At 38.8% G+C, this 144,179-nt stretch overlaps 4 protein-coding genes across 7 annotated transcripts in view; 1 reads left to right on the plus strand and 3 right to left on the minus strand.

The window, feature by feature from the left end:
- Positions 1-2,848: 2,848 nt before the first annotated feature.
- LOC6566010 (allatostatin-A receptor) lies at positions 2,849-91,751 on the minus strand. The gene is made up of 11 exons (XM_001992390.3): positions 91,662-91,751; positions 47,907-47,954; positions 27,576-28,259; positions 15,246-15,435; positions 15,071-15,166; positions 14,219-14,369; positions 6,847-6,965; positions 5,267-5,342; positions 4,067-4,222; positions 3,855-3,963; positions 2,849-3,755 (listed from the first exon to the last, which is right to left on the minus strand). The coding sequence occupies exons 3-10, from the start codon at positions 27,991-27,993 to the stop codon at positions 3,859-3,861; spliced, it is 1,311 nt and encodes a 436-aa protein (XP_001992426.1). The 5' UTR covers positions 27,994-28,259; positions 47,907-47,954; positions 91,662-91,751; the 3' UTR covers positions 2,849-3,755; positions 3,855-3,858.
- Positions 91,752-94,207: 2,456 nt separating this feature from the next.
- On the plus strand, positions 94,208-104,672 carry LOC6566011 (DENN domain-containing protein Crag). 3 transcript variants are annotated; one of them, XM_032739052.1, is made up of 15 exons: positions 94,208-94,308; positions 95,131-95,471; positions 95,548-96,094; positions 96,167-96,317; positions 96,411-96,682; positions 96,749-96,962; positions 97,027-97,182; positions 97,252-97,416; positions 98,174-99,597; positions 99,671-99,973; positions 100,313-100,393; positions 101,711-102,152; positions 102,238-102,678; positions 102,741-102,925; positions 103,153-104,672. In XM_032739052.1, exons 2-15 carry the CDS (start codon positions 95,171-95,173, stop codon positions 103,469-103,471), a joined length of 5,001 nt encoding a protein of 1,666 aa, XP_032594943.1. In that variant the 5' UTR covers positions 94,208-94,308; positions 95,131-95,170; the 3' UTR covers positions 103,472-104,672. The 3 variants fall into 3 exon arrangements, with proteins under 3 accessions (XP_032594943.1, XP_001992427.1, XP_032594944.1); XM_001992391.2 differs by lacking the exon at positions 94,208-94,308 and adding an exon at positions 94,502-94,531; XM_032739053.1 differs by lacking the exons at positions 94,208-94,308; positions 100,313-100,393 and adding an exon at positions 94,502-94,531.
- A 493-nt stretch (positions 104,673-105,165) lies between these two features.
- Positions 105,166-108,637, minus strand: LOC6565982 (chromatin assembly factor 1 subunit A-B). Its single transcript, XM_001992392.2, has 2 exons — positions 106,761-108,637; positions 105,166-106,694 (listed from the first exon to the last, which is right to left on the minus strand). The coding sequence occupies exons 1-2, from the start codon at positions 108,331-108,333 to the stop codon at positions 105,394-105,396; spliced, it is 2,874 nt and encodes a 957-aa protein (XP_001992428.1). The 5' UTR covers positions 108,334-108,637; the 3' UTR covers positions 105,166-105,393.
- Positions 108,638-135,079: 26,442 nt separating this feature from the next.
- Positions 135,080-144,179, minus strand: part of LOC6565987 (homeotic protein ocelliless) — a 19,959-nt gene continuing 10,859 nt past the window's right edge. For both annotated transcript variants that reach the window (XM_043215967.1, XM_032738806.1), the window contains exons 3-4: positions 142,834-142,988; positions 135,080-136,440 (exon numbers count right to left, since the gene is read on the minus strand). In XM_043215967.1, the coding sequence (XP_043071902.1) occupies positions 135,145-136,440; positions 142,834-142,988 (1,451 nt within the window). In that variant the 3' untranslated portion in view covers positions 135,080-135,144. The remainder of the gene's footprint in view (positions 136,441-142,833; positions 142,989-144,179) is intronic.

The following is a 144,179-nucleotide window of genomic DNA, read 5'->3' on the forward strand; positions in this document are numbered from 1 at the left end:
ATTATGCAAAAATAACTTGCTCCCGTTTTTGAGTTTGAAGTCCAGTCGATGAACATTTTTTGTTTTGTAAGTAAAAGTTAAAAGTGAATGGCCGTCTGTGAAATCTGACAGGAAGCCATAAATAATTTTGCTGCTGAATACATACATGTATTTATGTATGAATGTTTACCTACCTGTGAAATCATTCGAATTGAGCCAAATAGGCAAACTGCCATTTAAAACACTGTCGTGCTAAGGAATAGTTATGCAAATGTTTGTTGAATTTATTTCGATTCATATGCATTTTGTAAATACATGTAGTTTTGTTAACACATGAATTAAATTTGTGGTATAAACATTCATATTCAAATATAATAATTTAGCTTCCATTTTTGTTGTTAGTTATTTTGCTAGGCATGCAAATTGCATTCCAAATACAATTTTTGTATATTCATTTAATTTTGTTGTTGCTCTTTTGACTTAAACTTATGCGCGAATTTTGCATTGCACTTGTGCGACTGCTAAATACCTTATATATAATACGTAAATTTAATGGAGTTTCCGATTATCCAAAAAAAAAAAAAATGCTGTATTTAAAAATTTTTACAATCAATTCTTCGATCAAAAATTGTTCACATACACACTTAGTGGCTAATTATAATTATATATGTTTTTGGGTTAAGCCTTAGAGCTTTTCTACAATATTTCAATTTGAATTATTTGTTTATTGTTGGTTTGCAAATGTCTCAATTCAAATATTGTTCAATTCCACAACTGTGCTAGGAATGCAGTAGCTTACATATACAAATATAAACATGCAATTCGCACACACAATATCCACATGTTGTATTCTTCACTTATGGTATTTGTTTTTCTATTTGTATTTGTATATTGTTGCCTTTTGAATAGTATTCTTAAGCTATCATTTAATTCGGCAATGCCGAAGCAACGTTAACAAACTTGCTATTAAACAATGACAAAAGACACCAAAAACCTAAAACCTTATACAATAGTCAATTTAATTAGCATTTACGTAGCTATTATCGAATATATATATTTTTGTATCATAATATATATATATATATATATATATATATATTTGTTTAACTTATGCACTTTGCATATTTAATGGTATTGCTATTTTCATTTCTTATAAATTTTAATAAAACGATTCAACACTTTTTAACAATATAGTATTTCTAGATTTATTTCAGCTAGAAGGAAACTAAAAATGTGACTGAGGTTGCCTGTTGAAAGCCAATATAAATCATATGATAATTGTTCTAATAACACAGTGATCACTCAATTGAGGGAAACCACCAATTTAAGCCACACAAAATGTTTGATTTTAAATTAAAAACTTGTCAATCTTTTCTTTACTACAATGCTTAATACTAACTAAAAATTAAAGTCTAAAATAGGCAAACTTAACAGGATTATGATTTCCGGGCAACAACTAACGATTCAAACGAACTATTTATCGAACCAATCAAAACAAACTTTGCAGTGATTTACGATCATATTTTGAGCTAAAAATTGAAATTACTGTATAAAAATACATCGCAGAAAATATGTAGCTTATGAGTATATACAGAAGTAGAACAACTTGCGCAGTTTCATTCGCTTGAAATTTATTTAAAAAAATCTACTGTGGAAGTGCATGTTTTATGAAACCAATAGATTACTAAAAAATACTATAAAATTGATTCAAGTCCAAAAATATTTAATGATACTTGCAAATGCCTTCATTTAAGCCGTCAGAACTATTTGAAAAATATAATAAGAATACATTTTTTCAAAGAGAATAGGAGCCTTTCCAGTTTTGCATTCAGAATAGATGCAGCTGAGCAGTGCTTACTATATTTTTGAATATCATTTACAAATCTCAATTTTAATTTGTATGGAATCTTGAACAGCTTGAAACTGATGGCAAGTATTTGAAATTAATCAGCAAAAATATTTAATACTCTTGTGCTGAACCCTTGAAATAGTATTCTAGTACAACTATATTATTTACACTTATTAGGAAAATGTTAATTTAATTTAAATATTTGCTTCTTGCATATGTAATCATTGTTTTCTGGAACTGTATACATTTAATATGCAATATTTGTTACCACTTATGTTTTATGTAATATCGTCTTATAATGCGAAAGTTCTGCAATTAGGTACCCAAATTCATTGGATTTTGCAACACACTTTTAACAATAGAATTTAGGATTAATCACCGACAATCATTTACCATAATTCGCTCTCATTCTGTAAATCACATAACATCTCTCATCTTAAATATACACACAATATATATAATCCGTTGATATATATATATATATATAGATATATATGTATATCAATATGTATGTGTGTAAGTTCATACAGTTTAAATAGTCTAGAGACACACAGAATTTTTGAATTAACAATGTTGTTTAGCTTTATTTTAATCCAATTTGAATGACATTTCAATGGAATATTTAATGCTGTCATCGAATCTACCACACTTATACATAATTCATTTCAATTTGCATACATATGAGTAATTTTCGTGTGAAAGTTGAATTGAGACAATTGAATTGTATCAATTTAATGCGACAATTTTCTCGCATATATTTTGCATTTGTTTTTATGGACACACATCATAATTAAAACATATGTTGTTGGTTATTGTGTGCTTTAATCTGGAATTAATCTGAATTCCATGGAATGTTTGCATGTTCTAGACACATTAATATAATTGCATTAGTTTGATGATCTAATTATCTGATCTCACAATCAATCCCAATCACAAACAGGCAAGCGAAAGTTTTTATTTTGTATTTATTTTTTGGTTATGTTCTTTAATTGAAACGAAATACAAACATAAATGCGATAATTGAGAGCTTATAATAATAATTAGATATGACTGGATTATATGATTTAATCTGCTGAATAATCATTTGAGTTGTGGCAACAAAGGAGTGGAAAAATTAGCGTAATTTATTTAGTATCATTGATACTAATGCACTTTGAAATTAATAATATTTTTTTTGACGGAAGCTAAAATATAACAGATTAAAACCGATCTCAGCATGAATAAATAAAATAATAAAAGTCTATTTCGGTATGGTGTTGTTGAAAGATATATCTAACTCAATTGAAAAAGCAATGTTGTTTGACTTGGAACATTTTGTACTCAGTTTAAAATTAAAGACGAATCAGAATCAGTTCACCAGAAATTATTGTTAATAGATAAAGGAAATCTTAATGTGATTTCAACCAAGACAAATGCGTCTATAAACGAGATACAAATTGTTACACATTGTTGCTTAATATGGAATTTCTGTTCCCGATGTTGTTGTTTCAATTGTTGAAAAGTTTCAATAGCGCTAAGCTCATAGGAATCCTTTGTTTTTTTTGTTTAAGTATAATTTGTTCAATATCAAATGTGCATAACATTTTATACATATTTGGGTTGTTGTTTGAACATCGAAAAACAAAACAAATTGTAATAGTACTAATTTTAATAGGACTGCTGTATTTGTTACCCATTTAATTTCTTTTTGCGTATTTTTTTTTTTTTTAATAACAAAATTCCCACATATTTACCTATTTTCAAACCCAAAATCCATTTGTTTGGTGTGAAATAACATAGCGTGTATAAGTTATGCTTAGTCTGATACATTCGCATTATATAAGTGCATTAATTTTAGTTAAAACTCATTAATTGCATATAGAGCTCGTAATTTACACAAATATGCCATATAAATATATATAGATAATCCAGATCTAATAACTGCAAACTGCGTGGAATGCATGTGAGAGAGAGAGAGTGTGTGTGAGTGAGTAAGAGAGTTGAAATTGGAAGTAGTTTGTCAATTGATTGAGGTATTGCAACTGACCAGCTTAGAGCATTTCAATGTTGGACGTGCCGTTGCCGGTTGCAGTTCTTGTGGTCTTTGTCATCTGCTGGTTTGTCACAATTGGGGGCGGGCTGCCACACCACACGACCTGCAATGGAGAGACACACAGAGCGAGAGAGAGAGAGAGAGAGAGAGAGAGAGAGAAAATGTTGAAATTGATATATGCATTTGGACAACGAATGCTCGCTCACCTTGCGGAACGCCTTGCGAAAGTTGTCAGATAGAAAGGCGTAGAGTATGGGATTGATGCAGGAGTTTGTGTAGGCCAGCACATGGGATATTATTTGTATGATAACCGTTAGGTGTGTGCCACCATACATGTTGAGAGCCTTCAGCACCAGTATAACCTGTAACACACAATCAATATAATTTAGATATATCGCCAGTTGTGCATATCATTGGATTCAATCGTCGCACCACTTTCACATCACTTGCTCTGTGATTTGCCATTTGTGTTTGTCCATTGCATGTGCAATTTGTAAGATTTGATGCAAGCATTTCGCAAATGAGGCATTTGTCAGCTGTGTTCCGTTCTAAGACTGTAAGACACTCGACCAAATAAATTGCCACTATTTACTAAGCGGAAATGTCAATTTGCTGTCTAATGACGTCCGCAATTACAAATACATAAGTCGGCATGTTTGAGCAGTATGTGCGAATGTATTCATTATTTATTCAGTTCTTGTCACCATCGGTTTCTATTTGCACACCAGCTTCAACTGCAGCAACAGCTGCAAGTGCTTTAACTTCGAAAGTACCTGACTATGTTACGGCAATGTAATGTAAGAAAGTTTTTAAAGAACACAGCTGACTTTGATCAGAATTGAATGATATTGAAGGAAAGTATTATTTCAGCAAGAGTATACTTTTTTAATAATAATCTTTCTATTTATTTAGTATGGACTAATATCAGTCTACCATTTTTAAAGAAAGGTCTTATTAATAAATTAATAGTTTAAATTAGGTACCAACTTAAATTAAAATAAAAGATATATAAAAATGTAAAATGTAAATATAGTTTATTTATATTATATAATAAATCTGGGAATATTTAAGTGTTAAATCAAAACTGAAATTAGATAACCAAATCAGAATGAGTAATAATAATGATGCTTCTTTATTTTCTACACACAGATTTAGTAGCAACTTTGTCATTCACAAAAATTGTTTGTATGTTTAATTAATTGTTTTTGTTGACTGTTTATTTAGTTGACGGCCTTTTGTTACTTTTAGCCCGTGTCGTTTGATAAATATAAAATAATTCATAGCTCGTGCCTTTTACTGCACATTAAAAATGTAATGGAAAATGAGTTGTGTTCCAAGGGAATGTCGACAATTTTAGCATGTCGCTCAAAAAGCATGGTAAATTATGTATGTTGAGTAATACTTACGTGGATGGGCAGCCAACAAATTGCAAATGCCAAAACCACAACGACAACCATGCGGGTAACGCGTCGCTTGCCTTTGCTGCAATGCAAAAAAAAAAATGAGAGAATTATATTGAAATGTCAGTACAATTTCTGCAGAATTCGATCGAAATGAGAGCAAATTAATTGGTCTGTAGTTGAATTTTACATTCGCCAGTCTGTTTTATAAACTAACTCTGTGTAAGCTTCAACTTATTCCGGATATTGCCAATGTCAAGTTCATAAAACGTGCAACGCGGCGTATACGCAATTTGCATATGTTCACGCACACACACACACACACACACACACCCAGAATTGAACACAACCACACAATAAGTGTGGCAGCAACAGCAACAGCAATGTGGCATAAGTTGAAATTGGATTTTTGATTTGGTAACGACAAAAGCGACATATCACGCATACGCTGCATGGGATACGCTTTAAAGTTGAACAACAGCAGCAAAAAAGCCGGCCATTTGTTGGCTGGTTGCTATGTGAGTCAAAAGGATTGTTTGCATGACACCCCTTACTTTATTATTGCCTTGTTGCTTGTTGTTTGTTGCTTTACCCTCATCAACTGCGCAGCCCCACAAATTATTCGCGCTTCGACAAGTTTTTGATTAGGGATGGCCTCAACATTGAAATATTAGCGGAAATTGTGCTAATTGCCAAGATGGTGAATCATTTAATGTTCGACACAGATCTAGTTGATAATAAACTAATGGCTCAGACGGGACTCGAATTTTGCTGGCAATTTTGCTTATAGACCGGAGTTAATCTGCTAATATATCAATTATGGTTTGCTTTTGCACATAACAATTTTACCCCTAACACCCCATTCAAAACTGATTTAATACTGATCTCATCCGAAATTGATGTCTTGAGCATTTCAGTTTGTTGAGCTTGTATCTGTATATCGATGAGCCATTTTATTTTACAGTATCTACAGATTTCAATCAATATTTCACTATTCTTTTTACAAATGCCTCTAAAAATATTTTACTGTGTTATTAAATTGCTCTCTTTTGTGAAAAAAAAACAATAATATTAGCTCCACAATTTTAAAACAGAGTTAGCTTTGACGAGATGTTTTTGAGAAAATATTCGAGCGTAAAAGGCTCAGCTCACTTGTAAATTGAAAGCACCTCAAATGCGTTGGTTGGCCTGCAATGACTTAGCTCCAAGGCGAACTGAATTACATCAGGGATTGGGTGGGCATGGGTGGTGCTTTAGTAGTTTACTGACGGCTGGTGGGTGCTAAGGTAAATAACAAACAAGGCAGAACAGGCATTTAGAAATTTATGAGCAACACGCACAAAGTTCTCAGAGTGGTGGAATACCTAGTATAATAAAAAAGGCATTCATCATGCCGCATGAGGCAGGTGCACCTCTCTGTGTGTGTGTGTGTGTCTGTCTGTGTGTTGAGTGTGGCAAACAAAAAAGTTAAGTGCCTGCAGGCAGGCTCGTTTTTCCAATCCCAATCCCAATACCAATAACACTTTCGTTGTCTACTCGCCGATACGTGGCGTATGCGCAATATTTGTGCAGTTGACTTGACTCACCGTGACTCGGCCGATGGCTTGCAGCCGGGTGCACTTTTCCACAATCTGGCCAGCATGCCCATATATAGAAAGCAAATCAGCGTCAACGGGGCCACATACGATGACAAAAAGAATGAAACCTGCAACGAGAAGAGAGAGCAAATGCAATTATCGAGTGTCATCATTGTTCAATAAATCGCCAACAACATGGCTAAAAGTATAGACTAAGCTGCTGTCAATGGATGGATGGAGTTTAAATATTTACAAAGTTTTCTACTTGCTCACAGCAAATACGAATTGTTTATGTCGCTGTTGTAAATAGTTCATAAAAGTGCCAAGAAATAAGTTTGCATTGAATGCATTGGAATTTTTCAATATAGTTAAGTATTCAAAGCCTATTTTCCCCCTTGGCTATTACTCGCTTTAATTCGTGACTATTGATCATGGCTGGAAACTATACTATATCATCTTGCCATGCAAAATATAATGGGATTTAAATGTTAGGCCATGTTGTACCAAGTTTACTTATCAAGGCCAGCAACGCTGTGATTTCAATATCTGTTTGCAAATTTCCATTTGCCATTTTTGTTTTGTTGTTTGGTTTTTTGTTTTTGTAAAGCTGTACATAAAACATAAGAAACACTCCGTCTGTGCTCGATTTTCACGTTAAATCACTTGCGAATAGCTTAATAAAATAAATATAAAAAGGACAATGCGTTTGATAACTAACTGGCGACAGTTGGACACAGTAGCGGTCATTCTCAGTCTCAAATTGCCCACTCCTTGCCCCGTTTTGGCAAAAACCCGCATCACCGCTGTTGTTGCCATAAAGTTTTTGGCACACTGTGAAGTTGCCATGCCATCTGGTGCCATGTCAGCGGCTTTTGTTTTTGCATTGGAAATTGCCAAAAGCACTGACCCGTAAGGCTGTCCAGATACCAGATACCAGATACCAGTCACACGCACAGAGATACAGCATGGTGTGAATGCCTGCCTTGCCACCAGCTGTTGCCATTTCATTCTAATTTCAGCGGACATGAATAGCGCTCAAAAAATATTCTCTCCTTCGGTCAGAATCGAGCTTGAGCTTGGGCTTTAAGAGACTATACTAGGGAAAGGTACGCAGTAGGTGTACCATAAAATAAGAGACGAGAGTATTGGGATTAAGTCGAATGAGTTTGAGAAAACAAATGAATATTCTAAGGAACATATTACGACTATCAATTACTCGAACCATTTATAATTTAAGCATTCAATCAGTTTTGTGTTGTTTGATTGCATGATATTGAAATTTGTTTAATTGCAGCACAAAATCGGCTGCTTTTCACCTATATACTTATATCTTACAGTTTAAACTGCCACATAATTAATCTGCTTAAGTGCCATTTGCAGCTGCTGTTAAATGTAAATGGTATTTAAATAATCCTTTAACATACCCATCCAATGTTTTACCATAATGCGGACAACGATGTTCAATCTGCAGTACGACTCGTTGAATCGGTCATACCCACATATATATATATATATATATATATATATATGTATATCTACATACATACCTGCATACATAAGTGTGTACATATATAAAGCTCATTTGAGGCGCGTTAAGTTTCAAGTGGCTTTAACTTGGCATAAAGCCGCCAGCCAAGTGTAAATGATTAAAACGGGACAACGGGGAGGAGTTGGTGGTGTTGTCGGGGCGGGGTCGGCTGGTTTGGATCAGAAAAAAACAATAAAACACACTCAGCAGCGGCATAAAAATGTTTGCTGGTTTGGGGTAAAACTACAGAAACCGATATGGATCTGGTTGAGGCCGGTAGGATAAATGAGGAGGCGGAGGCGGACGAGGAGGAGGAGGTGTTTGGGTTTGGCCTGTGTGGCTGTGATTCGTGTAGGCGGCACATTGTAAATCTCAATGAAATGCTTAACCAATACAAACAGAAAAAGCACAAAGGTGGGCAGATGTAATGAAACGGAAAACGGAAAAGCCAGATGAAACGAGGCAAAAGGAAATCGCGCTTTCCACAATTGTTAATAATAATCGCAGAAAGCTATCCCATCAAACGATGGGTTGGGGTTTGGTTTTCGTAAGGCATTCATATGGCAAAATGGCCGACAGGGCCGGAATTGAAATCACTTTGGTTGGATAACATGTCCCGTGTTATCGTCGACAGTCAACGTCGCGATGTCGACATAATCTGAACTGACATGCAAGGAGCAGGCGGGTGACTGAAACAGCAACAGCAGCGGCAACGGCAACGGCAACAGCAACAGCAAAAGCAATAACAATGTCTTACACAGCTTTTCTTAGTGCGCAAAAAAAAAAAAAAAGAAAACAGAAACAAAATGAAGAAAATGTTGCAAATGTATTGTGCCAAGCAGACGTCTTAATTAAAGATTAAATTGCAAAAAGAAATTGTTTGCAATGACAATGTCAGACGGCACTATGGCAATGACGATGATAACCAACTTAATGCTAACGAGAAAATTATGTTATTTATGATACACGGCTGATACAATGGATTGTGCCCCTGGTTGTGGCATCCATGACAGGTTTTATGTCACGCTTACTCGTAACTTCGATTCGCTTCCATGAACATTTCCCACTAATTACAGATATTAATATATTTTTATCATTAATATTAACCAAAGATGTAATAGCCTTGTAGATTGCAATTAATCTGCTGACATTTAAATTTTTGTCTTTATTTTGTCTATGCTGCGGATAATTGGCTGACTCGTCTGATTCTTTAATTGCGGCATTCTGTCTTCAATTTAAAGATTAACTATTTTTCTTGATCGAGATGAGCGTAGACTTACATATCACATTAAACTCACATCTCTCGACTGATGCGATCTTTTCCGACCTAACAAATTCAAATACTTCAAGTCTGGGCGGTATTTAACTATTTTAATTAACACTTTATTGTTCTTACACAAAGGTGCGCGCGTTGCTTGTTCTAGTTCTTATTACAACTTGGGCTAATTCGATAGTGAACTATCGATGTTTTACTAATTACAAGTATTGTTAACATCAGTGAATAAGTTCCACCAGTGTGATATTGAGTGATCAGCTGTGTTTGAATTAGTTTGACCAAACAGGTATATTCTATTCTAGAGTAGATAGATATGCTCTTTTAATGAATAATTATAATTATTATATTCATAAAATAGTATCAGTATCAGCGAAGTGCTCTTTCTTTAACATGCTTAATAAAGTTTCCTAACAAGTACAACGCAACTCAACTGAATTGAAACGAATAAAGTTCTTAATTTAAACCGCGTGAAATTTGTCCATCAGAAAATTGGGCGGAACTTTAATTTCAGTGTTTTATGTTTCCACACAAAAGCAAAAACAACAACAAAAACAAAAACAGTGCTAATAAAAGTGCGTGAGGGCATCGCGAACTCAAGTTGATTAATTTGGTTGAGTGACAGCAGGCGCGACAGTTGCTCAGTTTGTATATATGGCCAAATCCCAGGCGCAATTTGAGCACGGCAAATATTAACGAGCCGCTTCGGTCCCAGATGCCACCTCCCCACCACCCCCCACCACCCCACCCTCCTAGTTTGCAATCCTGCCTGGCTAGTACTCGTATATCATATGGCAGACACTTCAGTTTATGGCTTTTTATTGGGCAGCTCGTAAAGTTTAAAGGCGCGTAGAAAAAGTTTTGCCTACAAGTTTTTCTTTGGCCACTGCCAACTATTGCCCCGCCTCCCTAAGCGATGCCCACACACACACACACACACACACACACACACACACACAGGGCCATCTTAGTTCATAATGTAGTAGTTAGATTTCATTGCATGTATTTGTATCTATATCGTTTACTGTAGCTGTAGCTGTAGCTGCAGCTTACAATTTTGAAGTAGCCCAGTTTGTCGACGAAGTTTTATGCCGCTTCAAACTTTATTGATAGTTAAGGCTTTATATGTCTATCACTTAAAGTGTTCGGCGTCATAAATTCTAAAAGGCAATCGCTGTAAAAGTAGCACAACAACATCTTTAAATATTCTGTAGTCATTTTAACAAATAGCAATGGCAAACTATCAATGCACAATTTTACGCAGTAAAAATAACTTTGTTTTTTATTATTATTATTACTTCAAATTGAAATAATTTATTCATTCATTTTTTTTGAAAAAGCTGAATAATTTATGTACTCAATTGAGTCATATCTGTGTATCTAAAATTGCTGCTCTTTTCTTGACTGTCTAATTAATTAAAAAAATAATAATTTAAGCATATCTATAATTTAAGTTGTGAAGGCAATAACATACTTAGTATTTTTATTGAGTATTTTCTTGAGTATTTCTAAGGAGTTATATATATAGGAACTAAAGGGAAAACAAACTAAACGAAACATCCCACAGAGCATATCCACCGAGCTCTGTGGTCACGCATGCCACACGGGGCAGATTCAAGGCGTGTCTTTGCCCATTGTTGTGCTTCAGTTTATTATTTATTTACGATGACAACAGTTTTTGTTTTTGTTTTTGTTTTATTTTTAGTTTGTGTGTGTTAGTTGATTGTTGTTCATACATTTTCCGATGCGTTTAGGCGTCAAAAGTTTGATCCATTTTTATGTGCTCGCAAGCAATAAATTGAATCGCCAAATTTGCCAACGAAATGCTCAACTGTTTGTCAACTGGCAACAACAATAACCACCAACAACAAAATATTGGTACTTTTGGGTGCCCAAACCAAATAAACAGCTAAGCCAAATAAAATACCGAACTATACCGAGCCACCAGCTGGCCAGTGACACATGGAGTCGCACTTTAGATACCCTGCATCCACCAATAAGATACATACAGTTGCTGTCAAAATAATTGTGGTGCGGCTTTATTTTTATATTCATATTCAATTTGATTCCTTTGATCACTTTACTCTTCGACATATCGACTCTTGTACCTTGTATCCTTGTTAATTTGCCTATTCCTTTTGCTTATCTTCTTTTTTGGGTGTATTTTTTAGACAATGTAAAAAAAAAAAGTTCAAATATTGTTTAAAAATGATGATATAAATATAAGTAAATATTGAATGAAGCGATAGCTATAAAATTATTAACAAAAAAATTAGATATGATTGGGTCGTGTCTATCAGCGACATTGCTGTACATCCAATCCTTTACCGATTACAGAGTATCTGTAGGTCGAGGCTTCTCACTTATCGCTTATAGTAATTGCGATTTATATGCTCTACCAGACGTCACAATATGTCGAGGCTGCTTCTCATTTCTTTCTGTATTTCTGTATTTCTGTTCCTATTCCTGTTACTATTACTGTCCTTGTCCATGCAAGCGAATCGAGCTGTGTAAATTGCTCTATGAGTGGCATTATAAGCTAGCTCTACAAGTGCATATGTACACATGAATACACACACACACACACACACATACACACACACACACACACACACATACATACGCACACATACCGTGTGGAACACAAACAGACAGATAGACAAACAAACAACAACTGCAGTGAGTGGGTCATCCTTGTTGTTGTGGTCATGTTGACGTTGTTTTTTCTGCTGCTGTTGTTGTTGTTGTTGTTGTTGTTATTGCTGGGTATATAGAGCTCATTCATTGGCCACAAGTGCGGGTTCCTGTGTAACATCCTTCCGGCATAAAATTTCCGAGACACGCCAAGTTGTTGTTCAAATCCGGCGAGATGTCGCCAGTCCTGCCCAAGGTACAAAGAGCTCATCGTGTCTGCTGGAATGCGCCCTTTAAAACAGCGGCGTACTTTGCAACGGGGGCTTACATTAATGAAATAAACTTATAAGTTTAATAAATCAATTTATGAAAAACATATCATCAGAAAAAGGAAACCGAAACTTGTTGTACATTTTTAAGTAGTTTTAGCTGATTAAACTGAAATGATAAATAAATGAGCCAAACAGAAACTAGTCTAGTTTTTATTGTACAAATTGCACTGAAATAATATAAATATAAAGTGGCACAAGATTGTGTGAACCTGCTGACATTAAGTAATATTTCAAAATTCCTAAGTGATTTCATTTATTACCCATCTTTTTATTTATATATATATTTTTCTGTTCAATAAGTGGCACCTTGTTTAGTCAATATTCATATTGGATCCAACATGTCTGTCTCAAAATCTCAGCAATGGCATTTTCTAGCTGGTCTTGACTCACAACAAAACTTGAGACTCACAACCACATTGTAATACTTTGTGATATCCCCATTTGTACTTCTAAAAGTGCAACTTAATGGCACAATATACTCCATAACTTGGCCCTCAGTTGCCGGAATTGCCAACATTATTAAGTTGTGCATTGGCTTCGCTGCCATTGTCTGTCTTGGACTGAATACTGAATGTGTAAGGAGCTATCTGGTCTGGTCTGAATGTCTTCTGTTTGCCAAGCAACAACAATGTGTTGCTCTCCATGTGGATCGAGTTGCAATCAGAACTTGCACATTTATTACTATTATTTTTGTGTAGTTGCAAAATTGTTACAATTGCTTATGCTTGTTGTCTGTTAACGAATTACAGTTGACTGCCAGCAGATAGACATGATTTCAGCGTTAGCAGTGTATAATTGTTAAACACTTTATAAACAATTATTTTATAGTTACCCTATCCTAGATGTCTGCTGCTAAGGCTGTTAGTGTGTGTGTGTGTGTGCTCTGCGTCTGTGTTGGTGAGCTTTCTGCATTTGCCTCTTAAGAAATATGTAAAAATCTTGTAAGCTTTTGCTCGAGCTTTCACATGTATTTTTGTGCTTTGTGCTCAACACACAACACGTCATTGTTGTCGATGTGTGTTTGGCCAGCAGCACTGCTTTAGATGCAAGAAGCATACTCGACGCTGGAGTCGCATATGCACAATAGCATTATTTGTGCAGCTGATTAACAATGCCAGTTGCATGGTGCAGCTGGTTACATGTACAATACTACTACTGTAACGCCGGCACGTCTCTAGTCTCTAGTCCTGGCAAGCCAGGCGCTAAGCTGTCAGCAGGACGACGCGTCGAGCCGTTGTCCTTGTCGTGTTCGTCACACCTGCTCTGCTATGCGGCATTGTGTGCGAGTTGGCTAAGTGGCAAATATATTGCAAGCTGCTGCCAGGCAAGGGAAAATATGAGTTTGTGTCAACAACACCAATATGTATATATGTATAAATGTGTATTTGTGTTCGTGTTTGTGTATATGTATGCGGTATCTGCTTTTTTCATATAATTTCATTTGACGCAATTCCATGTGTTGGTAGCCGCGAGCTGGTGGCAAATTTGGCGGAAAGGCATGAATAATGCAGGCACATTAATCAGAGATCAGGACAAGTGTGCCGGCAGTTGAATGATGAAGGAAACGCACCCAGATTAGAGGCCACAGAAGGCACAATCAATTGCTTGACTTACCTGAAAGCCAACCAGACTCCAGACCTCCTCCTCCGTGGAGAAAACGCAGGCGGTCCCAGCACGTCCATGATACTGATAGATCCGTACTGAGTGGGCCAAGGCCACGGGTATAGCTGTTGTTACAATCGTTATCCAGGCGCACATAATGGCACTGTTTGGGTAAAAAATAAACATTTAATTTGTGTCATTTGCATTGCTGTATTTTATATACAGCTTATTTTATTTTATTTAGTTTGGTCAAAAGTTTTAAGCTTATTTTAAATAGTCTTCTATTAAAGATAAAAAATATCTAATTCGTATTTGTTTTCGCTAATCGTAACTAGTATTTAAACTATCTGGTAAATATTTAATCTATAAATATTAGCTTATAGTTCTTGACAGTAGATTGTGAAAATAAATGTATCTTGGTATCTTGTCTTGGCCAGTAATATGGATTGATCAACATTGGTTGCTGGTTATTAACTGTAATCTAAATTTGTATCATTTGCAATTATTTATCTGACATAGATAAGCAGAAAAATAATTTATGTCTATTTCCAAATTTGAATATACTCAAATCCAATTAAATTTTAGCAACATAGTTGGATTCGCTTTTCATGCTAAAATTGACTTCATTTCATCCCATTTCATACATTCACACACACAAATACACACACACAAATACACACACCCACACACACACAGAGACATACACATATGCGAAATGTTAATCTAACTTAAATTATGCCCATGGCCATAGCTGAACAATACGGCAACCTGATACCAAATTTCATTTAACCACAGTCTGGGGCTAGATAGACGTAATTGACGTAATTACAACTACTTGAACAATTGCAAAACATTGTTACTTACAGGGTGGCATTGCGTTCGGTGCGGAGGGACATGCTTGTGACTGGATGCACAACGGCTAGAAAGCGATCGAAGGACATCAGGACAAGGGTGTAGACACTGAAAGGCAGGCAATGGCGTTGGCAGATGTACTTACTGTATCAAGCTTACCGCTTTTGTATGGAGTGGAGACACTCACCTGCAGTGGCACGTGACCACAATCATATACTGCACAAATTTGCACCAAACATTTCCAAATGGCCATTCCGGTAGAATATAGTCGGTGGCGGTAAATGGGACGCAAAAGATGACGAAGAGTATATCCGAGACGGCCAAGTTGATAATCAATAGGTTTGTGGTTGAGCGCATTTGTTGGTTGACGACCACCACTATAACACAATGCAATATATATATATATATATATAGAGAGAGAGAGAGAAACATAGAGATAGAAATTAGTCAGATATTTGGTGTCTGCTGTTTATGCTGTGTCCTGCAGGCGCCTGCTTGCAGCAAATAATAGACAAAGATAAATATGTGAAGTCATGTAGCAATATGTAAAATTTAATATCAGCTCAGAGGCACAGTTAATTAATATGGTATTATTATGCTAAATTACCCTAGCAGGGAGTACATTAACAGACTAGTGTTGAATGTCACCTTTTATCAGCCAACGTTTATTTTCACACTTATCTTAAAGGCTAACAAAAAAGTTGTTTCTTACTGCAACCAATATCGATATTTTTTCTAATAATATTTTCAGGTAATAATTATTTGAGGTTCTCAACTTAGGCTAAACAATCAATTTTGTGTCGAATAAAATACTGATTTTAAAGCTTGACTAATATTTGAACTAAACAATTTCATCATTCAGCTGCTAGGGAATTACATCATCGGCTTTTTTGGCAGCTTCTGGCTCTTTGTTTGCATTGCCAGTAAGCCTTTAATCAACATATTTGTTTATTATCGCACAGTCTTGAGCTTTAGTTAATTGGCTGTGTGTTTATTATTCATTATGATGGGACAGTGCTCCTTAGAAGGCAGTTAGTAATTAGCACCTTCTTTGTGTGCATTCACATGACTGATGATCCTTAAATTATATATTCATCTCTCTTGCATTTCCCATAAATTTCCAAGCTCTGCGCCAATTTGATAAGGAATTTAAATTAATTTCAATTATTCATGACACTCAACAAAAACCAAATCAATTTAAATGCTAAGCCAGCATGCATCTCGTAATAAATATTCACACTTCGAAGTAATTTGAAATAAGACATTTAAGCCTGTCGTAAATTACTGTTGGCAACTCAATAAACAAATAAAAACAGACACAACAATCAAATTATTGTTCGATGGGCGAAAAATAATTTAAAAATGAAATACGATGTGGATATGCAAAGAAGCATTTATATTTCTCTGGCGTTCGACACAATTAAGCGCCACGGGCAAAGAATGTAATCAAGTTATCTTTTTAATTTAATTACACTCTGTTGCCACTTATAACAACAAAAGGGACAATAGTAGTCTAGTAGATGTCAAGGCTACCGTATTCCTACAAAACAAAGTCCATCTAGTTGCATCCAAACTAAACCATCAATTCAAAAAGTAGAGCTATAGCTCAAAATTATAATATTTAATATAAGTGCTAAGAATTTTTACTTTATTTTTAAATTTTCTGTACCAAGCAAATAAACTTTCATTGCAGCCAGATATAGAGTCAATAAAATTGCTGCACACTTGTTATGTATTGTACCAGTAAGGATGTCTTTCATGTCTCATAATAATCAGAGTGTGCGCATAAAGAAACTTTATTTAAATTAGTTATCGAATAACATCTATTCGTTGCCTTGCATGACCTAGAACGATGTTAGCTATTTATAAATCATTTAAGTACTACTCCTTTGAACTGTCCTATTATGTTTGCAAAGACTGCATCGTAATTCGTTTTCGCTAGAATAGTTTATGGTTACAAAGAATATACCTTCACTATATTTGTCTATTTATTAATAGATGTACCCAAATGCATAATTGAAATGTCGCACGCCAATTTGAAGCTGATTCTTGCTCCCTGACAATGTATTGTGCAGAATGTCCTTGCACAGTTTGCTGGGCAAAACACCCAAGTTTTTCCTGCCAATTACGCGCACAAAGGCAAACCTCCACAAACTACTTAGAGCTGGAAGTGGAGCTGTCGCTGGAACAGCATTCTATTCAAACAGATCTTGGGCCGTGTTGTAGTTGCTGTTGCTCCTTCGCGTTGCTCTTTGTTGTTGCTGTTGTCGCTCCACGATTTTCTTGAGCAGCAACAAGCAGCGGACGAGAGACGAGAGCTACTTGCAATTAGCCAAACAATTTATGTAGGTCTGTTCAAAAGATGCACGGCGGGTGGTTTCCACTGCAGCGGAAGGTGCTGAACATGGGGATGGGGATGGGAATGAGAATGGGGAGCTGGAGCGGGAGCGGGTTGGTTGCGGTGTATTGTGACTGTAACAAAAGCTAGCGCCAAGTTGAATGCAAGTAGCCGGGGCAGAGAAAGGACATGGTGGGCGCTCGTACATGCCTGATATGAGCACTTCAATGGATTGATGTGGCACACTGCCAACAAAATGGCAGCCAGCGGCACAAGGCACCAGTGTGTTGTCAGTGGGGCGATGGTTGCCAGTATGTGTGTGTGTGTGTGTATGCCAGCGGGTGTGTTTGGGCTGGAAGTCACTGAAAGTGCAGTCTGGTGAATAATTTTTGGAAAAGGAAACGTCGCGACGATAAGCTAGTATTATATGAAATGATTATTTTAATATACCCTGCACTTTAATGGTTCAAACTGGCATATAGCATAGATACAAGGAAAGCACATTCCTATAAATGCATATGGCTATTATTTCTTACTATCGATTATTTCGAGAGTCTCCACTAATTCGATCGATAGCTTGTAAAATATTTTGGATTTTTAGTTTGTAAATTGCTTTACAAATAGGGTTTAGTTCCAGTGATAAGCTGTATATAACAAATATATATATATATATATAATGTATATATACTTTATGTTTAATCAAATCTATGGAAATCGCAAACATTGTTGGGGTATTCCCTCGAGTGTAGTGCAACATAATTTATTGAAAACAAAATGCACCCACATTTAATATATTCTGTGATTCAGTATAGGGTTATCCTGAGTCGAGTATTCGCATTTAGTTAGCTTGCACCATTGTTGTGGTTTGATTTGTTGTTTGTTGCTTGCTGTTTTTGTTGTCGCTATGGTTGTTGTTGCCGCAAATCAATTTCCTTTGAAATATATTTAGCACAGGATGTTGTTCGCGAGCAGGTGGGTGGGCCAAAGTAAATAAAAGATGACAGCAATAACAACAGCAACAGTGGCAATAACAGTAACCAAAAAAAAAAAAAACCTTACAAAATTTGAACAATAAATATAAGTTGCTTGGTTTGTTCTTTGCCCAGGTGGCCATGTGTGGCATACGAGCTTCAATTTTGCTATTACTATTTGGTATTCTTGTGCAGACGAACATATATATATATATATATAAATATATATACACCCATTTAGATTGTTTACTAACTTGCAGGTGCTGCTCTTACTTTTTGATAAGCCAATTGAGAGAAAAGCTGTTGCCAAACTGGAATCCCTGTTGACAGTTGTAATGGCGGTTTCGATTTTATTTGCTGGCAAACAAAATACACTTTGTGGTTTTGATGATGTCAGCTTTAAGCCACTTTCACCACTTTTTCGATATGAAAACTTTGAAGTTTGCAGTGAAAGTGTGAAAGATAGTGTCAGTGTCGTACTAACTGCTAGTCAATGCAGGCCAATACCAATTAATATGTATGTATATTTATAGGCCCACCACACAGACTGTTGCTGATAACAAGTAAGCCATTATGACTGACATTTTGTGGGCAGACTGTGCTAAAAAAAAGGGTCAGGTTGAAAGTATCTAGGAGCCTGCCATTAAATGGCGCTGAGCTGAAGGTAAAGTTTTTTGTTGCTAGCCTTACAAAATAATAAAGTGTAGCATAATTTATGGCGCATGCGGCAGAAAAGAAATATACTTATATAATAGAAATAGACTGGGGGAAAAGAGCATGGATGAAAAAGTTCTTCAAGCGCAAAAAACGCTGTTATTTAATGCCATGTTTCACATACACACATACACACACACACACACACACACACACACAGATACACACACACACAAACAGCGGATGTAGGCATCGGGTCTTGTTTACAGCTTGCCATATAAATTTTCTTTTATGGAACTTTAATGTCTCTTTAATGTATGACATTAGGCAAAATATTGATGCATTTTAAGTGTGCCTGGGATTCAATTGTTGTTATTGTTGTTGTAGTTGTTGCTGTTGCTGCTGTTGCTGCTGTGTTCGTTTAGCTTATCTGTCGCTCGCAAGCTCTCCTCCCACTCTCTCCCTCTCTCTCTCTATCTCATTCTCTCTCCAGAGCGAGTTATTTGATCTCAAGATGGGTTTGGTCGAGTCTAGTTAGCTATCTTAGCAGAAATAGGTGAAATTTAATTCGAGTTTATATATTGAGAACTAAGAATTAAAAGGTTCCTTATCAATCAAATTTTGGGAGTCTAACTCTAAAATGATTAGAGGAACAGGCTTTTAAGATTTCCGCAATTTAAAGTTAGCCAATCTTTATTAAAAAATTGAGCTTAAAACTCTTTTAGCTCACCTCGGTTATTAATTAATAAAATATTGTTCATATCTAGACATAAACATAGGATGAATGCTAGATTATTTTTGATTTACAATAATGATTTCAAGCAGCTATTGAGAGATTTTAGAACAGTCTCGTAAATAATTAATTCTATTGGTTTTTTTGATGACAATAATCATTTCAAGGAAATATTAAGAAATTGTATAATTTTCTCAAATGTTCTCGTTACCTTAGAAGGTGAATCAATTCAAATATAAACCAATTTGTGGTTTCCGGGTCGGACATTCTTGAGTGGAGCACTCGAACATGTTCGTCTACAATTAATTATTCATTATATTTCGGGGACAATCACAATCAACTAATGAAATTTTATTGAACACTCTCGGATTTAATCTGCTTTATAAATTTATATTTAAGTGGTACTTGTAATCGCTAGACACTAAATATTTATTATTATCGATTTGCTTTTTATTAGCTTAATTGGCTTTTGCATTTCATAAGGTTTGAAGTTTATGAAGGTGATACTCAGTAGTATCATTAAATGAACTTCAATTGAGCTTCAATTAATTGAGTTCACTCAATTAATTTGTCAATATACTGAAAGCACGCTTATTATCATGAAAGCCAGCTTATTATCACGGCCATTGCATTTGAAAAGTTATGAGGGCTCGGACAATTAAAACGTATACTGACAGCAGATAGGACATTAAGAACAAATCTCAATTAATGTGCAATGGCTCATTTTAATGACACATAAATAATTTCAATTAAAATTATACACTGCAATTGAGACCTGGTCGTTCTATTGTTGAAAATAGCAGTCTCTGACATTGCTTTATGTGGCAATTATTGTTGGCCTAAGACCATGTCTTGTAAATGCATAAATATGTAATTGTGCTTAAAGCTCAAGGCACAATAGCACACACACACACACACACATACACACACACACACACACACACACACACACACACACACACACACACACACACACACACACACACACACACACACACACACACACACACACACACACACACACACACACACACACACACACACACACACACAAAGATACACACTCACAGCGAGTTGCACATGTATAGGCTTGTAGATAATCGCAAGGACCTTTTGTTTGTGATGAGGACAAATGTGCATATATACAAATAAGGACGTACCGAACCAACGATCATAATGAACTCAGTATTGTACTCGGCCAGAGTTGGACTATTGATTTACATTTTTTCTCTTCTGTTCAACTGTTGGCAAGTTCCTGTCCGTGTTTGTGTATGCTAAGCAACACGTCCGGTCGCAAATAAAACAATGGGTGATCCTAATCCAAATCTGAAATCACGATTTTATATATATCTACTCCCCAATAAATATCTAGTCTAATTAGAAATAATAGTTATTTACTCTTTTTTTTAATAGAAAAAAGAACAAAAGAAACAGTTAGTCGTCACTAGAACTGCTGTCAGTTAGGAATATTTTTATTCACATGATTTACATTTACTTCGAGTTTATTTTTTTAAGCTTGTAATATATTATATCGCAGCATCAGCTATAATAGTCTGAACAATGTTCCTTTTGTCTCATCTGTATGGTAAATAACCACATCTTCGTCATCGTCATCATCACCACCAGCAACAGCAAACAAATATTAATCAATTAATCAATCAGAGTCTAAAGTCTGATTTACTAAAGTTCTTAAGCAAAGCCCAGCCCAAGGAGGTAGCAAAATAAATGAAAATAAAGATTATATAAAATAAGAGAAACTTCCAGATGCTTTCAGCACAGCCATAAAGAGATGTAAGATATTTTATTTGTTGTTTTTTCTGTTGGTCTTTGGATGCATTGTAAATTTTATGGAACATTGTTGTCATCGTAGTTGTTGCCGTTTCGGGTGGATCTGCATTGAATGAAAGGCGCTAAGAATAAACCAAATGTGGTCGAGGGATCCACTTGCTTGCACAGTATTTTCTCTCTTTTCTTTTCTTTTTTTTTTTGTTGTTGGAAGGATACCTGAATTGGCAACCATATGGCCATCATGGCGCAAATGTTGACAAAAGTTGCGCTACGAATAGATGGACAGGCGGGTGGGCGTGGCACTATACATATGTTTACAAATGTCTACATGTTTGTGTATTTGGCACGCTAGGCAAACAGCAGCCACAAAACGGCCAGCAAACGAACATAAGGTGTTGAAATACACATTCTCTGGCAATTCGCCACAATTGTAAATATACAAAAATTAACAATCGTTTTTGATACACTCGATTATAACTGTAACTATTCAATTTTTTGTTTTTTAAGTTGTTACAATGCGAGGGAAATATATAGTTGAAATAGTTGAGGCCGAACTGCTTCAAATAACCTGGCTGACAAAGCAAAATTTAAGTAACTGTTTTTTTTTTTTTAGGTGGCCAAGGACTAAAGAAAAATCATATCACATTTTACATACGGATTGAAAATGGATTTTTCTACAATTTGATTGAACAATTGGAATGTCGAGGTGAAAACATTGATGAATTTCCATGAATTTAGCAACAAATTATTTTCTGACCCAAGGTTTCGTTTCGATTAAGGTTTTCCAGCATTGACTTCTCCCATTTGCTGTTTGCCAGGCAACAAACAAACAATGCATTGAAAGGAAAAACAATAAAGTTGCACATGCCCCATAAAATGTCATGAATATGACAAGTCCACGGCGAAGGACGTTCGCGGGTAGCTGGAGAACTTGGTTACGCACGATTGCCAAGGTATTCTGTGCATATGTTTGTGCGTGCGTGCGTGTGTGTGTATGTGTGTGTGGGGTGTGTGTGGGTGTGGGGTGTGTGTGGGTGTGTGCTGCCCACTTGGGCATTGTATGGCACATTTGTGCTCTTATTGTTTTAGTTGGCTGCTTTTAGGCGCATTGCCCATTGCTGGTTATAAATTTTATCACTATCAACGCAGTAAAATGAATTTGTGCGCCGCTTTGTGGATTTTTGTGTAAATTTACACAACGCGAACCGATGCAGTGTACACATGCAAACCTTCTCCAATAACTGTATGACATATGTTGCTTAAATATGTTGCTTTCAACACACAGAATAATATTTATTTTTTGCACTGCTGCACACGCAATGTGCAATATAGAATTTTACTTTAATATTTTAACCAATTTTTATTGACTGGTTATTATTTTACTGAACGCTTTGTTTTGCTAAAATGTCATGTGCCGTCCACTATAAGCCCAAAATCTAGCATAAAGTCCTCAATGGTTCTTAGTTAGACACACACACGTGCAAACTAACTAGAACACAACAACAACAACTACCATTTAGAGCTGTTTTTAGATTGTCCCAGAAGCTAAGACGCTTAGCAACTGTTCATGACAACCTGATGTAAGGCAACACTTGAACACTTTGTCACAACAGGCATGTGTATGTGTGTATGTGTGTGTTTGTGTGTGTGTGTGAGTGTGTGTGTGAGTGTGTGTGTGTGAGTGTATACTTGTGGATATGTGTTCTAGAGCTGCTCTATCGTGGCCAGGCAAAAAGAATCTCAACAGCAGTCATTTTGCATGCAAGTTCTGCAACCTTGACTCAAGTCGACATCTTTTCAGCCACATCCGTTCACGTTTTTTGAGTGTGAGTGTGTTAATGTAGGTGTGTGCTTGTGTGTGTGTGTGTGTGTGTGTAAGCTTGCATGCAGGTGCAACATGCAACAGCGAAATTTAGAAATGCAAAAAGAAATACCATCCAGTCACAAGCAGCAGCTGAAAAAATTAAAGTTTCCATTTGGATACCGCATTCCATTTGCGGAAGAAACCCTTCAGGATACACACCTACATTGTAAGTATAAACGTATTTATTCACTTTTTAAAACATAAAACTCGTACTCCTTTCTATTGTCTTTTTTCACATTGATTAGCAGTGTCCGATAATATTGCATGATGATGCCCATGCCATATGTGTCGAAGTTACAAAAGGTCCATATTGTACCAGGACCTCGATTCGGTCGGCCGTTCAAAATTGAGTTAACAGCAGAGTCAACGCCAAGGAACATGATGGACTTGCATAAATATTTGAGCCCCGAAGGGTCTTGTTATCTCAAGTATCCAACAATATGTTTTAATGCTAAAGCGTCAGATGTTGTGAAAACTCAGCCATCGACTACTCCATAATTGAAAGCTGATTAACAAATCTATTATAATATGTTATGTATATTTGATTTATTTATTTATTTTATTGCAAGAACCATTTCAAATAAATTCTATTTCTATTTAGTAGACATTAAGAAGGGAATAGGATATACAATCTTAAGCGAGATTGTATATTCAGCGAAAAAGTTACATAATCAACTCTTTTCAGTAGTATGACACTAAAAGATTAGTGTTGTATTGTTGCATGTTCGTAATTTATTTAAAGAGCCGCCAAATGCTTTTAATTGCACAGTTAAGAAAATCAACCAAGTTTGAAAAACTCGTTGCCTTCAGTAACATCACAGAAAACGCAATGCGCGACGGGAGCCGCGTGAAATTGTCGCTTGAAGTTGCCACATTGGGTGGGCGGTGGAAAATGCCAGGATAACCGGTTTTTATGCCAGTTAGTTTCGAATTTCGCTTATTTTTTTGTTCACTTTAATACCCAGTGTTGCACGACAATGCTTAAAACTTCGTATCATAAAGTTGAGAGCATGTAACAAAAGAAATATCGATAAATATCGATATTCAAAATGTGTTTCTTATTAACATATCTAGAGGCTAAAAATGTAAGTTATTTGTTGATCGGCACATTCCCCGATACACCCAGCATTGAGTCAATTAACAAATTGAACTATATATTGCTAGTACGAACAACCTGACTGCTGAGTATCATTTAGTCGAGCATTATTCACCAGCGCGAGCTCTTCTTCTTTTCTTCGTTTTTTTTTTTATTTTTTGTTTTTTGTTTTGTAAGTGTTGGCGTCAAAGTCAAAAGCAATTTTCATTTGCTTTGCGAGTCTTTCTGTTGCCAGGCACCACTTACACCCACACCGCACCCCTACAAGCACTCGCAGCATATATTCCCCTTGCCATCTTTGGCTTTTCTTTTTTGTTGCATGTTGAGAGCCACTTTGTCAGGGCTGGGCGGCTGGGCGGCCGGGCGGCATTTTGATAAATGATTTGTAAATGAACGTATGAGTTTTATTGCAAATTATGAGCAAAATTAGAGCCTGTCCTCGCCAGCGCTCCCTCTCCCATTGTCGTTCCACTGTTACTGCGGATGTAGCTTCTCTTGTCCTATTAGCAGAGTAATCGCTATTGGATGGGCGTGTGAATGAATGAGATTTAGCTGGCTTCCTTGTAAGTGCAAGCGTATTTATGGCTTATGGAAAGATAATTTGTCAAAGCTTAGCGAAGCTAGTAAAGCAAACAGCTGCAACAACAATATCAACTTCAATGTCTGCTCTTGACTCGGCTCTCAAATCATAAAGTAGATGCTTCTGCTCTGCATTTTATGGCAAACTCACAGCCCAAATGGGGGGCCTTTAAGCGATTATATTGTTATGTTGGTGTTCAAGTATAGTTTTTGATTGAAAGTGAGGCAGGTGTTTGTGTATGTCTTTCTGAAGTGTGTCTACTCGACATAAATCATGGATTATCATTTCGAATCTAAGTGGTCTGACTAATAAGTCATGTTGATGTAATTTAGTGCTTATTTACATTGATTTTCATCGCAATATCACGAAGCAAATAAACAAGTAAATTAAGATAAATTTCGAATATATGATTTATAAAAATTCATTTAAATTTATTACAGCATTTGTCTCACTAGGCAAGAATCTCGGAGCCCAACTGAGTGTTACTGAAACATAAGCAATGTGACAGGCACTTAATAAAAGTTAAATAAAATCGTGTAAAATCATCATTGTCATTCGACTATAAAATACCCTTTTACGAAACGTAAAGGGTTTGTTTTCACGTCCATCTAAAAAGGCTGTCCCAAAAACCATTTGTGCAAGCACTTAAAAGAAACAGCTTTTTGGTTAATATCTCGTGGTCGAAAGCCACATCTTAGATGATAATAACATGATTAGGATGACAGTGAACAGCTGACAACACAACAACAAGCCACTAGATTCTGACATCTGCCAACACCAATTTTGGCCAAAAAACCAAAACCAAAATGTATAAACGAAAACATGAGTACAGCAAGAAAGAGAGTTCGGAAGAGCAAGAAGCAAGTTGTTCATTTGTTGTTTCATTGTAAATTATGTTTTAGTTTTAGGATGACAAAGAAACAAACAAACAAAATAGCGAAGAATCTGCATTGACTCATTGCCACTTCAATTTGCATTGTCCTATGTCACATGATGCCGGCGGCATCCCTTTTGACACGAGGACGAGGGACGTGTCCCCAATGATGTTGCCCAGCAGCAGCTGCCCAAAAGCGAGAGGCTGGCTGGCTGGCTGGCTGTGGTTGCAACCAATTTTTAGGTGCCACATAGAAAATCATGTTATAAATTTGTAATTGGCCACTCAAGCGTGGACATGAAAGTGGTTAGAGTTTTCAGTTTGCCATTTTGCCACTTTACCAGCTTGACTGTTGTCAGGTTCTCATTTCTTTCATGAAAAATATGAGCATGTTTATTTGACCTTTTATAACATTTTGAAAGGATTCGATTGGGGACTTCAATAGCATTGAATAATTTCTGTACAATTTTCTTTTCATCAATGAAACTGTTACAAATTGGTTTTTAATTGAAAAATATACAATTCTGCATTGCTTGATATACAACAACTTTTATATTACCTCTAAAAAGTATAGTATTTTAATCATTCATATAATTCTATTTGATATATATAAATTCCATTTCTCTTAACATGGTTTTGATGTATTTTCTTAAGCACTTTCCTATCGAACTGAGCTACCGCCGGCATTTTATGTAGAATTTTTGCGTTCTATACAATTGATTTTTCTCAGTGTGTTCTGTAAAAACCGCAAATGAACTTATAACTTTGGACTGGTCGTTATAAAAATTGGCAGATTCTGTCATCATATTTTTTTGTGGACTTTCAACTCAGGGGACGTCTAACTGAATTTTGCGTTGGATAATTGTATTTTGGTTTTTGATTACGCTACCAACTTTGAATATAGAGTGGCATGGAATTGAGAGACGTCCACTAATAATACAAATTCTTATCCACTCTTTAATACAAGATAACAACAAGTTCAATATGAAACGCATTAAATATTGTTATGTTGTTTCAATCGAACTATTTTTAAATTTTGATTGTGATTGGACAATGATATTATTGTTTCATCCATGGTGCAACAGCTTTACTTTACCTTACTCTTACAGACAGGAGTCCATCTGCTCTCAAGTAAAGCCTTTTCATTTATATTTGATAAGGGATTAAAGAAGGCAGACTTTATTGTATCTGAAGTTATTGCCCATTCGCTTATCAAATGACTCAAAATCTGGCACTCAAGCGGAAGTGCAACAAAATTGGTAAACTGAACGAGCTCAATGTGCGACGAACTGCACGTAAAGTTGCAATGTTGCATATAGGTATCCGCATTTTGAGGCATATAAAATATCAATTAGTCCAGTTGGATGTTGGCTTTTTATGTGCACTGTGGGTGCCATGTTTATGGATGTATTACGGCCGGCTGGCTGTATTTGCAATTATTACGCATAATTTGGCAAAAGTCATTGGCCAACTGGCTATCGAACAGGGTTTATGGACCGCTCTTTTATAGACCCTTAACCATAAAAAGAGGTAGATTCACAGTCGGCGGAGTGGGTAGCTTGAGCAAGTGCAATTACGATGGGGCGAATGCGGTTGAGTTACAAAACAAACGGACTTACCCAATATGACGAGCGCATTGCCAACGAGTCCGGCGAAGCCAATGATGCCAAAGAATACGGGCACAATAATGGAGACGACTCGCTCCAATGGCCAATTATCTCCGTCCCGTTCCAGATCCATTTCCAGCAGATTGTCTGGCCGCATCGAACTATTTAGATGGTCCAACGACGAGCTGCCAGCCATATAGTTGCTGTCATTGTTGCCAATTTTGTTGTGATTGTTGCTGTTGCCTTTGCCAGTGACCGTGTTATTATTGTTGCTGCATTCACTGGGACTCAACCAATCGGTACAGTCAACAGCCGCTGCTCCAAGACTGCCAGTTGGCCAGAAGCTAATTAGCACTGCCAGAGCCAGTGCCACGGTGAGGCGAGGACATCCCGGGCCCAGACCCAGGCTCAGGAACACTGCCAGGCCCATTTTAATATGCCCTCGCAAGTAGATATTAATTATCTTGAAGCTCTCTCTCTCTCGTTGTTGTTCACGTTGCTGGGCTTGTTGCTAGTCGGCTTTGTTTTCCATTCAAATTTTTGATCAGGCCTTGTGTGTACACATTGTTGATTTTACATTTTTAGCACGCCCGCATTGCCACGCCCCGTTTTAGAAGAGCGGTCTTATTTGCATTTTAGTGGTTCCACAATTCAAATAACGCCAGTCGAGGAGAGCGCTGGCCGTAAATAATGCGCCTGCAATAGATATTGAAGCGCAATTTGTTTTTACATTTTTGATTGTGCAGATACAGTTACAGTTACATATACAGACACAGATACAGATACACATACAGATACATAGTAGCAGACAGAGATACAGTAAAATCAGGGTGTAAACATCTCGAGTTATATGCATATTTTATGAATTTTATGTTACTGTGCGCATTATTAAATTAAAATGGGCATACATACGATTGTTGAGCATTTATTAAATTACATATTAACAATCAAAATGCTTGACATTCTCCGTTTTTAATTTGAATTTTCCATTTGCGGTTAAATTGATGCATAAATTTATTGTTGTCTTGTTTTTTTTTTTATTATTGTAAATGTACATTTTTGCAATAACAAAACACAGCGAAAAATTTACGTGGCCACATCGACAGTCGACATCTGAATAACGTGGCAATTGGCAATAATAATAATAATAATAATCATAATAATACTCTAGCAAATGGCTGCGCTTACTCTGCGCTAAGGGTGAATTATAGGAAAATTAAATTATATACTGTGTGGCGCCATAATAGTAACCGCGCCCACCATTATCATCGCGAACATCTGGAGTGTGCGGCAAGCGCAATAAAAGCATTGGCAATGGATGTAATCGCAGTAATTCAACTTGTAAACAATGCTTAATAATCATGTCAGTATTAATAACACTTTTCAGTTATTCAAGAATGTTCGCAAATGTTTGCAAATTGAATTTGTCTCTTAAAAAAATTGCATTTAATTCATTAATTATCTTTAATTAATTAACTTATATGTCTGTTGCTTTTCATAAATGAATAACTGAATTAAATAAAGAATATATATATATATATATATATATATATATATATATGCACATGTGCATGAACATGTTTGTATCCAAATGTAATTTGATTTCAATTCATGCCACAAAAGAGCTGTTAGTGTTGGGCATGGTCTATGGCAATCTTTCCTACATTTACATACACTTTAATATAATTGCAAGGACAGTCGCCCGTTGTCATTTGCATTGCGCATACGCCGTGGGGTTCGTATCAATTAGCAGTGACACGACACATGAATTTAAATATTGCGATCTACCCCTTTACACTCGGTACTCATTAAAAAATAAAAGAAAAACTGATTGGCATTACTCTCTTGCAATTTCTTGTTCAGAATATTATTATTATTTTATATTTTAAGTGAAATAATCAACACTTTAATCGACCCTCGAATGATGTCATCTTTTCCTATATTAAAATAGTTGTTTAGTAAAGAGTATCTCCAAGTCGAGCCCACTCGATGCCAACTTTTTCCCCCTATCGCTAACGTGTATTCTACAGATGTATGTCTGTCTGTATAATGTGCTGCCATGTCATGTGTCTAAGACAACGAGCACAAGGCGCTGACAGTTGGCTTAAGCTGTCAATTAACATATTATTAAGCCAGGCTCATAAAGAGAAATGACACAAGTCTGTGAGACAAAGTGGCAGACACCGATGACAAACGATGACAACGACCATACATAATTGAAAATGACTCAATTCTGTGGGTTCATTCATTGGCTGTCAGTGTCAAAGCGCTCTGCAAATCAATTTCTCAACAATTTCGCTTCACTTCCTGAACAATGAAAACAATACAGCGCAGTTATAATTGAACAAATCGATCTGAATCAAATGACTTTTGACATTTTTGACATTTTCTATTTTATTAACATTCTGAACACACTATGAAACACACTACGATAAACAAAATGACGATTTGCTTGCGTAATTCAAATGAAGAACACTTTGCGTGACAGCATTTGGTTAGAGGCCGAAAGCGGCATTAAGTTGTCTCTTTTTGCACGACATTTCGGTTGGTTTTTTATAGTCTTGTGTCATAGGGTTTTCCAGCTAACATACATAGGTACATATATGTTAGCTGTATACATAAATTATGTAAATCTTACTATTTATAACTGTCGGCTCGGGTTCCACAACAGATTTCCCACTCGGCCATTTGGCATGAAGTACGACAAGTGTCAATTGAGCACATAAGTGACAGCCTTAATTATTTATTATTTTATTGCATATTAATTTAATTGCGCTTAAGTCTCATTTCTGTCAATTTGTGTGTGTCAATGATTTGAAATGAAATAACGATTAATTAATTATTTGGTGTTATTAGGTGCGTAGGTAGCTCTGAAATTTAAGTGTTGCCAAGGCTGCAGAGGGTAGTAAATTCCGTCCTGAAGTGCGGAACACATTGAAGGACACCTCTCCGACTTCGTATACTAAATATACTTATTCTTATGAAGTATATATGTCGGAATTGGATCACTATAGCATAGGTGTCATAGATGCTATGGATTGTGTGATATGATTGCTCAGATCGGATGCCAATTGTTAACTCAATCAGTGCGCAGAGATTGTAAGAACGGAAGTTGGTCAAGGAAGTGATTGATGAAGATTGTTGTGTTTGAACAATTAAGTGGAAATTCAATTTCATGGACGCTTGACCCATAATGACTGTGCTTAAATATCATGGTACTTTTGCTGATGGCAATATCTCTTTTATTTGGGCGCCAATCCATAGACAGTTTTGCCGCAAGGCAATTGGCAAAGAAGCCATAAATCAAAATAGTCCTAAACGCTTAACATTATTCAGCATTCATTCATTCGCTATTCAATATTTGGTTCTCAAATACATTTCGACAGCATCCATAAAAGTGCGTTGCCAGTCAATAATGAGAAAAACAAAGCTGTAATCTTCTTGTTAATATTTGATTTATATTTATGATTTGATTTCGATTGCGCAGCTTTGTCAATTTTAGCTATATTCCAAAGACCTTTCATTTTCAAGTATACTCTAACAATTTGTGGAACTTTAAGAAACATTAACTTTGTGCGCATTTTTGAATAATGAACTGAATAATGAAATTAATTTGAAGCTCAGTTCGCATGTATATTACTATAAAAATGTATTAAAATTATATTAATTCATTAACAATTCATGTCAATGAGAATGAACAAAAAAAAAAAAGAAGTTTTATCGACGAAATGTTAACAGTTAAATTGAGTTGATTGACAGTTAATCAGATTACACAACCCAATGCATAAAATATGCAAGTAGGCTTCACATCATGTGGCATGTGTGTGGCGAGCCGCTTTAATTACATCAACCGGTATCAACAACATCAACTGCAACAACAGCAATGTGCACAACACATTGACAACTACTCTATTGAATGAATGATTGCAGGTGCAATTCATGTAGCCGCTAAACAGCCTATGTGTGGCATTGAATCATGAATGCACCTCAACCACATGCTGCATGCTGCGTTGCTTATTTCAATTATTTCAATTAATACGACTTACTCAACATGTGGAGGAAATCGCTGAGAGAGAGAGTGGGAGTGGGAGGGAGAGACAGAGAAAGAGAGAGGAAGAGTTGACGGAGGTTCTGCTCATGTGGCTTTTATGAGTTTTGCGTTCAATCTAATTGAGCTTTTTATGACAGTCCTATAAAATCAGGCAAACGGCAGAGGGGAAAAATCTGAGAGTAGCTGGCTTTAAATAGCAACATCTGCTTCCCATTTATTAGTATTAATTTGCTTTTGCAAAATAGATGTAAAAGCTGATTTAAAAGCATCTGCACACAAAGCCAGTTGAGTCTGCTAATTGGAATCAGTTCAAGCTGTATTGAATTGTCGGTACTATGTAAAATGAATGTACAATAAGTAACCATGAAATTCTTCAATAAGTAACCATGAAATTCTTAAATGAACATTGAAAAACAAGGAATATAGAGGTCATTTGTAATGTAATGACTTTGCAATAATATATATGCATACATCGATAATAGAAGCACACATTCACAATTTCAAAGAATTTAAATAGATATTTTGTAGATATTGCTAGGATGTATAATGTAAACATTTTATGATGATTGTGTATCAAGCAATAAGTTAAACAATCAACTCTTTTCAGTAGAATGGAGTTCAATCTACTTATGTAGCCCATTTGCTCTAAACACGCATCAAAAGATTTATTTGGATTTGGAATTTGTGAGCCTAATAAGTAAACAAATTCAAATGTCCACAGAGGATAACATTTTAATTATATTAAAAAATTACCATATATTAATTTTGTATTTAGAGATTAAGCAATTATCACTAATTAAATAAAACACGTTGGATTACCCTTGTGATGAATGTGTGGTATGTCGCCTCTAATAACCACCAATTATTATATGTCAACCGCACATCAAATTGTGCACAAAATGGAAAAAAGGTTGATTAAACCCACTTTCAAAGGAATACGAATGGTCAGCGGAAGGATAAATATAAAAAGAAAGAATGGCTAACTTGGGCACAACGAAGATTATATACCCTTGTAGACCGGAGTCAAATTGATCTAAATTTTACTATACATTTAAAAACCCGAACGATCATTCGTATAAAAGCTATATATTCGAAAGAACTTTAAAACTTTGCATCGAATTAAACGTACAGATGGACGGAAGGCCGGACGTGGCTATATCGACTCGGCTGTGTTGCTAATCAAGAATATATATACTTTATGGAGTCGGAGAAGTTTTCTTCAAAGTTATAATTCGCTCTACAACGGTATAAATTGTACGGAGCAAAAACAAGTCTCATCAAAAAAGTCAGATATTAATAAAAACGGCAATCAAAATGCGATTTATTTGTTGAATTGCCTAATTAATAGCTAACTACTATTTTACAAACTAGCTAATTGGAGCTAGTTGAACTTAATTAGTTTTAAGCTCAGTAAGCATTGAGCTTTCTAAATCGAATATTTGTTTTTAAACTGTCATTTTAATGAGCCAAATCAATAATTCAATTTTGTAATCGTAATAAAATTAAGCATTGAATGAGCAATAATTATTTGGATGTTTGCGTTATGCTCCTTTTGTACCGTTCAGTCCGAAAGAGGCAAGCATTTAATGGGATTTCAGTGGATATGCTAGATAAACCTTTAGCTGGCATATTGAAAGGAAAAGCATCAAAGCCACCAAGCCACCAACCAATCCGCCGACACCGTCAAACCCGCCAAAACCACCAAATCCGGCATACGTCGACGTTCTGACACGCACTTCGGCTGGTGGCCAAAGTAGATTAAGTTTTTTAATTAATTCCTCCTGAAGCGGCAGTGAAACCCAACTGCGGCTGAACCACTTACTCCAACTTGCCGACACCGGTTCTCAACGAGACTTTGCCAGGCTAGGCTAGGCGAGGCGATACCGTTAAAGTCAATTAGTTTCATAAATCCGCGTTGACACATATTTGATTAAAATGTTGGCAAAGCCCCAAAACTCGGGCCAATTTTACCGGTTTGGTGCCGCTTTAAAGGCACCATGCCGAAATTAATACTAATTTACTTTTAATTACACTTTCGCAAAAGTTCTTGACTATGTTTCACAATGGATTTAAAAAGAATTAAGCAGCTGTCTGTCTAAAGTTCTCGACCCTGGCATACTGTGTTACCAGGTTCAAACACTGTACGCACAATTAAAAATAAATAAGCAGGACTACTCTAGTCGAGAGTGTTTCAGTATGGGATACCCTGTGCCAAGCCCCCATTTAACTTTACGCTGTACTTATGTATAAATCTAAAGCAACTTAATTTGAAATTGATTCATGCATGCTTCCAAAAGTGTTCCACATCTGCAATTTAAGATGGTCTTAATATCGACCAAGCTTCACTTTAAAAGCATACTTTTATTGTTTTTTAATTATTTAGTGCTATCTCTCAGGCAGGCACTCTAAGCTAGAGCACTTTTACTAAAACGCTATGCTTTTCCTTTTTTTTTTTTTTTTTGGTAGTTGGGGCTTTTCACAAAAAGTTAAAAGCATTTTTCATTGATTTGCGGGTGGTTTAGTTGTGGGGTTCGGCTGTGGGCCAGCATGACTAATGATCGATGTCCCACTAGTTTAAACTTGACGTTGATTTTCCGCTTTTTGTTTTAGTTGCGCTTCCAGGACGGGAGCGAAAAGTTTTTATTTGTATTTGTGTTGTATAAATGAACCCATTTAGACATGTAATATCCTAATTGGTTCAAGCAATGCACAAATACAAACACAAAACACACACACAAAACACACACACACACAGAACAGAGCACGATGTTTGCTCATAACGACTGCGATATGAGCACTGTGGGACATAATCTAATAAAAGTGCCCGAAATTTGCGAAACACATTTGCTAATTGTGGCGAGGTTACGAGTAAAATGTCATTAAAACTCTTAACTTCCTTCGCATGCTACATAATAACTTATGCTGTGGCTTGAGTTTTGGCAGAAGACTCCTAGTCTTCTCATTCGAGGGCCTTTTCAGATTGTTAAGTGCATTTCGTTGTGCTTGAACATTGGGCACACTCCTCCGACTTTTATTGCTCTCGACAACATGCTGCGGTCCATGATGAATTTTACTTATTTATCTATATCGCTCAAGCGATGGCGAGTGTCTGGAAGTGCCATTTGATAAGAACAATTTGAAACTTAAATGCTTTCTGTTTGAGTTAAGTCATTTTGTCTTCATGCCAAGGCCAATGCGGATTACTGAACTTGACCGCTGCGGTTTCAAAGTTGAACATTTATAATTGCTGCTGTTTATGCCTATCAAAATACCATAATTAAAATGTTCCATATTATGAGTTTTGTAAACGAAATTTTTTTTTTAAATTTTAATTATTATTTTTTTTTTTTATATAACAATTTCCTTGTACTTACTTTTTGTATATTTCTAAAACTTTAAAATACTAAAACTTATAATTAATAGCCTTTGGCTCCCATGGTTTTGTGATGATGATATAAGTTAGGCACTTGAAGCTGGGAAACTATGTGTGCCATTTTTGGGATGAAAACACACACACACACACACACGTACAGACACATCCCAAGGATTGCAAACTGGCAGCACAACACATAACCCACCCGCCGCCCGTCCGCCCGTTCGCTCCACTTCTCTCTAGGGTCTGCTGTCGCGACGTGTTTCCACTAAAAGTCAGTAATGCCGGCTAACTGTCAAACGTTGAAGCCACGAAGATGGCCTACAGCTTTAGCAACAATTTTGGAGGCGACGACAAAGGGTCGCTCTGGGAGGCCGGGGCTGTTGATGTGGTAGCCAAAAATCAAAGTTGGCCTGCGACGTGCGAAAGGCAAGTTTCCACTTTATGCGCCCGTGTTTGCCTACGTGTGTAAAATGCAAGTGAACAGCTGTTGCTGCAGATGTGCAGCCACTCGCTCAGTTGTCCATGACGAGGTCTTATCGCTCCGGCTGATAGTCAGGCCCTGGATCATGACTGCTACTTTCATATCGATTGACTGACGGGCCATTCATAGGATTCCAGTCACACTTCTTGGCATCACCACAACGCAGACTGCATTTCAATTTTATGCAATTCTTATGCACTGATATCGAAGGTGCAAGTGTATATTGGTTTTGTGAAGGTAGATTACTAGAAACATCTTTAAAGATTGTTTTTCGGGACGCGGTCACCTGCCAAACTAGGAAGGCAGGTTGCTAGGAGCATTCTTCAAAGATCGCTATTTCTTGGCTATACCCACCCAATTCTGTGGCAGCTTTTATCAGTCGGTATTAGTTATTGGTATCAGAGAATTTCGGAGTCGATTACGCCCGACTGCAACGTTCTCACTTGTTTAGTTTTCCGCGTCGTATTGCCTGCTGCTGCCTTCTCCCCTGTTATTCCTTGCCGCTTTCAATGTAACCTGTAGCATAAATTCTGAACAATTTTATTGCTTAGGTCTCCGAATTGTTTGAATAGTTGTGCACAAAAAAAAGTACTCTTGAACATACTTGATATGAATATTATGATAGAAGAGTGCTGGGTTATTTGATTCTTATTTTTTGCATATCCTCGCTCGATGTGTTCAGCCTTGTGCACATCCCCTTGCCTTTGACCTAAGCATTGAGTGTCCTATTCATCGGTCTGTCTGCATGTCTGCATTGTGTGGATGTTTGGGCATCTAGGACATTCAGTGGCATGTCCGAACATGCAGCATATCTTGGGCATGCATTTTCATTTTCCTTTCTCTTTTTTTTTTTGTCAGCCAAACACTGAAGAAGCGATGAGACACGTTGCCTCACAAAGTGTCACAAAATATGTGTGCATATGTGCTAGTGACCACAGGCGGGACGTGCATAGGATTTTGATTAGATTATACGGCGCTTTTATATGGGGCACTGTTCATACCTGATGCCTAAACAAAAGCGACTCGAAATTGGAAATTTACTTTGAACATCATCATCATCGAATTGAAAATAAATAATTTTCAAGCCATTGTCCTTTACTGTCACTGTTACTGCTAACAACTCATAGACTCCAATTTAATTTGCCTTTTGGTTGGAGTAAAAATATTTTTTTAATTATGTCTGTTGCACGTCAGGAAATGTCGTTATAAAATCCTTGAAAAGCCAAGAGTCCAATAAATTTAAATGTAGTTCTAATAGGAATTGTGTGTCAAGTCGTCATAAAATGTTTCAAGTGCGTTCGGTTCCAGCTGCATCCTTTTGAAAGATTTTCTTATTTGCATCAATGTTGCACTAGGCACTAGACAATTTTCAACTTAAATGGAAAACTTTGGCTCGGATTTGGGATGTGTAGACAAACTTAAATGACAAGCTATTAAAAAGCATAGTTGAAAACTGACAAGGAGTTAGTTTGATGACAGCCTTCTTTTCAACCCTCCATCAAAAAGTTTTGTCATAAAATACTTGGTTTGTGTATCTCTTTACCGAAACTGTAAACTATTTAGACGGTTTCTGACCGGTTTTGGGCAATTGTTCACAGTTTCTTTGGGTTTCTGACAGTGTTTAATTTAAATAGTTTCATTACAATTCATAAAGCATAATCAGTGACCATAATTTCTGACATCGACAGGCGATTTAGTAAGTGATTTGAAACTATTACGTAACTTCCATTAGCATATTTGAATATTTAACAATGAAGTTGATGTGATCACGTTTCAGGACAAATGCTCAAATTTAAAGCAATCATTCAACCAAACATCAACACCATTCGGTCGTTTTTGTTTAATATACATATGAAGAAATTTTAAAATCAATCGATTTACTCTGCAAGTCTGCAAGTCTATCATCGCCGTGCCTAAGAAAACCGATCATTCTTGCTTATTATTGATATTATTGACAACTTGCTTACTTAACTCACTTTTCCTTCTATACCAAATAAACTAATAATGAAATGTGTTTTTAGTAGCACTGAAAGACTGCCGGGTCAGGGTCTATGCTGTACTGCTATATGTAACTTAGCTAACACCCTAATTGCAAATGGGCTATTTATTTCCAGTTTATCTATTTTTAAAATGTTTTTTTAAAGAGCTCCTTTTTCAAGTTGGGGGTCTTATAGCGAATGGGGATGGCGAAGGGTTTCTGGGATGTGTGCAACCCCAATCATTTGACACACTTTTCTCTGCCATCTGGAGCTATAATGGTCAATCAATTCTGTCCAGTTGGCTGAAAGGGGCAAGGCAGAAACAACAGACAACTGAAAATGGTCGACAGCATGATAAGTTGATAGCAAACAAAAAATGAAGCACGAATAAAAACATTGCCACACATGTGAAACAGTAAAAGTTGCATCTACCTGGTTCAGGACACTGACACAGTTAACAATAAGCCGCTGAATTGTAGAGAGAAGCACGTTAACGGGCTGGGACGAGGGCGGAGGGTTTATATATATAGATAGTGAGTGAAGCCGTGTGTGATGCGTTTTCGTGATATTGGAAAAGTTTGTGGCCCACATAAGTGTGTTGTTGCAAACCAAATGGCAGCTAAACGAGCAGCGACATGTGCAACTGCCCAGAAAGAAATAACTGAACAAACAGCACAAAAGACCAGCAAGCAGGACACCAACACAAGCTAAACACAGTTCACTGCTTCACTGTCCTGTACTCATCTTAGTGGCCAGCGGAAAAAGCAATTGTGCAGTGATGCCTTCGCCACCCCACATTGGATTGCAATTGTTGTAGATGTCGGCCTGTGGTGCCACGCAATGTGGCCACAACGATGTCACATAATTGGCAAACTTTTGTGTCGAGCTACGAATCCAGATGAGCAGACATTTCCAACGTTTGTTGTTCGACATTCAAATGAGTATAAACGTCTGAACATTACACATACGACACGTATGACAATATAATCAGATACCACCTAATAACGATTATGCAAATTATGCAAACTTCATAAGGTGCATGCTGTTAATGGCTACACTCAAAAAATAACTGCTCTGAAAAAAAAATTTAGCATCACCTTATTAATCATTAAGAAACGAAATTTTAGCTTCTTTTTTTTTTAGTTGAACATATTCGCATTTGGAGATTTCATCAATAGAAACCTTTTAGGTTGTTTATGAATTCATAAAATATTACTTGAAAAAAATTCTAAATATTTACATAAAGCTTTAAGAAGCCTTTCTATTTAAACAAAAAAATTGTATTTTATATATCTAGAAATTATTTCTGAAAACAAGAAAAACGTTGAAGTTTTTCTACAATTTTCTGAAATGTAATTTTTCCCTGAGCGTATCTAATAAAAGATAGTTCAGAAAGAAATTCAAAAATTCAGAAATACCTTTAATTTGATAAACTCAAGTCATATCTGTGATATGATGATTTATCATTAAGACCATTCACTAAATACCTCTGAGTCTATGAAGAACCTATTTTACGTGTAGCTGATGAATGACACAAGCGATATGGAAAAGAGTCTTTGACTTTTAATATGTATGGCAAAGCTATTTGTTGTACATTTCCGATATAATTTGCTACTTTGGTCTGTGGCTTGTGGTTGCCATTTAATGTAACCGTTGTTAATTACATTGTTGCAATGTTTCCGAATGTGTCATGATTAGGCGTGGCACATTAAAAAATCAGCCGGCAGTCAGCCAGAAAGGTAGCATCTCACCACATCTCACCTCAACTCAGAGGTGGTTTCTTCAGTTCCATGTCATCGCCAAGGCGACGCCATCTTTTCACTTCTTCTGCGCTTGTGTGTGTGTGTGTGTGTGTGTGTGTGTGTGTGTGTGTGTGTGTGTGTGTGTGTGTGTGTACTGTGCTCAACTTGTCAACGTACATAAATTTTCCAGCTCATGCACACACAGGTTGGGGGCCAATGGAGCCAACACACACACACCCACACACACACACAGATCAGCTGTAAAAACACAAGTAAAAAGATGGCCACCAGCGTCATTTTCTTAGCAACCGGCATCGAAAGGCATTCCCTGCTCGACTTTTTCCCTCGCTGCTCACCAAACCCATTGTCATCTGTCTTCCGGCTAGTCAATGTGCGTGTTGCGGTCCACTGCTGCACAGTGGGCTCGATTCGCAAAGCTCTGGCCAATATTAAAATTGAAATCGATTGACTTCACTGGAACTCAACCAATCACGTCATATATATATTTTGGAAACACCAATTTCAATTTTATTAGACTATTCAAATCTGCGAATTAATTGCGACAATTTATTTACTACTGCATAAACCTTCATAAAATTGTTTGCTACTTAAATTATTCTGTTAATAAACCAATTTCAATTTAGAAGCACGTAATTTTCAATTGTGTGTTTAACAAAATGTAATAGTCAAGTCTTGTCTTATGTAATTAGTTTTTCATCGATTATAACCACTGTGCCTGGTGCGCCATGGAGTTCCTTTTGTGTGTTGGTGTTAGTGTGCGTGTTTGTTTTCAATTTTAATTTTACAATAACTTCCTGGCGACGACTGTTAGATTCATGGCCTGGGCAGGAGCACAAAGCCAATGGTCGCAGCCAACTAACATACACACACACATAGCTGTGTGTATATACAATATATGAATACATACTACATCTATCCTGTGTACATAATATACAATGTAGTAGTAGTAGTAATAACGGCACAATTTCACACTTCCTTTCATCGGATGATTATGAAGCGCACATTCGTCCTTTGGCAGTCCTTTTGATTTTCGCCATGTTGAAAGTATTTTAATCAGCGTCCAAATTATGGCCAGCGTAGTGTGTGCTTGCTGCTGGTCGATTGACAATCTCGACATTGCTGCCGTTTATGAATCAATTGGATTTATGTATATATATATACATACATATATATATGTACTTTATATAATATTGGTTGATTTTTTTTTCTGTGTTGTTCTGACTGCCTGCGTGGCTGGACATGTGAAGTAGTCCTTGTAGTCCGTGTTATCATTGTGCCAGTGCCATGGGGCATCTCACGGCCGCTCACAGATAATACGGCACGAGGGGCGCATGAATGCAACGACCCATTCATGCCATCAATAAAAATAACAGAGCTGCGTGGCCATGTGTAGAGGGGGAGGGCTGTGGGCAGCACACGCTACACTTACAGATGAGGAAGCATATTCGCCGTTTAATTTCTTTCTTTTCTTTTTACCTCTGTCCCAAAAAAAATCGTTTTATTTTTGCTCTTCTTGTTTTTTTGGCCAAAGTCTTGACACACAGAAAAAAAAAACAAACAAAAACAAAACAAGAAATCAGGAAATGGCATGTCAAATTTGAATAGTCGGTGTTGACGGTGCTATATCAACTCACATATTGTTGTTCATTGTGAACACACATATAAATGTGTTTATATACAGGATATAACTGATAAGAAATCAACATACATTAATGAACCCTTTCTTTTCAACTTGACAAGGGTGCAGCGTATAATCTGTTTGATTTATGTTCGAATCATTTGATTAATGAACTAAATCTGAGTTGCCCTTAATTCATATTCATATTTGTATATATATTATAGTGACGCTTTGTATGATTTAGCTTCAAAAGTCTCAGTCTTAACGATTAAATTTAACAGAACAGAAAATATACAGTTAATTAAAGACAAAAATCGTCCTTGCAAGCCAATTATATTAATAACTACAAATCAGTGGGTGCCTAGTACCAAGTTCTATTAAAAGATACAAATAATCAGATTTCATGTGTATGTCGAAACACTTAATAAGCTAATTGAAAGGTTATCCATTTAATGTAATTAATAATTATTTGTAGACGAACTTATTATGTTAAGAGTGCTTCACTCAAGAGTGTCCCACCAGGAAATAACCTTTACCCAAACCTTTAATACAAACCAAAACTAATATAATATATTGTGGACACACGGATTGATTCAATAAAACCGATGGGCGGCGACTTTGAATATCCTTTCTGCAAATTGAATTGAAAATCATAATCGTAAATGCCGCGATACTTTGTCGAGCTCACTAACTTAGTTGACATTTGAATATTATTCGCAAACAGCTACTAACTTTATATAAAATAGTAGTCAGTGTATGAGCATTTGCGTACTCACATACCGAAAGGTACTGGAGAGGTCCGCCCGACTGTAACGTTGTCACTATTCTGTTTTTTGTTAGATTGGCCGAGCAGCTGCTGAAATACGAGTAATCTAAGTTACAAATGAAAAAGTTATAATAAGAATATATTCAAAATACATAAAAAGAATAAAAGAAAATGGAGCAGCTGAGGGGAAATTGAAATGAAAGCTGCATGGCGGGCATCCAGACAAATTGAATGCGAAATGCTCGCAAATAAGGTTGCAAATAATTTCCGTTCTGCAAAAGCGACACAGAGCAAAATTAAGTCGAGGTCCGCACTGATCTGGGGACATTTACAGACAGCTTCCGTTTCCTGTGCAAATATTCGGCATGGAAACGACCAAAGAGTTGCATCGCTGTCGAGTTTGCCAAAGTCGTGTAGGTCGGGCCCAAGTTGACATGTTTTGAGACGGGTCTCAGGTCTCAGGTCTCTGTTGTTGCTGGACTCCGTTTTCTGGTTTTTGTGTGGGTCCCCGGTGTACAGCTAGGCGGCTTATTGGCCAGACACTTGTGCTCTGATAAATAGAAAGTAACTTTCCAGGCGTTGAGTGGCACTCACTGTGTGCATAGGCCTCCATAAAGCATTTCGAACTAAGTCCCCGCACGTGGATTCCTCTGCAAATAACCCTCTGTTCCACAACAATGTCCTTCTCTATGTGTGTTGGTGTGCGTGGGTAAAGCGAAACCCTCAAAAGCGGAAAATCTCTTTTAAAATGTTGTGTCTATTGCATCCGTTGACATCTCCAAATAATCCCCGTAGATGTTGTGAAGCACTTTAAGTTGTCGAAAATGTTGTCCAAATAAATATTCGTAAATAAAGAAAATAAAACTAATTGAAAATAAATCAAATTTTAAATGCATTAAACTTTAGCTAGCATCAACAAGATTACAAAATTTATGAAGCTTTGTTTAATCTGACAACACGGCTTTTCGTTAGGTTGAATTCAATGTAAACGAAACGAACCGAAACGAAACGAACCGAAACGAAACCAAACATTGCAAAATTCACAATATACATACATATATATATATATATATATATATACATGTACTTAACTACTATCCAAATAACAATGGCAGCAACAAGCTACAGGACTAACTATAATTTGTAATTCGAATTATATTACTTCAGACTTAAGTAAAAATATTTACACAAGTCGTAATCGGATGCAAAACATCCGGAAAACTTTTAATTAAAATGTACAGAATTTGTTTTGAGCATTTTGAAAGTAGGGCATTTGATGGTCTTTATAAGATTCAATTTAAAATTTCTTTTATGAATACATATTATACATATTTTATATATATTTGTTATGCTTTGTATTTGCTGGACTTGGTTTGATCTCACTTTGTATATGCCGCATAGCAAAAAAGTGGATCAATAAAAATGTAAATGCTTGCAATAGACAGAAGAGGACATATGTATTGAATGGGTGGACAGTATATATTAGTCACAATCAATACAAATATGCTCAAAGGAACTAAACTAAACATCGAACTAATAGTGTTGCAAATACTTTGCCAGGGACTATGGAATGTAACTAAAGAGTGTTCCATCGGTCTGTAAATATCTATCGAACAGTGTTTTTATTGTACAACATTTTATTAGTTTACAATTCAGAAGGCAGCTAACCAAATGAAATTTCAATCAAGTTTTGTGAAATAAAGTATTTGCATAGAGATTTGGCTGTTCTAAGCGGGTTACAGGGTATATGCTAGTTGAGAGTTCATTTATGTGTGCTTTTTATGCCTTAGTTGTCGCATTTGGTTTCTTTTTTTTATGGCATCGTAAACAGCACATAATACTAAAGAGCTTTGTTTGGCCGAAATCATGGGCGTGGCAAAAGGGCGAGCGCGTCTGGCCGAAAATTTGTTGCTTACTTTGTTTACCGGCCCCGAATGTGTGGGCGTACAAAGCCTCGTGTCTGAGCGCTACGGATTCCATACTGGGCACTCGTAGAATGCCTGCCTGTCTCTGTGTGTGTTTGTGTGTGTGTTGGTGTGTGTGTGTGTATGTGTTGGTGTGTAAGGGAGCGCTTTGCCTTTTGCCTCGTGTGAATAATAAAATAGTTTCGAGTATCCATTTGCATATTTAAAATGCGAACGGATGCTAGCAAAAGGGGGCGTGACCAGCAGGCACTAAATATTTGCTTAAGCACTAAACACTGTCTTCTTCACGTTCCTGTGTCATATCCTTTGTGTCCTGTGTCCTGCGTCCTCTGCTTTGTGCACGACTCGATGTAGCTATGGGTGTTGGTGTTGGTGTGGATGCGGGTGTGCATACACAACTCTTTTAGCATGTTCATGTCCACAGCTGCTAATGGCTTTCATTTTGCATCGCTGCCACCACCATACCATCATATCCCTTACCCCGGCCACGTGCTGAGCATTTAGATTTAATTTTTTATGCACTTTCATTAAATAATAGCACGTTAGAAAAGCACGTTGGACAGGGCTGGGAACAAACAGAAATACATAATCACATTCTAGACACAAATGAAGTTGCAACAGCTGTTGTGTCCCTCATTTTCGCATATATACATTTATGCTATATATATATATATATATATTCGTATGTACATATGTACTAATATGCTGTAGTTTGGGCATCTCCCATTGGAACTTGACTGCCCATGTTGATTAAGGTTAACAGCGACTGAGCTCAAATTCTTTCATCAGAAATCCATGGAGAGTCTGCGTTGCTTTAGTTCAGGGAATTTGTACGCAGAAAATACTCATACAAACACACACATATAAACACACACACACATGCACACACACACACACACTCTCAATTTAGATATACACCCACAAGCTGTATTTTTAATTGAACACAAATTAAATTTAAGGGTTAACATTTTCTACTAGTTCCCCCCGCATAATAGAAAAAGGGGAGAACTCAAATACACAGAGCAACAAGCTAACAAATCAAACAAAAAATGTAAGCTGGAACGCGAATGAAGTGAAATATATATAGAAATATATATAGATATATATTTGTAAATTCTGAAGTTTTACATCGATTTAGATGAGAGGTGGGAGTGGTAAAAAAATACAGAATTTTAGCAAAGATTTATACTTTTAACTTGCAACGGTTATTTAAATGATTCACCTGCACAGCAATATCGTAAATATTAAAGTAATTATTAAGGTGGGCACTCTGGGCACTTTGACAAATTTGAAGACACTCATAACTACTTAAATACGACCAAAACTTTGAATTGCAAAGTTGTGAACATTAAGGCTTAGATTTACTTCCAGCTGCTGTTTGCCATTGTGTTTAGTGCCTTGCGGCATTAGAAAGTTGGAAATTAGGATGGGTATGTTTTTCTTCGAGTCTAATTGCAAATCGACAGCCCAGTGCAAGTTGGGATTATTTGTTGTTTACCATAATAAAACGCAAGAAACTCAAATTCCAAAAGTATTAAAAATAAATTGCAAAACACTCACACAGACAAACACACAGATTGGTTAACTTGCCGGGATTAGGAAACAGATCCACGCATATACACCAAGAGCTTAGCCCTTCAGTTGACAAGAACAACGACAACAAACAATTGGAAAGTATTTGGATCGCATTGTGTGTGTATTAAGAACTTTCGCCCCGCAAAAACACAAGCGAGTCCCAGGTGCAGGAGCAGGAGCAGGCTCGATAGTCCACCAAGTCCACCACAGACTGACACTCTCGGATTAAATACAAGAACTAAACGAGCGAACACTTTGCACCACACACGTACATCTGTGTACATAACAATATGTATTTATGTATGTATGTATGTATGTATACGTTCGAATGACACATAATAACATAAAGGTATTATAGAGCTTAACTAGTATTTCATGATACGAGAGACAGTAAGGAACTGTTACACCGACATTTGTCCATTCGCATGGGATTTGCTGGGGATTCATATTTAAGCTGTTTAGGTGTTAGAATTCGCCAGTTTAAACTACAACCTGAATTAATATGAGTTTCACAAAAGTTAGCAATTTGTATATACAGTTTTTGAATGCATTTACATTTACAAATGTTATGCTATGTTTTTTATAACACTTCACTCTGAAATCGGTTCAGACTTTATGGTTGCGAGTATCTTAAGAAGTATCTAAGGTTCAACAGTTTTTTACATTTTGCATTTGTTTTAATACCCTGCACTCAGCTTGATTGAGTAAGATGGATATCATGAAGGTGTGCGAATGTATGCAACAAGTTGCATCTCAGACTCCTTGAGCTATATATAATATGGATTAATATCAACAGGCTAGTGGATCTAGCCATATCCGTCTATTCATACGAACACGACTATATCAGACAATATCAGAGCAACAGGCACCAAATTTGGAATTATTAACATTAATTCAAATATCTACACATAATAAAAGTATGGCATCTGGTATTTTGCATTGTAGACATCAATAGGTCTTCTGCAAGTGCTGTAAGATTTTAGCCATTGAAGTCGTATTTCATAACGCCTCACTATGGCTGGCATGCCTCAAAAGTTAATTGAATTCGTGTATTGTTGTTGTTTTTCTTAATATTCGCAAATTGTTATTTTCAAAAGGGCTTTCAGATCTGATTAAATTAAGTTCTAAAGGCTTCGGCTTACACATTTGACCTTGACCCCGACATGAATTTGAGATTAGTTTTGCAGTTGGCCGTTTGGGATTTTAGATGTTCGGCGGTTGGTTGTTGGTGGCTGGTGGTTGGTGGTTGGCGGTTGGTGGTTGGCGGTTGGTGGTTGGCGGTTGATGGTTTCGATGGCGTTTCGGGTCTGTGTGTGTTCTCTGGGGGTCAATGGCAAGGGTGCATGATTAAATAAAAGTATCAGCTTACGAAAGCATCCATTGTCATTTATTATGATTACGTGCACATGATGCTCTGACAGTTGATGCCATTCCTAACCTGGCCACGTGCGGGTCCGAATTGGTTTGCTCCTCTCGGTCGCAGGTGTCAATGGGCCAACAGATTTTGCGATACTTACAAAGCATAACGCTCAAAGCGTTTCGATTCTTAAAGTTTTTACGATGCCAATGCTGGCAACAGCAGCGGCAACAGCCACGTCAACATCGCTTTATTGCCCCCCCCCCACCCCCCTTGCACTCCTGTGTGTGTGTGTGTGTGTGCTTTTTTTATCAGGTAGGCATAGCATTAATTTAATCGGCATGTCATTTCATGTTGAAAGTTTTGTTTTACGCTGTTCAGTGGGGCGGGCGGGCGCCATAAAAATTCACTGGTTTCGTGTGCAGTCATCAGGCAAACTGCCAATGCCACGCCCCCGGCATTCATCTATCACTCAATGGTACACTCTGAAATAAATGCGCCATCCTTGCTGCCACATATATATTTATATATGTATATATTTATAACTTAATTTCTGAAATCAATGGTCTTCTAGTTAGAGGTCTTGAAAAGCAGTGTTATTTTCTCTAAATTGCTGTGCATTTTTGACATAAGTCAAGACTTAGTTTCCAAAAACCAAATCTTATAGTTAAAGTCTTTTAATAATATTTTAATAGCTATGTTGGTCGTATATTGTATTGCTCTAAATGTACGACTTACTTTCAGCTAAACTTTTTTTTTAATTGAATCGTTGAATGTTTCTCAATACGATTTCATTAGAGGTTAATTTTCGAAATTGTGGCTCATATTTTTTTCTGAGTGCAGACACAGAGCGCCGCTGTCACCGCAGACTTTGCCCGCAATGCTCTGTCAATCAGAGAAGGTAGCGTCGATGTTGTTAGCGTTAAATGAGCTGAAGTGGCAGTGAAAATTGCAATATGCTGTGGAGACAACGGTACGAGGAGGATACGCCAGATTGAGATGGTACCGGTGTTGGTGCTGGTGTTGGTGTTGGTGTCTGGGGCTCGAAGTGACAGGTGAACCCACCTCATTCTCACAAACCCACAGAAAAGCTTCTGGGAAGTACTTATGCCTGTCTGCATGGGTGAAACTGGCTTTGTGGGGGTGTGTGTGTGTGGATTCGTGTCTCTCAGTACATGTGTCTGAGTATGCAGCTGCTTTTGATTGGTATTCTGCTGTAGCCTGACAATCGCTCAGCGCATCAAGCGCGTGGGCACACTGTGTGCCAGCAGCTGACACACAGGAGCAATGGCTGCAATTAATGACTTGTATAGTGTGCATCAGCAGGAATGGAATTTATCTCGCATTAGTTGGGAGTACAATGTGTGGGCGTAAACTAATCTCACTTTATTGTTGAGCAATAAGCGAACTTTTCATGTTTTACCATCCAATTTTATCAGTTGACAAACTTACCCGAAATACCAATTGAAATCAGCTATCAAGCAGTAAAGTGAGCAACAGCTGCAAATGAAAAGACCAAAGTTTTAGTTTAGTAAAGTAGTTAGTAAATATTTGTATATAATATATATTTATGTCAAATAGCCCAATCTGCATAATGTTTGCTAAACTTTGGATCTACTCAGTCAGAGTTATAGAGCTAAAAACTATACAGTATTGAATTGGGTGGATTTGCTTTCCAGTCGATTTTAATTCAAAAGTCAACGAAAGTGAAGAGCTAATTTACATTTGAGTTGAGTTTAGCGCATTTTGTGTAAGCATTTTATTAAAGTTATTGTTGATATCCGCTGTTAAAATTCTGTATAATTAATGAAAGCAGCCACAGCCAGCCAAATGATTAATAGGGGTCTAACCGCGCCGTAAATTAACGAGCAAGTGCAAGTTCGATTTATTGCATTATGTAATACACATATTTACATATATGTATACACAGTGAATAAATGCTTTTCATATACAAAACATTTAATATTAATTGAAGCATTTGTCAGTTAATGTTCGAATTTTGTTTCCATAATAAACGGTTCAAATCTAAGAATAAATGCTTTTTATCGCATGATAGGATTTTTTTCTCAGTGTATCAGACGTACACCAGCGATATAAACATACATATTGACACTCATGGTCAGCATAATTTTGATTGGAAATGCAAGCTCGAAATAACTTCGGGGAAATTAAATGGTCATCGCATAATGTAAATCAGCAAATGGAAAATTCCACCAAAAGCTTTTCAAATATTACGCAAAAGCCCAATGGTTTTTCTTTTTGTAAGTCATCCTGCCTAAATTGAAAATTAAAAAAAAAACCGAACGAAATTCAGTAACTGCAGAAGGGGGAAATTGAACGGAAAATTAAAAATAAAATTTCACATTTGCTGTGCTATTTACCACATTAGCCTTGCATGCCGCAACCAGTTGATGAATAATTCAAGATGTTGGTATACAGTGTACAGTAAAATGAATTTTCTTTATCTTTGCTTATAGAAGTACTTGTCAAAATATTGCACAATATTAGTACCCAAGCAAAACAGAGCCTTTAATTTGAGAGGTCTCTTTGCAAGTAGAGTGTGCTGTGAGCCACAATTACTCAAATTATATTTGTGGCCGCAGAAACTACTCCAGTATGCGATGTGGGTGTGCGAGTGTGTGTGTGTGATTGTGTGTGTGTGATTGTGTGTGTGTGATTATGTGTGTGCGCGTGTGTGTGTCTATGGCAACGTTTGTACAGCTCATTAAGAAGTTGCGTGTGCAACCGCAGAAGCCATTTGTTAGAAAATGCAAATGAAAGTGCATTTTGCATGTGTGCTGCTGCGGTACGGTCGGTGGGCGTAACATCTACTTCAGTTACCCCACTGATGCTAAAAGTATTTATGCGCCGCACATAATGGCGAAAAGTTGTGCGACCAAATGGAGCAGAGGGCCTAAAAGAAAATTGAGTCCAGTCGCATAGTGGATACCACTTGGGGTCACGGCCTCTCATTGTCTTGTTGCGTGAATGAAATGGCGAATCTGTGGCAGCTGTGAAAAATGAGCGCACGTACTGCATATGACAATAAAGAGGCAGAGTCCAGCCAGAGCAGCCAGAGCGGGATTAGAGCTGCTCGCTCCAGCTATGGTCACAATATGTGGCTTGTGACACATGCATGCAGATGTCATCGAGCATATGCATATTCGCTGTGTATGCATGATGGCAACCAAAACTTTGTTTGGCACGATGCATGCCACACAATGACTTTATTAGTATTGTATTTGCTCAAGTGAAAGTTTCTTAAAATTTGTCATGGATGTCGCATATACTTTTCTCATAAACCCATCACAATCACAAGCAGCAACAAAAGGCAAATTTCTAAGAAACATTCAATTTGTTCAGCAAAATATTTGCGCTTATCTCACAGTTGAAAAGCGTCAAACGGAAGCATCACGTTGGCGACACAGATTCAAACAGGCGTATTGATTGAGAGATAAGAGGCGAGGGGAGACCAGGTGAGGAGCAGTACAAAGATGCTGTGGGTATTAAAAATTTCAAAAGCAGATCGAAAATACACGAAAAATCCATATGAATGCAATGCTAGTAAAAGAAGGTAAACAATTTCCTTGAAGAAAACGCAGAGAGAGAGAAAGGAGAGAGAGGGAGAGAGATAAGAGAGATAAGTTTAAGAATGCTATGATTTTCTGTGTCTGTATAAAACTGGTGCTTATTTTATATGACATTTAAGGTTATTAAATTACCTTTCCAAATAGTATTAACATTATTAATACTTATTATGCCTAGCTTATGCATATGCTTATGCTTATCCACTTCAAGCAGCTGTGAGCTGAGTAACTTAATTAATTTGCTGCAGCTTGATTGTGACTCAATGTACGCTGATTAGCTTCCAGTTGCCAGTGAAAGCAATTTCATGTATTAGAGTACTCCATCCGTACACACAGACAATCACAAACACGAACAGAAACACAGACGGACACAGCCATGGATGCTACCTGGGCATCTCAACTACATTTCATTGCATATTTGCAGGCGCTGGCGGCGATACACAAAAGTCCCCATGGGGCAGGGCAACACTTTCATTATCTTTTATGTGCGTACATTCTTTTCAGACTTATGTGCGAGTGTGAGTGCGGGTGTGAGTGTGAGTGTGGGTGTGGGTGTGAGTGTGGGTACGAGTGTATGTGTTTGTGTTTGTGTTTAGTTGTGTTTGTGTGGGTGTAAGTCGAGTACATTCGAATGGCGCAGCAGCCAATTTATTTGAATAACCAAATGATTGGAGCCCCTCTGACATATCTATTGATGAGCCAGGCACACCACAATCAGTAACTAACAACAGTCAGCAAAATGGCCAAAAAATTAAAACAGAGGGCGATGGAGGCGGACACATGTGTCTCTCTGTCTGAAGTGGCATCCACAAAGAGCCGCCACTTCACATGCATTTCATTTCATCCCCATCTGTCCGATGGCACACTCGAGCACCCCGGCATAGGGTGAGCATAAATGAGCTGCTGCTCATCGAATGTGGAAGCTGGCGACACTGCTGATGATAGTGCGAAAATACATTTGATGTTGCCACAGCCGTAAATGAGTAATCCCAATGCCAACGACAATCACGCCCAAAACCAATTTCTAAGCCAATCGACAAATGCCAAAGCCAATGGCTTCTTCAATTGAATATAATTTGACTGTCGCATTAACAGCTGGGCCCCCGGAACAGGCAAGACGCAACCAGACAGTGCCGCCAGCGAGGGTCTTTCGCTTTAACCCAAATGAAATGTAAATGACCATGACTGTAGTCAATCCCTTCAGCACTTCATTCATACATACATATGTATATACGTTTGTATGTGGCCCATAACCATAAAATACAAATCCCCAATTAAATAGCAAAAACAACGCAAACAATATCTTTACCAGAAATAAGAGTGGTTAAAAATACAAAAATTGTGGTCACTTGGCCAGATAAACGAATCCTTGTAGGGTGCGAGCACAAGGACATCGAGATGGTCACCACCAATAATTAAAACAGAAAATAAAGAATTGAAGCTATAAGACACACCGAGGACTGTATACTCTTTAAGAACTTGTCCACCTGATAGATACAAAATATATGCGAGCTAATTAATATTGGAGTCACATTTTGATAATTTATATGTGAAAATGTTATAAGTTATGTACACAGGATATATTACATGTAACTGGTGAGTTTTGACCGATAGTAGAGATACGATCCTGATGATTCAATATGAAATATCTTAAGAACTAAAAGACTAGTTTGCAATAGACTGAAAAATGGCATGATATGAATATCTGATGGGGTCGGGAGGCATTCCTATAATGGGTTACTTACTACATTACAAAATTGTAATGCCGTCTGCATGAGTACATTTAAGCTGCAACTGGCAGCCAAGACCATTGTTCCGTCGCGACGCCGATGCTTGTCTTTGATAAGTCCTGCACACTGCGATTTGGCTCAAGGCAATGGCAAATTGGCAAAACAAAAAAATAAATAAATCGCCAAAGCTGCTGGCGGAAACAGTTTCTGATACCATTCAACGCCAAATTTAATAGCTAGCTTTGCATCGGGATTGTGCTCTGTAAATTGTATAACGCCTGACACGTGGCGTATACGCAGTCTGTACTAGGAGGGGTCTTCAAATTAAGTAAATTTCTAAACTGACATTTATTTTATACAAAGTTGTTCACACTATATAAACAGAGCAAACGAATAAAAGGACTTAAAATGTTTCATGGCTTCACTTTATTCGACAGTTGCCAGAAATATGTCGAGCTGGCCGAATTTGAACGGAAAGTTGCCATGGGCGAAGGCTTTAAGAATATAATTGGCATCTCAATTAGGGGTTCGTCACCTATTACCTAAACTTCATCCAAAATAATATATACGTTAATTTAGCAAGTGGTCGAGAAGTCGAAGGGAGAGAGAGAGAGAAAGAGAGTGGAAATAATCGCATTGGCTTGGCACGTGTTCAGTGAGTGGTGTCATCAATCAAGTGCAAGTAGGCAGCTAATCAATTGATGTTCTCAAAGCTGAAAACAAACTAAATAACAGAGGCTCAACACTGGGCAAGTGGTAAGTGGTAAGTGGTATAAGGCAAATGGCTCATTTGGCCACGTTGCCAACTTCAAAGTCGGCAGTTAGCCATTCAATCACTTGCGAGACGCTCGGCCAACTGCCAACTGCCAACTGCCAACTGCTAACTGCCACTTGCAACTGTCTGTCAAAGGCACAAGGAGCTGTAGTTGAATTACATTACAACCGAATGACTTGGACAGACCGAAAAACAATGTGCCATTTGGGCCATGCCAAATGGTTTAGTTAACCCAACTAATGGACCCAAAACTCGTGTCAGTAATCATAATATTTATGCCAGGAGCAATTCAATGATAAAGTAAACAATACCAATGGCAGCCAATATAATCGGAACTGCTACCATTACTGAACCTAAAACTGGACCAGAATCTAAGACCTCTTTCAAACTCAAAGCGAAATATTGAGTTTGGCGACAATTCTCCATCTCTCTTTGGAAAAAGCGATTAAACTAAATATGCTGACGAGTACAAATATGTGCACCCACCCACACACCCACAGATACAGACACAGATACAGATTTTGATGTACATGTAACGAAGACACATAGTTACAAATGGAGACTCGCCATCAGCTTGGCCATTGTATCTATTTTTTGGGTGCTGCTTTAAGTTGACTGCACATAAATCTTGTGTCGGAGCCGAAACCGAAACCAAAACGTACATTTGACTCTGGGGGAGGATGTGAGACGGGGCAAAGGACAATGTATACCATCATGGAAATTCAAAGAAATTAATTAAATAACCGACATAAATAACAAAATCAATGTTCAGTCAGTACACAGCATAGGTGAATTTCAAAGGCATCAAATGAATAAATGACCCCAAACAGTGTCTCTTTAGTGTCAACTCAAATAGTATGGGTAAAATAATTATGTATTTGGCCGTTGACATTCACCTAACAACAACTTATTTACAAAATATGCAAAAGCCTTAAAAATGTAATTTGCAAACATATTAATAATGATATTTATATACAATATACAATATATACAATCAAATATGAGATTTCAACATTAGATTGCATAAGAAAAATCGTATAATAATGCGTCAGATAGAATAATCTGAATAGATCTTAACTTTATTGAGTCATTGAACGGACGACGGCTTTGAATACTCCTTTTATGTTGCAAGATGATTGAAAAAATTTGTATTTCCTTTTATGCTGTAGAAATTGTTTTCTTTTTTTTCCTGTTTTTTTTTCTTCTTTTTTTTTTTGTAAATTTTATATTGGCTTTGGGGTGAATCAGTAACAGTGAAACGAATGTCAAACGGCTGCTAAAACCCATTTAAAGGGCCAAAATGCTCAGATATAAATTAAAACGAATTAAAATTGTTGCAGGCCAGGAAAATCTCAACTGATGATGAAGTGGCCAGAAAGTTTATTGGGGGTGTGCGTGGGCCCTTCTTGGTCGTCACTTGGAGGTCATCTTGGTGTAGTCAGGCAACGGCTCTAACTAAGATTAACGAGTAGCTGCTTCAATGGTGTCGAAGTCGACAAACTCGGGTTAATGCCAATAAATGTGCGTTGCCCTTTCTCATTTTAATCCAATGATTTATAAACTTAATTTCGTATGTATACATTGACAAGCAACCAAAGTCTGCTCGCAAAAAACAGAAATGGATGATTATAAAAATAAGACAATTTCGTAGTCGATTAAATGCCAGAGAAGTTTCCAAATGTTCGTTTTCTGTTTTCATTTTTTAAAGTAACAAATTGTTTACGATAGTCCATAAATTAGTTTTACAGAGCGCAGACTGAACTGGAAAAACCTGTTGAAGGAAAACCATACTAGTTTTTTTTTTTTTTTTTTTTTTGGATATTGTGAAATAGATAACTGACCGTTAAATGTGCGCCATTTCGTAACACGCAACGTGACCATCATCATTATCATCACAAATGTGGCAGTGAAGTGAGATGACGTCAGGTGATATTTTTATATCACGCCTTGCGTTAGGTACTTGCAACAAAAAGCAATTCAGATGCATAATCGTTTGGCTTTTTATCATTACATAAATTTTTTGTTGCAACTTTTGCTTACGTTTTTATGAGCGCTGTTTTCTTCTTTCTTTTTTTTTTTTTGTCAGCTTTTCAGTTTTTACGTGCTTTTTGTGTGCGTTACATGACTGATTAAAGTTATGCCTGATGGCTACTTTTTGTGAAGGTTGTAAATAGTCAGAACATGAATTTTATTGAGAGTATCAAGCAGCGAGCACTGCCAGATGTCGTATACAAAATAAACTCGACAGGCAACTTAATACAGCTACTTTGTCTTTGGCACGAATACGATGATGGCGAAACTGTAGAAATCATATAACTATAATGGCGCCCAACAGCAGTGCATCTGTGCCTCCCATTTGATGGCATCTCTCTCTCTCTCTCTCTCTCTCTCTCTCTGTGTGTGTGTGTGTGCATTTCGTGTTCGGCATCTGCATTCGTTGCCCGTTTCGTATCTGTGTTTGTGCAGCACATCAGTATCATATTTTTGTATATCCTGTACTCGATACATACATATAAAGTATATATTGGGCTGTGGCTGAATCGCTTTATGCCTTCTTGAACTTATCATTCATATGTAAATTAAATATTGATGTTAAGTATTTTATGTTTTATATTGTATTTTTTACTGCAGCGTTTTAATTTGCGGTAGTCCATTTAAAGCATAAAATATATATTCGCATTTTAGTGGATCTTTAACAGCAATTTACATTATGTTCTTAATAGTCAGCTCAATTCCTGACATGCACGAAAAATTCCGTAATGTTCATATTTAAGTCAGAAGTATCTTTTGGTCGAGCAGTTAATACTACAATATTTATCCAGATTTTTTTTTTGTTTAGTCAAGTGCTTAAAGCGAGTTAACTTAAAACGTGGTCATGCTAAATTTTGTTTGCAAACCCTCATAGTCACATTCGTTTCCAATGTGGGTGTGGCAGTTTATATTCGTTTTGCAACTCGTTAATACAGCTCGCCTTGGCAACCGCCGCAATTGGGCGTAACAAGATTTGGCGGCATATCAAATACGTTTTTCTTTTCGTTTTTTTTTTTTTTTGAAGGGGGTTTGGGTTTGCTTATGGGATTTGTGTAAAATGCAGAGCACAAGATACAAATGGAACTGAATGGGCAACAAAAAATTGAGATTTTATGCTCGCTACTTTTTTGTTGCGCACCCAAACAGAACAAGCAGTGGAAATAATGAGAGAAGTCAAAGGCACAGCAAATTAAGCAACTAAATAGAAGGCAAGGGCAAAGTCGAAAGGAAGTAAGCAAGCATTCAGGAGTCATGATTAAAATGAGACTCTAAGTTGCTGCAAGGCAAGGATCAAGGATACTTGTACAAGTGAAAAAATAAAACCACCACCGAACAGAACTGCCACCGTGACAAAACGGCACCCAAAGTGCGCCTCGAGCAGTTTACACGACTTCGCAACTCATACCTAGAATACCTGAGAATATATACTTACTTACTTTCTAGTTAACCATAATATTGTATATACTCTCTACCATGAAACTCAGCTAAATGTTGACTGAAACTAATCGGTGCCAAAGATTCTATTACTCTTCAATACTTCATTATGTGTATAGCCTCACTTATAGATCGAATTGTAAGTGAGTCCTTCTCTGTCTGTCATTCCTGCAGGGTACTGGATATATAGACAATAAGCAATTTCTGTACACGTGATTCACGTAGTTTACTACCACAATTTCACCCCCTCTGCAACTTTGCAACGTTTCAGATAATTTTAAACCAATTTTATGCACTGTTGAATAAATTTGATTTTATAACAAACCAGTGGGTTTAAGCATTTGTGGTCTAATTACTAGTTTATGATATCCATTCAGTATAATGTTAATAATCTTCTTTTTTTTTTTGCTTTAATCTTTTTTTATATGCGAGTTGAGAGCAGATAGCATCATATACATATATTCACAGGCATTATAAAAACATTACTATTAGTAAGTGTAAATTGGGATAGAATTATACGAAAGGGTGTTCATAGATTGGCGTAACATCAGTAATTATTGAAAAATGATTGCTAATATGTTGTTACCTTTGCCTCCTTTGAAACTGACTTGCGTGTTATTTAATGCGGTTGTCAGGAACGGGCTATGAAAATAATTTGACTTTGCCTTTGGCTTTGGCTTTGACTGTCTGCAATTCGAGCAGTTAATTGAGCAAATAAATCAGAGTGTCACGCATCGTATACGCACTCCGAATGGAGGATGAATTATATGTGTGTGTGTGCATATGTGTGTTGGACAAAAAGTCATTTAAAGCTAATCCATAACAAATTGACGGCAGAAGGGAATGCGAAATGCGAACAAATATTAATAATGTTCCGCATTTGGCTATTGTTGTTTTTAGCTGATGCCAGCTAATGAGTCAAAGTACGATGGTCCTGTGCGAAATTCCTGCTGAACGCTGTTTGTTGCCTCGTGGCACGGTGGCCCCGTTGTCTGGTGCTTCGAACTTAACTTTGGTGAAGGGCTCCTTGCCACTTCTTTACTTTTCTTTAGTTTCGTATCGTTGCTATTTCGGTCGCAGCGTGCGGCCCATAATTCATTTCCACTTAATTTGACTTGCACACAAGCTAGGACCAAGAACACGGCCAAGTACTAAGCACAACAAGGCCGTTTATATGGGTATGGGGCACTAGAGTGCGGCAGCCAGTCCTTCTGACTCAGCCGGAAGACGCAGACACCTGACTAGTTGCCTGGCTGCGCGTGAAGAGCCTTGATGACAGATAGGTCCTGGTCCTGGGCACTTCCCACTTCACAGTTGGCACTTCGCACTTGCACAGACAGCCGTCACTTCAATTCACTTGGCTGACAATTGGCCCCGCCAAAAAGGGTGAGTTCAGGGTGCGAGCAGCCGGCCAGAAGGGTGCGTGCAATTTTTTAAAAGGTTTTTTTTTCACATTTAATGAACGTCAATAGGCGTTTGCTGCTACTCATTTTTATTATTTATTGAACACATCGAATAACCAATAAATTCAATTTGGAGCGCAACAAATGAAAAGAAGTGCTTATAAATTCTTTCAGACATTTTTACATTGAAGAAACAAACACAAAACATTTTTTCAAAAATAAAATTATAGAATGTTGATCCGGCTTCTAGAACGCTTCCAGAACCATATAATTTGTAAGGAAGGCTTATATGCGTATTTGAGTATTGAGTATTTCTACTATAATACTTGTTACTGAGAACAGAGCCAGCTGCTGGAAGGAAGAATATTAATAGAACAGTATCATAACAATATTGTGAATGAAGGGAAGTGTAAATTTACCTAATTAGAATTTTATTCTTTATTTTCGTATGATGATGCAAACGATAGCCATTCACAGCAAGGGTTGTTATTGCCCATCGTCAAAGCGACGGAGAAAAATATAAAGGGAAAACTGTTGCATAGCGAATTGGTATCAACAGAACTAAGTGAGCGTTCATGAGTAGGAGTGGGATGCATTAAAGGGTAACAAAAAGGAACAGTACTTAGAAATCTTGCCATTACACACCCATAAAGCCCCACTGGCATCCCATTACAGGGACACATCCTGTTGTCGTGGACACATTTGTGGTTAGCGGTTCTTACAATCAGCAAGGTGTTTGTAGATTGTGTATGTGTGTGTGTGTGTTCAGTGTCAGGCTTTGCAGCTTGTGTTGAATGTAGGTCTCGTATATTTAATGGCAGTTTTGTTCTGGGTCATCTGAGTAGTAACTTTGGTTTGGCATCGATGAGCGCTTCACTCTCGACTTTGTCCTCTCGTCTCGTCCTCGTACAATTTGTATCATTTTCTACATACGTGGCATGGCTAACAAGCATGTGTATGCTTGAGTGTGTGTGTGTGTGTGTGTGTGCGGATCTCGTTTCACGGCGAGCGAAGCATGAAAAGCTCATGCCATACTTCAGACACTGGCTATCAAAAAGAAAACACAAACACAACCCAAAAAATTATTTTGTTGTCAACAGTTTCTAGCTACATTTTTATACACTTGTGTGTATCAGTGTGTGTATTGGTGTGTGTGCGTGTGTGTGTGTAACGGGTAGGTATGCGGTGAATTAAAGTGTCTTGCAAATATTTGTCTCGAAAAATTGCGCATTTTATCGTTGACGCACAACCTACGATGTCGATGACTGGACTCCAGACACCTTTTCGGCTGATGGCTGGCCTTCGACATGTTGCTCAATCAAAGCCTCTGATACTCAATAATCTGACTCCCCATCTCTTCCTTTCACCCTGCCTCTTTTGACCTGGTACACGAGCCAAATTCACCTATCCGAAACTTTCTTGCACTCGCACGCCTCGTTCATTGCTGATTTTTATTGGATTAAAAATAAATTGAGTTAAAAGTTTAAATGTGGCGAACAACAACTTCTCCAATGGATATTTTTAGTAAAATCAAAAATATGACTTAAAGCCATGCATTCTAAAAATAAAAATCCAAGCCAAAAATGTAATTCAATTATAATTGCTTTAAATTTAAATTTAAAAATAAAATGGGTGAATAGAACTTAATGTTAAAAGTTGTAAGAAATGGCCGTACAAATCGGACTGATTCTACGTTCACATATTGTATCAGACGTTGCTAAAGAAAATATTTTTATCGCAGCATTTTTTGCATACATAAATATGTTCAAAGACATAGATATTTATATTTATTATGATTATTTATTTATGATAGGAAAGACCAGACCATTTTTGGGATACTTTCAATCTTGGAATTTCATAAAAATCGGTATGCAGTAAATCGTTTGTAAGGTTTCAATATTTCAATTTTACAACCATCTTTGTTTTATTATCCGGCTAAAGCTGTAATTTCCACATCATACGTTTGATATATTACGATATTCGATTTCTGGGGCTTATAAAACAAGTTCAATTAAGTTTCATATCTAGATCCAACCGATATTTAATTCTAGCATAAAAAATACAAATAAACATCATCGCAAAGCTCTTTGTGCAATTTAAAAAATAACATAACTCACAGGGCTTCCTAAGCAGAGAGATACTTTGTGCTTACAAATAGCTAATAATACACCATAAAGTTATTTATTTTTCAGTCTATAGCTTACTTTTTAATTTGGTATTCAACTTGTTGATTGCTTTTATCTAATTAGACATATTACAGATTTTTGAGGGACAACAACTCGCTTAGCGTGTTAAAGGCCACTGTTCGCTGTCCGAGACAAACACAGGTCAACCAGTTGACCAGGTCAAAGACCGCTGCTTCTACGGCTGCTGTACGTGTTACTGCAGGTAAGCGGGTACGGGTACGGCGGATAGGCAACGTTACAGTAGCTTAAGAGCCAGCATTTTTTATATAAATAACAAACACAATTCCCACAATTCCCGCGTGGGTGTATGTGTGCTAAAAGCTTTATGTGGATTATGTTTTTATGGCGCCTGCTGCAGCAATAGAGCCATTTGGTCTCCGTAAACGATATATATATATTTTTTAAGATATGTCCCCCTATATAACAGTATACGAATATAAGCAGTCCACTGAACGAGTTAGTTGAGATTAGCCTGAGAAATAATTCTGCTTTTGATTTTTTTATTCTCTTTGTCCTTGTCTTAAGCCTTTGTCCTTGAATTAAGCTAATAATTAATATGGCATTACATATGTTTTACAATTCGAATAATAGCATTATATTAAGCAAGAAAAAATGTGTATATATAAATATAAAAAAAACTATAAAACTATATCTATATATACATCTATATAATGCACACAAGAACTCCATTGTGATGGAAAACGACAACAATATTTATTGTGTGGAGGCGACAATTAGATAACTTGAAATTATCCGATTACCACGTCGTACATCAGTCATATATATATATATATATATATATATACGCTGCTAGGGTATTCAACTTTGCCTATTGCTCTTTTTTATTTTGTTTTCCTTCCTTCTAATTTTTTTCTATTCTGCTTTTTTTTGGCTAAGGAAACTTTTTTTTGGCATAGGCATTGTCAGTTCACATTCCCCATTCCGGTCATGGCGCAATAGCTGTGGGCGCCTTTGTTGTGCCACTTTTGCTATTTGGGTTTTTTGGAGGGTATTAACTTTTACTGGAAACCGGCAAAACCTCAATTATCAACTTATTGCAGACAAAAAGGCGCTTAATTAAGTGAAGCGTTGAACGTGCGCCGCCATTTTGTTTTGCACTTCAGTCTTCAAACTACTTTCACAAATCTCCCGCTTCCCCGCTTCCACCGCCCACGCCCACCACCCACACTGCCTTTTCCCAACATTGAAATGATGTCTTCGAATAGTGTGTGTTTGCGTGTGTGTGTGTGTGTGTAAGTGTGAGTGTGTGGAGTAATCTAAGACGTGTATCGTTGTTAAAAGTTTCTCGCTTAGTCAGCAACTGGCTGCCTTGCCTAATCAAAGCAGGAAAGGGGCCGGGTTGTTCTGAAGGAGCTGAAGGAGCTGAAGTAGCTCATTGCTGTTATTGTTTACGCACACGCGTTTATGAGTACACTATATATTCATACGATTATCCTTGGGCATGCAAACACAACAGAAAGTTGGAGGCGTGAATGAAGTGCGAATATTATCAAAGTTCAAAAATGTTTATAGAACTTTGCAAAACTGCTGGAAACTGTGCGATTTTCTATTTATAGCGTTACAAAATTACACGAAATGATAAAATGCATAACAATTTCCATGTTGTATTTAAATTCTATAATTTTCTTAATTGTTTGATAAATGATTGTATAATCATCAGAGGGATACTATAGATTTGCTGTAAGCGATCTATAGTTTCATTGCAAGTAATAATAGTATATATTCCATGTAAGCTTGACCCTGGATTGAATCTTCCGGATTACAAAAGTACACGATTTCATTTCAGCATAATCAATTACTTAAGAATAGATCTTGCAGATAACGTTCTTTACAATAACTTTAATACACCACTTCCAAAGAATATGCTGTAAGAATTGTTTGATATTTATTGACTTCATCAAAATAAGTGGCAAATCAATTATTTAAGAATGCATTTAGTGTAAAGTATCTGCTAGTCAAGCACTTATGTGTTGGGTTCATTGGATTTATGAATTTCAACAAACACACGCCAAACGCACTCTAAGGGAAGCTTCGCTTGATTTGACTCCAGCTCCTTCGAGTGGATTAAAAACATGGCAACTGCAGGGATAAGCACAAACACACACACAAGTGTGTGTGCCTTAGTGTGTGCTGTGTGTGCGCCAAGAATGGGGAAAAAAATAAACATTTTTTGCACTGCTTTAGAGTGCACAAGTTTCAAGCTCTCAGTTAAATGTGGGTGGTCTTGCAATTTATATAGACATATATATTTCGAATGTTACTGTTATTTAGCTTAGCTGTTGCTGCTGTGTGTGTCACTGTAAATCATATTTGTGCACGTCCTGGACAGGCGGCATGCCACAATCCTTTGGTGGCACTTCATTGTTTGTCATGTGAATAAGAATAAAATACGGGCTGACTCAGACTCCAGACGTCTAAAATCGAAAAAGTTTCTTATTATTATTTACTGTTTTATGTTATGCATAAATTTTTGATTTATTTATTATATATTCCGTTCAGTTACTTTATTTAAAATTTGCTCCCGTAAATTTAAAAGTTACCGAAAGAATTCGTAATCTTATTGACCCAAAGTGCCCTTACGAATCATATAAATTAAAAATTGAGTGCAGCATTTGTCCAAAAACTAGACCACAACCAACAAAAAAAAAAAGCCCAAAAGCATTTGAAAGAGTTGAAAAGAGTCGAGTCTGGGTAATGTTGGGCAATTGCATGTCGAGCTACATTAATTGGCAAAGTTTTTGGTAAATAACTTTTAAGGCTATGTAGTTATTATTGAAATGGCCATTTACGTTTGGCCAGTTTTGTCAGCTTGGCGGGTTTGGCAAGTTTAGGATATTGGGGTTTGCTCTCTGTTTTGGTGCACCTGGCTATGTTAACCAACAAATTGTGGGTCATGTTTGGCTATAAGGGAAATTGGCTACAGGCCAGAGCCAGCTAGCCTACTGTGATTAGATTTTGTTCTTAAGCATTTTAGAAGCAACTGCTGCTTGGCCTCCGCTTGCGGCTTGGCAGCGGTGCTTAGTCATGGGAAATCCAATCAGGTGCCTCTTGACAAATGGCTTATGGCACGTGCCTATTCTGCTATCAGTACTTCCTTACCTGCCCCTTTACAGGCTTGCAACTACCTAAAGTGTGAAGTCTGCTGGAAAATAGAGTCTGAGTTGCAGGCAAGAAAAAGATTTGCCACTTAAGTAAAAGTTTCAAATACAATTTGAAGTAGAACAACAACTGACAGCAACGCACAAAAAACTTTCCGCGGGCCAAATGCAAAAGAATAAACTTAGACCATAGAATTGAGAAGGTGCTCAAGGAGCTAACCTCAAGCTAGATATAAAAAATGTGCAAAATACAACAGAAAATGTTTTAAAAATATGAGATTCTGCGTATGCGACAAATATAAATTAAGTTGATAAAGTTGTCTTGACCAAAGCAACGATACCCGACTCGTTCCGAATGCCTTTTTTCTTCCCACACCACACCTGCTTTGCAACAACACTAAGCAATACATTGTTGAATGTAATTTTTCACAAGGCGATAACAAAAGCCAAATAAATAAATAAGAAAAGTGTCAGATGCCATAGCGACCAAGGACCAAGCCCACTGCGCCAACTGATGCATCTGACCTGAATTAAAAGTTTTGAATAAATATTTACAAGCAAATGGCCCGCACAGTCCGCAGAGCAACGAACAGATTCCACCAAAAAAATGGTGGAAAACAAAAAAACGTCGCGACGTCTAGTCAAGTTGCAAATGATTTGGCTGAAACCCAATCAGCGGGTGGCCAGTCAAACACTGCGTGTCAATGGGGCTTTGGGTGTTCCGATGGTCAGGGAAGGAGCAATGCCGGAGAGATGGCGACTGTGACCGGGGCCATTGACACATGCCAAGTAATATGGCACCACTCTGCCCAACAAGCAAACAATGCTAAAGATATCATTGTTATACACTTCAGAATGGGAGATTTCACTGGTTTTGTCACGAAATGCGTTACGCATTGAGGAAGTTGTTCTGATAACATCTCAGTCGTCCTTATGCTTGTCAATTTCAAGTCGAAAGTACATATGTGCATAAATATATTCTTTAACAGTTTACATTTTGCACACTATAGTCCTAGGTCAGAAGACCCCCTATATCATTTAGTTCTCATTGGTCTGATATCCACAATTGATCAAATAAGCATATTATTATTCTCTTATTCGCTATCGTCATCAAACAATTACATCTGCAATATTCATAATTTGTGTTTATATTTATGTAAATTAGCTTCTGAAAATGCTGTTCTGTCGTTGCTATTTCATATTTTTATTTCCACATTTAATTTGCTGAAAACCATAAAAAAAAGTTTAAAGATAAAAACTTGGTCAAGTGCTCTGAACTGCACTGTAAAAGTTTCAAAGCTGAAGCTAGTTTTAAATTGTTGCAAATAAGTAAAATTGGTTTTGCGAACAGATTCAGTTTTGATAAAATGAGCTAATTACTGATAATGTTGTGCTTCACTTTCCCTGATATACGTTTCTTTTTACCTAACGGGTTTACTAATGTATCTTTTTTCACTTTAAATTACATTTTTAGATAAAAGCTCTGAGTTTTAATTCACACTACGTCGAAATGGAGTTTTATGTACTCTATTTAGTTTTGTGTTAAAAGTTGTTTAATCTTATTTGCGAAGGTCCAAATGTTATGGTTGTTCCACAATAATGCCTGGCTAAATATTAGCATCAGCAGCAACAGAAAGGGGCAAGGGTCAAGAGCTGTTTTACATTTGATGTGTGGTGTCCAACTAAAAGCCTGCTTACGCACGGAGGCGTATGCGTAATGCATTTAGATGTAATACAAATTTCCATGTTTTTCGTAATCGTTTCGTTTTTGTTTTTTCCAAGTAAACAGGGTGGCAAATGGCTGGCTAATTCATTATTAAGTAGAATTCTACAGTAACTCGTGGAAAGAAAGAATTCATCATTGCACGCACACAGCTGAGATCGGAATCTAGTTTAACAAGCTCTAATTATTATTATTATTATAAGTATTATTATTATCATGATTATTAACATTATCATTATTAGGCATGAGCATCAATTTTGGATGGCAAAAACTTTTGGCTAATGGCCTTCATATAAAGTTGGCCTTGTTGCTTCTGCCGAGGCGTTAACTTTGGGTTTTTTCTCTGGCAACCCAAAACATTACCCCTTCAATATTTTATAACTAATTAGGGATAATTACCAGTCATTACACAAAAGAATTCCCAGTTCAGCGGCAAGTTGAAAGCTAAAGTCGACTGACTAGCTAACTGATTGACTGAAATATTTTGGGTGTGGCCTTACCATTTTCTGGGCCACCTTTGCTGCTATCACTGAGACGCTGGCAAAAGGCACAACGGAAACGTTCAAGTATTCTTGAAACACCCTCAGACGATGCCGAGTTGCGGTGAGACTTTCACTACGACGTACGTATTTCTCAAAGTGTATCAGTGGGGGCAAAAATGGTGACAGATAATCGTTTTAATTTCCCTATCGTAAGGCAACAGGCATCAATTTGGTTGATTTAGCCATTAAGTTAGTTTGGGATTATTTTTAGAACCGGTAATCGATAGTATTAATGGTTTGCAACTATTGTTATTTATATTATCATTGTTTATTGACTGAAAGTGTGCTCGAATCGGATGAATTCTGATTTAGGATTTAATTTTTAAATGAAAATTTTGTTAAGCTAGTTGTATATCAATCTAATATCAATATAATATATATTTATATATATGAGCGATCGCGACTGCTTAAATTTCAATTATAGCTTATCATAATTGAAACGCTAAAACATTTTCTTAACACAATTTTTTTTTGTGTTTGCCAGCGAGTTGCTTGCCCGTAAATTGAATTAGGGACCGGAAGCAAGCTTCTTAGTCAACACGCAACACGCCTTGACATACCCCAGAGTGGGGTGGGCTGGGAATGATGCGATGGGATGGGATCGGAAGGGAATGGTTGGGGAATGGTATGAGGTACGTAGTGCTGCTTAAGTGACATGCACAAATACCAAGCAAAATGAGGCGGTAGGCAAAAGCGTGAAAGCAGCAACAAATACAACAACAACAAAAAAAAATAAGAAAAATGGGAAAGAAAAAAATGTTGCTTCCTGTTAAGCGCTCATTTCGCGAGTCACGGGCTGAGTGCTTTACTGTATGCTTGTGTGTTTGTGTATGTGTGTGCGTGTGTGTGTATTAAGCTGGGTGTGCGACTCTTGGCCAGTCCAAGTTTTAATGCATCCTGCAGCTGTGGCAGCTGCTCTCAACTAGCGCGAGGGCAGAAACAACAACAGACGACACTTTTTGCCAGTTGATGTTTTTGCTGCGCTGGGTTTTCTTTTTTTTTCTATTTTTTTGCTATTTTCTATAGATGACAGTTGCTAATTAAAATAATATACTAGCAACATTTAAGAATAAAGTGCTTCTTTACAAGTTGACAGGAGAATTCACACGAATACCGGTAAATGTAAATCTATTTGTACCTGTGTGTACACATGAGTTAATCAGAGAAATAATGTTGTTTGCTAAATTTGCCAATTCATTTCGATGAATGCGAATTAAAATGACAAGCATAAGCAAGAACACGCTTAAGTTGGCTATGACATCGGCATTAGTCCACAAATTGAATTCTTAATCTGTGTGCCAACAGAGCACTCAGCAACACCCCTTTACTTATGTACATTCTCAGTTGGGGTGAATGGACTCACGGCGCACCGGGGCCCCCGGGAGCCATGAACTTTGATACCTTTCATCACGATGACTCAAAGCTAGGCAACAGCATTGGCAGCGGTGCTTTTCTCGGTGCAACTTAGCACAAGACAATTCGTCAGATTTCCGGCACACTGCAGGGGAAGTCTTAGTGGCCACAGGAGCTCAAGCTGTAGATCAGGGAACTTAAATAGGGTAATTATCACATAACATTTGCTAAAATACTAATTCACATTTTTGTAAAAAAATATTCGATTTTAAAGTCATTTAAGTTCTCAAAAGGAGATGGCAAAATGCACCTTGCTATCGAATATCAAAATGAAATCTTAACCATGGAAACTGCTTACAAACAACTCGTCCTTTAGCGGGAAACTGGTTATTTGCCATTAGAGCCAAGTTTGATAAGAGAAGAAAGATGCATTAACGATGAGACGCTTCATGCTAACAGACTATCTTACCAGGAATATGACTATTTTTATGTTGAGGCAGAAACTGCTTATGGATTTGTTTAAAGTTCTTGGAGTTCTTATTGCTCTGATTCTTATCCTCTTTGTGGATATTTTAACGTTAAGTTACTCTTGAATTGAATTTGTATGGGAACGATTTAATAAGGAAATATGTGATTTTTTTTTTAATTGAGACGAAATTGAGGTTGGCTTATGCAATTAGCTACTGCTATAATTCTGCCAAAGAAACGTCAATCACAAGCTGTTAGCGAAAGGCAGTCCAAATTGTATAATAAGCTGCTATCAGGCATGGCAACAGTCCGACAAGGCTGTACTTCATGATGCGGTCCAAACCCACCACCGAACCACCCACACAAAATCTTGACAATTGGTTCCACTTAGCTGGAGCGCAGCGCGTGTTTGCATAATTTCATAAATTTTCATAAATTTGTTTAAGAGCGCGCAATTTGGACTCAAGTTGAGAGAAGGTGCTGCCAGTAGCAGGTAACCATAACTCTAAGAACAAACACAAACTAGCCTAACACGCCTACGACTCACAGGAACCAAGTATTGCGTGCGCTTTGTCCAGCTTGGCAGGTGGCAGGTGCCAGGTGGCACGTGGCAAATGGTGTGAGCTGAATGTTGGTGTAAAGTTGAAGTCAACTTGTGGGCGCACCGCAAAATGCATATAAATAAATGCAAATGGCGGCTGCACGACAACCAGCACGTACACTTTGCAACTTGCAACTTTCAACTGCTGCAAGCGACGCGTCGGCGGCGGCTGTTTAGACAAATTAAAATAATTTTCCACATTTCCTAATTTTATTCGCGCCCCCATTTGCCTCAGAATCTTCCGCTTGTTGCTGTGGCTGCCGTTTCTGGCCAACAAATTATGCAGTTAGCTGCTGCTAGCTTAATTTACTGCCGCTTGTTTTTGCTGCTTTCTATTATAATTTTTATTATTATTCCATTTTGTATTGCCTGTTGTAGCTTATGTCAGAATCCGGCAAGTTTTTCTTTCGTGTTCCACTTTGCAGTTGCATGTGAAAACCATGCGATTCCCCGACCCGCGTTACCACCAAATCCCTAAGAAACCAGCGCAGCTCCCTCAGCCACTAGTGAAATTTGATAAATTAACTTGGCATTAGATTAGATAAAACAAGTGAGAACGTGCCACTCGAGCATAACCGACTGCGAAATGCTCTCATATCAATAAGTAGTACCAGCTGATAACACTTCCAATTTTAATTGGCAATTGCTGGAGGCAGAGGCGGACGTGGCCGATGTCGATCTTTGAAAGACATCGCAAGCAGTCTACTAACCAAATTTGGGACTTTAAAATTATGAGATACTTGTGGCTTTTGTGGCTTGCGATTATCGATTTTATCGGCTTCCCAGCATCCTAGTGGCGGTAACGCCCAAATTTTAACACTTTGTCTGACGCGGGCACAGACAAGAATATGGTGTCGTAAAAAGTTGACGGACAGTGCACAAAGCCAGTTTACTCTTTTACCTTCCCTATGAGAGTATTAAAAAAAAACAGCAATAAGAAGAACAGAAAGCAAACTATACAAACAACTGGTCTGTGTACGTTAACAAACAACATGATGGTCAACAAGCCAAGGGCATCGACAACCAACAAGCCAATAAAAAACTAATTTACTTAGTTATAAAGCTAACACATTGTATATTAAAATGAGCTTTGAACTTTGAAAAATATGTATGTGCTTGTTGTACTCTGGCGAAGTCATTATACAGTATTGCTCAAAAGAGAAACAATAATAATAATATTTATTATTTTTTTTCTAGCAAATACACTTTAAGCGCAACCGCCTAGCTGGAAAAAAAATAGCTCAAGCCCAATCTTTAAATTGTACGAAAATTAATCATTCATGTAAAAGTCCTTGACCTCTTTCAGCTTTTTTAAAAACATTTTCCCAATTAGTATTTCTGACAGAGGTTTCTGTACTGCGTATTCATATTTGGGTTCTTTCTGAGTACTCTAAATGTATAAATCTGCTGCTCTTTTTAATTAGCGTTCTATGTTCGTTTGCAGAGTTTGAGTATGGATCGTTATTGTAAAAAGTATTATAATAGCAAACACGCAATACGAATCTGACTTGTGACTCGTATATGTTTCTGGGAAATTCAACTCTTTTAATTTGATAAGATAGAAGCAGGGCTTAAGCTTTAAATCAAATTAAGTGGCTAGTTACAGTGGACTGTGAAAAATTAAGAATGTTAATAGTTGTTCAAGTTGATTATGAGGCAGCGTACAACAACAAAAGAAAAAGGTTAAAATTAAGCACGCAGCTTGAAGCCTATTGCGACGTGATGAATACTTAATTGTCATGCGGCACGCAGATGGGGGCCTTGTCAAATAAAGATGAAAATAAATGGGAAGATTTTTATTGCCCTTGGTCATAAACTGAGACAATTCTAAAATGCAAATACAAAAAACCCTAAAGATGCGATACAACAAAGATATAAAGAGAGAGACCCTGCCACCCATCAGTCGATTCACTCATCCACCCGCTGTGCCCTAAAGATGACCGATAAGTTGGCTATAAAAGCCAATTTCAAGCCGCTTAGGTGTTCTCCTGGACACAGATAGACTTTTCTGACATTTACGATGCGTCGAGCTTTCACATTCATAACAAATCTTTTTTATAGCTGACTGGACAGTTGGAGTCCATAAAGTGGTGGGTGGTCTTACGACCAGCGCCAGGTATGGAATATAGTCATCGTTTTCATGCCATCAATAAATGAAAATTAAGCTCTCCCTTTTAGCTTATTTATGTATTCTCTCTATTCGCCACTTTGGATGGCGAACATTTTGCGATTCTTGTCAATATTTTATTGCCAAAATTAATAACAACTGTGTTTAATTCCATACTTAAATGACGAATGTGTAATGTGTACATACATATTTATATGTGTGTGTTTGCATATGCTTACTTTCCAAGAGGAGCTCTACGCAGCTTGTCGTGACTCGTGTTGCCTGGCCAACGCTCAAGCGGCAAATTCAATTAAGACTTTACCTGCCACACGCAAGAAATTGCCACGGACCGCGGTGCGTATGAGCGACGCGCTCGTAAAAGACAGCAAAGCCTTCAGACACGACCCTTTAAGGATAGAGAGACAAGAGAGAAAAGGAAATGTATCTATATATATATATGTGTATGTGTATGTAATGTATGCCTGTCTGCGTTTGAGTGTGTAGAATAAATTTATGTCGAAAATTAAAAATCACATTAACTGCAAGAGGCGTAGGCAAACCGTAAAGTTGGTACAGCTGCGAGGCTTAAACAAAACATAAACAACAAATAAAGCAATATAGAAAATGTACGTTGTTTTAAGAAATGGAATAATATCGGCCAGCGTGATTAACAAGCCAATAAGTATGGAATCTCTTAAGTTAGTGCAATAAATGTAGCTTGGTGCTTATATTTATTTTCATGGTTAATTGTCTGCTTACTTACATCTAAGCCAAACTCATGAAATATGGAAGTGAACGTTGTTGAATGATTGATAGCAAATTGAAATTCAAAACGCAAAAATCAAGAATTTCAAGCTTAATTCAATTATTTACAAAGAAATATACTCTAATACAGCATATTGGTTTTGTGATCATTTACAATTAGTAATGCCATACCCATAAAAAAGAAATTAAATGCATAATTAAATACAAATTGATTCAAGGTGGAAAGATAAATGAGACAAAGAGGAAATTGAAATTTAAATGAAAATTATAATACAAATTAAATAATACTTTAGATAACATTTTTGCAGTATTTTTCATCTAAAATTGTGAATTCGAAGTGTGTATTCGAAGTCGAAGTCATCAGCGACATGGGCGTCATGGGTGTCATTCGATGCTTGGCTTTTGTACGTCACATCGTCGCCGTCGTTGGCCTGTGCACTTAATTTAATGACCAAAGTTCGCCGCACTGGGCGTTGGCAAGGCAGCGGGGTTACGCCCCCGCCCTCGTCCCCTACACCGCGAGCGTCAGCGCCTTCAATCGCAAGTCTCCAGTCGGGAGTTTCTAGCTTATTTCTCATTGCTTTCTCTTGCCCATTTTGCATAAGCAGCGTCGTGTTTATTTACATTTGTGCAAATTGTTATTTAATTAAATTTTAATACGCTTCATTAAAACTTCTGGCTGGGGACGGAGGGCCACCTGCTGGCTGGCTGTCTGTCTGGCTGGCTGGCTGGCTGGCTGTCTGTCTGGCTATCTGGCTGCCTGTTCGTCGCTCTGTCGAGCGGATTTAGTCATTTTATTATGCACTGATAATCAGAAATCAATTTATTGTGTATACAAGAGCTGTCAGTCGTTGGGCTGGACTCGATGCTCGGGATAAGGCCAGCCAAATGGTCAGAAATTTCAGGCGCATAAATAAGGCAAAAACAACAACAGACGCAATAGCAAATAAAAAAAAGAAAAAAAAAAGAAGAAAAAAAAGAAAACAACAACGCCAACGACAACAAACAACAAACAACAAAATGAAATGCGGCCGTCGGGGCGCGAATCAAGTCAATAAAATTCAATTTGCTGCTCATCAGAGGTGGAGCAAAAGTGAAGTGGGCGCTAATGTGGTGAACAGAGCCAGAGACTGTGCCTTTGACCCCACTGCCGCCACTGAATTGTGTCGTTTTGTACGTTTAAGTAAATACAAGCACATTAGGCTGACAACAACAACAACAACAGCAACAACAGCAACAACTGAATCATCGACATGCCACGTATTTTGTCTTGGCCAAGTTCAGCCCCCAAGTTAAAGCACACAAAATTCAAAGAGCAGCGCAAAATGAACTGCCTGGCACCACACACACACACACACACGCAAACACACACACACAACCCCAAAAGCCGCTTTGAGCGCAAAAGAAGACACTAAATCAGACAGGGACACAGAGAGAGGGAGAGGGGCAGAGGAGGCGATAGACCATCGGACAGACAGTCACTTGGACTGAGTCGTGTAGCCAATAAGCAAACGCTTAGATTAATTCTTTAAATGCTTTCCCAAATTCCCAACACTTTTCGAAATCTCTTTTTTCTCTCCATTTTTCCTTGTTCTTTGGGGCTGCAAGCTGTCAAATTATTTTGATAATTTGACTAAGCGGATTGCAGGAGTCTCGTTACCAAGGATAAGCTGTTGCCAAGCTCTACGCGACCAATCGTTCTCTAATGATACTGGATTGCTGAATATTAGCATTGTAAATATTTGAACACAATTTTGACCTTTTTATCACTTTGCCAAAGAGTATTGGCTATGTGCAATGTCTATTTGCATTAAACATACTCAGCATAACAAAAAGCATACAGACAAAGATTTAATTCGTGTCTGGACCATTCCACTATATATATCTATATCAACACGTATCTATTGCCCTAGGTGGGTATCAGAGCTTACATTACCAAATTTGGTATGCAGTTTGACAATTTCAACGTAAATAAGCCAGTTATTCTAGACAAGTTTAAAAGCTTATTAGCCTTAGAGAATTTCTGTTACACTCTACAGCAGACACACACACATTAAATGTGAATGCAACAGAGCTGACTTTTTATCTAGAACTCAAACAGATAGTGTGACAGGTAAATAACTTGGCCAAACACCCGATCGAAGGCCCCAAATTGGTCAGCACACATAAAGTTCAAGAGCGGAAGCACTTCAAGCTAAATTTCATCAACAAATTTGTATGTTTTTCAATATGTAAATTGTGCAATTGTAGAATACATATGGATGCTTATAGCAAAGTGTGCAATTTTTATGGCATTATTCATTCACCTACAAATTGTAGCATTGTTTGGCTAAACAGGAACAACAATTGATCAAAGTGCATCTTGAAGCAAATCGCAAAGCAAATATTATTGGGCTGAATAAATCGAATCAAATATGCAAAGCCATAAAAACGGCTGAGTAACAAAATCTTTTTGAAATTTCTCTGCCAGACCATTTGTCGTTTCCTGTCTGCGAATCTAGCCGATACGCACCACATGCCCTCCAGCCTGGCATGGCAATTAACATTCAGGCACTGACCTGACATCGAATATTTGTGATTATTATTAGTAGTAGCAGCAGCAACAGCAACAGCAGCAGAAATAGATCCAGCAAATGCGTATATGTATATCACAACACATCGCACATAGTAGCATTGGTGAGCATTGACGCGCATCACACATACGCCACGATATCCATTGGAATAAGTAATAAAATATCCTTTGTCTCCTCTGTCTGCTATCTGCTTTCTGTTGTCTGCGTTTGCTCGCTGATTAAAGGTTAATAAATATTTCATTGAAATTCCCATTTCACAGTACATATGTGTATACATTGATAAGATCGAACGGATGCGTTTGGCATCCTGATATATTTTAATGCTCCTTTAATGCCACCTCCCCCTGCCCCTCCCCTACACCACTTGTGTGTATTTGAGTGTCTGGTTCAAAGCTCCACTGGAGCAAACGATGATGTGTTTGGGGCCCACCATTTTGGCCTTCACTCAACTCTCATCGTTCATCGCTCAAACACTTGCTACACTGCACTTCCCAGTGATCCTGTGTGAATTCCCTTTGACATTGCTTCAAAGCCATTTCCGCTATCCGGACTGCAAATCTGGGTCAGTTGCGCTGTCAACGCGTGCATAGCAGTTTGCAAATGGCTTTCTAGCTTGTTGCTCTGGTTTATGTTTTTGGGTTTATTCGAAGTTGGTCAAACTGAGTACGTTTCTGACTTTCGAGTTACCCACAATTCAAAAGAGATTTGTAGTGCGGTGCACAACTTTTTAATTTGTTTGAGCACTTTTGGCAGTGCTGTTCACCAATGGTATTTAAACGACTTTAAAATTTATTAATATGTCCTTGTTACATAAACAATTTTGTACTGAATTTTATATCTTCGTGTTTTTCAATTTTAATATCATTTTACACGCTGCTGATTTCTCACCTCCTTTTCCACATTTTTAATTTCAGAACAAAAAGAAACTGAAAACTTCCCCGAAATTAAGAACGCCATAGCTAATTTGATTGCATTCAAGAACTACCAGCGACAACAGTTCAGCTTAAGCATGTTTAATAACTTTTTTATTAAAATACTTTATAGTGTGAAATGAATGTGATGAGCCTCAAGCAAGTAATATCAATTTGCCAAAGAGTTCATGTGTTTGTCAAATCAATCAGTATCAGATAATTGGAAAAATAAAAATAAAAATAAACTTTGCAAACAATTACCAATTTTGTTAATTTACTCGACTGCATTCGAAGTTCATTAAACCTTTTATGTTGAGGATTTGATAACGACCTGGCTGGAGGGCAAAGCTGTGGACTAGCAGACGACAATGATTTCTTTTTAAGAAGTAATTAAGATGTGTAATATGAATAATATGTAATATGACGATAAGCATTTTGGGGCAACGTACTCGCAGCACAAATTTTAACCTGTCTGGGTTTCGATATGACGGTCACGTGAGACAGATGAGACAACCCTTTGCAAGCGGATGACTGTCAGCTGGGTGCAGAGTTGTGCATGGGAAATAATAAAGTTTTAATACAAAATACATCAATAAACATAATCCAAAATTATATACGACGACATGAAGCTAACGATAAGAGCCGAGTCGGAGATGATACCAGCCACGATGATGATGATGATGTGGATGGTAATTTTAGTAATGGAGTATGGAGTTTAGAGTATGATTCCACCCGAATAACATTCCCCCCAGCTGTGGAAAGTTTTGATTGTGAGAATTTTTCATATTTTGTATATATTAAATTCATTCAAAGATTTGAAACTTTTTCAGCACTGCCTGCTGCCTGCTGCCTGCTGTCTGCTGTTTGCTGTCTGCTGCTTCCTGCTGGCTGCTCATTTTGTAGTCCAATGCAAATAACAAAAGGGGCTCCCGCTGCCCAACCCCAGCTATAAACGTATCCCAAATGTCTGTAAATGAGTAATAACTGTGGCTGCTACAAAACAAAATGGGTAACAGGCAAATTTTACTGAAGGTGAGGGAGGCTTTAACTGGTTGGTTTTGGTCGGTTGGATGGCTCAATTCAATGGCAGGCCGCGCCCTGAAATTTGTTTAGGTTCATTCGCCTTTTTATTTTCGGTACTGTTTTCTTTATGTGCCCCTTCAATAAAAAAAAAAAACAAGTTGCAGTTGTTTATCTGTTTTTCAAAATGTAAATATTGCTCTATTTCGTATCTCTTAGTTTGCTGCCGGTTGAATATGCCCCAATTCGGTGCTGAATTTATAAAGACATTCCCTCAATATTGATTTGATTATGAATAAAAAATGGGACCAAAACTCCTTTCTTAAATGTAGCCTTAAATATTGATTACAATTTTTATCAGCATATTTTTGGCCAGCAGTTCATTTTGTTTTAGCATTTTTAGCAGCTCAACGACATTTAATTCAAATATATTCTCATCGTAGATTCATTCACCTGTTTTCCTTTAAAGTTTAGTTTAAGGGTGAATGATATACAGGAAATACATTTAATTTTCAAAGTAAGAAGGTCTTAACAAATATATTTAAGTATATTTTTGTTATTTTTAAAGTAAGCAGTTTAAATTTATTTTATTTTATTCGATTCTTTATGTAGTATTTTGGATTTGAAACGGCACTGTTATTATTATTATTATTATTATTTTTGTAATCACTGAAAATGATGGATTTTGTTCAATAAAAAACTTACGAGCCAGCAAATATGTGTATAAATTCAAACATTCCCACCTTAGACAAATGTACAATGTCAGTTTTCACTCCTTGTCTGAGGTGGTTGGTTACAGGTGTGCAGGTTGCACAGGTTGTGTGTGTTCTGGTGACAGACTAAAAGAAGGCATACTTCAGAAGGTACGCTGATTTATGCATAACGCCTGACATGGATACTTGAGGAATTGCTGTGAGCCTACCTGCTTTACTGCTCTGCAAGGCATTTGATGTAAGGCTTTTGTCGATGTTTGGTTTGGTTTCCCATTCGTTTCGTTTTTCTTTTATTTCCGATTTGTTTTCATTTTTTATTTTTTTTTCTATTTCGACTACACGCGTCGGTTGTCTTCACGCCGTCGCGCTTTGTAGCTCAGAGTCGCAGTCTAGTCCTTGTGCCAGGCGATGGCACGTGCAAACTTTCTCAGCAATAGCAGCCTCGAAAACACTTTGAAAGCAATAAAATGAGCAATTTTTACGATTAATGGTACAACAAAACCAACAAAAAAACACGGAAAAAATATACAAGAAAAGTATCGCTTTTTCTCTTCATTTGGGCTCGTTTGACGCTTTGACGCTTTGACGCACCAGTTCAGTTCAGTTCAGTTGGGCTCCGTTTGGTTTTGGATCAGTTTCGGTTTCGCTTTCGGTTTCTTTCTATTCCTATTTCGTTTAGGCTTTCGATTCCATTTTGATTCGAAGCCCATGTGAGTGCTGTGTGCTGTTTTGACCTTGGAAATGGATATTTGATAGCCATGTGGCTGCACAGGCACAGTTATTTTTGGCCAAGTTTACACGTAAACCAATGCCAAAGACATCAGCGATGTCTCTCGACCTGGCAACATACAATATACAACATACAACATACAACATTCGAGATACGACTTCAATCAAAGCTGCAGTTGCTCATAAAAACGCCAAATAAAGTTGGGGAATTAATCAACTCTGCTTGCGACGATGCCTGCAAATCTGAAGGATTTACGTGCCTTCTGAGTGCTGTGTCCTGCGCTCTGCACCAGTCCCTCTCCCTAACCCCAATCTTATCCCTATCGCTGACCGTGACCCTTATTGTCATCGGCTGGCCGACCTTGTCGCATGCCTTCTAATTTTATGACTGTTGCGGCTTTGATTAAATTGCCAAAGATCCCAGTATTTGTAAACTTCTAATCCACCTAACAGAAACTATGTAGCCCTCTTTAGAAACTGATTCCTGATAGATTGCCACCATACGTACCTTGGCGAGAGAGTTGGGATTTTAATGGGAACTAAAGCAATTCAAATGAATTTTGCGATTTTATGACTCATAAATTCAGTTTCGATATGGTTGATTTGTATGCATTTACAAGTATGTATATATACATTTATAGCAATATATAATTCAATGCTTTTGCACATTGAATCTATTAATTTTTAATGTACATATTAAATGTGGATTTTTATTGCAACGAATGAACGAACGCATATCAAAAGGATATTAATATTTCGAACAAAACTGTCAACAACAATTTGCTTAAAAATTACCATTTTTATGTAAAATATTATTTAAATATATTATTGGTTCAATACGTGGAAGATCCGACCACATCTTGCTAAGAAAAAAGCTTGTTGTACAAGGACACATCTTACTAATAATAGTAAAAATAATACAAATAATAATAATTGTAATAATAGTATGCAACTTGATAATGCGTGTTGTATTTATAACTGAGCTTAAAGCATACTAGTGAAAACAAGGAAAACACATCGTGCCCATGGACAACAGCTTGCTTTGCCTTTTCCGGTCTCAAGTTTCGATGTTGACATGCAACGCCCACATACTGACACAGGCCGTAAAGTGAACGTATATTAAAATGCTTATATTCAGCATGAAAGAGGCAGCCAAAATGGGGGAGTGAGAAATATGTAAAGTAACAATGTGTTATGTGGTTAGGCAAGCCAAGAGATGCCTGTCAGAAGGGCAGGGGAAGTCTCCCAGTGGCCGGCAGAGGATATCGGATCACTCGTGGCGTTCAACACTAGCTGGCGCTGGGACTGTCACTGAGTGGCATGTGGAAATCTGAATACCATAAAATGTAAACAAATCTTAATAAATAACAAATATCGCCGACTGCTGCCGCCTCATTGTTTAATGCCTGCGTTTGACATTTCGTTGGCCTTGGCTACAAAATTTCTATTTTATTGACAGCTGCGAAACTTTTCCAGCGGCCCGAAACATTTTTGTGCATAAATTTGAAATCACCGCCAACTTTTGTTGAGTGTGGCAGGAGGGGTGTGGTGCTCTTAATTTTGTTTGGGGGCATGTGTGTGTTAGAGTGTAACAGTGTGGGTGTGAGCGGCGCTTAATTCAATACGCATGAACAATAATTTATAATTTTTTATTGAAGCTCTCGCATCTGGCACGTGTTGTAGCATTCAAGTTTTTGTTGCTTTTTCAATAGACGAACACTCGTATGTATGTATGTGTACATGATGTACTCGCACATACATCCATATGCATAAAACACTCTAAGTTTACCATCATAAATTATAAAGTACGAGCACACACACCCACAGACACACACGATCTGCACCCGACAGGCATATTCAGAAGGCAAGGAAGCCGAAGTCAAGGATGTCAAGTACATCGTGTATGGCAAGCAAGCCATCGCTGCGTGGGAGTCTTCTTCAGGCCTTGGCCTTTCATATATTATTCTTATACATGCGTCGGCGTTTGGTTTGTCCTGGTCTAGGATACATTACACTCACAGTAATCCATCCACCACTCCCACCCCAACCCCTTCGAAGCATTTCCATGGCTCTTGTGTAACTGATATCATATAGAAATTTATTGATAACAGAAATAGTTACACTTGAATTTCATTTTGCTCATGATTTTTCCTTCGAACTAACATTGCATCGAAAACACACTCTTCAATATTTCATTGTTCAATTCAATTGTTGTGGAGCATTCAAATGCCTAATTGAGTCCTTTAAAGATTTCGGAATTGCAAATGATTTTTGTTTTAATTAAATTTTGTATGTTTGGCTCTTGATTGGATTTGATTCAGCATGTCTCCTTAAAAACAATTAGATTAAGTTATTTTAAAAACACAAATCTATCTTTTAAATCAACTATTTATTATAAACTGCATTTTTCTGATTAAAATAGGACTATAAAATGATAAAATGATTGCTAGATGTGGGATTTTTGAAGTCTCCAATAACTATTGTACTTGATTCGAATACAAATAAATTCATTCTTTACGTGAGTTGTTTGGACTTTTGAACTTTTGTTTTAGTTTTCGTTGAGCTCGATTCCCACCGGCACAGACTTTATATTGTTAACAAATTGTCATGCGTGTAACGGGGCGTATGAATTACGTGCTCGGCGTTGCCAGTTGTTGCGGCAGTTGACAAAAGTCTGAGACACATTAGCAACTACAGAAACAACGGCAACAATAGCAAGATAGACATACCACATGTGAACGCATACCATGCATATTTACATACTCGGGCATTTCGCTTAATTTGGGTCGCATTTTTCCATTAAATATTTATGCATATAAATTTCTGTATATATATGTTTTGTGCATGTATACATACATCTGTATATACCTGAATGTATATATTATGTTTGCTATTGTTGTTGTTGTTGTAGTTGCTACTTTGTTTGTTTGTTTTAGGAAACAATGGGGATGGATGGTGGGTAAGTGGGTGAGAATATTTAAAGTCCATAAGCCGCAAAAATCCCTTGCAAAATTAATTAAAAATGCGGCAAAACAAAAACCTGCCAAAGAAACATTTAGAATTTTTGTCACTGGCTGCTGTCGTTGCTGTTGTTGCTGGGATTGACTTGATGAAGGACAACAGGGCCGAGGATATCAGTTAATGCCTAAGCGGCAGCTTATGCAATTCATTAATTAACTTAATTCGCGACTACACAAATTGAGGCTCCAAAACAGACTCGACGACGGTAGCAAAAAATACATAAATAATTAACTTAAATAAATACACGCATTAAAATCAGTTTCAAGACACACTCTGGCGCTGTAAGCGTGGCAATGCTGATAAAAATGAAGACATTAGCAAAACTCGCAAAAAACACATAGTACAGACACTAGTCTCCGACATCCCCCCTCGAAGGCATTCCACTTTCCCATTGGACCCAGCTAATGAGTCTGCTTCCTTACAATATATTCTTATATATGCATATTTTGACATTTATAAAAAAAAACGTCTGAATACAAATTTATGGAGGTTCGTCAAAATATTCATGCATGACATTTTTCCGCAATTTTCATCGCTGCTCATTTAGTTAGTGGGCAATTAGATAACTTTTTCCCAATGAGTCCACTGATGGGACTGCGGGTGTAAGAGGGACTTGGGCTTTGCCAGAGCCCATAAAGGAAATTGGAAAACAATCGACGCATCTGAAAAAGCTTTGCAAGTTGCTTAATGGCAAAAAGTTTGGCCTAAACGAGGATAAATGCGCCAGTCGAGAATGCTCGACCAAAAATTACGCTATATATGAGTTGAATATGCTTAAATTAAAATAAAATTGTTTTTCTTACAAAAGAGTATACTCAATCTTCCACACAAATAATAAGGACAATAAATGATCAAATCGATGGCAAAATGAGACTAAATATGAAATCTTGAGTGTGAAAGAAATAAGAATAATATAGCAAAAATGTTGTACTCATTAATGACATTAATAACTTTGAAATTCCAAATAAATGTGGAAGGTCAAGTTGTGTCCAAAACGCATTTATTACTTGGACCATAGGCTAATAGGTTGAAAGTAATACCAGAAATGTCGTTGAGACTCAGTGAATCGTCAAGAAATCTTAAAAAAGCACACAAGAAAATCAAAACGAAGTAATCACGAATTTAAAATGGCACTTTGGCCTTGTCCTTGCCATGAACATCCCTAGGCACCAAAAAGATCCAAAGACCGGAACAAGCAGCTGTTTTGGGTAAAATTTCCGGCGTATAATAGTCGCTAAACTGCTGCCAGTTGCACACACACACGCAAAGAGAGCAAAACCCAAAGATTATTGAAATCTGCATACATAATGGAATACTTAGGGAAACACACACCCTTTTTTCTTATACAGAAAGTAGTATATATATATATATATGTCTACATACATATGTATATATATAAATATGGCTCCTCTTTTTGTTGCTGCCTGACTGGCGCCCATTGGCAGACGCATAATTTATTGCTTCGTTTAATTTTTGACAAGCCCCGGCAGCGAGTGAAGGGTTACTTGCCCACTTCCATTCCCATTATCCATAACAGCCACAGCAGCAACAGTCGACAGCCATCAGACTGTGCTGGCCGCATGCAACAGAGCGTATGCTTAATATGCCGTACTGCCAAACGTGAAACTTTCGCGCACATTACGCGGAAACAGGATCGAGGCGAGGTTTTTACAGGCCAACCCATCTACTTAATTTTGTGAATGGAAACGTTTGCCGGAATTGATGACGATGGCAGCGTAAGCGACAGTGAGTGCGTTGCTTGGGGCAGCTGTAAACTGTAGACTGTAAACTTTTGCTCTTTATCCCAGTTATCCCAGTTATCCCAGGCGGCGGCAGGATGCGTATGAAAGTCGCATAAAAGAAAGCAGACAAGTTAAATTATTGTCGCAAGACTTTGCCCCAAAATCATTGAAAGTTGCGCATTTTCTTTTGAATACATATAACCAGAAATGTCACTTAAGTTGATCAACGTTGGCAAATTTACAAGGATATCGGTTTGAGTCACAACTTTATTTAATTGAAATGTTCACAGTTTACGCAAATGTCTTACTTTTAACACAGAAAAACACTACTCTCTTGTGGGCCCCCATACATATTGCCAGCTCACATATTGCCATCTGCTACCCACTGTTTTTGCAAACACATTTGCAACTCAGTTGAATCAATTGAGTGCGTGTGTGTGTAAATGTTGGCTCGTGTGTTTATCTCTAATTTGGCCTGATGCATGGCAACACGTCGAGACTGAACAAAATCGAAATACAGAAGTCAATGTGCGAATTCGTCGAATTGGTCGAATATGATGGGGGCATCGAGCTATGAATCGCAGTCAGTAATCATAATGGATAAGCCAATATTACAATACAAATTGTCGATCAGCGCTTATGGAGGCAGATTAATGATTCTCTACAAACATGTACAACGAACAATTGGTATTCATATTGATTTATGTACGTAACTGAAAAGCGATTGCTAGCCATCGATAATATTAAATGAAAATAACGAGTCTGAGTGGGCGAATTAAATGCGAATACATACAAAAATATAGTATTTTGAATATACATATAGATTGATTAGAAATCTTCAAGTAGTTGTGAATTCATTATTCATCTTGATGGGCCCTGTTTACTTATAATGGCTCGCATTTTTCGTAAGCTAATAAGAATAAGGATTGATGTGGCTGTTTCGTTATTGGCTTTTGAGATTTTTACCACTGACAAATAGCACAGGAAATAGGGCAATAAGCGCGGTATTTAACATGCAATTAACGATATATCCTATTTATTCAACAGCTTACCCAATTTCCCAATCCTCCAACAAAAATATGAAGTTTAATGTAGTAACGATAAATTCAAAATTGCCTACTTTAAGAAGCACTTTTTTTTAGCCTCAAAATTATGTTTGTTTTCCAAAATTCTATTATCATTTATTTATTTATTTATTTATCTCGGCTTTCATTAAACGATTTTAAATATTCACAACTCCAGATAAATTACACTCTAAATTTAAAAATCCACAACCATCAGTTTTAGAAATTCAATTCCATTTTTTCTAGCGTATAAACAATTTAGCGCCTATATTCGATTACCAAGTGAGTGAGTTATTATCGAAATTATATTGACAAAGGTAGAGATGCAAATTGCATATAAATGCAAATTTTGATAGAAATCCAGCAAAACGTTCGACCGAATTGCGGCTGCCAAGTTTTTATGATCGATAGCCCACTTCCGAATATTGCGATACAGGCAATCAATCGATAAAAAGTCTTCACGTGACAACGGTTACCCGCACAACTTGCCGGCTTATCAATGCGATTGTGCGACAAAGACATTTGTCACAAATTGACATCGACACTCCTATCAAGAGACTACAACTACGGGTCCTTGACTACACTTTGACAGCCGCTATGGGCATGGCATTTGGCACACTCTCAAAGGATGCTGGTCACACTCAAAGGAAGACTCAGTTGGATGTGGGCACATATATCAGTCAAACGTGATTCAACATTGACACGTATATAACATTAGCATCGGTTATTGTCTTAGCAGAAGCTATGCCACATTGTCTCTCTCTCTCTCTCTCTCTCCAGCTCTCCATCAGAGGCAGTCAGACACCGATTGGGGGGAGTGAGAAGTAGGTAAGTGCAGGCCCCGATAAGAGGAGAAGCCGTTTATCGCTTCCGTTACCGGTGCCGCTGCCGTTGCTATTGCCGGTTCTTGTTTTTGTCCTTATCTAGCCAAGTTAAACATTTAGCCAGCACGTTTAACGCCTCAGCGCGCACGCAGCGCATCCTTGCCACATTTGATTTGTTTGGTGTGCTTAGGTGGGTGCGCTTCAAATGGGGGCACGTCCCTTTACATATGAATGCTTATCTAGGATGATTGTGAGTGTGTGTGTGTGTGTGTGTGTGTGTTTGTGTCTGAGCACACATCAAGGTGTTCTGCTCAGTCGCTGACTGAGACGAGCCAGTGTCACTGGCAAACCTATTTACATCAGCATTCTCCATTATCCATTTGGCCCTGCAACCACAGCCAATTCTTGACTATAAAATATCCTGTAAATACATTACTATTATCAATGCATTCTAGTTACTCTTTACACTCGCAACCAGCATAACTTTGTATTAACGAAAATGATAAGCATATTCACAATTTTAAGTCTATTTTAATTTATATTGTGAACTGTTAATCAGTTGACAATCTGATTACTAATAAAAATCAGATATCATAGCGAATTGTCAATAAATAAAACCGGAGACTATAAATGTAATAAAGACAAACAAACAGGAATGCCAAATATGTTGTAATTTAAAAAAAATAATAAATCAAAAATTTATCGGACTTTGGCGACTAAATTAGAATATGCTCGGTGTTGCTTAGAGAAAATATACAATTCGATGGCTTTGATATGAGAGCAGCTTTTGGTATTTGTATAGTCTCTGATTAGGGTCTATGCCATAGTTCAAGCAGCTGCAATCGTAGAATATAGTTTGTCACAGCAATTTAACCAATTTTGCTTTGCATACCAAAAGCTTTGTTGTTTTATGATAAATGAAAAAAGTCAACTTGCACAAAGAGGAAAATAGGAATTGGCAAGCTGAGTAGGCGAGACATGTGTTCAAGTATACATAAAATGGCAAATGTTGGGCCTAGAAGGACACATTGATTGTGCCTGTGCCTGTGCCTGAGATGACTCTTGAAGCTGTCCACCTGACAATAGCCAGTGTGCCAAAATGCAAATAAGAATGCTCTCTGAGTGCCGGAACTATTTCTACTACTACTGATGACAAAGGCAATCATTTAAATAGATCTAAGCGAATGCAAGTCGTTTATTGTTAAGTATTCCATTCAAAGGAATGTGCAATTTTCTATCAAGGCTATGGTCAAAGTTAAATCGTCGTAACAAAAAACTTGATGACGCACGAGGAAATCTAAGGTTAGCAAAACCTTAGTAGTTCTATACTATATACGCCTTAAGCACACAAATTGTTTAAATATATATCATTTAGCTATAAGGCTCGAAAATACCAAATGGCAATTTCAATTTCGACCGAAGTTTGTTTTCACAAACGTCAAACAAAAGAAGCTCAAACCAAAATGATTTAAGCTGCAAATTACTTACTCTCGCACTGCCATCAATTTAAGAGACTTAACTGCCGTCTAAGTGCTATTAAAGTTTGCAACAGTTTCCGGCTTTAAATGCCCAATTGTTCAAATATTTTGCTGTATACCTGCGATGCCTTTGACAGATTCACGGGTCCCAGCGAAGCGCACAAATGAATTGCGTAAATTGGTATTTTGAATTGTGTTTGCAGCTGTTCTTGTTGGCAAGCTTTTTGTGCCACGCGGCTGTCAGATTCTATTCCTTATGTTGTTTAACAACCAAATATTTGCTTCAATAAACTTAACATGATGTTAGAAAATGCATAAGCTTGTTCACATCGCAACGCATCGCAGCCCATGGCGATAAAAGCGAGCGAAAAATATATCATTTATGTGGATGACCAGATCCTTTACCGTTCTGTCGTGTTACATGTTTACCTACAATGCGGAGGCGAAGTTGGGTGGCGTGGTCGGAAATGAACGCATGAAATGAGCGACAGACATGACAAAGAGCGGTTGGAGCAGCGACAAAACAATGAAACGCAAAAACAGCAAAGCAAACATATTACAAACGAATGAATACAAATAGTGTACACCCTGTAAATAAAAAAAATATTTAAAAAAAACCCTTTCACAATGCAATATTTGCATTACGTGCTGAATCTCCCTTTAGAGTATGACATGATATTCAATTAATGTGTACATGGCAAAACTTGGCTTTTGTATATTGATATAATTGAAAACTATTATAAATAGGAATTGCTGGAATTGAAATTTGCCAATTTTATTTTGCTATGCATGCATTTTATTTACTAAACAACTTTTTGTTTAGTCAACACAAATCAGAATTCAATTCAAATTATATATGTAATGAAAACTTAAAAGTGATCAGACACTTTTTTATTTGCTGTGTAGTCAGATTGTTAGTAACTAAAAGGCACACACAAAAATAAAAGCATTTGTAATTGCAAATAGATAAAAATTATAATAAGTAGACTGGCACAGATATGCTTTTGACACACCCTCAAAGCAATGTGTTGTGGCCGTTTTTTTATGTGCTCTGTCCTGAGTAGAGGGTATCAAAAAAGAATAGTCGTAACGACCACTCACATGCTACATTAAATTCATTGCGCCTGGCCGACAGCTAACTGTGGCCATGTTCCCTGACTCGGCGTTACCGTTGGGGCTACGTTTTGTCATTTCTACTAATGATTTCATTAATAAAATCAAATTAGCCTCCGGCTGTTCCCTTTCTCTCGGTCTATATGCGTGTCCGTGTGTGTGTGTGTGTGTGTGTGTGTGTGTGTGTGTGTGTGTGTATACAACTACTTAGCATTTAAACACAAGTTATGTTCCGGTTAGTCAACATGAACAACATGCAACAGGGTTTCAACATGCGAAGGTGTTCCCAACATAGTTAAGGCCACCAAATCGCCAAATGAATCGTATCAACAAAAGAAACTTGAAAAGGGATGTATTTTTTTTGAGGGGGAGTGGGGGTTTAGTTGTCGAAATTGTTGAGAATTGTAAAAGAGAGATTTGCAAACTTGTTTGCAACATTCGTACACGCATTGGTAATTGTGCTGTGTGTGTCTCTGTGTTTGTCGGAGTATTTTCTCTGTGGACACGCCCCTAAGCTCATGAAACATACATTGTTGAGTTCATAATTTAATACTACGACCACGCCCCTGGCAGACCCTACACACCTCTGCCGCCCCCCCTCCCCCATCGGCGAACAGTGCTGTTGGTGCTGCTGCGACTTAACCCGCTGACATATTTTCACATTTCCTTTGTTGAATTTTTTATGCTGTGGCTGCTGCCGTTGCTCAAGCAACATGCTCCTTTGTGACATTTGACTCGACACATACACACACATACACAACACACACTCACACACACACACATAGAGAGAGAGAGACAGAAGGAGAGACAGATCATGAGTACAATTGACTACTGTAACATGCACATTGCATACTTCTGGGGGGCGTAAAAGTTTTATTACTTGAAGGGCGCACCCGACTTTACAATTTGGCAAAAGTTGTAAAACTTCACACACACACACACACACACACACACACGCACACACGCACACGCACATGTGTACATAAACATGAGCATGGAGAGAGAATCATACATTTTAATAAGCAAGCGGGCCACTCGTTGATGTTTAGCTTGAATTAGACTTAATCGCGCGAGATGAGGACTTGGGCACAAATCCCATTCATAGTCTATGACAATTATGTGATGTGGCTGAGGGGAACCAACTTTGTATCTGCGTTAAAAACAAGTATTACAACATTTGATTGAATGCAATTTTCAGATGAAATGCGTCAAAGGGCTTGCCAATTCAAAGGAAAGTGCAACTCGCAGCAATAATTCGCTCTCAAAGCATAGATTCTCAAGAATTCTACGATTAAGAAATTGTGAATGTAATGCAGGGCTTCCATGAAGAGTATAATAGAGTCGAGTTGGTCTACCAATAGTCACTGCAGTTGACTGTTAAAGCGACTACTTCACGAGAATATAATTTCCTTGTCAAGCGATGCATATGAACATATTAAAATGCTTTGCAAATTATACAAATCAAAATTCACAATTGGCTTACCCCCCAACCCATAACTCCCCCCTCCCACAGCCAAAAGGGAGCAGTCTTTGAGCCGTCTTGGCTCGTTTGACTGTCGGAATTCTTACAATTTTGTGTGGCCAAAATACAGAGCTAACTTATGCTGACGGACAAAGTGTTCTGGCTTTGTGAACCCCATGTTAAAAGCAACAAGCTAAGACCAGCATAGCTTGTTATTTACCACCTCTGCCCTACCCATTGGCATCCGCCATCTGTCCACCCCCTCCACACACACACTTGAGGCAAGACAAATTTGGATTATGGCTGCGCGAACTTTTGACTGTCCGCCAACTCTAAGCCAATGAAATTGTGAGACTTAGATGCTTATCAATGTGTGTGTGCGTATGTGTGTGTTTGTGTGTGTGTGTGTATGTGTGTGTTTTGTTTGTTTTTAAGCCAAAAACAGTTTTCACGTTGTTATTTTACAAATGACTGATGGACGAGTGAATTAGCCCAAAGCAGAGCTAAACTTTCCAACATTTCAGCTGCAATTAGTTAGTTCAGCCAAATATTTACAACACAAAAAAAAAAACAAAAGGAAAAAAGAAGAGGAAAAAACAACAGACAACAAATAATTAACTGACTGTGTGTGTTTGAGTAGGAGATTAAAAGCCAAAACAGTTTAACATCTTCATAAATTATTTACAAATGCCTCGACAAAAAGAACAACCGCATGGAAACGGCTCCTGGGGCATATTTGGACTCGATTAGCATGCAGCGGCAATTGCCGCAGGCAGCATGCCACCCATATTTTCTTCACACCAACCGCACCCAAACCACTCTCCTACACGAACCGCAATCCTTAAAGGATGGTGCAGGCAGCTTCAAAGTGACTTTGCTTTTCCTCTTTCCTCCCGCTCTCTCCCTCTCTCTCTCTCACTCTCTCTCTCTCTCTCTCTCTCTCTCTCTCTCTGTCTCTCTCTCTCTCTCTCTCTCTCTGTCTCTCTCTGTTTGTCTCTCTTGACATGCTTATCTGTTTGGGTGTTGTCTCTGAGTGAAGAAAGGGAAGAGAAGTGGAAGTTCGCTTTCATCTCAACGAAATTAACAATTTTAAGTCAATTAACTAATTGTTAGCTCGCTTGGGCCAATTGTATTTCTTTTAGCAAGGGAAATTTCATATTTTATTTACACATAACAAGGCAGGCTTACAATTGTAATAAGCCCAGCCAAAAGCATATTAGAAAATTCACTACAATTTCGCACACATTTCGCCATTCATTTCTGTCCTGAAAAATATTTAAAATAATTATAAATTGTTTAATTTTCTTAGCTGCAATAGCTATACAGTATGCGACGTTTAACTAAAATTCACATTCGCAACTGCAGCAATTCAATTTGGGAGTTATTGCTTTTGGGAACGGATACCATGGCAAGTGAGCTGTTTGTATGCATGCTAAAGCAATTTACATGTCATTTGTTTACTGTCGCATTTTTGTCTTTACGCTTAAATAATGTCAATCAATTAAATTTGCACACAGTGGAAAGCAGCAGCAGCAGCAGCGCTAGCAGCAGCAGCACACAGCAGGCCACCCCCTGGCTAAGGGGCGTGGCAACCGCCTGCTGGTAGAATTTTATAAATTTAGCATGATATGCATAAGCTCGTGTGCTTATGCGTGTGTGTGTGCTCATAACATTTTTAAACGTGAAAAATCAAATAATAAAGTTGATTTTTTGTGTGGCATAACTTGTTGGCTTTATTGACTTGCGAATTACTGGATGGCACATCCGTTTCCCAACCTGCTATCTGAACATAATGAGATATACTTTAAGAGGCATGCACTAAGCTAAATGGATTAGCTATTGTCATATAATATATATATATATATATTTTTCTTCGGTGGATATTTAACAAATGTACTGGTTATGAATGAGAAACAAAAACTTTCAGCTGACGCCTGCAAGCTTAAAAGCTTAAAAACTTGTTTAAAAGCAAATCACTAACTTCAAAGGTATTATAGTTTTTTTTTTATACTCTTGGAGGGTAATAATAGTATCCAAGGGGATATTTTCATTTTGTTGTGAACTGTGTAACATTCAGGCGAACACTTTTGACCTCACCTTAATGGTGATGACATTTCGCAGATACCTATTTTGTAAGCTGAGACTAAGACACTTTATATACTTCAAATCTACTTCTCTTAAAACCTGAAGAACTTATATTTTGTGAAATTTCTGGCATAGCTACCATACGCAACCTATGTAAGACTGTCGAGTGAACTCAAAAACGTGGCCTAATCTTTGAGATACACATGAATTTATGTCAGGATACGTGTCTATTTTTTGCTATAGTGCAATGGGTACAGAGGGGCCGGACATGCTTATCTTACTGGTTTGCTGGCAACAATTGCTGCGACTTCACTTGCCACGGCAACAGAAGCAAAATAAGCAAAACATTGTGAATGTCTGAGCACTGGCAGAAAGACTGGCCGGAAGAAATAGAAACGGAGATGGAACGGGCTCAAGCGGAATGGGTGGGCGGTCCAGTTAAGCGTGCAGAGAAGGAACTGTTTATGTTTTCATTCTTTTTTTTTTGGTCAGGCACAAGTCACGCCTCCATCTGTGCGCCTTCCATTGTGGTATTCTTACGTCTCCGTTTCCATTTGCAAGACTCAAGAGAAGTCAAATCTCTATGATGCTTTTCATATGCATACCTGTTAGCCGGAGAGTGCGATAGATGTTTGAGTGCAATCCGAAAACCAAATATATGTTGTGCATATGTTGAAGATTTTTCAAAATATGACTCACATTTTTGTTGGCAGGGCATCCAAAAGTCGCAGAGCTGACTTTGGACATTCTATCTTGTTCACATTTAATGCTTTATCTTGTTCTGTTTTTGTTAGTGTAGTATGTTGATTGTATGTGTGTGTGTGTGTGTGTGTGCGTTAGGTTGGTGCGGGGTGTGGGGTGTGAGCGCTGCCTCGCCTGCAGCGTTAAATTCTTGTTAAAATATATTGTGGAAAAGGCTTATAAATATTTCTTCTTATATTTTTTACAGCTGGATGAATTTAAGTCTGCCCGTCCATAGAGATTTTTGGTTACGCATTCCCTTCGTTCCCCTGATTTGGCATTGTTGTCGCGCTTGTCAGACATTACTTAACCCATTCAAATTTGACATTTGCCTCATTAATTCAAGACGGAATTCGCATATCTTGCGTTTGCTACACTTCATTTCACTTGAGCTTTATGGGCAATGTCTTCACTTAATCACTTAATGCGAATGTTCACGTTACATTTACGGCCATGTCGCACCTAATTAGTCCAATTAAATTTCAACTAAAATTACGCACATTAAATGCAAATGAAGTGAGAATTGAAATTAAATGCATGTCGCACGTTTCAGTTTTCGTGTTTTTTTTCTTAATTCTAATTCACTCTGTACTTGATAAGAAATCAAATCGCGTGTCAAGAAAGTGCGAAATTTGCTAATGAGGTTAATATAGACTCTCTCTGGAGACCTCACCCAAATTTAAAAATAATGTAAGCTAAGCTTAAGTCAAAGAATGGTAGCCAAATATTCTGTAATCTAGGTGGCTAAAAAATGAAATAGAAAATATTAAGATTATTTAGTTGCCAATCACATCACTTTTCCCTCTTCCAGGGTATCAAAAACGTATGGGCCTGATTTAATATGAAATATTGAGAAGCTTGGTACAGGGCATATTCTAGTCCAACACTCTCGACTAAATCATTATTATACGAATGAATAATCGACCAGCCAAATGTAATATTTAGAGTACCTAACTTTGAAAGTGTTATTCGAATCTGAACGGACTCATAATTTAAAATGGTTTTTGTATTTTTGTAAATTTCGTCTATAGTATATAGTATAACCCATCTGAAAGTCGCGCAGATCATTTTTGAAGCAAAATAATTCATTTTTAAATAATCGTTTTAAAAACCTCAAGGCAACTATTTAATTAAAAATAGCTCTAATAATTATAAATAAAAAAGTCGGCCTTAATTAATCGAACTATTCTTATAAACAAAAAAAGAGTTTAATGGAAAGTAATTCAATAAATTTTTTTTTAAAGGTGTAAACAGGAAATTTAAACAAATATATATTTAATTTACGACATATTTTCAATCTTAATAACTAAAAAATATTGCAAATATTGCTGCTTTAAATGATATGTTTCTAAGATCTTGTGAATGCACAAAATATCTGGAATTAATGATTTGCTCAACTTTCTCTTTGATTGCGTTTCACAGAGCAGCTAAAGGAATGAGTCAACAATTTGACATTGTAACTGGACTCATCAATCAAGTGGAAAACTGAGCAATGACAAATTAAAACTGCATATTGGAAACATCTGTTTCTGAGCTTTCTGTCTGGTGATAATATGTTAATGAGTTTTATGCCATCTACGAACTTAAGTCGTTTGGGTATTGCCTTCACACCACGAAACCCACAATGCTGGGTGCCTAATTAAATTAGGTTCTTTACAAAAAAAAAGAAAGAAAAAATAGTTTTATCCTTTGAGTTGGTTTCAAAACACTTTTCCCGACCGCAAAACTTCGTTTGAATCCAACAAGAACCAGGTGAGACATACGTCATGAGAATACTGAAAGTGTATTTAACTTTATTTCTCATGTCTTGGAAGGGAGTCTGGCGGAGCAATAGAATGCAATTACCGATTACAAACTATACGCCTCACTACATAATTCAATTTCCGGGAATTATGCGGTACACTCACCTTTGTGGATTCGACGGCACATGCAAAACTGCGAATCAGCAATGATCCGTCAGAAGACGTAGTTTCTCACACTCGAGACTCCACTCAACACTTCGGTTTTTGTTCATACATACTTAATTCATTTGATTTGATTCTATTTTTATTATATTTCACTTTTGATTCTGTTGCTTTCTTTCTGTTCCTTTTGCCACACAAAAACAAAAAACAATAAAAATCTTTCACATTGAGAAATAGTTTGAAACAGAACTAGTGTTTATATTTAAGTAATCGTAAGTACAGCGGTTGATATTTTCAAAAAACCAAATTTTCGAAGTTCGGGAACGCTCGGATGCTACGCCGGCCACACAACCGTCGGTCAGGACATTCGCAAGCGAACTGCGCGCTTCATACAATTCAAAACACAATCTAAGTGCCCTGTCGCCGTATCGCACTAACCAAAACAACAACGAGACGAAACCCGAACGTGACACGCGCCCAACGACTGCCGATGCGGCGTATGCGCAATTTTTGCACTTTCTGTCTCCGAGCGCTTTCTGAGTGGCCGCCCACTCATTGCTTTGAGTGAGCTGCTGGCTGTCTGAACGAAATGCGCCTAAGACACAAAACACACGAAACGAAACGGACAATCACAAACATAATTACATTAAGCATCGAGCAATATAAACCGATATAAATGAAAGGTAGTTGAAAAGATATTCAGAAATTTTAAAAAAGTATATTAAGTCTATCTAAAACCATTAGCAATTCACATGTTTTAGTAGTGAGATTTTTGTCACTGAGTATTTTTTTATTTAAAAAAAGGCCAAAGCTTTCATATCTCCGAAAAATGTTAAAGCTAAAGTCACCAAACTGAAATAAAGATATATTTCACAGTTTTTACGAACAAGCTTTCCAATAATATTTTATTTAGCTTACTTGAAATTTATTTTATTTACATATTTTACGTAACTGTATAATCAGAATTTATTGTTTTATATAATTATTTGTTTATAATTACCCTACAATTATATTTGAAGTAACTGAAATGAAATCATTAGAGGAATTTGTAGAAGCCTTATACACTGTCAATTTTAAACTTGTTAAATTTTAACTTGTGTGATTAACTCGTAGAGTATCTTCTATTCGAAGCATAACAAAAATAACAAATTTGGCAAATGTCCTTAGTAAGTTTATTGGCAGGGACTGCCTGTCTGTTTCCCATTTGAATGTTGTTTATTGTTCTTAATTAATGTGATTTGCTGACCAAAATTGCTTGGTTAATTGTTTTGCTGTGATTCTTAATGATAGATAAATCTTAGTTATAAGTATTATTTTGAAACTGCCAGAAAAATAACAAAAAGGACAATAGTCTGTGCGAATGATTAAGATTAAATTACATTGGTAATGACACAAGCGTTAATCAGCTGAGAAAGACCGCATAATTTGATTATCACAAATAAAATGGCAGCCGAACCATCAAGGCAACCAAGGCAATTGAGGCCGAGGCAGTATCTAATAGGACGGCATCCAACGGGCGCACGCAACAGGCGAGCATGCAAATCTCCAAGGACCTGAGAGACGAGAGCAACTCACGACGGAATATTTGTAAACAACAGTGAGACAAAGTGCGGAGCAGAGTCGCCGTCACAGGGAGTATACACTGTGGGCCCCCTTGTGGGACGCCTCTGTTTGCACAGGAGTCGAACTCGTGAGTTGTGTTGAGTCGCATTCGAATTGAGTCAAAACTCGAGGCGTTTGCAGTTATGAATGAACGCAGGAATTGTGACTCAACGCCCACCCAAAGTCGTTGGCAACTGCGCCATTACAAATTGGGAATAATACACAATTGTTTGGCCTCAGGCCATCAGAAGCATAATTATGTCTAATGCAAGCGTCGCTATTATCTTTTGGTTGGATACGCTCTGGTTGGTATAGCCACGGAGCAAAACCATCCGCTATAAATGCAATTAAAAAGTTATAATTGGGTTGCCATTGAAAAAGACAGTTAGTTACTTTAATACAGCTAACAGCTTGCACCTTCAACAATAATATACAATATAAATACACATAAATTAACTTTCTAACGTCTTTCCAATATTAAATGTCTCGCGCGCACAACAATATATCGTTGGCATTCGATAAGCCTATCGATACAGCAGCATGCGAAATATCGTGCATCAGCTGTGCATTTGCTGAGTTGACCCGCGTAGCTGCTTACTGATTGCTGCTGGAATTTACTATATAAATTACCATTAATATAACCAATTTAACAAGATAAACTATAATTTTTTAAATCAACCATCATAAAAATTTATATGTGTATAGAGTCGAACAATTAATGGAAAGAGCAATGTGGCAGATTTGAAGTAACAATTTTGAAAGGCTTCACCGATATTTTTTATCTTGCAACAGTTGACAAATTGCTCAAAGCGTAAGTATGATTTATTTTAATAATCGATAGCAATATTATTGTATCGAAACTGTATGTCAGCGATACAATGATAAATCAACGAGCCAAGCACTTAATACACTCTACGATTTTGCATGCGTCCAACAACGGGCTCGACGTAATAAATTAAACAAAAGACGCGCGATAGTTAAGATCGCAACGAGCACAACGTCAAGACAAAGTGCAAGTGGGCGAGTGTCGCCGCCTACATATCGATATGTGAGTGAGAGTGTGTGCATGTGTGTGTGTGTGTGCTTGTGTGTTTGTGCAACGCTGTGTGTGGAAATTAACGTAGTGTGAAGAAGTTGCAAAAACGACGACACAAATTTGGAAACCCAAAATCAAAGACACAGCAGCATCGCTAGCAGCTGCAACAACGACGAGCAAACAACAATAAAAGAAATTTAAAAAAAACACCAACAATAACAATAACAAGGAATTCGTAAGTATCTAAATGCATATAAGCAGCACATAACAAACGAAACGAACGCAAGGGAAACAGTTTTTGATTTCGATTTGGATTCCTGTAAACAAAAACCCAGATCAGCAGTAACAGCAGCAGCAGCAACTAAACAATGGGTTTGGCATTGAACATTGAGCAGCAGCAACAGCAGCAGCAGCAGCGGAAACGTCGTTGAATCATCATGCGGAACTTGTTTTTGTTGTACTCTGTAGTCGCAGCATAACAACACAAAACAGCAACAGCAACGAGAACGACAACAACAATTTCCAACAGCGACGCCGCTCGTATTGAGATTCTGGCGAAGTCGCTCAGTTATTTTATTTATATATTTACTTTTGGTTTAATTGAAGTCGAATCGTAGCTTATGTATGCGCATTTCTAATCAGTTTGCGGCGATAGCGGCGACATCGTGCAATGTAAACAAAGAATTGCGCCAGCTGCCCTTCCGCTCCAGGCTTTTTAGCTGCGTGGCTACATATACATTTATTATGTATCTATAGTCTATAGTATCTGTTGTCTGTTGCCTATATTTGTGTCTCTGGCCATCGCTTTTATCTTATCGCTTCATATATTTACAGTTAAAGACAATCACACACGCAACCAATTCCAGTCAAAGACATGGAGGAGAAACGCATAGCGGACTATTTTGTGGTTGCCGGTATGCCGGAGCAACCGCAACTGCTACAGGACAACATATTCAACGATTCGGGCCGGTTGCGTGCGGCGAATACAATTGAGCCCATCACAGACATTGGTGTCTACTTTCCGTTGCTGGGCGAGCAGCTGCCCGAGGGCTATGAGCTGCTCGAGCAGACGCCCACTGGCATGCCGGCTAATCTCAATCACGGCTCGGTGCGCACTACCGAATGTTATATCTACTTTCGACGCGGCAAGGATCGGCCACCGCTCGTGGATATCGGTAAGCAAATTCAATCGCATTGTGAACGAAAGCATAAATATTCTTTTCTTTGTTTCGTTTTTGGTCCGTCGTGCAGGAGTTTTGTATGATGGTCACGAGCGCATCATGTCGGATGCGGAAATTGTTGGCGAAACACCGGGCGGGCGTGTGGCCAATGTGAATAACTCGTCTGCGAAAACGTTTCTCACATATCGACGCGCCCGCCCAGACATGCCCTGCAACGAGCTGGTCGTCACCGAGCTGTGCGTGATTGTCCAGAGCAAGGGGGAACGGCCGCCGCATGCCTTCTGTCTCATATATAAGACCCTGAACAAGGGCTATGTGGGCAGCGATGTTTATTTGTGCTACAAGAAGTCCATGTATCGTCCAAAGCACATTAGCTATAGGCCCGAAATATTGTTGCGCTATCCCACCGTGGATCACACAGACTTTCCCCTCAAATTGTGTCCGAGCGTGCCGCTCTTCTGCCTGCCCATGGGCGCCAGCCTGGAAGCGTGGCCGCATGTCAACGGCAACGAGAAGCGCAAACCCATCAGTCCGGTGTTCAGCACATTTGTGCTGACCGTCAGCGATGGCACATACAAGGTCTACGGCTCGGCGCTGACCTTCTACGAGGACTTCGAGTGAGTAGTGCACTAATTGAAACTTTCCAATTTCGCAATTGATATAATTTTTGCACTTTGCATTGATTGCAGCGAATCGCAACTGTCGGCGGAGCAACGCGATTTGCTTGGCTGGAACGAAGAGTTTGCGTCACAGCACTCGCTGCACATGATCAAGGCGATTTGCCTGCTGTCGCATCATCCGTTTGGTGACACCTTCGACAAGTGGCTGAAATACTTGCACGTAAGCTGCATTTTCACAAAATTAACAGACAACTGCTAACTTTTTTTTATTCTTTTCCTTCTTTTTGTTTTGTGTTTTGTGTTTTTCTTTTAGCGTATGGTTTTATATGGCGGCAATATTCCGATACCCGTAGAACGGTATATTATACAGCTGCTGGACGAGGTGCCGTTCCCGGCACCCAGCATCCATTTGCAGCTGTCCAGCGAATCAAATGATCGCATTTTGCTCACACAGCCAGAGGATTCGCCGTTGCCACGCAGCGGCGCCGGTTTTTATATGCTGCTTCAGAATCTGGGCACCGAGAACTGCCTGCACGTACTGCTCCTTGCGCTCACCGAGCAAAAGATACTCATACACTCGCTCAGGTGGGTGATCTACATATTCGATTTATGTTTGCATATAATTAACGAATCGCCGAATCTTCATTGCAGACCTGCAACGCTGACTGCCGTCGCTGAGGCGATTGTGTCGCTGCTGTTTCCGTTCAAGTGGCAGTGCCCCTATATTCCGTTATGCCCGCTGGGCTTGGCCGAGGTGCTCCATGCACCGTTGCCTTATTTGATTGGTGTTGACTCGCGCTTCTTCGATTTGTACGAACCGCCCACGGATGTGACCTGCATTGACTTGGATACCAATAATATTAGTGTATGCCCGCCTCTGTCTTCACATCATGAATCCCTAATCAGTCTCGTTCTCTCTCTCTCCGCAGCTGTGCGACTCGCAACGTCACTTGACGCCTAAGCTGCTGCCCAAGCGTGCCGCCCGCCTGCTCCGACAAACGCTGACGGAGTTGGAGAACGTCAAGCCCGTAAGCTATGACTCCACCAATAGCTTGGATCGTGACATACGAAAGCGGAAGCGTGAGGTAGGCTACCGATAGCATCTCTTTGCATTTGGTTACATTTGATTGAGTGATTCCTATTTATGATTGCAGCTGGTGCTGGAGCAGCGCATTCAGGAGGCATTTCTGCTCTTTATGGCGTCCATATTGCGTGGCTATCGTGACTACTTGGTGCCCATATCAAGGGCGCCCTCCGTTGGCGCCACGGATCCAAGTGCCTTATTTCAGCTAAAGGCTTTTCTGCGCTCGCGCGACAAGGTAAGAGTGAAAGGTGAAATGGAGGATTTGGATTCTCTACATAATTCAAACAACTGGCTCACAAACAAAGCGAACTAATAATTTATGTACTTGATCTTGCTTCTGTTTGCTGTGAGCAGCAATCATCCACAAATTTAAATCTATTTTTAAATTCGCATTACTCTGCTGACGTCAGCCACAAGTGGCAATCAATCGATGAGAGAAGCGGTCATCGCTATAAATCTCTTGCCACTCTGCGGGCAGAAAAATAATTCCTTTTTGTCTGTTGCAGACACACACATTAATTCTGATTATACTTTAATGCTCTTCACGCTTCTGATATGAAAATCCTTTTGATTATTTTAAATTTAAATTTAAATAATTTTTCCATTTTAAAAATTGTTCAAAGGCAGCGATGCTGATGCAGTTCTTGAATCATTTTAAATATATTATACATTAGTATTAAGGTTTTTTTTTTTACCCTCGTATTTTCATGTTCTTTGTTGTTAGTTTAGATTCGCAAGCTTTCACGTTGATTCAGTTGAATTGTTTCCTTTATGAAATCAATTAATGAACGAACTGAGTCAATTAAAAATAAGTCATGAGTCAATGTGTGATCTCATATACTGAATTCAGGCTAAAAACAACAAAAAAGAAGGCAAGACATTTACTCGAAATCGATGAATAATAATATTTCACATTATAATTTAGTTTTTTTTGGATAATTTCGTATGGATTTTATTAATGATTTCTCTCTCTGTTTATCTGTCTTGTGCAGTCGCACCAGAAATTCTTTGAGCTGCTAATGAAAACTCAGATGTTCATTCGATTCATTGAGGAACGCAGCTTTGTGTCGGACGGAGATCATGGTCTCAGCTTCTTTGACGAGTGCGCCGAGAAGGTGGGCGGCTACGACGAGACGCCCGCTCAGCTGCATCTGGTTGATTGGGACACGGGCCAGAGCAGCGAGCGCACCAAGTACATCTTTCCACCAGACAGTGTCTCGACGACGGCTGGCGGTGCTATCACCTACAATTATAATAGGAACTTCACACTGCAGCCCGAGTTGCTGCAAAGCACAAGGAAGACCGCGCTGTCCCAGTTCCTGCAGATGCAGCTTAATGCGTCGATGTCGCCGGGATCGCCGATAGCGCGTCGCACCAAGCACGAGGTGAAGCTGTCACAGAAGATGGCCAGCCGTTGCCAGCAGCATCCGGAAGCGTGGTCCAAATATCTACTGGCCACGTGCTACTCGTTATACTTCCTGATACTGCCCTCCATGGTGATAGATACGCGGCATGCGGGCAAGGAGCATGACATTCTGCGCGCCGCCTACGATGTCCTGGTGCGTGCCAGCAAGTTGAAGATCACCTGCGACGAGTTCTGCTATCGCATCATGATGCAGCTCTGCGGCATTCACAATCTACCCGTGCTAGCTGTGCGTCTACACTATCTGATGAAGCGATCGGGTGTACAGCCGAATGCTCTCACTTATGGATTCTACAATCGATGTGTGCTCGAATCGCAGTGGCCCAGCGACAGCACGACGCTCAGCCAGATCCGCTGGAACGGCATTAAGAATGTCGTCATGGGCGCGGCGCATTTTCGACGCGCCGGCAAACGACATGCCGCCGCCAAGGTATGCAAATCGCTCAGCTCGTCGCACGACCACAATCTGAGCACACTGGAAACGGTTGACGGCCAGTCGCGCAGCAGCTTGGCTAGCTCCGGCGAAGGTGTCGGCGGTGGCCTGCTGGATTTTGCCGCCTTCGACAGGCTGCGCAACAAGCTGGGCAGCATTGTGCGCCAAACGGTGACGGGCGGCCCGCCCGATGCGCTGCCCACCGAGGATGTGGTGAGCAGCGCAGGCCTGCTGATCAGCGGTGAATCGGCCAGCAATAGCGCCAACGGCAGTGCACCTCACACACCCCATACGCCCACCTATGGTGGCAAGTCTCGCAAGCAAATCATGAGCATCGGGGATGGCGAGGACGATGATGATGATGATGAACAGGTCCGAAATGAGGAACAAACGGCGTCGTTGACACCGCAAAAGGTCAAGCAAGAATTGCAGTTTGCTGGCGGTGATTACGACCTCGACGTTGATGTGGATGAGGATGTCGATGAGGAGCAGGAGCCAGATGAACTCGATGAGCATATGATCGCACAGCGAGCCAGGCAACGCGTCCAAAGCCCCACCAAGTGAGTTGAATTCCGTTTTCCATTTGAATTCGAAACTCAGCATCGATGGTGCTTCTATTTTGTTTGCTTTCAGAATATCGCCACGAACGCCCGTTACGCAAAACGATCCGCTGGGCGCTTTGAACGAGGAGATCGTGGCCGCCGCCACACAGCAGCAGCCAGAGGCGCAGGCAGAGATGATGGCAGCTGCAACGGCTCTCAATAGCAACATGTACAGCGATAAGCCAATTCTATTCAGGGGACAGCGCAGCGCCACCTTCGATGAGTCGACGCAAATTGGGAAGAGCATGCATCGGTCCGAGACGATGCCAGTGGCCAGCAGTGGGGTCACCCACAGTCTGGCCAATATTGGCTCCTCGCTCAAGTTCACTTTCGGGTAACTAAATCGCCACCAGTTGGTGCCACACGATCCAAGCGAAAACAATCAGTACAAAATGAATAAGCATTGTTGTTTTATAAACTGTTGTGTGCCATTTTTCAATTGAATCATTTTGCAAACAATCCACACGCATTCCACAACACACACAAACACACACACATATACACACACAGATATGCAAACTCAGTCAAATGCAAATTTTTGTTTTTCTTTTTTTGTTTCGTTTAGATTTGAATTCGATAAATTGTTTTTAATTTGTTTGCCTCTCTTCTATTTTTACATATCAAAACTGAATCGCTCCAATTCGTTTCTGTGCATATATTTTTTGTATCGTAGACGTTATTCACCCGCACGATTGTCCCTTAAGAAAGACTTGAAATTGCCCGCCAATATAATAGAAAATATATCAAGCATAAGGTAAGTCAGACAGAAAAGATCTACACTCTATTCACTCTCTCTCTCTCTCTCTTTCTCTCGACAAACCCACAAGCATACACTGTGCGGATGCATTGTGTATGTATGTCAAATTGAAAATTCACTTCTCACAGGTTCTCCATGGGTATACTACTTATTATATTATAGCTGGTGGCGGAGTCTGTTCAACTTTGGAGAACTTTCAAATCATTTTTTTTTATTATATTTAATATAATTACCATAATTACTCATATCAATTATTTAGTCATATTCATAATTATATGATTTCAAAGCCATTGCCAAAATGATTTACTTGCTTAATGGCTTTTATTACAATTTAGTGATTATTTTAATACTTAAAAATAACCTTGCTACAATTGTAATTACTTTCAATTCCAAACATAAAATCAATTACAATTGCCAAAGTAATTACACGCACAATATATTTGAATACCAATTCATAATTCATGGCAATCACACTTATCTCCCACTCTTGTTGCTCAAGTTGCGAGTTTAAGTTTCAAGTAATTGTTCAATTACTTAAGTAATTAGTGTTTCACAGCATTGGCTTTTTAACACAATACATTCGAGTCGACTTTTGTTTCATTTGAGTTCCACATTGAATCATTGATCAGTTGCTGCGTTTTGCGTTTCGGTTTCGGTTTCTGGGTTGTGGCACAGCACTCAACTTGCTCCTCGGCGTTGTTATTGTTGTTGTTGTTGTTGGTGGTGGTGGTGGTGGCGGGCAATTCAAGGTTTGACACAAACCACATACACACGCACACATACATACATCCACACACACAAACACACACACACACTTATCGTTAACATGTTTCATGTTTGTAAAATCACCATAAAATAAATATGAATTATAAAAAGTAAACCTCAACATCTACACTGACACAAGTTTTGTCATAACCCACAACAGCACCCAAAAACTCGATCACACTCTCTTTCTCTCTCTCTCTCTCTCTCGCTGTGTTTGTCTCCCTGTCTCACTCTATTTTTCTGCACATGTGTGAGCAGCACAGCAAATAACGATTCACTTTGAATGCCTTCTGTTTCATGTATAGTATTAAAATGGATTTATTTGAAAAGTGAATTTTATATATCGCAATTAGTATTAATTGGAGAACCACTCAATCTATATATATATAGTCCATGTGAAATCGTTTATTGCTGTCGCTGCAATCCTTGTTTGTTGTTCGTATTTCATTCGTAAAGCTCTTGTCACATAGCCTCTGTGTTTGTGTAAAGAATACAATACAAATGTGCAACTTCAACACTTTAACATGTGCTCTTTAACGTCCCCAATAGCCCCAGCTTGACGGGCAAGAAGTCCAATGAGCTGATCCAGGGCAGCCTGAGCAGCATTAAGTTTGCGGCCAATTCGCTGACGCGTAAATTTGATGAGATCAAGGGAGCCATATCGGCGAACTCGACGCCGGTGAAGACGAACAATGGGCAGCATCATCACCATCATCATCATCACCATCTGCAGCACCATCATCATCATCAGCATCATCATCAGCAGGAGGCGTCTGCGGGCGGCGAGGAGCATGACACAGCCGGCGCTGGTGCCGACGAGGGCAAACTGCGACGCGTCCCCAGCGATCTGGACCCTTGGGGCAGACTGAGCGAGTCGCGCAAATCGAGCTACAACAATCTGGTGCCACTCGGCGAGAACAGCTCCAATGCGGCGATGCATATGTTCGCCTTCCCCGCCCTGCCCGACAATCTCTATAGCCCAACAGCCGAGGTAAGATCTGCTACAAAGCTCAATACAAATAAATACACCAACTGATTTACCATCTTGATCTCGATCTCGATGTGCTTTGCAACAGGGTGGTGGCGTGGACCCGGAATGCGATGTGCTGATACAGTTGACGACCTGCTCGAAGTGCCACAACTGTTCGGTGCTCGTTTATGATGAGGAGATCATGAGCGGGTGGTCGGCGGAGGATTCCAACTTGAATACCACGTGCCACGCGTGCAACAAGCTGACGGTGCCCTTTCTTAGCGTTCAAATCACGCGTCTTGCAACCGCCGAGAGCGAAACTAATGACGAGGCAATTGCAGCCGATAAGAGTAGCATAGCGGTGCCGTATCTGAATCCGTTGGTGCTGCGCAAGGAGCTGGAAAACATACTCACCCAAGAGGGCGACATGGCGCTCATCAAGCCAAACTTTGTCGAGGAACATCCCATCATCTACTGGAATCTATTGTGGCTAATGGAACGCATCGAGGGTAAGACCCATCTGCCCGAGCTTTGTCTGCCGCCAACGGTGAGTGATCCAATCCCATCCAATCCAAAAGATCTGTTCTGATTCATTCACTTCAATTGCAGAGCGACGAGGAGCAACTGGACCCACTGACCAAGGTGAAAACCGTTCACATACAGTGCCTGTGGGACAACCTTCACTTGCATAGTGAGACAAGCGGATCACCCATGTACATCCTCTACAGGGAGACGCAGCCCACAAGTCCATTGATCAAGGCTCTGCTCACCGATCAGGCGCAGCTCAGCAAAAAGTAAGACAATTAATAAAAACCATCGTCATTTTCTAAAGAATTTTCTTTTTTGCGAAATATTTAATTTATTATAATTCGCTATGATTGCGAGGAATGCTAATGCCAAGAAATATTATTCAAAGATATAATTATATATATATATATACATTTAGTTACTCCACTTACATTATGCATTGTTAAATAATATTTGATCTCATTCGATTGTTTGTTTATTTTGTTTGTTGCAGCGTCATTCAGCAGATACTGTCAGCGATACGTTGCAATGATCTGGCCACGCCGCTGAAGCGTTTGGCCAACGAGCGGCACAAGCTGAAGAATAATGGCGTGGAGCGTTCACATTCATTCTACCGGGATATACTCTTTCTTGCGCTAACGGCCATCGGGCGTGCCAATGTCGATCTGGCCACATTCCATCGCGAATATGCGGCCGTCTTTGATAAGCTAACGGAACGCGAATGCAACATGTACTATCGCAATCAGGATCTGCCCCCATCGGCATCCACAATCTTCTGTCGAGCATATTTTAAGCCCCTTTTGCTGCCCTGACGTGCGGTCGACGTAGATCTGGATGAGGACGATGGCGAAATGGATGTGGACGTAGACGTGGACATTGACTTGGACGTGGACGAGGATAAAGCAGATTTGAAATCGTAAAAGACATGGCGACCAAAAACAAAACAAAACAAACAAGAAGAAAACGCTTAACACAACCACATCAATCAATTGACAAGCAAAACAAATAGCTAACAAAATGTTGACTTGTAAATGACTTGAACTTAAATTTTAAGTACTTAATTTTTGAGGTTTTTTTTTTTATACATTTGAATTGACAATTTTCATTTTTGCTTAGCATTCTCTCTATCTTTCTATCTCTCTCTCGCTCGCACAATGCAGAGCCAACTCTTTCACACACAACACACACACACACACACCTATAAGTGACTGGTTTCTAAGACAATACACACACACACAACAAATGAAAAACTTGGCATGTTTAAAAATACTTGTTTGTTTTCTCTATATAAACATATAATTGACTTCCCGCAACAAACTTGACCCTCGACATACATATTTGCCTTATTATATATAATATAACGGAACATATGCATATAGAATGCATGTGCGATCTGTCTGTAATTAGTTTGTATGAAGGATGTATTATATACATATTATGTACATACATACACACACGCATACACACACATACATATGTAGTAGTATGTATGTCATCATTTCAATCGCAACGCCTTTAAATTGTGATTATTATTTCAAAAATATTAATTTCATCAAGCTGCGGTCGTCATCGACCAATGTAGATAGCGAACGAAATGGAACATCTCGAAAATCAGTGGATATCCGATGGGGAATGGGTATAGGAAGGGGAATAGGAATGGGGGGGAGTGGTATGGGTTTGGGCTGGGCTTAGGGTTAAATGGGCTGAACTTGTGGCGCAACAAACAACCGACATACAAGAACAACAACATCAACAGCAACAACAAAAACAACGATTACAATAGCAATATAAATAAATCAGTGAGATAAAAGCAAATGTTATTCAATTTACAATTTTTAAATATCACACACAGACAAAAAGAAAAACTATAGGAAAAATAATATATATAATAAAAGAAAAAATTCATATATCTTTTCAGAAATCCTTTTTGCCGGTCATATTAAGTAAATGTATATTTATATTTAAATTAACTTAAAACAAATTGCAAAAATAATAAAAATAAACAAGAAAAATAAAATATATATACCCATTTGTTTTTTCTCTACATGTGTAAATCGCTGAATATTTTATTTATTTATTAATATATACATGATGAATACATCTACAAAATAATTTAACAAATAGTGCAAATTTAAAAAAATATATATATATTTATATAAAAATAAATGATTTAGATTATATTTTTTAGCTTAATGGTCTTTTTTATCGTTTTTATTGAGATTTTCAAAAAGCGAAAATACTCAGTTTGAAACATATTTTATCATGTATAATAATATAATATAATATTTGTATATTTTGTTGATAAGAAAATTGTATATTTTTTATACGTAGCTAGAAAAAAATAATTCAGTAAGATAGCGTACAATTCTCGATTGTACAATCAAGTGCAAAGTTAATTAACTAACCTGCTAATTAAGACAACGGCTAAATGGACTTAGCTGACACAAATATGAACTGAAAATTGAAGAATTTTGCATGTTTTTAATTTGTTTTTGATTTTAGCATAAATAATAACCAAAGTTTATTTATTGTTTAGGAAATACAAGTATATAAGTAGCCAGGAAAAATGTAATTAATTAATCACCTAAGCTAACCGAGACATAAAGCAATAATCCAAGTGAAAGGATATTGGGTTACATGGATTGCACGGTTGGTACAGTAAACACTACGACTAAATGGATTTAGATGTGATAAAATATATAAATATATATGTTTAGTGGGCAGCAGACTAAGACTAATCGGAGAGCAGGACGACTACATCGCTGCTGTGGCCAGTGCCGGCTACTGCTGCCGGCGGGCTATTCTTGGCGTTGGCCTTATCGCTCTGCTTGCGCAGGTACTGGCTGATGAGGGCATTCTGATCCCGCAGCGCAGACATCAGCAGCGTTGCACGCTTCTTGGTGGACGGCACAGCCGCTAACGGTGCAGCTGTCGGTGTTGACGTGCCAGTGGTGAATTTACTGATGTCCGATGTGGAGGCGACAACAACAACGGGCGTCTCTGGATGAGACGGCGGAGTGATCTCGTGCAATGAGGTGTCCCCTGTCTTGGTCGTCTTCGGGGTGAGCGTGTACGTCCATCGATTCTGCAGTGTTAGATCGTCCAGCTGGTATTTGTGGAGAGCGGCGGCGTTGACCACCCAGCAGAGACGCTTCTTGGGTTTCTTGGACTTTTTGGCATCGACACCGATTTCCATTTCGACCGATTTCCAGCCGGCCAGCTCGTCGAACTTCTCGCGCAGCAGCGTCTTCGACGGCGGCAGCAGCAACGTTTGCGACTTCAGCGCAATCTGTGCCTTCAGATACTCCAAATACTCGGAGATGAGGAATGCCTTCGACTTGCTATTGCCATGGACGAGGCGCACCAGCTGTTGCAACAGCGGCTCATCCAGCTGCATAATGCTCGGCTTGGCCTTAGCCTCCTCGGGCGCCTCCTCCTCATGCGCCGGCTCCGGCGGCGGCTCCAGCGTCAGCGGCTTCAGCTGCCAGCAGGCGTACATATTGATGGTCTGTATGAAGACAGCGGGACAGAGCTGCGATTTGTTGCCATTGTCGTCCAGCCAGACGGGGCCGAGCACACGTGGCTTGATATTTTTGGTCTGCTTCTTCATCTCCTGGGCAAACTCCTGCTGCAGCACCTGCAATTTGGCCTTCTGCGCCTCGCGCGTATTGCCATCGTCGAGTTCGCCATCGTTTTGCAGCTCCTCCTCGCTGAGATGGCCGTGGGGCACAAACCATTCGTTGTATTCCTCCTCCGATTCCTCCTCTGATTCGCGCTCCTTTTCATCCTCGCTGGCGCTCAGCGACTCGCCCGGCTCCTCCTCTTCCCACTCGCAATCGGAGTCCACCTCGTAGTCAAAGTGCACCTTATCCTGGCCGAGGGGCCGACGTGCGCTGATCAGCTGGCTGCGCTTGCGCCACGTGCCGTAGTACGGCGGACGACGATTGTCCGCAAATTGCAAATACTTGGCACGCGTCCAGGGCCGCTGCTTGGGTCTCTCCACGACAATGGGCGTGCCCGCAGTGGCCAGATCATCTGCAAGTGGAATGTTTGCATTAGCAGACAAAGGAATGGTTAGATTAGAGTATTGCTTTTGCTTACCAATCACTTGGACATCGTCGTCCTCCTCCTCGTCCTTGGCGCATCTGTCGAGTCGTGCATCACGCTTGCCGCGCAGCGGCTTGTGCCTGCCTAGGCTCAGTTCGCTGAGATAGAGCTGGCCACGAGTGATGCTCTCGTTGGCATCACCCTCATCAAGCTGATCGTCATCATGGAAGAGACTGTCCAGCAGTTGGCGAGTATCGCTTGGCAGCGTGCCGCGTATGACGGGCGCCACAATCATGTCGTCCTTGACCTGGAAGGGACGAAAAGCGAGCATTTGGCTGCCACAACCACTGCTGTCACTGCTGTTCTGCTCGTGCTCCAGGCAGCCGGAGTTGCCGTTGCCGTTGCCATTGTTATGGCTATTGCTGGTGGTCTGCTTCGTTCGCTTGGGCACAAAAAATTTGGTGAAGGATGCAGCGGCGCGTTTCTTCTTCAGCTCTGCCTCCTCCTTTTCCTGCTCTTTGCGGCGCCGTTCTTCATCCCTTTTGCGCTGCACCTCCTCCTTGGCCTCGTTGCGTTTGCGCTTTTCCTCAGTCTCTGCCTGCCGTTTGCGCTCCTTCTCCTCGCGCTCCTTGCGTCGCTCCTCTTCCTTCTGTTCGCGCTCCTTGCGACGCTCCTCCTCCTTTTGCTCGCGCTCTGCCTTCTTCTGTTGCTCGCGCTGCTCCTTCTCCAGCTGCTTGAGGCGACGCTCCTCCTGCAGCTTGTGCTCCTTCTCCTCACGCGCCTTGCGTCGCTGCTCCAATATCTTTTGTTGCTTTGCCGTCAAAATTGGCGGCTTCTCTTCCACTTGTTGCATTTCCACGTCCATAGCCACATCGCTGTTGTCCAGCAATATTGTGTCCATATCCATTTTGGGATTTGCATTTGCATCGGATTTGGCTTTGGCGTTGGATTTGCCGTTCTCCTTTGGCTCAATAACCTTGGGTCGCTTTTGGGGCTGCAGTGACTCAACATCGTCGCTGGAATCGCTGCGTTCCTTGTCCGCTGGCTTCATCGATGCCTCTACCGACGATTTGATCAGCGCCTTGCGACGTTTGGCGCGTTTGTTATTGTTTAGCGGCAGATGGATTTGAATTGGCGCCAACTTCCGGCTGTTTTTTTTCTCCGGCATTGGCTCTGCTTCAGTTGGCTCTTGCTGCTCCTGTTCCTCCTCCAACTGCTCGTGCTCTTTCTCCTCTTCTACCAGCTCCTCCTCCTCCACCTCCTCGTCGTCGTCTAGCTCTATAACATCTTCGTTGTTGACATCGAGATTCTCTTTGCTATTCCTGCTGCGCAGCTGCTTCTCCGTTCCGCCCTCCCCCAACTCATCCTGCTCCATTGCCGCTGCTCCGCTTGTTGCGCGCTTGTCGTCATCATAGGACAATTTGCGCTTGCGCGGCTCACGCTGCTCATCCGCTGTGGCTGTGGATGCAGTCGCCGTTTGCTCTTCGGCCGCCGCTTTGGCCAGCGGCGTCAGCAGCTTGAAAGGCAGACGAGTTTGTACAAATTTCTTGCCACTGCTCGATTTGGATTGATTCAGTTCTTTGGCGCGTGTCGCTTTTGGTGTTTTCACATTGCCATTGGCGGACATTTTCCTTAAATTGTTATATTAATTGCAGTGCAGTGCAGTTAAGTTCAGTTCAGTTTAGTTTTCCCAGTTCTCGCTTCTTTACCACGCACACACACACACACACACACACGCATAGACACAACAGCGGCACAAATTTGTGGAAAAGCGCGCGAAAAACAAAATATGCACAGCTGTTTTGCTGGCAGAGTTGCTGTTTACCCAAAATTCGATAGTTCGCAATGGTTGGCAATGCGTTACGGTGGAGCAGACTTTAGTGTACACCACACATAGATGGCGATCTTCCAAAATGAGTGCCCGCAAAAGCGGTTAAATAACAATTTATACTATTTTATTTAATAAATTAGCAATTTGCTAGAGCAGCTAGTAAGTCACTACTGAGCTTGTCAGTCTCGCATTTTCTTACCCAAAAAAGCAAACTCAGTGGCTGCTGCTGTGTACTTCGCAGAGTTGCCAGGCAAGCCGTTATTGTTTGGCGGGCAATGAATTTAAATTCCTAAATTTTATACAATATGTGAAAAATTTTAATTTAAAATTGCTTAAGCCTGCTAAATTCTCAGACTTTCAAATAGTCAGTAATAATACAGAGCAGGCATTATTCCAATTTGCTATTAATTGGTGTCCTATGTGAGAAAGTTGGAAAAAATTTGTGAACAGGCTTCCAAAATTAAAAAATAAAACAACAAAAATTGAATTTCAGCAATTTTCTATTTTAGAAAACCTTACAAATTTTGGATGTGATTTGAAATACGATTCTGCTCGAAATTTACGATAACGAATTTGAAATGATGTCTTTTGATTTGAGCGCAGTTAAATTATTATTTTTTTAATTATTAAGAATCACTTATATCAGAAAGTGGGCTAAAATTACATGTAGATTTCTCCGATTAAGCAAAAAACTATTGACAAAATATTTGGAAAATGCTTGGCATATTTTTTGAACACTTTTAATTGAGTCTAAGTTGAAGAGCGAATTTTGCCAAGTTTTCTTTTGATGCACAATTGATGAATTGCTGCTTTGCACTTTTGTTTCAATTTTAATCACGATTAATTACACATTTCAGTAAATTTTGAAATTGATTTTGTCAGTGCCACCTTGCCACAATTTTTCACATTGCCTACGCAAATTAATGTGCCACCTTTTGTACAATTTTTTTTTTGCAAGCCGATTGTGGCCACAACGAAAATATGCCTCAACGTTGGCATGGATACTGAGACAATGCCAAGGATGCAAAAGACAATGAGGATGCCCCGGCTGCTGCTCCTGTTGCTTTTCTCTGCTAGCTGAAACATTAATTTAATTACAATGTGGCTTGCGATAAGCTGCTTCGCTTAACCAAAATATGTTGTAAATTGCAACCGATGCACAAGTGTATGTCAAGCACCCCCTCCCCCCGCCACACGCCCTCCTCCTGCCCCACTCCTGCTGTTGCTGCTGCTGCTGCTCCGCAGCACATTGTTGTCATCGGTCGCTGTTTGGCCATAACCCATTTAACTTATGCCCAAATCTCAAATCTAATATTGACATGTGTAACAGAAACCGCCCGCCTGCTGTGGTCACTCCTGCGGGCGGTGTGGAGGGGGCGGTTTAGTGAGGGGGGTGGATGTGTTTGCTCGACATCGACATCGACTTCTGTTCGCAATAATGATGATGATAGTAATAATGGGGAGTAATCATAATTTTGCTGGGATGCCTGTGTTTCCCTTGGGCATTTCGAGTTGGTTGGCAACACACGCGAGCGTTTTCGCCGAGCGTTAAATGAAAATTCGCTCATGCATATGCCCCGCAATGGGAGGGGGTGGCCTAATAGAAAATCTATTAGCGCGCACAAAACGCAAAATTCTCAGGAGAGCGTAAGCGTAAACGTGGAACGGGGTTGAGGGGAATGAAATTTGTAGTTTGAAGTTTTTAAGCATCCTTTTGATCAGACGAAACCAAAATTGCTGCAAATATGTTGCTTGAAATTATAAAGCTGTTGGCGTGACAAGACAGACAAACAGACAGACATATGGCAATCGCACAAAATAACAAAAGTATATAAATAAATAAAATATATGTATAACCTTTGTACAGCCTGCAGGCGATTAGATGTGCGTGACTCATCGACCTATCGATAGTTGGCCGCCATCCTGTGATCGTTCGATAAAAAGCGATATCGAAATTTACAGTTAGCTGCATTGGCATTTGATGTTCCAATTGGGTTTGCTGGTTTTCCGTTTATTGTGACAAATTTCTAGCAGAGAGCCACATAAATCGTAAACAAAATATGTGAAATATTTCCAGGCCATCGATCAATGTTATTTTGTTTCTTTTAAAGATCCATAAACTTTGTGAATTTCTTATATAACATCATATTTATTTCTTTCTCTCTCTCTCTCTCTCTTTCTGTGCATTTTATTGATCAACCAGATTTACAAACCAAAATGAAGAAAAACAAAACAAAAAAAACCTGTTGAATTCATTTTGATTAATGCGACATTCCACGAAACAAAAAGTTGACTTCAAAGAGCAGCTTATTAGAACTCGGATATTATAATCAACACCTAATTAAATGTAATTATAATAGCCAATTGCGACTGAATTATATGAAATGTTTTGAACAAATTTTGCGACACGCTGGTGACCAGATTTTTATATACATCTATTATTTCTGATGTGATAGTATGTGTATATGTATATATATATATGTGTGTGTGTAGTTCCTCACCCAACCACCCCGAAGTGGCCCCTTGTCTTGTCTTGTCATCAATCGCAGTGAGTATTGTATTTAAGTAATTGGAGGGTAAAATGTGTTTCCAATTTGTTCTACATATATATTTGTATATATATATATATATATATATATATATATATATTTGTATGTATGTATGTTAGTGTGTCTGTTAGCAACATTTTGCTTCTTTTTCTTCAGGTTTTTTTTTTTGTTCCTGTTGTGGGCTTACTTACTGCCGCACAACATTAACAACAGCAACAACTGGAAGATTGAAAAAAGTATTGAATTACATTTATACAACATTTGGTTGAATAGCTTTTGCCAGAGACCCCGCAATCCCTCCCTTAACCCTCCACCCTCCATTCAACCCACCCCCTTTAACACGGACCCTGCGCTGCGCTGCGGTTTGTGTTTCCTTTTGTTCAGCGCTCGCTTGTGGGTGGCTGGGTGGGTAGCTGTATTTTGTTGCTGTTGTTGTTGTTGTTGTTGCTGTTGTAGCTGGGTGGCCTCAATGGCCTGCACTTGTGTCTATCCGCCCGTCTGTCTGTCTGTCCGCTCGCTCGTCCGTCCAGTATATCTGTGGCTTCCATGGTGTGTCTAGCTGCGTCAGTATCAGCACAATGTTGTTGCTGTTGCTGTTGCTCTTCTTGTTGTTGCTGTTGCTGTTGCTCTTGTTGTTGTTGCTGTTGCTGTTGCTCTTGTTATTGTTGCTGTTGTTGAAAGGCATTTCCATTGGCATTTCCCGCAGGAATCGCTCAAAAAATTCATTAGTTGCCTTCATTTCGGATGTATATTCTATAATGTGTCTGTAGATGACCCATACACACAAACAAACACACACACACACATAGACACATACATATGTACATGTGCACAGAGAAAAAAAACACTTGAAGTTAAGAAGGCATTCTTGTTTTTTTCTACTTAAAGCCGGCGTTGAATATGTATTTAATATTTTTTTATTTATAAAAAAAACTCTTTTCTCATTAATTATGTTTGTAGACTTAAGTTCGAAACTTTGTTTAACTTTCTTGTAATGCTTAAGACTTAATGTACTCTGTTGAAGTAACCAGCATATTAATTTATAAGAAGCATTTTTTGTCGCTTTAGAATGTAATTTAGGGTAAATAGTAATGGTAATAATAATATATAAATAGTGATCATAATAATAATAATAAACACATTAAAATTCGGAATTTGCGATTTTCCATTTTGAAATCAAGATCAAGCAATTCGAATTCGAGAATGTGTCATTTTTCTCTGTATAGATGATTTTTACATGCATATACTAAGTGGAGTAGTTGTACTCGGTGCCATATAAGTTTGTATGTAGATATGAATGTGTGTGTGTGTGTGTGTATCTTTATCGAGTTCGCTTCGCTCGGCTTTGTGACTCGCTTTATTATGCCGTTTGAGGCAAAAGAGACACGCATTAAAATTGTAATAGCCAAAGCGAAAATGAATGGCAAACGGCACAAGGAATGGGAATGCGGTAATGGTTTATGCTAAGGGGAAGTTGTTCAGGTATACAAACAATGCGGCAGCGAGTACGACTGAGTGGGAGACACCGACAGAGGGAGAGACAGAGAGAGAGAGAGAGAGAGAGAGTGATACAGGTTGACACACTTGCACCGAGAGACGCAACCGGCGAACGTCCTTAGCACAATACGGCTATTGTATGCGGCCGGGTTTCCATCGCCTCACCGGATATATTTCTGAGAAAACGCATTTCCCACACTTTTCACTCTGTCCCTCTGTCGCTCTGTCTGTTGTCCGCTGTTTGCTGTCTGTTTGTTGCCCACGCTTTGATCTGTCGGTCGACCTGTCGATCGACAGCCATAAATAGCTGTCAAATTCAATTCCGTTTGCCTCAAAACCCAACCCCAACCCCGACCCCGACCCCGATCACGACCACGACTCTCTTGTCTGTGTATGCCTCTGGCATTCTGTAAGCTTCATTGCAACAAATTAGCTTGATTCACGTTTTGACATTGCCTTTGCTGATGCCATGATCGGGCAGTTTCCACAGTTGGCCCCAACAGCTTCCGATCTTCTCGATTGCCGTTCAACAAGTCATGCTTCCAAATTGCCATCTGGCCAAGCTAGCCGGTGATGAAAGTTGTTTTGTCATACATCGCATGACGTGCGGCTAACCCCACTCCCCGTCTCACATTTCCAACATCGAGCTTGCCACAAAGTGTAGCACAGTTTTGGGCGAACTCTGTGAGGATAGCGTTTGAGGATAACAAAGCTGATACAACTCGCTACAAATATAATAGTTGCAGATATATAATAAATCCCCGCGAGCACCTAATATATATAGATAGTTTTAATATATAATATATATTTTTTATCTAAGTCTTAAAACTGTAGCTGTCATGGCAAGTATTAGTCGAAGGATCCGTTTTTGTGTGATTGGTTAAATTAAATACAGTTTTTGTTTCTGACCAAAATCACTAGGCAAAAATGATCCATATCGGACTACTATACCATATGGCTACCATAGGAACAAAAGATCGATTTGCTGTATTATTAACACAATTTTAATGTACGAAGTGTTGGAGTTCGTTCTGCAAGCGAATTCAATTTGAGTGATTTGAGAAATACATATTTGCATTTGAGCAACGACAGCTCGACAGACTCTTAGTGTATAAAACTAAACGCTTAACTTATTTTGTTAGCCAATTCATGTGCTTGAAGTGTTCTGCTGTCTGCTTGAGTAGTACAAATATAAAGTCCATGGTTAAACAAGATGGTATCAATACCACAGGCTTAGTCGTGGTCCTGCATAATTGAATTAAATTTGTAATCAATTCACTGACTGGCTTTTGTTTAAACAAAATATGTCTATGTGAAAGGTGTATGTATTTACACATGTATCAATTATGCCGCCTGATTGCAGTCCAAATGATGCGTGATGCTTATTAATTTATCATTATTTGAATAAACACTTTCAATGGATTGCCAATGATGTGTGTCCATATGCGAGTCTTCGAATATTGAAATGTTTCTCATCATTTTCACTGGAAGAGCGCTTCAATTAGGGTCGAGCAATGATGATAATTCTTATCTATAATAAGTAAGATGATTACTTACTGAAACTCAAATCTATTTGTGTATTATTTTGTGTATATCCTTCAAAATAAGAAATCAAAACTTCTTTCTCTTTGGATACTTTCAGTTCAATAGTTCAATAAATTCTTTAAGATTTGGTATACAAAGTGCTGAAGACTTGAAGTTCACCTATGCCTGGCATACACTATAAAACGGTTTTCAATTAGATCGGTTTTGAACTGGAAGAGAAAGAAAAGCATTTCGATAAGCATAATTAATATTCTTGATGTTTTTCTATTTTTCTGTTTTCCTGGGTTTTCTTCGCTTTGGGCGGCAACTATCAAAACAAACAGCAATGCACAATGCAATGTGCTCTATATAGACACAAAACGAGAGATGCGTAACGAAATGTATTTTGATTTCTATTTGAGAATTGTTTTGCTTGCTCGAATAGACGGAGAATTGCACTGGTGCTGAAATTGCTATGCATGAAATTAATATACTATACACAAGCAGCCAAAGAATAATAGAGAGGCTCGGCGGCGGAGTCGGAGCCTGTAAAGACGAGGGATGGAAAGGGAATGGGAATGGAAATGGGAAAGGGAATGGGAAAGGCCACAGGAAGTCAAAAGTGTCAGCCAGGCCAGTGTCGATGGCAATGTCGATGTCGATGTTGATGTCGATCAACGGAGCGAGGCGGAAATGCGGCTAATTTGCGCCCCTCCTCCAGTTCCTGTGCCCTGTTTGGCTACTGTTTGGCTGCTCCTTTTGGTTGCTCAGCTTGCCGTCTCTGTTGCCTCTTTGTTGTACTCTTTGTTTTTGTTGTTGCTGTTGTTGTTGTTGTTGTTCGTGTTTGGGCCCTGTGTGCGAAATTATTAATTTACGAGCTGTCAACAGTTATTGTTTGAGGGGCCCCGTGTTTACATCCAGCGGGCCGAAGGTTTCTATCGTTAATACCTTTGACAAATTTAGTTTCTATACAATCTCAGTACCCCCTGTTTAATACCTTTGTATCGCTCACTGCTGCAGACCCTCTTCTCCTCCTCCACCTGCCCCTTCACTACTGTGCCCCTGAGCCAACGTCAGAGCCTCGAGGCAGCGGTGACGAGCATCATCAAGCAATTATTCTCGATTAGCCAATATCATGATGTCGACATTTTCTCCCTCCACACACACATATATATCACGATCGTTGACCATCTCTATTGCCGTCTCTATCGCAATCACTATTGCTGTTCCGTTCCTGTTCTACGCAATTAACACGATGACTCGGTCAATTTTGGGGGCGACTTAAATTAGCAGACCGATCGACAGCGATCACACAGGTGATCGGTTTGATCATTAGCGCGCTAATTAAATCAAGTCTTGAAAGTTTTCAACTCCGTCATTGTTTGGACAATGGCTGAGCAATTAGCTTGGGCCAATGCTCCGTCTGGCACTGACAGACACAAATCATCAGATCACAGATCACAAACAGTGCACACAGATCGAGCCAGATCGCCAGATTTTGAACGTTTCGTACATTTATGTAGATCAAATACTTCTACTTCAATTGATAATTTTTGAAAACGAGTATTATCTAATATTAACAGCTAACTTAGTAGATGCATACACTAAATACCAAATAGTCGTATTAAGTTGTAATATATTAAGTAAAACAATACTCTCTAAAATTAAAATATATTTTTTATCTTATAAAATACATTTTCTAATATTTGAAAATTCAAACAGTTTTAAGAGAAGTATGTAAATAAAATGTGTAAATTAAACATATTAAATATTATATATATGGCATTAAACAGATAAGCGAAGAACATTGTTCTGCATCTATGAAATATTGAATATATTTGATGTGATATATCAGGAATCAGATTGCAAAAAATCAGAGCTGAGCTATGCCAAATGTATGTGGAATATGATGAAATGCGTGCGATTTGTTTGCTGCTTTTCCCAGGGTGATCCAATGTTGGCAGATCAACAGAGTTTGGCACAGCTAATCTGCCTGGAAGTAAGCCACTTGACGATGTGTTAAGGCTACAATGATCGGTGCTTAGCGCTTATCATGTTAAGCGCTTGGCTAATCTCGAGGTTGCCTTGCGGCACGATCTGCGCATGTTTCGACCTGCGGCTGCCGTCTGCCTGATAAAGTTAGATGAGAACCCGGTGTGGATGCAGTTGGATGACGATGACGATGACGATGATGGCCCCTTAAGCCGATGGGCAAACTCTGAACGAACAAATGCCAAAGACAAATATACATTCTACTACTACGGCTACTACTACCACAAACGCTGAGAGATGCTCTAACTGGAGGCAGAGGCAGAAGCAGCGGCTGAGGCTGAGTCACAGGTGCCACTTGCTCGAGGAATCAGGCGGGGGCAGAGACCCATTTGCCTGTGAAACAAGGGATCCCATTGTTTTTTACCGACTCGACGCAATTCGACTTGACTTGACTTGACATGGCGCGTCTCTTCTTGTCTCGTATCGTATCGAATCGAATCGAGTCGAGTTGAGTCGGCGACTCGACGACTTTGCTCAACTTGTTGCCCACTCGACGTGCCGCAATTGTCCCTGTTTGCCACTAAGAGCGAACAGGAGCAGTGGCTGCGCCACTCCACAGCTCCTCGTTGTGGCTCGAGTGGTTCTCTTTATCGCAAATGAGCAATTCATGTTGTTGGCAACCCTACTTGAGAGTATGCTCTCCTCTGCCACTCGTCGTGCTCTCGTTCCTATTCCTTAACATGCCCCATGCCCTCGGCTTGTGCTTCTTCTTTGTAGTGACTCGGGGCGTGTTATTGTCGCTAGCGTTGCCTTTGTGCTCGGTGCGCATTAAGCACAGGCATCTCGTCATTATTATGATGCTTATTATTATTATTATATGTATTTTTATTGTACTTGTATTTTTTAATAATAAACTGACTTGACTTTTGTTGTTGTTGTTGTTGCTCTCGCACACATGCGTACAAAAGGCAGTCATTATTATTTACAAACTAACCCACACACACCACACACACACAGCGATTGCCTTCATAATGCCGCCCACTTTTATGATGGGTCATTGCAAAATGCACGGTGGACAATCTTACATTTTTACAGCAAATATTCCATTGCCAACCAACAACACAATTTTTGCGCATGGCCTTATTATATAATTCAAATTTTAAGTTCATCATTTTTCATATAAATATATTTCACAAAAAGCCAAAAACTTTGTTGATTTTTACTATTTGTCGCAATTTTCTATTTTTTCTATTTTTTCAAGTCCTGAAAATAATACAAGTGAAATATTATGATTCATATTTCTGATAGAAAATTTTAGTTCTTGGAATAAAAAAAATATGGAAAAAAAATACTACCAAAAATTCTTATGAATATTTCCACCAAAATAAATATATGCAACTATTCGCTGCAATAACTAATAATGTGGCAAACCAATGACAATCTGCAGACTTTAAAGATTTTGAGAGTTTAAAAGATGCATACATTTTACAGATTTTTGCATTTATATTTATAGTTCTATGTGTGTTTTTTATTATTATTTAAAAGAATTGTATGATTTCAGCTCAAATTGATATCTAGACTTTGTTTGACGTCTGACATTAGCTTTTTGGCTAATTCGATGGTGATTTGCATCCATTGTGCGATGTGTGTGACTTGAATGTTCTTCACGCACACACAGAGCGAGAGAGAGAGAGAAAGAGTGAGAGAGTGAGAGATTGAGAGAGCGAGAGAGAGAGAGAGAGTGCTGCCGGGTGCGGTTTTTACACTCCAAATATTCAATTACACAACGGGCGGTCGCTGGTTACGGGTCTGCGTACGGGTCTTGCCACTCTTTATTGCCTGCCGTTAGACCCGTAACGCCCTGCCCGGCATAAGCACCACACAAGTACACACACACACACACACACACACACACACACGCACACACACAGGCACACTCCCGCAGGCCCCGCAGTCCCCTTTCGTTGCCATAGTCCAGCACCGCTCGCTGGCTCTGTTGACACTTGAGCTCAGGCGGTGGTATTTAATATGCGGTTTAACATTCTTTTCATTTCGTTGCGTTTCATTTTTTTTTCTTTATTTTTGTTTTTTATTCTTTTCGATGCAACAGCAGTGTACAACAAGAAGTAGAAACCAACCGACTACACAATACTCTGCACAGAGAAAGTAAAAGAAAAACTAAAACAATCTGAAGAAACAAAGTTATTCTTAATTCAAGTTTAAGGCCAAGAATATATTTTTACTCATTTAGAACAGTTTGAACAGTTTCGTGCTGCAAAGTTGTCGATCTCAATTTGAGGTTAAAATTTTGAATTTCAGACTTCTCATTATTGAATCTCGATTTCCAATTCTGTTAGTAAAATATTCTTTTTGTATTTATTGCAAAATAATCAAACAGCCAGCCGGATACTGCCTACTTTATTTGTGGGGGAGCAGAGTATAATAAAAAGTGGAAAAGGCAGCGAAAATGAAAATCGGCCGCCGACAACGTCAAGTGTCAAACGCTGGAAGGGGCGGGGCAGCATCGCTTAGAGTGGGCTTTTGATGATGTGATTTGGTGTCCAACAGCCAAACAGAGGGTAGACGGGGCAGACACAGTAGGGAGGAGAAGGGAGGAGGGGGGAGGAGGAGTAGGGCCCACGGCTCTTCGATTTTAGCTCTCGGTGTGATAAGGCAAAGTGCGTGGCAAACTTCCTGCTGATTGCTTAATTGACAAAGAGCATATGCGATGCATGAATGAATATGAAAACGAATATGAATACGAATACACTCATACACACACACATACACATACGTGAATGTAGATATGAATGTATGCCTGTCATTGTTGGTGGCCTTAAGCTGCTGTGGCTGCTGTTTTGCTTCAACTCGAACTCGAACTCGAAACTGGAGCTGGAACTGGAGCTGATGCTGTTGTTGGGTCTTGTGTCTGGAGCACGCATGGGCGTCCAAAACGCTGAAAATGCATTAAGCAAACAACACACGAGGAGTCGAATTCAACGCGGCACCACCTTTGCGGCTGCTGGTCGTGCTGCTGCTGCTGTTGCTGTTGCTGTTGTTGATGTTGTTGCTGCGCCAAAGATTAAAATCTAAAAACTGTCAATTAGAGCACACATTTTTCCTCATCAAAGTCAAGTAACATGGCGGGGCAGGGCGGGGGCTAAATGTGAACAGGCCGGGCCCAGGGCCAGGCGAACTTAAGCTGCCGTCCGTCAATGTGACGCTGACGGCAAATGGCGTCCCACGTTGCAAGTTGCCACATCGCCATCCGCCATCCGGCAACCGCCAACCGCCATCCGCCATCACCATTCTCTGTGACTCTGGACCACACTAAATCGCTGGACATCGGTCGTCAGGCATTTGGAATTCATTGACATATTTCTTTTTATTTGTTGTTGTGCTTTGTTGTCTTTTTTTGTTGTTTTTTTTTTTGTCGTTTTTTTGGTTTTGTTTTGTTTTTGTTTTTGCTGTGTATACTTAGTTTGTTGTGTCTTCTGTCCGCTGGTTTCGTTGCTGCTTACTTGGCTCGCTCACATTCGCATTCGCATTCGCATTCGTATTCGCATTGGCAATCGTATTTTTTAATTCACTTCCAGTTGAGTCGCAGTTGTGACGCAGGTTTTGAATTACAGTGCACCCCCACCCAGTCAGCGACAGTGCTCCAATACAATAGCAGTACCAGGCAACAACATACAAGCGAGTAAATACACATTTATTTAGTTCGATCTACCCAGCAATCCCAACAAGCCCGAGCAACAACAAGCATGCAAGCAGCCAACCAACCAACCAAACAGCGTCAACGCCAACGTCTTCGTCGCTGTCTTCTGTCTTCTGTTTCTGCTTTGTCTTGGTCTTCGTCTTCTTCTTCGTCTTCGTCTTCGTCTTGGTGTTCGTCTGGGCGGGTAGACAATGAGAGGAAGAGCTTAAAAATAATACCTTGGCCGCTTATGTTGGCGTTTTTCTCGACCGTAGTTACACCAACATTATTATAAGGCTCCCCTCCCCTCCCCTCTCCCACTGCTCACTGCTCACTGCTCACTGCCCCCTCACCACTTGCCACAATACAGCACCCTCTGACAACTAAACCCCACCCGGTGGGCATGGCATCGACAAGTATCTGTATCTATAGTTGTGCCCGTTGTCATCAGATACCCGTGCCGGGAACAGTGCATCTATCCATCCGTCCATCCATCCATCGTCTGGCTGGATGCCAAGTGTTAAAGCTGCAAGTGCTTCACGTTTGGTGCAACAACAACATTAAGATTGCAGTTGCAAAGACGCTGAAGCACTGCATCGAGCATGAAGTGGCCAGGTGAACACGGAAGGCAGCAGGCGGGCTGACAGGGAGGCGGATTGGCTTGCGACAGGGGGGCAAGTTGGAGCAGGGGCAGGAACAGAGGCAGGCAGAGCTTGTGGTAAGTTGAGCCAAGCTAATTGGACGCTTAGTTCGTTGCGGATCGCTTCTCAGTGACAGGGAATCGAAAACAAAATGGTGGCTTTGAGGACACCAGCTAAAGTTTGTACAAATTTGCTACAAAATTAGCTACCAGCGCTGAGAGCAGAGAGAGCAATCGAATTCGTATTAAATAACAACTAGTTGTTGATTGATTGTTGCCATAGACGATAGTTGTGACAAAAAAATCACCGCTTTGACATATTTTGTTGCTAATAAAAAAACAAACAATTACTTTTGTAATGCTATTTTTATATTATTTAGTATTTCCCCTGTATGTTAAAGACAGTGTTGCTCTTGGAATATTTTTTTTTATCAATGTATATAATTTATTTAATTGGAAGGGAAAAGTGCCAAAACAAAAATAGCCAACAAAATGATAGCGCCACTTATACATTCGTTATAGAAATCGTTATGTTTATTGAATTTATGTTTTGAGGAGCTTTGACTTTGATTATCTTATTAATAAAACCATAAAAAGGTATTCGATGGATAATTCCAAAGAGAAGTTGCTCGATTGATTGGGATTGATTACCTCAAAGAAAAGACAGAAAAATTGTTGATTAGCAAGCGCAAAAGTTATCATTGCAAGACTGCAACTTTACTTCAATATAACTGGGACAATGCAAATATTTTGCTTATGTCTCACAGAACTTAATTTAAGAGCCTGCAGACCGAGAAAGTTTCCTCTCGAAGTTGTCTGCGCAGACACAAAAGCTCATTTAATTTATTAATTTTCTTTAAGCACGCTGAAAACGGGGGGAAAAAAGTGCTTTTATCGTTCTCCCTTTTCTTTTTTTAAAGAAACTTCCAGTGAAACTTTAAAATGTAAAAAATACACATTCATGTTTTATATTTTTGCACCTGTTAACTAAAAAATAAAAAAATCTCATTTGTATTACAGGCGAATTACATTTAAGGTAACAACAATGCCTTATGACCTTAAGCAAAGCCCTCATTTACATTTCATTCTGCTGATTGGCTATCGATTTAAGTCATCGGATTATGTTTAAAAATAGATGCTCCCTAACAATTATGAATTGCACAGAAGACGTCGACTTTAAGTGATTATAAATCAATTGAAATAAGCACACATATTTATATATATTTATATATGTATATGTAGTACATATATATCTAATATTTAAGTATAAAATTGAGTATGTATTCTTTGATAATATCATTGGGAAATTCGCGTCATTGTATGCTACATTTTTATTGTGATCCGATTCATTTTCAAGAATCTTAAACTCAAATTCAATAATGACTGCATATAAATTTTATTTTTTTTTAATTTTCTCAAGGCTTAATGTTGGCCAATCGATAACCATTGCGTAAGTGTTAAGCAATGAAATTCTCTCCCTAATTTAAAATGCTTTCTTTTTGGCTTCAAACACATTTTTAATGTATACAAATGTCGGAAAATTAGCAGTAAACTTAAAAAAAATGGCATATGAAAAATAACACTTGGAAATAATAAATGATTTGCTTAGCTTCTCTTTATATCATTGGTAAATAACCATTTAAATGAAGTTCATCATTCTATATTTTTTATTAGCTACAGTAGCGATCCCTTGACTTCGAAATGAGTCTGAGACACTCAAAAGCTGCATACAATATTAAATATACGATGTGCTTGTTGTCAATAAATCGATCATTCACGATCAAATTACCCTTTCCAAATCCAGTCAAATCGCAGTGAATCAGCGAAGAACAATGGCGAACAGCTACTTGATTGGGCATCTCCAAATATATATATATATATCTCGATCTCCCTCTCTTTCTGTCTCTCTCTCGCTGCCTGTGTTAATTGCCAAGCCTCTCTGACAATCAACACCTCGAACATTAAGTTTTTGCTGGCTGCCTGGATCAACGGATCTTTCTTTTATTTTGTTTGCCTGCTGATAGTTCCAATTTCTTTTTTCGCCTCCGTTGACTGACTGACTGCCCAACCCGACCCGACCCGAACCGAACCGAACCGATCCGACAGTGCCTGCTAGCTGTCAATCAAACGATCGGCTTTCACAAATGCACTCAACTCATCTGCCCAGCTCGCATTGTTTAAATGTTTTGTGTGTTGTGCTGTGCTGTGCTGTGTTATGTTATGTTGTGTTGTGTTGCTTTGTTTTGTGTGCTGTGTGATGATGATGATGATGATGATAGTCGGGGCCAGTCGCATGGGCGACTGTTTAATAGGTGTTCCGAGCCATTTGGCTATTGCCATTGTTATGGATATGGAGGTAAGCCCAAGCCTTGCATTGACATTTCTCACTTGGGCGCGATAAGCAATCTTGGGTTTTGGAATTCGGGATTCGAATACGAAACGCTCCATTAAAAAGACAAAATCATAATGGGGGCAAACATTTCAATTAGGCAATATCTGGTAATTTAATATGCCATCCTACCTCTCTCTCTCTCTCTCTCTCTCTCTCACTCTCTCTCTCTCTATGTTATCTCACTTGTTTTATCTCTCTCTGCTTCTGTTCGTCGAAATGGTGCACAGTCAATCTTCGATAAGATAGATAAGTATTGGTTAGACGGTCTATGGCCAAAGCAAACGGTTACAGTTTTATCGATGACAATTATCGAATGTGTTTTTATTTCTGTTTTTATAAAAGAATAGTCGTTAATAGTTTTGGGCAGTTATCAGTGATTGTTCAGTTATTGTTCAGTAATAACATAGTATAAGTATTTGCTATGCATATGCCAATCGATAGTAACTATCAATTGCTGCATTTCTTAAAATGCTAGCTATCGATAACAGTCGTCGATAACTGCATTTCTAGCAAATACCTTTCATACGAGTGTCTGTCAATAGTTTATCAAATTAAATGCTCAATTTATCATTGCTTAGCAGGCAAAATATGGACAAGTAATGATTGTTGCTATCTTTTTATATACTTTCGATATATTTATCGATAAGTACTCATTAGTAAACGTTGCGAACGTTTCAATTTTGTACAAGTTCTCAGCTTCTACCATATAAATGTTTATACAGCATCGATATTTTTATCGGTAAGTGCCTATTAACTAACTGACTCAAAAGCTGTGACGCAAAACGTTTCAATTAGATAAATGCTATCAGCCCTCTCGATCTCCAGAATGTTGACATATGCGTCCGTATGGATGAAAGGAACTCGCTTAGCATTAAACTCACCTAAGTCTCACCCTTGGCCAATACTGATTCAGTTTTTTCTTCTTCTGTGTGTGCCTGTGTGTGGGTGGGTGGGTGTGTTTGTGTGGGCTTGTGGCTAATGCCAGCGCCTAGCAACTGAATGGTAAATCGGAGTTTATGCAACGCCTCGCCTCTTGAATTATGTAGTTACCCCGATCTAATCAGCCGGCAAACCTTGAATTGTTTTGGAGCGACCGCTCGTTGCCCCGGGTTGCCGCAGCGCCTAATTGAGCATATGCCAATTAGCATAACGCACACAGATACCCGTTGCTAGAGCTAGAGACAGACAGACAGACAGACAGTCAGACAGATAGACAGACTGCTAGGAACAGACGGGGAGAAAGAGAGAGAACAGTCAAATTTGATGAGTAAGGGTAACGATAACGGATTGGATATGTTCATGCTGCATACTGAATGCTGCATGCTGCATACTGAATGCTCTGTTCTATTGATGTTTGGGCTTATGGGCGTGGAGGGGGGGAGGTGGGTGTTGGTAGGAGGGCATGGTCATTAGCCACTACAATGTGCGCATTATCAACGTCATAATCGACATGCCCGAAAAATGCTCATTTGCGTTTCGCTGGGCTGTTGCCGCTTTGCTTGTTGCCAGTTGTCTGTTGGGTTGCTGGTTGCTGGTTGTTGCTTGTTGGCTGGATTTTAAACTACCCCTGCGGGCGGGCTGATCTCTCTCAACTCGTCGTCGTACTCATTGCATTCGCTGTCGACACTGACGTTGATGTCGTCGCCTGATTACAACTGCGACTTTGACTGCTTGACTACCGGGCTTGGGCTTTCACTCTGTGTTCTCAGTATGAGTACTTAATAAATACTCTTGTTGTTGTTGTTATTATTTTTTTTTTATTGCTGTTTGCTGTTTGCTGCTTGCTGCTTGCTGTTTGCTGTTGCTGTTGCCGCTGCCGCTGGCTGCCCTCAACAGTTTTTAATTAATTTAAAAGCGTGTGGATAATACCCTGGCAATGAAAAGTCAAATGAATTGAAAACTGAAATGTTAATGCTTAAATGCAAACATTATGACAACAACAAGAGCGACAAGAGCGACAACAACTACATGCTAATAATGACAGGCAGCCATCGAGGACAGCGTCTCCGACAGCTGTCCCGCGTTGTCCAGAGCTGCCTCGCCCTGTTATTTTAATCAGCCAATTACAAAAATTAAATCAACAACAACATCAGCAAATAAAAACAATAAACAACAACAGTTTAGCATTCGTGTAAAATAAACAACAACATCAACAAAAATACTACTCGTATACTGTTTATTTTGTTGATTTGGTGTCGTCTTGCTTGTTAACAACAATTTTAATGTAATTACTCAGAGTTCAGTTGTTTTTGTTGTCATTGCTGTAATAAGCGTATCTGTAAGTAGCTTAGAATGCGATTTACATTTTGACTTTGGCAAAACTCTAAGATCGAACCTGTTGACATTTGCAATAGCTTAAAACATGTTCATCTATGTACGAGCATTAGTCTTTGAGCGGTATTTTTAGAATTTACACTTTAAATTTGACCTCTATTTGAAGATGTTCAGCCAGGTGGAAACTCTCATTCGAATATTAACACGTGGTCCCAATTCAAATTGACAATATAATGTCATTATTCGAAGAAATACAAATCTGCTAAGACAAGTCCAAGCCAAGAACTCGAAATAATTCCACTTTAGTTGCACAGCTTCAATTTTTCTCATATAAATAGATCTCAACTCGCACAATTATCATCACATAATAAGTCTTTAGATTTAAATCTTTAAATAAATTACATTTTTCGCGAATAAACATATAGTTTATTGATACACACACACACATTTATTGTAAATAACTAAAATGTTACATTTACAAGCACATTAGGTCCAATTGAAGATATTGAAAGATAGACCGGACTGCAGATACAGATATAGATATAGATATTGATACAGGTACAGATACAGATACAGATACAGATACAGATACAGGTACAGGTACAGGTACAGGTACAGCTACAGATACAGGTACAGATACAGATACAGATACAGATACAGATACATATACATATACAGATACATATACAGATACAGATACAGATACAGATACAGATACAGATACAGATACAGATACAGATACAGATACAGATACAGATACAGATACAGATACAGATACAGATACAGATACAGATACAGATACAGATACAGATACAGATACAGATACAGATACAGATACAGATACAGATACAGATACAGATACAGATACAGATACAGATACAGATACAGATACAGATACAGATACAGATACAGATACAGATACAGATACAGATACAGATACAGATACAGATACAGATACAGATACAGATACAGATACAGATACAGATACAGATACAGATACAGATACAGATACAGATACAGATACAGATACAGATACAGATACAGATACAGATACAGATACAGATACAGATACAGATACAGATACAGATACAGATACAGATACAGATACAGATACAGATACAGATACAGATACAGATACAGATACAGATACAGATACAGATACAGATACAGATACAGATACAGATACAGATACAGATACAGATACAGATACATTGATATCAAGGCTTGTTAGTTAGTTAGTTCGTTATCTCCTAGCTGGCCAAGGAACCCAAACACACACACACACACACACACACACAGACACGCAACCAAGCCCCATCCAGTGCTATCTCCACTCCTCTCCCTCCCCCGTCTCCACCTTCTCCACCTCTTCTTCCTCTCCCCTTCTTGCCCCTTGTGGCCCTCGAGTGCTGTCAGTTTTATGTATAATATTTAGGCTATGGTTGGGTTGTGGGGTTGGTTGGGTAACGGTACCTTATATTGTCTATGTACGTGAACAATCACACACACACACACACACACACACATACAGATATACACACATACATAGAGAAGAGCGAGTTTTGGGCGGTGGTTTGGGTTTGGGGTGCGGGTTCTGGATTGGTTGGGTCTGGGGCTTGATTGACGTTGACTGCTTGGTTGGGTAAATGAAAAGAAAAATTGCCAGCAAATGAAGAAAAGCGAGCAACAAAAAAAAGAAAACACAAAAAAAAGTGTACAGAAAAAAAGTCGAAGCAAACAGAGGCAAAAAAAACGTGCACATGCCGAAGGAAAATTCGTGGCAATAAGAAAACGCAAAAGTAAAAGAAGAAAAAAAAACGAAATGAAATAAAAAAAGAAAGAAATGAAATATCCTTGGCATGGCCTGACCAACCAACCGCCCACCCAACCACCCATCCACAGGAAAAGCAGCAGTAGCAACAACAACAACAACAAAGTTGTTGAAGAAAATTGTGACTTTGAAGTGCGAGGCGAAATTTGGACGGTAGAAGATGGACAGCGTGGGAGAGGGGTGGTGTGGTGCGGGGTGCGGTGTGCGATGTGTGTTTGTGTGTGTGTGTGTGTGTGTGTGGTAGGTGAGTGTCGGCTGTGGAGGGAAGCGGGGCGCATCATTAATGTAAGCAACGCAAAGACAAAATTTGTATGGGCGTCAGCAGTGGCTCATCTGTTTGTCTCGCTCGCACGCACGCTCAGCAGAGGCGCAACAACAACTGCAATGGCGACAATTTAACGGTTGCGTCGACGTTGGCGTCGCTGCTGTCGTCGTCGTCGCCGTAGCTGGCAACGCCCCGCGCTCGTGCGAGCGAGATGGCAATGGCAGGGCCAGAGTACAGCGCACAGTCGCTCATGTGGAACGCGTGGAATCCATGTGGAATGCAGCACTGGGAACAGTTTTTGCAACCGTTTTTTTTCTTCGTTTTTTTCTTTCTCGTGTGTGGTTTTATTATTATTGTTTTTTTCTTCTCAATTTTTGTCCGTCCGTCTGTCCGCTTGTCAAGTCATTTTCTTTGTTGTGCGTGTGTTAAAAACTGAAATTTATGTAATGCTAACAACAACGACGACGACTCAAAAGAGGCAAAATAACAACAAAAACAACAAATAAAATCAAAAACAATATGCAGAAAACCAGACGAAGAAGAAGAAAAAACTGCATTTTTTATCGCATTTACCGACGAGTCATTTAAATATGTATTTAAAAAACAATAATGCCTGCCTTGTTGCTGTTGTTGTTAATAAATCAGAGAATAAATATTTCAATCTTAAATCTTACTTATATACCGTATATGTATATGTTTATATATGTATTAATATATTATTTACGAAATTATAATTCTTGTCTCGACCGTTTTTCAACACAAGTAGCACATTCCAAAGCATTTAATGCTGCATTTTATTGTCCCCACTAACACACACACAGACACACACACACAGACAGGCACACACAGACACACACACACACACACACATGAACAGCAACATCTACATAGATTAAATGGTCATTTTTTCAAAAGCATTTTTTCATACAAATTAATCAAATTATTTTAATTTTATACAAATTAATCAAATTAAGCTGAGCCTTTTGTTGCCCGTCTTTGCAGACTGAAATCACACACAATAAACAAAATCAACAATTATGAAGGGACTTTTGTTTATTATTTCTTCCGTTTTTTGTGTGAGTGTGTGTGTGTGTGTGTGTTTCTTTTAGCCTTTATCAACTGAGAAAACAAAATAGAAAAATCCAAGTGAGATCTTAACACAAAAGCTAATGCTATTTACATAGATCAGTCTATGATTTATGCTGCAGTTAAGATCATAATAAGGCTTTGACCGTCTTCCAAATGATTCTTATCGCCGACAAGTTTGATCTACAACAAGTGCTGCTAAAAATCAATACCAATTTTTTTGTGTACATCTAATTCACATATTATTCATTTACGAACTTTTGGTTGTAGGTCGAATTGCTTCTGGATTTCACCAGCTAGCGTTCGCATGTCAAATTTATCAGGCTAAATGACAAACCGAACAAAGATCATAACTGAATTGGCCGCTTAGCAAAATGACAAAGGGCTGCTGCTGCTGCTGCTGCTGTTGCTGCTGCTGTTGCTGCTGCTGTTGCCAATCAAAATAACGCTTGATGTGTGTTTTCTTTCGAATTTATGTTTTTTATTTTTGGCAAATTTGAAATTTCCCAATGGCCGAAACAATGCCATCAAAACTGACAACTAATCAATTTTGAATAAACGTGTCGAAAATTTGGACAAAAACCACTTGTTAGTTTGGCGACGCTGTTTAGCATAAGTTCCCCCTCCTCGACGGACATGTCTCCACCTCCACCTCAGCTGAATGGCGGTCAACATCAAAAGTGTGGCCCCGGGCTTAACGCTCTACACTCTACACTCTGATGAAGATGAAGAGGGGAAGTTGTGTGCTAGAAATCATAATAAACACACACGCCGCACATTATCAGCAAAGTGCAGCCCGGCTGCTGCTGCTGCTGCGGTGTCCATTAGCTGAAGCCAAGAATTATGTTGAGTTGATAAATAAAATGCCAAAAAGGCAGCCCAGCGTGAAAGATGAAAACCGATCTGATCAGAAAACAGAGCGCACCAGCAGCAGCAGGAGTAGGAGCAGGAGCAGCAGTAACAGGACCAGGAGCAGCAGCCATATCCGCACGTGTCGCCAGTCAAATCGGCGAGCGACAGCAGACAACCACCAGCAGCAACAGCACTGACAGCAGCAACAACAACAACCCACAACAACAACAACAACAGCATCGCGAACAACAACAACATAAACAAGGGCAAACTAACTTGAAAAGTGAACGATAGCCGAAATTGGAATGCTCTGTCCTTGAGGCCAACTCACAAACTAACATCGAGAATATATTCATGTCTCAAATATTGAAAAGAAAAACGACAAACAACTTTTTTCTTAAAAAAAATTGTGAAAAATATGATTAAATAAGAATTAAAACAGTAATAATAATTTTGATTTGAAGTTAAAGTTTTAAATGTAAAGCTTTTTACAAATTCACAATTTTCTTTTACTTATATATAAATAAATTAAATACTAATAAATAAAACAACACGAAATCTAGTTACTATTATTTTTTACAAGTTTAAGCAGAGTTACAAATAAATATATAATAAGAAATGAAAGATGTTAAGTACTTTGTTGAGATATTAACATAAAAAGTAAATAAAATGATAAAACTATTTACTATGCTGATATGTTTAAGGAGAACTAAAAATAATTATAAAAAGATAAAACTATTTGCTGTGTTGAGATGTTAAAAGAGAGTTTAAAAGAAATACACAAAAATAAAAACAAAATTTACTAAATTATTTACTGAGCTGATATGATTAAATAGGGTTAAGGTATATGGTATATAATTATTTCTAATTATTGTTTATTGTATTATATATTTTATTATACTATATAATGACATTACCGACAGGCGTAAGTTCTGTGCGGCATATATCGAATAAATATGCCAATGCCAATGTCCAAGTCAATTAATACCTTTTAAAAGGACGAATTCCAAGCACATTAGTTGAGCCTGTGAATGCCGTGCGTTCTGATTAATGGGAAACTAGCTTAGTGTCCAAGTGAGCAATGTGTATTTAACAAAGATTATTATGCACTATTTGATTACCCTTTTGACCCTACCAGTTGCAGTGTGGATGACATATGCCCCAATCGGATGATACCCTTACAGCGATGCCGCCCACAAATAGCTAAAATCAAAATAATGAGCAGGGCGTGTGCCTGGGAACTGAAAACTCAAAACGGTTTCTGCTTTGATGGCTGCTTCCGTGTGTTGTGTGTGTGTGTGTGTGTTTGTGTGTGAGTGTTTTTTTTTTGGTGGGGTTTATGTGCCGCTAAAAGGCGCAACGAAGTCGTCGCCCGTTGCAGATTAAAAACAATTTCTGCCGGGGCTAGCATCTCAATTTGCAGGTTTCCTATTGCTGGAGACCGTGGATGGTGGGGGCGGGGACAGGGGAAAAGGGGACAGGGGACCAGCGGCAGTCCCAGGCCGCAATGCACTCGACGAAGCCTCATAAATACCGAATTAGTTGGTAATTCTATAAGCAACACGCGCCCATTGATGGATTGGCTGCCAGTTGCTTGACTCGCCTCCGCTTGCCACTGCTTGCCACCGATTGCCACTGCATCCCCTTGCGTCTCGTCGCGTCTCATCTCGCCCTGTCTCGCATCGTCTCGTTAGACGTGGGCGCGTGCTAGATAATAAAAAGAGGCACGAGCGGCAAATTGTATCTGTGAGATACACGTAAATACAATCGCAATGCGATTGCTGCTGTCGATTTGAGGCGCGTGCCACATGCGGACGGAACGTGGAGCGGGGAGTGACAATTAGCCGCAAATGGCAAATGAATTTTCATTTTTAATCATCATAATTAATAGAAAGATGAAAGCTCTTACACACTCGCACACACACACACACGCAGCCCAAAGGAATTTCTGTGCGCCAAGACAATGCCAGAGATTAACAACACACATAAACACACACACACACACACACACACACACACACACACACACACACACACACATACAGCAGCAGCCACAGTCACTCTGACCAGGCTCATTAAAAATATAAATAAAAAAGAGAAGAGAATAAAAAACTACAATCAGGCATACTTATGACAACAAATCGGAGGAAAAAAAAAAACATATTCACTGGCGAGGCGTGGCAACTGTGACTGCGACTCTTTATGAGCTGAATTAATGGTTTATGATGATGATGGCCGCCGGACACGCTGACGTGCCGACCGCCCCGCCCCGCCCCGTACCGTATAGTTCTGTCCCGTCCTGCCCTGTCCTGCCCTGTCCTGCCCTGCTCTGCCCTACCCAGTCCAGCGCTGTTGTTCGTGGAGTCGCTGCCAAGTATCTGGTGCAGGGCAAAAGGGGACACGGGGCACGGGTAAGCGACGATCTACAGCACATCCAGAAGCCCCAAGCCAAAGCGTCTCGTGCCCATAAATAGCATAAATAGCAAACATAAATACAGAATATATACTCTCCTCACGGACAATATTTGTTAGACGGAACATCATAAAAAATAAAAATCTGAAAAAAATAGAGCACAAATATATATGCGACTTTTAAGCTTATCGAATCGACTACAGATACTGTATATGTACGATTACGAACTGGTCAAGGCTTACTAAAATATAGTTCAAGCGATAAGCTAAGAATTGAGGAGTCCAATAAATGTATACGCATAAGTTTGGGCAGCTTGTAAATAATTTTGCTTCTAAAAGAAGTTTGATTTCATTAGAAAAGTTCCTTTGTCAAATAAAGCTTTTCAAAAATAATAATATGAATAATAAAAGCTGCAAAACTTAAAGTTTCTAACCCATTATGTATATCAACTGTGTATTTCAATTAAATCATTTTAAATCACAAATGTGTTTAACTACAATTAAATGCATTAATGCATATCAAAATTTAGTTGAAAAATTCACATTTATTTAAATAAAGTTGAGTTCGAATTATCTTCTAAAGTAAACAACTTCCAACAACATATTTTTGAAATCTTGAGAAATGGCTTACCAAACAGAAAATTGAGAATGATTCTCTTCTAATATCGACATTGACATACATTGTTCTGCGAACAAGTCTAAGATTCCCATATATATAGAGTTCCGTAGGAATTTTCCAAAAGTAGGACCCATTCTCCCTTTGCTGAAATGTTTGTTTTACTTAGTTTACTGAATAAAAAAGAATTGTATGTTTTTTGTTTTTATATATATATTATTCATCTGATCATATTTTTGTGAACTTTTTACAATTATTTTAGTTTATAATTAAAAAAAAGAATTAACCAGTTTGCTTATATATATACATATATATACATATACAGATATACACACATATATATATATAAATATATGTTTATATATATATAAATATAAATATATATGTATACATATATATATATTTATGTATATATATGTATGTATCTATATATGTAGTATATATGTATATGCACGAATGTGTATGCATATACATATATGTAGCATATATAGTTATACTCACTTAAATATTATCAACTTATTTTTCTTGATTCTTGTTTTGTTTTATATTTCGTCTTCTCTTAAAATGTATGCCCAAAAAAATGCACTTATTTCTAGTTAGTTTCTAAATGTTTCTTTTGTTTCAGTGTATAGCGTAATATCGTTCATGTGTGTGTGTGTGTGTTTTTGTGTGTGTATGTGTATGAGTATGTATGTGTGTGTGTGTGTGTGTGTGTGTTTGGTTATGTGAGTGTGTGTTTTTCAAACAAAATGGATACGCTTAGAATACAATTATATTGAACTTAAAACTAAACAAAAAAATTAAATTAAAAAAAAAATTATCTCTTCTTCTTCAAGCACATTGAACTAATCATATGTTTGTATGTATTTATTTGTATGTGTGGATGTGTGTGTATTTTAACATTAGAAACTGTTTTTTCAATTATTTGTATTTAATATGTATAAACGATGTTTTTGTTAGCATACTTTACGATGAACATATATACACACACACATATGTATATATATATATATACATACATATATATATATGCATACAAATATATATATATATAAATAGATATACATATATATACGTAAACTTCTTATATACTATGTTTTGTTTTGTTTTTGTTTTGTATTTTCAAAAGATTTTCGACTTTTAGTTATTTGTTTTTAGTTTTGTACATGTTTAAAATTATATTCATTATAAATATTTTTTTTTGCGTTTTGCTTCGTTTTGGATTGTGGCATGATTTTCTTTTTCATTATAAATACTATATGTATATGTATATAAATATACATATATGCATACATGTATATGTACATACGTATATATATTTATTTGCAATAAAATTCGCTATATAAGTGTATATTATATAGTGACCGTTGATTTATTCCGATTTAGTTTCTTAAGTTCTAATACTTTTGCTTTGCTTTGAAAGTCTGAAATGTGAATTCATTTATAAGGTGTTTGCATTTTGTTTTTGCTTTGTTTATAATAATATTTTCCATATACATATATATATATAAATATATACATATATATATGTATAAATATGTGTGTTATATAAAGACGACAAAATTATGCTTTGAACTTTTAAACTTGATGTCACAATGAAATTCATTTCAATATATATTTTTGTTTTCATTTTTTTATTCGTTTTCATTTACGTTTTTGTTAGCTAAAAAATTATGCTTGCTTTAAGAACTGTGAATTCGTTTTATGTATATTAAAACTTGTTTAGTTGTTTTTTTTTTTTGATTTTTTTTTGTTTTTTGTTTTTGTTATTTATGATATGAAACACTGGCTTTGTGGGGCGTTCTGAGAAACTTTGATACAAAATAAATAGATGTTAACAAAACTAAACAGCTGCCAAAAAATAGAATTGAACTTTTATACAAATCGATGTGAAGGTAACTTAAAAATCGCCCCACTTAAAGAAAGCCAGCAGCTATATTTAAATAGGTATTATCAGAACTATGCCCCGCCCACGCTCTACTTGCCCATCCTGCCAAGAGATGGTCTGTATATTGCATTTGTTTTTCTTTATTATTAACTTTTATTATTTTATATATATATATAGAATTTTTTTTATTATTTTTATTCATTATTTTTTTGTTTTGTTGTATTTTAAATTTTGCTCACTTACATTTAGTTGCATATCATTTACGAGTTTTAACAAATGTGTCGGGGTTTGCTTTATGTTTATTTTCTTAGTTTATCACTCATTTTCTTCGTTGATCCTGGCGGCTTAAGTTATACTATATACATACTCTTATGTACATATATAGTATACACACACATATGCACTTATGTATATATGCATATCTTCTATATATACACATCTACATATATGTCTGTGTGTTGCGTGCTCTAATTTAATACACACACATAGCAATCTATTAATGCATAAATGTAAAAAAAAAATTATTAGCTAGCAAAAAAAAAATAAAAAAAAAGTATTTATATATATGTATATATATATATATATATATATATTATTTTAAAGTTTGTCTTTCATATACATACATACATACATATATGAGAGAATGCAGCGCCCGTTCTTTGAGAGACAGAGAAAGAGATTAGGAATGGGAAAGACAGTTGGAGAGAGAGAGAGGGAGAGAGAGAGAGAGAGTGAGAGTGAGAGAGAGGGGGAGACAGATATGTATGTGATGAGGAATCACAATTAGCCATAGGCGACATGATCATGTCCATGCACCTCAGCCATATCCTCCTGCTGATGATCCTCCTGATGCTGCTGGTGCTGCTGGTGCTGTAGGTGTTGCTGGTGTTGCTGGTGTTGCTGTTGTTGTTGTTGTTGTTGGTGTTCCTGCTGCTGCTGCTGCTGGTGGTATTGCTGCGACGGCGACTGCAGCTGCAACTGCGGCTGTTGTAGCTGTAGCTGTGGCTGTGGCTGTGGCTGCGGCGAGCGTCCGCTGCTGGCGCTGCTGCCGCCACTGCCGCCGGAGCTGCTGCAGTACTGGAACAGCAGATTCTACACCATATTCGCATACTTATCCTGCGGCGACATGTAGTCCAGACTGTTCTGCGAGAATGCCTGCGCCGACACGGTGCCCGTAAACGATGGCGACGGCGACAGACCAAAATTGGATGCCGTATAACCCGAATGGCCCATATTATAGTTGACCTGATTCTGATTGCTAAAGTACTCCATCTGTGAGTAGTAGCTGGGCGCCTGGGCATAATTATTGGGATACTGCTGGTACTGATTGTGCCAGAAGTTGTACGAGTCGTGATTCGACATATATGCCGAGTGCGCCGAGTGGTGTGCCGATGCCGATTGCGCGGACTGTGCGGCATGCGCCGCTGCTGCCGCCGATTGTGGCGACATTGGCGTAATTGGCGGAGAGGGTGTCGTAATGCTGCTGCTGCTATCCATTGGCGTTATATTGCCGCCCGGCTGCAGCAGGCGCGGATTGCTGCCCGCCGCCGTTCCATAGATGCTGTGATGATGATGTGCACCAGCCCCAATATCGCCGCCCGCATCCTTTAACGTATCATACGGCGAACGCAGTGCATCACCAGAGACGCCAACGCCGACGCCATTGCCGCCGCCGCCACCGCCACCGCCGCCGCCAACGCCAACACCACCGCCCACACCGCCGACGCCAATGCCAACGCCGGCGCCATTGTTGCCGCCCACATTGCCATAGCCGCCGCCGAGATGCTCCTTCTTGCACACAATGCTCACCGGACTGACAGACGTCGCCGGCGTCGGCAGCAACGGCGATGAGTTCTGATGCGCTGCCGTCACATTCAAGGCAGCCGCCGCAGCCGCTGCGGAGATGTGCGAATGTGAGTTGCCCGGGCCGCTGTTGTGACTGCCGCCGCTGCTGCTGCTGGGCGCCGAGTTGTTGTTGTTGTTATTGTTGTTGTTACTGTTGGCGCCAGCATTGAGGAAGGAACTGTGATGTGACTTAATGGACTGCGCCGCCGCAACGGCCGCAGCGCTAACAGCGGCTGCTGCTGAGCTGCTCGCATTGCCGCTCGCATTGCTCGAGCTGCTTTGGCCAGATCCGCTCTGTTTCTGGCTGGATTTGTTGGCGCTGTTGTTGTTGTTGTTATTGTTATTGCTGCTGTTTGAACTGTTGTTGTTGTTGCTGCTGTTGTTGTTGTTGTTGCTGTTATTGTTGCTGTTGCGACCACCATTGGCGGAGTTGCTGCAGCTGCCGCTGCCACCGCTACTATTCTTGGAGCTGCTCAAACTGTTCGATTGCTGTTGCTGCTGCAACTGCTGGCGACACTTGGCCCGTCGATTCTTGAACCACACCTGCAACAAACAAACAAACAAAAACCAAACATATAAATATTAATTACAAATCTAACATTTAATTGACATCGTTATTGGATTGAGCCAATAAAGAATTTTATAATACAATTGAAGTGCCACTAAAAATCGATAACTCAATTCAGTTTGTCACGTGCAAGGCGACAAGTATATTTGCTTAGTCAAGTGTGAGTCTGCGGTCTCTCTCTGTGTGTGTGTGTGTGTGTGTGTGTGTGTGTGTGTGTGCCTATGGCTGCCAACGGCTGCAATTTTCCCACATCAATTAGTTTTGTGGACTGGCAATGAATAAATTATATGAGCTGCTTGCAGACGGGGCACAACTCGCAACTTACAACTCAAAACAACAAGTGCAAAAAGTCACGCGCTTCCCGCCGCCGGGCTAAAAAGAAAAGTTACATCAACAGCCGACAGCCGACAGGACGGCCGACAGCTCCAACGGTCGACGGACGAGAGTCCGAAAATTGACTCGATTATGTTTGTACGCCCTCGTTTCCGTTGCGACCCATGCCTCCTGCCTCCTGCCTCCTGCTTGCTGCCTGAAGACAACAATAAACAGCCCATAAAGCGGCACATTCGAGCGCAAGGAATTCACTTAGCCTTGTTTGTTATGCTTAAGGGGCTGCAAACAATCCGCTAAGTGCAGGCATCACAGCCCCGAGTACCCAGTACCCAGTACCCAGTGCACAGTACCCAACTTCAGCCCACAACTCCCTTACAGGATCAACCACCCACCTCCCCAACCACCCACCTCCCCACCACACCCGGCCTGCCTCTCTCTTCGTGCAGCACACCGCAACGCAAGCGAAATGTTGTTTCAGTGATTTGTTATTTGGGGTTGGTGTTGCTTGCTAATGGCTTGTGCTTTGGTAAACAGCAGAATTTATTACCGTACCGACATAACCACCGCACAGCCCCGCAGCACAACCCATACAATTGATGGCACCCGCACCACCCCAAGCTAAAGAACTTGATGGCATATTTCCCAAAGTTAACACTTGCCACGCGGCGGCTGTGGCCACTCGAGCGTTTCATTGCAGTCGTAACGCAACATGGCATGGGTCTTCGCTGGGGTAGAGTGGGTGGGCGGAGGAGGAGGAGGAGGAGGCGGTTTGAGCGGTGATTTTGCTTGAAGGGGCGTGCCGCAGCTACGCACTTGACGAAAAAAGAGCATTAAACAAGGCGTATCAAATTTCATTATTTGTCAGCACCACACAAAACGCCCACTCCACCACCCCACCTCTCTCTCTCTCTCAGTGCTTCTCTCTGTCTCTCTCTGTCATTTTTCCGCTTCCCGCACGCTGTGCAGTCGCTGCTTAAAACTCAATTTCAATTTCTAATTTAATTTTGCATTTTGAAAAATCTGCTTTGTGTTTTGACTTTGACGAACGAAAAAAAAAGACGTATATATATATTTATATATATATATATATATATTTTTTTTCTTCTCTTATTCGTTTTCATCTGCATTTTGTGTTTTCTCGTTTGAAATCGTTTAATGAGCTGCGCAAATTTCATAACATGTACTAAGCCTGGGAATTTTTGCAAGCTCCAGCATAAAATATTGCTTCAACCAGATGAAAAATGCGAAAAATCATTTTGAAATTCCCCAAAAGATTCGATTGTGGCTCTAATGAACTTTGGCTAACATCAAAGCAATTTACTCTCCCCCGCCCCACTCCCTCTCTCTCTCTCTCTCTCTCTCTCTGACAATTGTAATAATGAGGGTTTCAATAGCTTGATTTTCATTGATGTTGATTTCAGTGAATCTAATATTGCAACGGAAGCCATGAAAGAAGCAATTGATACTTGTTCAAGTGGATAATACATGAGATTTGACTGTAAAACAGGAGAAGATTTTAATTTTTTAGAATGATTGACGTAGTTTTGCTAATTCTCATATCGAACTATATAGTTCACATGATATTTAGTGTGGTATTTCTTTAATAAGTATTAGTTCAAGTTTAAGTTTTTACAGTTGCATTTCACAGTTGAAAAACTTATCAAATCAACTCAATTTTGACTTGCTTCATCAAGTTGTGTAACTGGAAAAATGTTGTGCATTAAACAAAAGCAAATTATGCACGACTTTGCATAATAAATAAATCAATGCGCATTGTATAATTCAATTCAGTTTGATTTTGTTGTTGTTGTTGTTGTTATTGTTGTGTTTGTTGTTGTTGTTCAACCTTTAGATGCAGATCTAAAAAGGAATACGAGTATGTATTATGTGGACTCTGTGGCAGTATTGCTTGTGAGGAGAGAAAAGCGACTGAAAATGTTAATCCGCAATGGGAAAATTAATTTTATAAAACAGCTGTGCGCGTTACGCACACACACACACACACACACAAGCACACACACACTCGAGCATATAACAAAGTTTTTAGTCGTCCTGTGCCATATCCTGTGCCCGCTGCATTGCGCTATCATGCGGCAACGGCAGTGACAACGAGACAAATCCTTTTATAAGAGCGAACAACAACAACAACTAGCGACAAAAAAAAAAAAAAAATTGAATAGAAAGGGGGAAAATGTGAAAATGCCTAGCAAAGAGTTACGAGTTACGAGTTACGCCTGGGATCGGGCAACGATTTTTTTGCCTCTCTTTCTCTCTCCCTAACTCTATCTCTCACTCGGTCTCACTCTCACTCTCACTCCTTTTCCAGCGGCAACTAGGTGCCTGGATCAACTAAAATGGCTGCCTTTTGTATTGCTGTTGTTGTTGTTGTTGCTGCTGCTGCTGCTGCTGTGGACAGCAACCGCGAAACTCCGTCGGCTGCTACTTCAACCCCCGACGGCGAAAAATCGAACAGCTGAATCGGAGGTGACAATGAGGCCATACGCCGAGAGGGAGGCGATGCTCGCCGAGGGTAGGAGTGTGGGGGTAAGGCAAGCTCCTGCTTGTGATTTATGATTGCGATGGCAGCCCTCAACGCGCCCTCTCGCACCCCTCGCAGCAGCAGCAGCAACAGCAACAGCAGCAGCAACAGCGGCGGCGAATGAAAACATTAGGGCGTAAATGTTTGCTCTGTTCTGGTGCAGATAAGCTGCGTAAAATTATTACGTTATTTGTATTGGTTGCAATCAGCCAGCCAGTCGCCCACCTCCTCTACTCCCCGCCTGGCCCGCCGTACTCCAGTACGGTACTGTACTGTAGTCAACTGTAATGTGTAAACGTACAGTACACCACCCCTACGGAGAGCAGTGCTGGTGCGCGACTACAACTACAACTCTACTGTGCGAAGTACCACATAAAGATGCCTATCATTCAATTAATATTTGCCAGGGCAAGCGGCGCAGAGTCGTTAATTTTTTTTGCCATTTGTGAGAAATGATTATTTATGTGCGACGGTCGGCGCGACGTGGGCCGCTTCTGGTTGCTGCCAGCGCAGACAAACGACGGTGGTAGGTGGAGCCTTGGGGGCGAGTCAATTAGAGGCGTCTCTGACTGCGCCCCTGCCAATGCCTCTGCCACTGACTCTTGCCAACTAGTTTTGTCCGCCTTGCCATGCCTTGCCTTGCCGCCTGCCTTGCCGCCTGCCTTGCGTACCTACTAATTGAGTTGCTTGGCTTCCTTGGGCTTCCACCAGACAGTTGCATGCAACACTCGATTTTCATGTCGACGGCTATTTCTGCTGCTGTTCGGGGCTCTGTTCTTGTTGCCACATTATGCGTTTCGACTATTCGCTTTTTTTAGGGGGGCTTTTTACGGCACTTTTCTAGCTGCCACTGTAATTCAATATGCGCCACAGTTTTGTTTGTAGTCACAGTGGAGCAAAAATCACAAGATGATCATTAATTTCATTTGTTGAAAAATAATAATGAACTGATTTTTCTGAATTTACTGTTTGTATATTCAAACTGTTGAGCAAAAAGTGCACATTGTGCAATGAAAAAATGCACATTAAGATAGAAATGTATCTCTCAAAGTAAAGTCCGTAAACAATTAAAAGAAAATTTAAATAATAATAATATGAATTAAACATTTTGATGTCACAGTGCGAACTATGCTAGAAATAAAAATCGAGCTGCAACAGCAACAAAAGTAACTGGATGACTTGTAAAACAAAAGGAAGGTGCAACGAACAACATATCTGTGTGTGTTGTGTGTGTGTTGTGTGTGTGTTGTGTTTGTGGAAAATCTATACAATTGTCAGTGCACTTTCCGAATGCACGCCTTTCCCTGTGCTGGCATTCAGCGTGTGCATTACGAAAATCAATTGTGTAACAAACTAAACAGCAAACTGACCAGGGCCACATGCACAGAATGTGTGCTTAAAGCGAAGTATCCATTGCATTAGGCGTTGTAGTTGTGTGTGTGTGTAGTTGTGTGTGTCCTGCAGTTATATTGTTGTGTCCTGCCTGTACTCCTGGCTGTAGTCGCCGTTACGTTACGTGTCGTTTTTCACTTGCCCGGCCACTGCAGGGGCTTCCCAAATGAACAGGCCGGGCCAACGACCGGAACAGACAGAACCGAACCGAACCGAACAGAACACAGCCGGACCGCAGAGCGGAGCCAGCGGTAGAACGATTGGGACAGCTTGTAATGTCAGGGCACGTCCTTGGGTCTTTAGGTCCTTAAATTACACGCGAAGGCAAATGCAAACAAATCAATGAACATGTCAACAATTGATCGATACATGCGGCTGTGTTTGCATTAGACATTAGGTGACAATCGTCCAATAATTTCTCAATATCCAGCCCAAAAATTGAGAAACCTTAACTCAAATTTCCAGCTATTGTCGATTTTTTTTTGACCATTTGGCAGTTTGGCCGACGGCGCTAGCGAATTATTTACTTAGGATGCGTTCGGCTGTCAACACACACCAAGCGGGACAGATAGATTGGAGTGAGAGAGGGAGGGAGAGGGAGAGGGAGAGCGGAGGCACCTAAGTAAACAAGCAGAGATGCTGCATCCGTGCACCTAGCCCAACAGATCTGCTTGGCACAAATTAAGTTGTCACAGTTGTTGCTGCTGCTGGCCGCATTTGTGCGCCGGAGAAAGAAAAAAAATTAGCGCAAATTATGCGCAGCTAATGCGTAAAGTAAACTCAAATAAACGCAATTGTAGCTTGGTGTGTGCCACTCTCCCTCTCTCTCTCTCTCTCTCTCTCTCTGTGTGTCCTTGCCACTGCTTCCTGTTACAATGTCCTGTGTCCTGTTTGTCCAACCCTCCGAATGATTCGCAGCAAATGCCTTGTGCAAATATAAAAAAGTCGACACTCATCGTTCTGCTACCAAACATTTCTCATTTCGTTTTTTCGGGGCACAATTTGACATTAAAAATATGCCAAGCAATTGTTCTCGTTTATTTCACTCTGTTTGTCTGTCTCTGCATGGAACATTTTCAGTTTCTATTTGCGTAGCGATTTTCTTGTGGAAAATTCATGAATATGTTACCCACACACACCACACACACCCACCACACGCATACATATATGCCACGCCCACACATAGATACACAAGAAACGTATTTGGAGTTAAGCAATCTGTTGGCTGTTGGTAATTTGTTTGTTTTATGGATTTGGCAACTTTGATTTTCGAGGGCGTCTTTTGGCTCGACATATGCTTAATTAAACAATTGCCACTGAGACTTTACCCAATGCAAACACGACTTAAATCAAGTAAACACACATGCTGCCGAGGGGAGCTTTTCCTTAGCGCCTGTTTTTACACACAGAAATAGATTAACGCACTTTCCAAGGCGTTGAGCCATTTGGAATCGAAGTCAATTTCTGTACAGTGAGACAGGAAGAGAGATTGAGAGCAGGTGTCAAGTGAGCAGTCAACAGGTCAAGTAATTTACTTATATATTGTCATATGTTTGACACCTGAATGCTAAACTCATCTCAAATAGTTAAAATAAAAAACTTTAAGCAACTGCTGCGAATCAATGGCACTCTTAATCAACTAACTCCACATAAGAATGACGCTAATACGCTGAGCATTTCAATTCTGGTTGATGAATATTGGCAAATGGCTCTATTTTGAGCTAGGAGTGAATTTGTCAACGACAAAACTTAATTTTCATATTATTTCCAAAATCATTCACTCAATCATTCCATAGTCAGATATGTGGAAATAAAAGTTGAACACCTTCAAACTGATTATATATATATAATTTGAATTGCCTATTATTATGATAATGAATACGTATTAGTTAAGAAAAATATATATAAAAAAAAAAATAAACATTCCGTTAGTATTGCAAACTATTAACAGACTTTTCACACTTTAAGAAGACTCTGTTAACAAATTTTGTTTTGTATTCTGATGGCAAAGTTCAGACTTCAAATAAGATGATAAATTTTTGTTTTTGTTTTTTTGGTTAGTTAAGTTAAGTTAAGTTGGTTGTTGATTAAGTATATGACTAACCTGTACTCTGGATTCGGGCAGATTTATCTTTAATGCGACCTCCTCGCGCATGAATATGTCCGGGTAACGTGTCTTGCCAAAGAGCGCCTCCAAAACATCGAGCTGGGCCCGTGTGAATGTTGTTCTCTCCCGACGCTGTTTTCTCGTGTTGACTCCTGTAAAATGTATTTAAATAATAATAAAAGAAAAAAGCGTAAATTAGCTTCCATTTGCAAATAGTCGAGTGCCTAACCAAATGTGCTGAAAGTTGGGGCTACCAAATCTACATATATTTAAAAATATTTATATGTATATATATATATACATACATATACTTATATATATATACTTATATGTATATATGTATATATATATATGCATATATTGCGCATACGCATCGTCGGCAAATGGAAACTTTAATTAACATGCCGAATCGGAATTCTTGTGTGTGCGTATTTTTTTCTTGTCATACTTTTCCCAGTGTTTTTGGCTTTTTATTTGTACCAACAGGCAAACCGTTATTCTTAGCAACCCCTATAAAAAATTCCACCCCTAAAAGCGTTCTGTGTTTTGAACCAACCAACCCCGCACAGCAGCAGCGGCAAACCCAAAATTTCTTCTATATGAATGTGTATATATAATGTACTCACATACACACACACACACACAAGTATGTGTATATAAAAGCGACTATGAGTGTGTCTATGTGTGTGTGTGTGCTAAGCCGTGGCATTGTTTGTTTTTGCCGGGCAGCCGTTTGTCGGTGCGTGTCTGCTGTGCTGCTGTCCCAAATATTCAGCGAGAGCACCCCTTTTTGGCCAGGGCATGACAAAATGCCTTTTCAATTCGAACCCCCCCTCCCCCTGCTCCCCCTGCTCACCCTGCTGTCGCTGCCATCCAGCCACCCTGTCTTGAGCTAGCTACACATGTATGCCCATCTCTGTCTGGCGCACGTGTGAAGTCTTTGGCTCTATCAAAAATTAATGAGTTAGTCATTTTGCTCATGAATTTATAAATTGAATAAAAATTTAACTTCACTTTGCTCGCGTATCGCCTTTGCCTTTGCCTTTGCCACTGCCACTGCATCACCCTCTACCACTGCCACTGCCTCTGTCTCTGCCTCTGCCTCTGTCTCTGCCCCTACCTCTGTCTCTGTCTTTGCAGCTGCCGCTTTTCGTTGTTGCTTTTAGTTTATTTTCATTTTTATTTTGTCGCTTTCAAAATGGTCGCCACAGCAGTGGTTGTTGTTTTTCTTGCTGTTGCTGTTGTTGTTGTTGTTGTTGTTGTTGCTGCTTTAAAACAAAATTAATTGCAATTTGTAGTTTGCTTTTTGCGGCGCACAACAACAATAACAAAATCAGCCAAGA

The sequence above is a fragment of the Drosophila grimshawi genome, unplaced genomic scaffold, assembly GCF_018153295.1.
Source record: "Drosophila grimshawi isolate 15287-2541.00 unplaced genomic scaffold, ASM1815329v1 contig_848, whole genome shotgun sequence".
Taxonomy (NCBI): domain Eukaryota; kingdom Metazoa; phylum Arthropoda; class Insecta; order Diptera; family Drosophilidae; genus Drosophila; species Drosophila grimshawi.

Excerpts from the sequence above, each read along its gene's own strand:
- LOC6566010 (XM_001992390.3), bottom strand. The coding sequence starts at position 27,993 with ATGGGCCTGGCAGTGTTCCTGAGCCTGGGTCTGGGCCCGGGATGTCCT. Across the intron at positions 15,436-27,575 it reads CAATGCGCTCGTCATATTGG|TGGTGGTCGTCAACCAACAA; the intron begins GTAAGTCCGTTT and ends ATTGTGTTATAG. Across the intron at positions 14,370-15,070 it reads ACCGAACGCAATGCCACCCT|TGCCATTATGTGCGCCTGGA; the intron begins GTAAGTAACAAT and ends TTACCCAAACAG.
- LOC6566011 (XM_032739052.1), top strand. The coding sequence starts at position 95,171 with ATGGAGGAGAAACGCATAGCGGACTATTTTGTGGTTGCCGGTATGCCG. Across the intron at positions 96,095-96,166 it reads ACCTTCTACGAGGACTTCGA|CGAATCGCAACTGTCGGCGG; the intron begins GTGAGTAGTGCA and ends CATTGATTGCAG. Across the intron at positions 102,679-102,740 it reads AGCTTTGTCTGCCGCCAACG|AGCGACGAGGAGCAACTGGA; the intron begins GTGAGTGATCCA and ends CTTCAATTGCAG.
- LOC6565982 (XM_001992392.2), bottom strand. The coding sequence starts at position 108,333 with ATGTCCGCCAATGGCAATGTGAAAACACCAAAAGCGACACGCGCCAAA. Across the intron at positions 106,695-106,760 it reads CGACGATGTCCAAGTGATTG|ATGATCTGGCCACTGCGGGC; the intron begins GTAAGCAAAAGC and ends TTCCACTTGCAG.